Genomic DNA, 144179 nt, shown 5'->3' on the forward strand with positions numbered 1-144179 from the left:
TTAAAAATCCTTAAAATGTTTGTTAATCTCCAACATTTAGCAAAGGAAATGTCTAAAATCTCAATATTTAAAGTGACATCACTGCTGAAAGTCTGCGATCGTGAGTCCGTGAGTCTTTTCAATTAAACTGATTCTAATGATTCAGTTACACTGAAAACAGCAGCTTTACAAGTCACTAGTGTGCGTGTAAAACGAATGGGAGTGGCAGTTTCATGCAGCCGTGCAGTGATGACTCCGCCCACGTTGAGGAGGTACTATAGTAATGGAAAACTAACCAAGCTGTGTAGAGTTGAGCCGTGCCGTGCGAGACGGTACTATGTAGAGGAAAAGCACAATAAATCAAAACAACAAAAGACCTGGTTTAATGACGCGCAGAGGCAGCGTGGGATCATGAGAAATATTTGCTGTCGTGTTTGGTTCCCCGGTGTGTTTACACTTTGTAGGACGAGCTTCGGCAGCAGAACGTGCAACCAAACGGCAAATGAGTTTTCATTGACGATTAGAGACGAATAAATGAAAACACAGACGTCAGCACACGGTCTTAAAATGAGCTCTCTTTATATTTTCATCCTCATTGTGATGATTCAGATGTTAGAGCAGAGGAAAACCACTAAAGGGCAAACAAAATGAAATGGATAATTCAGACTTCTCTGAATTTAAAGAGTGTTGGCTAATGTAAGTACACAGCTCAACACAATATAAATCATCAGTCCTGTTGTTAGTTGTTAGACATTTTAATGCAGATATGTTACATAATATGTCTTTTATTCCGCATTTCAGTCATTCAGTATCATATAGATCAATAGATAGATGTACTTTATTAATCCCAGATTGAGAAATTGTTATGTTACAGCAGCAATAGACAATCAGACATAGAACATACTGTAAGAAACTATAACTATAACTATAACTATATGAACATAATCTAGTATAACCTATATAAATATATGAAAGTGTAAACTGGTAATGCTGGTAAAGGGTTATCTGAATGTATATACAGTCATGTAAAAGATATATTGTATATTTTATATGAGAACAAAAAAGAAAAAAAATCGGTATCAGCTGATTCTACAGATCGATATCGGCCATACAAAAATCGGTCGGCTCCACAATAACAGCCACAGAGTGAGAGTTTCCGGTGCATCAGTGTCGATAATCACTGACGGAGCTGAGACACATGTGTTGTAAGTTTGTCGCGGGGTTTTAATACTTTGCGTCTCGTGTCAGATCCACTTCCACGGTGAGCGCGTTCGCAGCAGGGAGGCAGTCCACTCCGCGCGCTCCGTCCCTCCCATTGGCTGCAGCAGGATGCTCCGCTCCGACTCTCCGCTCCTTCCCTGATCCTCCTCACATGCAGCTGGAACACGCGCAGGTTTGTTGTGGAGCAGAAGGAGAAGGAGAAGAAAGAGAAGAAAGAGAAGAAGGAGAAGAAGAAAGAAGGCTTCACCTGTAGATGTGAGACATCGTCAAGGCTCGCGCTGTGGATATCGCTGGAATTAACTTGGTTATCTTCCTCTTCCTCTTCCAAACATTATTGTTACTTGCGGGCGACTGTCGCCTGTCGTGCTCCGGTGTGACGGGGTACCAGTGCGGGCTGTGCGTGCAGGGATGTCGGCATGGCTTGCACCAGGAGAACCAAAACTTTGGTGTCCACATGCGTGATCCTGAGCGGCATGACCAACATCGTGTGCCTGCTCTACGTCGGATGGGTCACGAATTACATCGCCAACATTTACATCAAAGTGCCGCTGCCTTTACCGGAGCGAAAGTTGGAGGGAGACAAACGAGGCGACACGCTCCGGATCATGGAGAGACTCGACCGCCTCGAGAGCGTGGTCAACCAGCACATACAAGGTACAAACACCTGCTCTCGCTCTCTCTCTGTGTGTGTGTGTGTGTGTGTGTGTGCATGCGCGCGTGTGTGCGCCATGTTAAAGTTCTGCACAATAACGAGGTGATTTCACCAGGTGTGTGTGTGTGTTTAGAGCGGGAACTGCCTTTAAAGGTCAGGTTACTCGCAGGGTGTGATGGTGGATGGAGGTCGAATGATGGGATTCTCATCGGATTACAAAGAGACACAGGAGGCACAAAAGAGCTCCGCGGTTGCAAGTTTTCACTTCTCTCCGCCACAAATACAACATTGGAGAATATAATTGTGTGATTGTGTCTCGGGTTGAACAATACAAGCTTCTGCAATGTTCAAATCACAGGAGTTAAAGCTGAAATATCATTTTAGATGATTTCTTGTCTTGTTCTTATTGTACAGACTGAAGAGAACATCTCACACATCTGCATACATTTCACACAGTCATCATTTCAAATGTGTTTTTTAATGAAAATGAGACTAAGGATTATAATTGCATTCATTCATTCATTCATTCATTCTTAACTAACGCAGACCAAAGCAGAATACAAAGTCAAGACCAAGTTAAGACCAAGAGTAGTTTGAATTGGTGTCAAACCCGAAACTTGTGTGTGGCTCTATTGAACTTAAATGTAGTGATAAGTGTTGATTTTTTTTTTTTGCACTGATTCTGCAGAAAAGTGTGTCCTCACATCGGTCTACTACACACACACACACACACACACACACACTAAAGAAATGCAGCATGAAGCAGCATACGATCCTCTCTGAGAGCAATAATGCAAGCAAGTGATATAGATGCAGCAGCAGCAGCAGCAGCAGCAGCTCATGTTTCTCTCCCCCTCTCTCCCTCCCTCCCCCTCTCTTACCTGAATGAACTGACCTGATAATGAAATGGCTGAAAACTAATTCTCTGCACCTGATACATGATTCGACTTCGGTACTTTTTGGGAATGTCTGGAATCCTCTCCCTCACTCTCTGCGTTTCTTTACGCTTGACCACACACGGATAGTTCCTCTCCACTCTGTGTCTTTAAAGGAGCTATTCTTGTCATCGTGGGGGGGGGGGGGGGGGGGGGGGGGGGAGTGGGGGTGATTTTGTGCCGGTCCCACTTTCAAATGGAACAGAAATCCACACACACGCTGCTTTGAGTGAAAAGGCTCTTTGCTAAGCTTCGGTAAACATTCCTGAAGGAGGCGGGTTCAGTTTCACCTTGGCACACAGATGCTTGTGCAGGGCGGAGCTTCGCTCAGATGCCCCAGGTGACTCCAAAGTATATGTATCATCATAGTCTGTTCATCAAGTTTTTACAATGATTTCCTTACTTTAACTAAAACTACAGACTTTATGAGTAAATAGATTCCTAAAATTTCCATGAAATTGAACATTTCTCAAGAATGAGTCAGCAAATCTGTTTTTCATTGCAAGCACATTTATTTTTAATCACACAATCGTCATCGGCAGTTTTGAAAGAGCAGTTTGACATTTGGGAAAGTGCACTTATTCCCTTTCTTTCCCGTCTCCCCCAATTCTAAAAAAGGTCAATCTGATATTTAAAACGAGGACTGTAGTTCGTTATTTTTTTTAATTTAAATTCATGCATATGAAACATTTTGACTGCATTCATGCCCTCGTGAGCTCACACACAGTTAGCCTGCATCATTAGTGGCTGCCTTTGGTGTTTGTACTCGTTTAATTTGAGGAACCTGTCTCCAGGCCGCTGACATGACAGCGATCACATCATTAACACCAGCATTAAGTCTCTGTGCTTGTCGTTGACGTCAGAATCCGTCTGGAACTGTTGACGTCTTGTCCGTGCACATTTTGGTTCAACGCTAAAAAAATGACCCCGACACGTTTTATGGATTCCTCTGATAATTGCTCAGAATGTGTCTGCTACAAATAATCACAGTCTGTGAGAGACTGATGGCGTCAGCAGTCAGCGACGCTTTGGCCGGAGCCACAGAGTCATTAGTTCACTTTTAACGTCCTCTAAAAAAAACTCTGTGGTGGGACGAGGACAGAAATTAAATGGTCTTTTCTGACTCTTGTCTCCTGGAGTTCAGAAGGACTCGCAGTGTTGTAACAGTGTAACGTTTGCCATGAATGTGCATCTCTGCCTTAGAGGACAAATCAATATGTATCTATTTCAGGAAATATACTATTTTCTATTTCAGTGCCATGTAATTCTTTGTTTCATGTACTCATTCATGTGTTTTTTTTACCTGTTATTGTCTTTACTTAGACATGGTTAGACAAAGAAATTGTATGTATAAACAATTATTTTTGACATTGTAAATATAAAGTTTGACACACTAAATTTGGCAGTGGAAACTAAAGAAGCAGAAAGAAAACCCTGGCTCTAGTTAAGCTAACATTGCATTTTTATGAACTTTGAAACGTCTGAGAACAAAATGAACTCGGACTCGTCGGCAGCTCGTCATATCCGATGACTGTGAGAAGTTTCACGTAGGTCTGTTTACGTCGAAGCTTTGAAAAAGTGGAATTTTAAAGTAGTTTTCCTGCCATTTAACCGACAACGTTGTCTCGACCATATGGACCGAGTCTGATGCAGCTAGCTCAAACGTGCGAGTACATTAGAAATATGTTTGGAATCACGAGAGCAACGAGTGTACCACGTTTGGTTAAAATCGGAACAACTATGTGCAACGTAGACACGATTGGAAAAAATCCAAAATTTAGCATTTAACGCTGACCATGACTCGACTTCTGGGGGCGCTATAGAGCCCTGGGGTTACGAACGGGTTCGTGCCCTATGCTAATATCGCATTTTTAGCTAAACCCGACCTCCGTGCCAAATTTCACGAGTTATTTATTCACGTTATACCTCAAAAATGAGCGAGAAAAAAAATAATCGCAACAGGCAAATAACTTGAGAAGTTTGCTCACAGGACAGCACAGCAGAATTTCAAGAAACATCATTTAACGGATTCATAACTTTAAATCTTCATAGAACATTATTATAATGTCTTCCAGATTTGTGTTGCATAACTGTTACGCCCTTATGACTCTCATTTATTCCATGGAACATCAAACCGCGCTGTCCCGTGGCAGCGCTTGTCCCTTGGATGACACAGCATGTTCCTTCACATGACAGTTGCTGTTGGACGCAGGACATTTGCACAAACACGGAGAGTGAATGAGGAGGAGGAGGAGCTACATGGAACATTTTTGAATATGGAAAGTTGTGCAGAGTCAAACACCACCTCAACGATCCGTGCCAAACGCCACACAGAGAGTCTACAGACGAGAGTCACCAAAGTACACTTGAGTGCTTAAAATAAAGCTTAGACTCAAGAGAAGACTCATGTGGCAAATAACGAAGAAAACAGAACGTCCAGTGTGTGACATTTAGGATGCTGTACTGGCAAAAAAAAATGGACCGTACCACCCATAAATTAGAAGGGGTGTCACGATCTTGACCTTCAAAAGCAGAGGTGGAATCAAGGATTTAACCCCGCCCCCAGAGTGACGTCCTGTAGGCGTGACAGTTTTTTTTAATTTTACGAATACACATTACCTCCTCCCGCTAACCTGAAGCTGCTGCCAACTAATAGTAACCATGGCAACTGCTGAATTGGGCGACACATGGACCAAACTCGAGCCCCCTCCTGCTTCTCTGTGTGGACATATTTTACATTCCCGGTGAGTTTTGGCAACAACGTTCACGACAAGGAAACCACAGTGTGTAAACTGTTGTGTGTGTGTGTGTGTGTGTGTGTGTGTGTCGCAAAGTCTCTGCATGTATCATAAGGACGTAGATGTTACAACAACAACAACAACTCGGTTAACACAGACATAGAACTGCATCTAACTAATCCTTTGGTCCATAACATGTCAGAAAACATTAAAAAACCGTTGATCAGTGTTTGTCAAACCTGGAAATAATCACATTCTCAAACTGAATGATTCACTTTTAATGATTTCTTTGTTTCATGGAGAAAAGAAATGAAGAAAATATTCACGTTGAAGAAGCTGAAACAATCAGAAATCTTGTTTTAATCATGAAAAAAAGCTTCAAACTGATTAATCAATTATCAAAATAGTTGACGATTCATTGAGTAATCGACTAATAATCACTCTAAAGCGATAAATAGCAATATAGACGTGTTTGTAGCATCAGATATGCGACCTCATTCAGTGGTGGAAAACCCTGGATTTACACATTTACTGGTAAAGAATACCAGTTTACACATTATTGTTACAGTAAAAAGATTAATAAATGATTTAAATGTGACAATAAGGCCTTAAATTACAGGTACATTGCAGACAAATGATGGACATGGACCGTGCTAAAAGAGAGAAGAAGAAAGATTGAGAATTGAAACAAATCATGATCATAAAATCGAATCGAATCAAGGATTTGGAGAATTAGTTTGTCGCAGTGTATAACAGTTTTAAAATAAAAATATAATTAGAATAAACCCTTTTACACACTTTAGGCAAGGGCCTTGCTTTATGGAGGTTACAGTAGACTGAGTCAGTGTACATCTTGTACCTTTTGAGTGTAAGTTTACTTGACGAAGGAAGGTTAAAGAATGAGACTGGAGAGAGAGAGAGAGAGAGAGAGAGGTGTGTGTGAAAGAGTGTTAAAATCCTTCCTGGTGTGTGAGGGCCACCGTAGTTCCCTCCTCTGCCGTCACAACGCTGGACGTTTAACAGCCGTAAACCTGTAAACACGTGACCTTGAAGTCGAGAACCATATTACATCTCGACATGACATAACATCCGCCGGGACGTCGTCATACAGTCGTATAATGTATGTGAAGCACTTAGTTTAAGTGCTGGTGGAGGCCGGCGTGAGCGCTGATGAGCGCGCATGAAACATTTACTGCAGCTGAGAGCGAGAGAGGGACGAGTCTCTGGTGTCGTCTCCACACTCTTGTGTTGCTCTGTCATGAAGTGGCCCGTTACCAGGACAAAGCAACACGGCAACAGCACAGAGACACAGTCAGTACAGTCAGTACAGTCAGTACAGTCAGTACTGTGAGCGCGGGAGGATTTATTGGTGAGTTGGCCAGAGCAGGTTCTCACACGCCCACCACCGTCACGAGGGCTGTGTGCTGCACTCTCTGCTTTATGCTCAGAGAGAAAAAGAGAGGCTTCTTTGTGTGGTTTTACCCAAATATATGAATAATGTGACTGGAAACCTTTGGATTTTTGTGAGATATATTGTGTTTTTTAAGGCTTTTTCATTCAGTGCATCCATCAAATGACGAACAACGCAGCTCTTTTTGGCGCCCCACTATAATTATTATGATTATCATTATTATGGTGAACAGGCAGCTGCTTTGGTGACCTGCTGTGACCTCTGCAGATTAGCAGTACCACCGTGTTGTCTGATGTAAAGGCCACGCGGCCTGTGAGAACCCGTCATTAACGCGGCGCTTATTCGACTGCAGACGCGGCCATGGAGTCGTTTGAGGAGCTCAGTAAATCAGCGTTTGCGCCGATGCTTAGAGGAACGTCGTAACCACAGTGAACACAGCTGAGGAGCGAGTGACGGACAGATGGACCGAAGTTAGAGGTGGAAGCACGTGCTTGTAACGTGGACGTGTGCAGCGTGGAGTCTGTGTGCAGGCTTGTGCGCGCAGGTCGTGGTATGCAGCTCCGTAAACTTCCAGCACCTCCAGTTTCTCTGTTCTTCACGGTTAAATGGACAAAAAAAATGCTGTTTTTGCACAGTTTTAAAAGGAATGCAGAGTTTTTTACTCATCAAATAACAGGAGTGAGAAGATCTGAGGGCCAAAAACCTAGTTTAATATTATTATTATTGTGATATCCATGTGGTTATTAACACCTTTTTAGGAAAGAATAACACGCATGTATAAACATTATATTGTTATTTATTGTTATTGAGTAAAAGCCTAGTCTAAAGTATTGGTCGTAAAAATACAGTAGGTTTTTTAAACCCTATAAATCATGTAAATGTTTCATTAAGCACAGAAAAGAACGTTTAAACAACGTTCCCCTAAGGTTCTCCTAAGGTTCTTCTAAGGTTATTTACAACCAAACCAACAGACATTTTGTACAGATGAATATATTTATTATTTGATGTAATTGTATTTTTGGGTTGGTGAAATTAGTAATTTAATAAATACAAATATGAAAATAAATCTTTAAGTTGAGGTTGTCTTACTCTCTTAATCCACTCTTTCCATAGCAACCACAGGAGAACCTTATCTGCCGTTACGTGTGTGAACTAATCTCAAGACATAAAAGAGAAAAACGACCAATATTTAAATTTGTTTGTGTGTTTTTTACATTTTTTATTAAAAGCAGCAGCATCGTTCTAACTGAGTCACGATCGGGGGCTGTTTATGAGAGTATTTGTCTCACAGTTGGAGCTTTATGTTTTTGAAATAGCCGGTCATGGCTCGCTGATAAATGTATCAGCACAAATGTGTTTTTAACAGCCTCGTTGTGTCGGACGGATTTTGGTATCAGACATAAAGAAATGAGCCCTTCATGTTAACTTTTCCTTTTCTGTTTGCTGAAGTTATGAAGGATAATTTAAAGAGTCGTTAGAATGTGTCCAAATTGGTTCAGTAAAGGACCGTGTTTCAGTTAAACAGTGTAAATGAAGTCTGTCTTGGTTTTCCTGTGCACAGAGCAGCTCACTTCTCGTTCAGGCTGTTTTTAATTCTGTTATTTCCTTCTGCAAAGTAATAATTTGGCAACACTGGGATGGTATTACCTCAGCAGGTCGCAGATTGGTGCAGCGTTGACTCAGTGCTGATGCCACGCTGGAGTGGTTTCCTCTTTTACAGAAGCAGCGTCGTGGCTGCTTCTTTATTTATTTATTTCTTTATTTCTTTATTTATTGATAGTGGGAGACGGTGATTATTTTAGCATTTGTTGGTGAGGTCTGCCTCCTCGTGTGTCACGTCCACGGAGGAACTTTCCCACCGCAGGCCAGGTGGGGCCAGACCTGTGCAGCTAATTAAGGCAAATGAGGGGCAGGTGTGCTGGCAGGTGATGAAGGTAGAAACAGCTGAGAGAGAGGAAGATGAAGATAGTGACAGCAAGGGTACTGTATACTGAAATGAAGGTTTTGCTACGACAGGAACTACAAGCATAATGTTGACAACAAAAATTTATTTTAATTATTGACAATGCAAACCGATCATTTATGATATTAAGCGTGGCACTTTTTTAATGACATTATTACCCGCACAGCCGGCACTGCAAGGTATTTATGACACATCTCACCACCACGAGACGGTTACTTGCTTCTCCACGGAAGCGGACAGCTGTCACTGTCACTTCACATTTACCGACGTGCCGTGCATATGTCACATTCCAACAAACTGCAGACTTTTAATCCCACGTTCGAATATACTTCGAACTTGGAACACAAAGCGACGGCAATAGCTGCCGTTTTCTTAGTTCTTATTCTACTATTCTGTTAGTCTGTTAGTCGAGTGCAGCCCAATAAGATGATGTTTACTTTTAAAATCAATATACATTTACTATAGAGGTTGTAGTTCATAGCAGTTTTGATTATATACACAATGATTTGGTTTCTGTTGTTTTTTATGAGGGCAGCAGAACCTTAGAGACACTGTGACCTGAGTAAATAATGGCTGTAATATGGCCTCTAAGATTTAAAAATATATGCACTGGACTCACTCTCTACTGAAGTGTTTTCCTTTTGCCTCGGGCAGCATTGTGAGCAGAATGTTGCCCGTCTTTGATCAGATCAGCCCAAAAAAAGTGAAGTGCAGCTCGGTGCATCCCATAGATGTATACAGTAGACGGCACATCAGTCATGAGTCCTGTGTATCACAGTAACAGAGACACGGCGAGAGGAAAAGGTAAAATGGAAAAATAAAAAGATTGCAAAAACATAATAAAATGATTATATTGATTTTTGAACTCATTTTGGGTTGTTGGAAAGTTACATACATAGACATACTATTGTTATTGTATTGTAAACAGCGAAATTGCATGTTTTACTCAGCTGTGACAGTGAAAGTGTGTGGGGGTAATGTAGCATATATATATCAGGTACGGAGGGTTTAAATGAATTCCTTATTTTATTATCAGGACATTGGCAACTTTATCACAGCGAACGATAGAAAATGGAGCGATAACTCTCTGTAAGTAACTCATGTACAAGTCTGTGCAGCGACGTCAACGCAGCAACTATTTACATTACTCTACCCGCTGCTAAAGCTAATGTCATGCCCGTGCCACACTTACCCATCCAGTGACATCAACGCTTTTTGTAAGCAGTAGACTCCAGAGTTACTCTCTGGAATAAAGCCTCTTTTCCACCTATGGTCCCAGCTCACCTCGGCACGGCACGGCACAGTTTAGGTTCCACTACTACCTACTCAACGGGGGCGGAGTTATCATCGCATGGCTGCATGAAACTGCAGAGACTTGATTTTACGGAGCAAAGATCAGCAGTGCAGTTTCTAAATCCACCAGACTCCTCTGGTAAATATTTCCCTGGTAATTGTTGGAGATGAATGCACAATTGTTAGCATTGTTAAGTCTTTTTAACTGATCTACAGTTCGGCATTGTTCGGCTTGATTCTTGTGTCGGACGTGTCTTCCTGTGACGGCACCAATCGTGGCCGGCAGTCTGACGAGATGGAAAGACGCCTTAAGATGAAGGGAAGTTAATCAGGAAGCTGAAGATGTCGGGACACTGCAGGTCTATATAGGGCTGGGCGATATGGACCAAAACTGATATCGCAATATTTTTTGTTTGAATGGCGATATGCAATATTATAATCATATATTGAACAAAACGGGTTAGCTTGCTAGCTCACCGGTTGGCCGCTCAGCTGATAGCTGAAACTCGGCGTCCGGAGTGTACAACAGAAACCCGGAGACAGGAGACCGGAAAGCTGGAGACCGGAGCCGAAATCTGCGGCTAACAGCTGAGCGGCTAACAGCTGGTGCCGCTAAAAACTAGCAACAGGCAATCGCCGTGTGGTCACCTTTACTTTTTCAACAAGGCCAGGGTGCGTACCACTCACAGTTATGCCCAGGGGACCCTCCCACAACACCAATTTACCGATCTCTTGCAATTTATTCGGGCCTAGGGGGCTTTCTTGAGCGCCGATCAGTAGATCGATGCTTTCTGGGCGAGCCAGCTCCCCCGGTTTAACTCCTGAGAAGAACTTCTCCAAGCGCTTTGATGTTACTGCTTGACCCACTCTAGCGATGGTATCCAACCCATAGCAGGTCATTTGGTAAAGCCTCAGAGTCCCTTGTGAAGTCCACACTTTTATCGTTAGGAGATATCTTTTCGTTTGTATTATCTCTTTTACTCCATGCAAGGCAATTAAGACTGGTTCACCAGTCAGTCCGAGTTTCTCCGCAGCTTGGTGCGTTATGTAATTTGCGTCACAGGCGAGGTCGATCAAGGCCCCAATGCTGTCTCCTCTCTTTGTCGTGACGAACACAAGCATCATGAGGACAGGGTATTCTGGTAACTTGTTTGGCTTCAGTGGGTCCCAGCCGGCACACACTCTCATTGTTGCCTTGTTTGCGTAGACTTTGCGCACAACTTCTAACTGGTGGGGCGATAATCCTAACTGGGCGAGTGCAGCCTCCTGTTCTTCTGTGTCACCGCATGGTCTCCCCTTCTTCCTGGCAACCTTAGGGCAGAGAAGATAGTGGTGGTCTGCCAGGCCGTCACCTTTTTTACACCTCACATTTTTACAGAGGAACCTTGCAGTGCAGGGACCGTCGACCCTGTGGTTATCCAGGCATTTTTTGCATGCTTTTGCTTTTTCTGCTTGGGTCTTTCTTTCTGACGGAGAGGCTTTCCTAAAAGTTTCACAGCGAAACAGTTCATGCTCTTCCTCACCGCACACGGTGCAAAGTTTCTGCTTGTAATCTCCGGTAGAGGCTATGACCTTAGTTGCTGTTGCCCTAGTGAACAACTTCCTCTCTCTCTTGCAATCAGCCGACTTCTCACGGTAGTTGGGCCTTTCAGAAGTGTAAGTGGGGCTTGGCTTGCTGGACTCACTACACAAAAGCTCCTGTCTTCTAAGTATCTTCTTCTGGCTTTGCAAGAACTGCAGAAGCCTCCTGATACGGGTTCTAGGGTGAGCATATTCCTCAGAGTTGCACTCCTGATTGAGCCACTGTCTTTGCATACTTTTAGGGAGACTGCCCTCTAAAGTCCGCATCACTATGGGATTATTCATAGCTTCTTCCCACCCCAGGTCTGTTAGATCCGATACTGCTCTCTCTAATGCTGAGATCAACTCTAAAGTCTCACTAGGCTCAGGATCTTTCACAATCGGTCTTGAATGTAATCCCAATAAGATTTCCTCTGCTGTGGCTTCTATATCACCGTAGCAGCTCTCTAGTTCTTTGAAAACGTCGCTTACGTCCTTGCAACGTGATAATCGGAGGTCATTTTTTACAGACTCTTTTATGCTGTCTAACAGCTGAAGCTTCTTGACCTCCTGTGATCCTGTGGCGTCCGCCTGAGCCTGGATACTCTCCCATTCAGCTCTCCAGCGCCAGTAGTCTCTTCTCTCTCCAGAGAATATGGGTACGTTTATTGGCGTGAATTTTAATGTGGTTCGGGCAAAGGAACTGTCCATGCCAAAATTGCTGGCCTGCACTGTGCCCTCCTGTGCCATACTGAAGTTGGGGGGAGCGGTGTGAAACCTCGGTGGCTGTGGTGTACTGGTGAGGGTTGGAGGCTGAGCGAAACTGACAGTAGGTCCATAATTAGGTTGAGAATGCTGAGGGGGCTGGTGAGGGGGGCTGTGGCCACATCCGGTCTCTATGGTGCCCTGCCTGATAGCCCGGTGGGTGTGAACAGGTGGGGTTACTGGTCTGGCAAGAATAGTGTGCTCACTTCCTTCTTCCTCTTCACTTCTCTTACTGCTGCCTTCGTCATTGCGTTCGTATCCTGGCGGGATCATTGCATTCGTTTCCCGGGAGCATACCCACTCATCCATCAGTTCCTCCTTTTTATTTTCTAATGTTAAAAGGAGTCTCCATTTCTCTTTTCCGTGTGGCTGATAGTCTTTCCAAACATGCACAGCGTCTCTGAGTTTGTGGAGTTCTCGATCGAGTTTTTTCCTTTTGGCTTCTTGCTGATTCCATGGCACTACATTTTCTTTCCCGAATGCCTCGACCTGATCGAAAACCAAATCGAACTGTGTCACGAGGGTGTCTATATCCGGTGCGGCTTCCTTGAACCACAGTATTTCCATAGTCTCACGGTACCTTTGCACAATGGCGTCCCTCTTTGCCAGGGTGTCACTCAGTTCCCAGTTGTCGTCCGTTGGGTCTTTCTGTCCCAGTTCTTCAATATACTCATAGCATGTGTTGATGAAAATATCATAGTCGTTCTCCAATCCTGCCAACTCTTGCGACAATTTTGCTTTACCCAGGTGACCAGCTTTGACGTTAAGGCGGTTAATACGCGTTGTCAGGTTCCGCTGCGCATTTGACCGTCTCCGCTGTAGGCTTTCCAGATCTGGCTTGTCGTCTGCCATTTTACTTCTTTGAATTCCTGTCTCACTCCGGAAACGGAATTGTTCAAAGGATTTGATTCTCTCAAAAAGTGTGGTTCGTTGCCGATCGCTCGTTCAAAAGATTCAGTTCTTTGTAAACGACTCGTCCACGAATGGCACACGAATGTCAACACCCCCAGCTGTCACAACGTCACAGTCTGTGAGGCTCTTCCGTAGCACTGTTAGTGGCTTAACGGATTAGCTCTTCAGCCCAGAAGAGCTCTGTATTCTTTGTGCAACCTTCACAGCCTTCCTTACGGCTGCGGCACTTCCTTTAATCCTTTAACGGCCCCGTTAGCTCCTTGCTCCTCCGTTTCAGTGGTTCACGGCTGCTTCACCAGTGTCCCCGGCTCTCCGGTCCTGGTACTTCACGATCGCCGTCCTCCGCTCGGCAGGCCGTAGTCTGCTGGTACGGCACCTACCACGGTTTTTACTGACAGATCCTTTCAGCTCAATAATCCCTTCTGGAAGGGGCAACCAGAACAAGTACGGCGGGAACAACTCAACTGTCTTTCTGAAGATTTATTTCACACACATAGTTAGATTTAGTTAGTTAGGTTGTAAAACCGATAAGTCGTACAGGTTCTGATGATAGCAGTTTTACAAAGGCACATACGAAGGTTAATATATAACAGAAGAACTTTGATGATGAAGGCAACAGTGCTTTGATACCAATTACAACAATAAATAGATAAACAGAATGATAGCTTTGCCTGCTAGAAAGTTCTACAGTCACCAGCTCAACTTTTATTTTGTATTAACGAGTAACGAAGATGGTTAAGGGAAATGTATCTGAGTAAAAGTACCCATTTTATTTAGGAAAATAACAGTGCCATTGTTCTTTTCCTTAGCCACCAACTGCTCACTCTCCACCTGCACCGTGTCCGCCACATTTTTGGTCAAATGTCTGTGATGCGTAGCGTGGGTGGGAGAACACTACGTCGTACGTACATGTAAGGGGAGTGATTGAGCAGCTGAACTAGGCTTGTAGGCTCAGAGAGAAGCGGTCGGCTTTATTAAATAGCGTTCGCAAGGCAACATAAAAATAATATATAATATACCGGTATGTCGATATTGTCTCAATTACATATCTCTTTCAAAAATATACCGGTATAACTCTTACTACCGGTATATCACCCAGCCCTAGGTCCATAATAACGGCCTCATAGAAACCGAGTCACGCGACGTCCCGAGCTCAACATGTTCAACTGGAACGTGGTCTACTTGGAGGTCATGTGACTCCCAGTTCTGACTTCCTTATGTAAATGTATCCTGAGCAGCGTGTACAGTAACCGTGCTTCTCGTGTTATTTAATATAACCCACAGAACTAGTAGAACTTGTAGTAAAATAGTGAGTTGCTATATGAACCTGATAAGTGTTGTTGTGTATAAACATTGGCGTGTTGATTTATGAGAAGTCTGATTCATCTCGCAGCTCTCGCTGTTTGCAGCCCTGCAGCTGTGGTGTAAGCCAGAGAGGACCTGGGGTGAGGAGCTGTAATATGAAATGAGAGCGGATATTTCTGGGTGGTAATTCCAATAAATTGAGCAGTTATTGAAATACAGGGAGATAAATGCACTGGAGAACGTTTGGTAATGAACACAATTTATTATTCTGACTCCAGAGGGCAAAATCATCATGAAGTGAATAAATTACACGTGTAAAAGCCTCTCACAAGAGTGTCAATTCAAAGGTCATCCCTTGGCAATTTTGACTAAATAAATCAATACTCTATTGCAAATGTTCTAGTGTAGTTTTTTTTTTTGTCCATTTCAGGTTTTCTGCAGCTTCATTACGACGATGGAAACACGTCGACCGTGTCTGTGTGAGATGAACATCACAGCTCACATGGATCTGAAGCCGCAGATAAACATTAATGTGTCATAATTCCATAGTTATGACAGTTCAAGTATCACATGAATGTTTATGAAACACAGAAACACTTTGCACACGTTTATGTTATCAGTACTTTCAACTCATCACACACTGTGTGTTACGCTGCCAAGAGTAAATAGCCTATAGCAGGTTTAATTTTAAGCGTTAAACCCACGTCATGCATTCATTCATTCATCGTCTGCAATATAATTCATTTATAGTATTAAATGCAGAAAACATCACATCAGAACATCTGTGCTGTTTCTGCTCGCTGTAAATACAAAATCTGCACTGGAAAATATTCAAAATCAACATTTCTCGTTCTCTTTTGTGATTAATATTTCCATGTTCATGTTTAGGCAACGGTTAGTTATGGAGATAAAACTTTAGTGTTTTGAAAAGTGCTGCAAAAATCAATGGGAAGTTTTTGCTCTTTTTCAATATTTACCCAAGGCCAGAGGAATGAGGAACATTTGAATACATGAGTAAAAATAAATATTCAGGCCCATCTGGTCTTTATCTCTCACTCCTGTGAGTTCTCCTTCACACGTTACATTTGTCACATGAAGGATTAGATTTTTCTGTTTGTACGTTCAGCAATAATTGAAGTGCATGCACAGGAATTCTGCAACTGACATCTTTCATATATGTCATGTCAGCTGATGTATGAGTTATTATAAAGGATTCGAAGTAGCTGTAGCTTCACCACATCAACTGTTTTTGAGTCATTATTACAGTGTTTTAGTCAAACATTTAGAAAACTAACACTGGAACATTGCTGCTGACAAAATGACTCACTTGCACGAGTTAATTATGTAACGACAAACCTGCAGCGGTTAATCCGTTCCCCTTTTTTAACTCTAGTGTTCGGAGCTCGAGGATAGAAATTAAGGTTTGTCAACAAAGGGCCACCTACCACCCCAACTTTCATCTCATAATGACTTTGTAATTCCTCATAATTAGTATTATCTTGGTCTTTGTCATCTCGACGCTGCAGCGTGTTCTCAGTGAGTGCAGCAGCAGCAGGACAAACTCCAGTGTTTTGTTGCCTCGCGCTTTTATTGTCAGCAGCTGTTTTTTCTCTTCTTCATAATTAATGGCGCTAAGTGAGGAAGTGCGTTTCGAGCACATCCACGACACCATGTGCAAAATGTTTTCATCTGCTGATGAGAGGGTGCCGGCTGCCATTTCCTCCTGCAGGATCGTCGCACTGTAGTTTTTAATCCGGTGTTTTCGGGTGTAATTAATCACGATGTCGTCGCATAATCACATTTCGGTCAACAGCTTTCCATGCTGTCACTTTGATCTGCTGTTTTCCACTTTTTTATTCCAGCAATATGAAATGATTGCAAAACCAAATCCAGCTCCCGTACGTGACAACACAATTATCACTTAATATGCAGCAGCACAGTGTGTTATCTCACCTTCATCAGCATCACTGACAGGAGCGAACGCGGCTGCAGCCAACTCTTATTTTTACCATCAACTCATTTCAAGTTTTTCTCCATTAATTATTCAAACATTTTTGGCTGTAAAATATTAAAACGTTGCCTAAAGCACAAGGTGATGGCAAATAAAAGCTGCTCATCCAAATGTTGTGGAGAAGCTGGACCAAGGTTGTGTATTTTTTGGTTATTTAATCAGTTAATGCGTCGCCGACAGAGTGGAGATGCTGCCGTGTGTTTCCTTCCTGTCGGGTTTGCAGCAGTTTAACACAAAATCCATTTCCTCTGTGCTTTGATACGTTTCATAAGCTCACCTTAAAGCCAGAGGACGTACAGTTAGTCGTGTTTGAGGAAACATTTCTCTTGCTTTTGGATCAAAGCTGATCCATTTATGTACCTGCAGAACGATGAACTTCAGGAGTCGTCGCCACTCCATTCATCTTTATTGAGTCAGCTGTGACTTGCTGTGAGGTTATGGTGGGGGCGGGGGGGGGGGGGGGGGGAGATGGATTACACAATCAGTCTCAACAAGGCAGAAGTAAATGACTGTGGTCTGCAGACGAGATTCATCAAAGCGAACTATAATTGAGATCTTCTATCAAAATCCATCTTCCCGTCCTTCACTCATCGTTAATCCACTGCTGACGCAGACAAAGCTGGAGCCGTCGTTATCGGCCGCAGAGCGTCGCACTGATGAGCCGCAGAGCCTCGCGTCCACAACACAACACAACACAACACAACAGCAGCCGTGGACATTTTTATTCTTTTTTAAAAAAAACATCTGAACATCCTTGAAAGCATCTGATGCACATTTTCATTACGACAGTCGATGCATTTCCATGTGCAGTTAAGTTGAGCTACGGCCGTTTTCTTGACCCCGTGTTTAATTGGACTTCTGTCCTCGTTCCAGCGTCTGCACGCGGCAGGGGATCGATTCACGGGAGGACGGGAGTCTGCCGCTGCTGCACTAGGTGGCCACATGTCTCTTTTAGTGTAAGGTCATTTCAGGTTAGTTGTTAGCAGTGTTGGGCACAAAGTAATTAGTTATAGTTACCTTTCCCAAAAGGTTACCAGGGAAAGTAACTATTGCTTTCCTTTTTTTAATGTTCAAAAATGAAACTGTATGTTCAAATATTTATAATAATACAGATTATTAAATATGTTTAATGAATGAAATGGACACGAGACAATGTGAGTGAGATAAGACGCCTGTCAAAATCATTACATATGCGGTTCATGTGGTCGCATAAAAACGGCTTAATTATAATAACGCGCCACATTTCATTGTCAGTAGTGGTAATTAGTGAGATGAGTTAGAATGACACCGTTTATATGAACGCCTACTACTTCTACTTCTTCTTCTGTGTACAGACATATTCTTTTATTTATTATTTTATCCTTTCGATATCAGATCCAGTGATTTAGAGCAGTATGAGACTGACGCTGAGCATCCAGATTAACACGTTAACATGCATTTTAAATCAACATATAAACCCATGTATCGTCAGACTCACATAATAACAGTAGTTTGAGTTTCTTCCTCACTGTATCAGATCAGCTCTGAACCTCAGGACAGGAGTTTCCTCACGGGATTTTCTAATGATTCCAAAGGTTGTTTGTCTCTTTCATCCGCTGCTAATCTGAATCAGCTTTGAAGTCTTTCATGTCAGATATGAAACGACCAGGTTGTGTTGCACTGGTGCTCGACAGCAGCAGGGTTTGCTGTCCTGCTTTAACTCGTGTCTTTTTATGTTGACTTTACCTGTTCCCTTGTCTTTGACTGTGTTCTCAGGCTTCCTCCAAATATCCACTGTCGATAAAACTCTCCACCTTTCTTGTCTCAAAAGTATTATTACAATATTACAAAACTAAAATCCAACCAATGCTGATAAGATTCTGATATGTTGCCGAGCTATAAACAGATGATGCTTTTATGTCGTGGTCACATGATCGTGGTGGTGGACATTTCTCTTTTCGTAGTGAGGCATCTGTGTCGTGTTCCACAGATGGAATCATATCCGTCTGTTGGTTTAGTTTTCCTGTTTTGGAGCGGTGCTGATGGTGGAGTCTGTCATCTGCTCATCTCTGATTACCACCATCACCATCGTCCGTTTGTGCTGCTTTTTAATGACATTGTTTCCAGTCTGTGCTGCTGTGACATATTCATGTAATATTCAGGATCATATCGGGTTTCACGGTTTTCTTTTTCCAATATCTGATCCAGTGATATCTGATATTATATATAGACTCATCCCTTGTTGCAGATAACCTTACATGAGAGAACAGTAAACCTTTTCATTCCAAACCCCGTGCTCTTTTAAACATATAGTTAGATTTAAATGTTCCTCCATCACCTTTGCCTGTTTGTTTTTGGCTCTTTGTTTTACGTCCCGCCGCAGAGTCCTCACGTCAGCATCCGAAGTGAGCAGCACCTCCTGTACTTGTGAAGTTTTTACGGCTCTGTTATGGTTTAAATCACTGACAGGAAAACTTTTAGATGGTGTTCCTGCAACGAGACGGCTGTAAAAGTGTTTTATTCCGTAGTTCTCGAACCACTCAACCTTTTTTTTTTCAGCCCATCACTCTGGGTACAATTTAAAGCTCCGGCGTCTCAGCGTGAGGAAATGTGACTTACAGGACGTCGTCCTCTGCTGCCTGCGTCTCGTGAAGTCAGATGTCTCTGAACAACGGTTTTTGATTCTAATCATAATACAACAATAATAATGATAATAATGATGCATTTTTATTTGTAAGCGCCTTTCCAACACTCGCTTTACATATTAAATGAGAAGATAAATCAAACACAGAAGGTAAGATAAAATAAAACGGACAAGATCAACACAGTCGATGGAAGTTAAAAATTAATACAAGAATTCAAATCAAAAAGTGACGTCCAAAGAAATGTGTTTTGATTTGAAATCTTAATTTTTCATCTAACCCCCCAATAAACAGCATTTTTAAGGCGAATCAGTGAAACTGAGTGAAGTATCTTAGTGAAATGTCTTTTTCTGTTTTAGCACCACAACATATGAAGATGCATTCACTTCCAAATAAAAACACTACACTGCATTACCCGTGCAGTTCATCTTTCCATAATCTCAGTTCACTCGTCCAAACGCCTGCACACAGAAAAACATGTTTTGCAAGATTTAACATTAATGGAAAGATATTCATGTATGCACAAAACTTCACACGTGAATTCAAAGTGAACATGAGCTACGTTAGAAGAAGCTTAAGGTATCTATTTTAATAAATACGGATGCTTTTGGAAAGACTAAAAGAACCAAACTAAAGAGAAAGGATTGAGAGGAAGAAAATGTGCTGATGACAGAGTAAATCTGTACGAACGATGCTCTGAATGCTCTGCCTGTCTGTGCCGCTTCTAGTGCAAGGACAAGCCATCAAATATTCACAAATGCCTCTGAAAATGCAAATGCATCACATAAAAATGGGTCCGATCCATTTTGAGGAGGTGAAAGACAAGTTACAATATTCTCCTCGGAACTTGGGTTTTATTTGCACTGGGACGTCTGCGCTGAATTACACACAGAGGAAAACAACATTCGCTTCATCGCGGCTCCAGGATTCTCTGTGCCTGCAGTGTCAGTTACCATCTGTAGTCCACTGATGGAGTTGTTAAGTGTAAGGCGTGTGTGTGTGTGTGTGTGTGTGTGCTCTGTACTCACAGTTTACTCTGCAACATGTGGCCACGCCATCATGTCTCTCCCGTTTGTGCAGAAAGTCGCTTTTTTTTAAAGAAATAGTTATTGAAAAGACAAAATGCATGCGAGTGAAAACTAGAAAACAAAGCGACCTTGAATGGTAAGGTCACAGGAGTTAATATTTCTTTATTTAAGGCCTGGCTTGTGTTTTGCCAGAGGACAAAGACGATTATCTCCAAAGATCCATCCCACACACACACACACACTCTCAGTGCTTAAAGTGTAAATAATAGATGCACTGTGTACAGTAGGTATTGAGTGGATCAGTGTTCAAATAAGGTCAGCATAATAACACTAATCATAGATGCAGATTATAGATGTATAGAATATTCTTTATATGGAAGTCATAACAGCACTCGGTTCTTCAAATAATTCAAGTTCAAAAGCAGCACGAGTGCCTCATTCCTACACGTTCATGTTTTCTGATGATTTCTTTGCTGTTATCGTAGTCGTAACACACTGGAAATGAGATTTTTGTGACCTAATGTTCATAAATTACAGGGAGATAACGATAGTTATGCAACTTTGTCATTGATCTAAAGTTGAGTCACCAGCTCGAGTCTGACTTTAATGTCTAATCAATTAGATTTTGATTCTGAAACGTTGCTTCCCTGTCATCTCTTTTATAACATTGCTCCCTAAAAGCTTTTGGATTTTCGGGCAAAAAAAAAATGATAATGAGACGCAGCCACCAGGGTATGATTTGTCAGCCTGGTACAGAGGCCAGGAGCTGCCATTAGCAACCAGCCAGCAACCATTCAGTGTGCTTGGCCTGAGGTGGAAACCAACACGATGCAAAAATCTGTCATTTGCTTTTGTGGGCATCTGCTGTGAGGCGATAAGGACCACGATCTCTCCTCTGCTTTTGCTACACTGCACAGAGTTTTGCAGCTTATTATTTATCTCATTGTGTCCTTGTCGGTTTCTTTGGTGGAGACAATTCTCTCGTTATCTGTTTGTTCTTTAGCAAGGTTATGAGTCATGAGAGTGGAAGTGTACAGTAGAGAACAAGATCTTCATACTGTATTTCTGGTGCTGAGAGCTTCAGGTTCACCTCCTGGACTCACGGCTCTAACAGTGAGCTGTTGGTTGCTGGCTTAGCTCATGGAGCAGTGAAGCTAAATACCTCAAGCTAAATATTCAACTACACATATGTGTACTCATATACTGTATCATGATGATTCTTCTTCTTCTGTTACACCATCTGTCCTCATGTCCTCCTTCACCACATCCGTGATGCTTCTCTGTGGTCGTCCTCTGTTCCTCCTGCCCAGCAGCTCCATCTTCAACATCCTTCATCCATAAAAAAACACTATCACTCTTCTGCACGTGACCAAACCATCTCCACCTGAGCTGTCCCTGGAATACTGTATGCTTGTTTCTAATCCTGTCCATTGTCCCACTTCAGCTCCGCCTCCTGTCTTTGACACAGTGCCACTGTCTCCAAGCCATACATCACAGCAGGTCTCCGTACCGTCTTGTAGACCTTCCCTTTCACCTTGGCTGCTAACCTTCTATCACACATCAGCCCTGACACTTGTCGCCTCCCACTCCACCCCTCTTCTCCTCTTGTGTCCATAGCTGTTTAAACTCCCCCTGTTCTCTCCAGTGCATGTCTCCACCTCTCCAGGCTCTCACTACAGATTACAATGTCATCTGCAAACAGTGAAGTCCACAGAGACTCCTGCCTGACCTCATTTGTCAGCCTGTCTATCACAATCGAGAACAAGAAGCGGCTCAGATCTGATCCCATGAAGCCGTCCATCACTCCAACTGCACCTCACACAGTCTTGTATAAAGTACTTGAAAGCGATACTTGGCGTAAAAGTACAAGTATTTTACCAGAAAATGACTTTGGTAGAAGTTAAAGTCCCCTTTTAGAATACTATTTTGAGTAAAAGTCTTAAAGTGCCTGCAGGGCCGTTTAAACAAACAGGCATTACGTCACCACCTCAACTTTTATTTTGTAGAAACGAGTAACGAAGATGGTTAAGGGGAAATGTATCGCAGTAAAAGTACATATTTTATTTAGGAAATGTATCGTAAAGTAAAAGTACATATTTTATTTAGGAAATGTATCGTAAAGTAAAAGTACATATTTTATTTAGGAAATGTATCGCAGTAAAAGTACATATTTTATTTAGGAAATCTATCAGAGTAAAAGTAAATGTTGTCAGAAATATAAATAACGAAGTAAAGTACAGATATGTGAAAATTCTACTGAAGTACAGTAACAAAGTATTTGTACTTTGTTACATTACAACACTGACCTCATACACGTCCTCCACCACCCTCACATACTTCTCTGCCACGTCTGACAATAGCACAGTTCCTCTGATCATCATGATACTTGATACATGATACTTTACACAATAATGTGGCCATAGAATTTGATTTTAAAGGCAAATAAAAAAAAAACCCTTGTACATTTACATACTTCCATTTATCATTTGAAACTACAGTGTATACAAAGGTGTGACATCTAATGTTGAGACTGCACGCTGGGATAAATGGAGACAAACAAACGTGTGAATGAAAATGAATTTCAACTGGGAACTTAAATTAAATCAGCTCACTATCAAAACTCTCCCGAATGTTTCTTAGATCCACTTCTGTTCTTGTTCTTAAATAATCTTACAGCGCTTGTGTTAATGTTGCGTTAACGTTAATTCTGGACAAACAAGCGTCTCCAGCGGGTAAAAATATAAAACTATTTCATGTAATGTTTCTCAGCCAGTCCAGGCTCAAGTGGAACATGAGATGAGATGATGTCAAAATAAAAGGATCATTAAAGAGGAGGAGAAAAAAGGAAAACTAAACTTCACCATTGGTATATTTTCAGTTTATTTCTCTTAAGTTTTTTTAGATCCTGTTCTGAAGCTTTGGTCCAGGAGTTTGTGTTTGATCTGATTTTGATCTAATTCACAGGATGTCATGTTGACTTCCACATGAAAATCCTCATAAAAAGAAGAAGTGAGGGGAATAGAAACACAGATGAGATAAAAACAAAACCTCAAAGACCTCATTAGAAACCTCTCTCAAAGAAGGCCAAGGGCTCGCAACTAAATCTGAGAGCGGAGGCAGACGTTGTTGTGTTTTGTCTGCGTCAGCTTTAAAAAAGACAACATGTAAATAAACAAATATATGCAGCTAATTCAAGGTGATGCTTATCTCAGATTAGTGTCACCTCAGGAATAAAAGACCTGGATAAGATATTAAAAATAACACGGAGCGTCGTGTTTCCTGCAGACACATGAGTCAGCAGCTTTTCTATCTGGAACAAACACGGCTCCGTTTGATGTTTGGAAACGATATCGCCGTTAAAGTTCATGTGTGAGTCGATTTAATTTAATTCTACAAACGTGTGGTTCCGGTCTCGGCTTGTGGGACTGACAGCATTTAATCATATTTGAAGCCTAATCCCTGCTGCACAGGTAACTGCAGATTGACCCACGGGTCATTTCGCATTCTCAGAGCAGAAAGTCCAAAAACGAGGCTGATGTGTTTGTCCAGGCCTTCGGGGCAAACGTGCAGATGGTGCGAACGGAAAGTTAGTTTTCAAACTTTTAAAAGCTTGATCATTATTTATTCGAGCGTGTTTCTGCTCCCCCAGCATCTCACGGTGTCAGATTTCACTCTCTTATCCACCGTATACCAGTAAACTTTTTAAAAATACAATTTTTAGAGCTTTTATTTCTGAAACAAATGTGAACCTAAAATTGCAAAGTAGCCCGTATATCAGGGGTGATGCACATAAATGACCAGTAGGTGGGCAATGTGATTAAAACACACTTTTCCATCATGGTGTCGTCCTTATTTACATGTTATTTTAACACATGCTGCTTCTTGTGAACGTCTGCCTCCACTCTCAGATTAGTCAGTGTCCTTATTTAGTTGTATGCCCTTGGTCTTCTTTGAGAGAGGTTTCTAATGAGGTCTTTGAGGTTTTTTTTTTGGTTTTTTTATCTCATCTGTGTTTCTGTTCCCCTCATTTATTCTTTTATGATCATTTCCGTCATTTCATTTGCATTTCCATTAGGAATTGTACCAAAATAACTGCCCCCCCCAAAAACATGTCCTCTGTTGTGTCGTCACATCGGTACCACGTCACGCTTAGTGTCTCGCTGACACGGCCATCGTCGACACGCAAGCCTGACCGAGGGCTTTACTGTTCCAAACCGAACTGTACCACGATGGAAACGTGGCTCAATATTAACACCTTCAATTTTAAATTAAACAAATCCACATAATAAATAAAATCTAACTGAATGGCACTAATATTTGAGTAAATAACAGGTTTGTAAAGAGGACCTGTGCAAGTTAGAGCATTGCTGCCAAGCGGAGGAGGTGATGCAGATGCAATGACACTCATTTGGTCAGTTACATGCTGATTGTATAGGAAACTGGTGTCAGGTTGGTGCCCAACCCTCAGAACCAGCGCCTGTAACTTTACTGACACTGACTCACTCACATTACAGAAATGTCTTTCTCTAGCCGTTAACTCCACCACAAATGTACTTCTGTCGTTTGAAAGGAAGCAGGGACTTTCAACCAGTTTTGACGCACATCATGTATTTTTTCCTTCACTCATTTACAAACTGGATTTAATTAAATCATCTTTAATCAAAGTAATTTTTCATTAGTTTAGATATTTCTGTTCCAAGTTCATTCCTACACATTTCCAGTGTCAGCACCTGCATCTGCTCGAGTTTTTCACCTGCGTTTCTTCTTTAAACTCAAAACACTCTCTAAAAACGTGAATATGCACACAAGGAAAATGCTGGTTATGCAGATGAAGCTGTTGATGTAAATCTGTGTTTACATGCAGCTGGTCAGTAACAAGATATTTCCCTGTTCTCCAATTTATTCATGGCTTACTTACTGTCATTTGCTGCTGTCAGTGTGTGTGTGTGTGTGTGTGTGTGTGCAACTGCCTCTTAGAGAATCCATTCAAAAGCAGCAAACTTGTTTTCTCAATCACAATTTGCAGCATTTTGATAAGAAAAATACAATCTCAGTGGAGCGTTTTCTTCTTTCATTACTCGTTGTAGAAATCCAATTTCTAGGATACAAAGTCAGTGTGTGTGTCTGTGTGTGTGTGTATTTGTTACATCCTTACAACCGTTTGTGACATAAACACTGTAGTGTAGTTGTCCTCAAGGAGACCAAAGCCTGGTCCTAATGAGGCAGAGCATTTTCCCGAGTAATTTCCAAAGAACTGGTAAAGTTGAGGGCTAAGATTTGAATTGTGGTTAGGTTAAGGTTAGGGTTTAGGCAGTTACTGGTTATGATTAAGGTTTCGACTGAGGTCAATGAAGTCAACTGAGAAGTGTGTGTGTGTGTGTGTGTGTGTGTGTGTGTGTGTACTTGTGAACCAGTAGAACAGGGGACTTTGGTGTCGTTACACACTCACAAACAGGGGACTCCACGTTGAACAGGGGACATTTTTCAAGTCCCCTGTTAGTCATGCTTTAAGTCGAGCTAAAATCATGCCTAAGACGCTCTGGTGAATTTTTTTTAGTGTGTGAGTGTTCAAGCCCATGCTCAGCAGTGCCCCTACTGGCTGGAGCAGGGATTTTGACACCTCATACACACACGCACAGATTTACCTCACAGTGGCCCATACATACTGCTGACAATCCTTCCCTTTCCTAGCGTGAGATGTGTATCTATAAAACACTGATGTAAATCCTGTAAGCCCATTTAGACAGGGTAATAACAGTCTCAGGGCTCTAAGCTCATAAACACAGCCTTCAGTTGTATTGGTGAGAACAAAATATGATGTTTTTGAGTAGTCTGCCCACTGACAGTGTGTCTGTGTGTGTGTGTGTGTGTGTGACGGGTAGAGAGAATAACCTATGGTTGCTGAGAAATGTAAAAATACTTTGAGTTCATTGTGAACCTGCAGTGGGTCAGGGGACGTCAGCTGGAGACGCTCTCTAATCCATCCCGAGGACAGATTGCGTTCATGCAGCTCAGGAATGTGACCGCGTGCAGCCTCGAACACCTCGATGTGGTTCTTGTGATTGGATTGGAGGAAGCATTCAGCTGCCATCAGAGCTGTTCTTCACAATGCCCTCTCGTGATTGCATCACTCAGGACGCATGTGAATACCAGAAAGTTTCATCAAATGTGGTGAGAAGTTTCTCAAAAAAGCTTTCTTTAATCCCACGTCCAGATTGTGTGTGATGTTGGAGTTTTGTGAGCTGCTCAGTAACTGCAGCAGCCACATTTATCAGCAGCTGAGAACTCAATCAAATCATTTCTCATGTTGGTGCAAACGGCATGCTGCTATATTTTTGAGAAACCGCTCAATGAGAGCGGGGTGTTACACCAGAAAAACTCGAATAGAAACTCTCACCATTGCCTTGGATGTTGAGTCACCTGCGCCTTATTTCCCTCAAAACCCTGGTCTTGTGAAAGTGAAAAATCAAGGAGCTTTCCCCCTCAATGATTTATTTATAGCCCACACCAGCCATGAACAGAGACCATGATCAAAAACAAAACATAAAATAAAATACTGGATGTCTCTGTCTGTCATCCAAATCCATGTAGGCTTCATTAATATAGAGCAAAGAATTCTGTTTCTACATGCTGCGAGTGAAGAGAAGTCAAAGTTGGCCGTGTTTTTAAAGATTCTGTTGCTACTTGTCGGTGAAATATTAAACAGTATTTCAGAAACCTTCGCCCGCCTTAAGATCTTTCGCTGTTCATTAAAAGTATCATGATGGAGTGGCACATTTGGAGGTGGATTATTTTACAGCTCTGAAGAAACTATTGTCATTACGAGACAGGCATTGAATAACAAGATATTAAAAAAGATGGTCAATTATTGACAGTCTTTGACGTAATTGCTCTTTAAAGAGTAACTAAACCCCCGCGGGTCTGACGCTAACTTCGCCCAATGCCTGATTTTGAAAATCTTCAAAAAGTGGGCAGGGAGTTATCGGTGAGTGTGGAGGGGAAGGAGGGGTGACTGCGCTGCCAATTTACACTAGACTAGGTTTTTTCGGGGGGTTCTTCTCGCACGGAAATACACCGGGTTAGGGTTAGGGAGCACAAACGGAGCAGTATTTCTACCCACCGAATAAACTGGAGCTTGCTGAACTCGTAGTAGATGTAGTAAAGTGAAATACAATGTGGCGTGGAAAGTAAACCGGACATTTCATTTTACTACTTCCTCTCCGAGCCAGAGAGGCAGTAGATACGCCCATTTTTAACACAATATACATAACTCTTGGCCAGGTCAATAGTTTAACTCTGAGTTTGAATAAATTAGCTTTTTCTCTCAGGCTAGAACATTCAAAGAACCCTGTTACCATTATTCTCCTCCTGCTTTTTTATTTCACGAGTCTGTTTCATGTCTAGGGACTTTTTTTTTTAACTATTAGAGTGAGGAAAGTGATCACAGTACGAATGTTGTTAAAGCCAATTTGTCTATTTCCATCCAGGGAAAGTGTATTTTACAGTCTTTCCGTTGTGTTTTCGTACAAACTCAAAAGCAGCAAATGGTTTGATGAAATTTAAAGGAAAAAGAGGCTCATGGTTAAAATAATTGGTATTGGGTCAGAAAGATTGATATCCTGTTTGTCAGAATATTGGCATTCTTGCTTTTCCATACGTTTTAATTTTACTTTCCTGCTTTTTTCGTTCCTGCTCTGAATTACCTTTGATTTACTTCCTGTGCTGAGTCGTGCTTTTCTGAGGGAAAGTCTCTACTCCAGATGCCAGTTTATTAAGAAAATAACATCGTGCAGAGGACAGATGATGTTTTTAACGCAGGGTACAAATGAAACTTGGAAAATAAAAAGAGTGTCGATGAAGTCTGATCCGATAGGAGGTTATAAAAAGACAGGTACACAAATTGTACAGGATGTTCAGCCTCTAAGCCTTGAAATTAAAAAACTGTCTAAAACTATCTTCTGCTGTTCAAAAGATGGAAAGCATTGCAGGGAGTCGCTCACATCACATTAGTTTTAATGGTTTTTCGAGAGGAGAATTCTGCTCCTTAAGGGTGGAAAGAAAGCAGAAGCAAGCGTTTGTAGTGTCCTGAAAGCTTTGTGTCATTTCAGTGTTTTAATGAAGAGAAATGAACAGAAGGGCAAAGATGACAGAGGCTGCTCAAAGTAAACACGACCCTTCTCCTAAAGTCTGCCACTGCATTTCCCGTATGAAAGAGACAAAGTCACACGCCCGAAAATGTCAGTGTGACGTGCCAACGACTGATGCGTCCTAATGAGACTTCCCCCTCCTTTAGGGTCACTCACAGATTTCCATACAGGACGCAACCTCCTGCTCCATAAAGAGAATTATTGGCTGTAGTTAGGGTCAGAGAAGAGGGTTTATGCAGTGTATTTGTGCTTTATGTGCAGAGGTCGTCACTGTCAGCGTGTAACACCAGCAAAATGCATTGTGTTCATAATTCTCTGTGAATGAACCCAGTATTTGTTTGGTCCTTAAAATGTCAGATCTGTGTTTCCCAAACCTGGAAATGATGATGCTCTCACACGTTAGTCTTGTCCACAAACCCAAACATTTCAGTTTAAATGATTTATTTGTCAAATGGAGCAATGAAAGCAGAAAATACTAACTTTTAAGATGCTGAAAAATCAAAAAGCTTGTTGTAATTATTGGAAAAAAAACCTCTAAAACACAATAATTGATGATCAAAATAGCCGTTACTTGCATGGATGGATTTTTGGCCCAACAATGTGTTAATACATCACAAACATCTTTATAATAAAATCAAATAAATAATAATGATAATAATAATAATAATAATAATAATAATAATAATAATAATAATAATAATAAAAAAAATTAACAGTTGCCAACTCATGCAGTAGTTTTAATAAATCTACGATATCTCTTCATTATGCGGCGGATTAGTAAATGAATACATGGCTATAATTCATATTATGACGTAAGTGAACACACCTCAGTTAAAAAGCCAGGTTTTTGTATTAATTTACTAAGAGTTTCCAAATCATAGGAACAAAACGTCCCCACGAGCCAAAGGACACGAAACCTACTGTGTGGCTTGTACCTAAAGTTGTTCTATTCCCGATCGTCTCAGTGAATTTGTATCTGTAGGACAAACGGCTGGTTCCTGTGCAATAACAGACAGAATACTTACAGCATAAACAGATAAAGAGCTGTTCTATAAATACAACCTGCAGGTCCCCTCAGTCTTTACAGTATAGACTTAAGATGGGCCAGGAAGTTTCTTGAAGATAAGACGCTCGCAGCGCTTTTCTTTTGGGACTCAAATATTTGATGTGGTTCCAGGCTACGCTGAGATCTATTAAAACTTTAAATTGATTCCAAACCTCAGAGGCGGCGAGCGCAATGATGATAAAATGGGAGTAATATATTGTAATTGTGTCATTTAGGAGACGACCGGCAATACTTCCTTGTACCCGCAGCCCGAATAGTAAAACGCAGAAACAGATAAAGTTCAGTCGTCGTAAAGAGAGTATGACTGAACTTTTCTGTGTTGCAGTAAGAAGAGAGAGCAGTTTAATGCTAATGCGATGAGACGATTTTCCCGTTATTGATACCGATACTTATCGTTGATGTAATTGATACTGATGTTTATCGTTTCCTGCTCAGGACACAGTTTTGGAGGAGAACTTTAAACAAAAGTGTACATTTCACTTCACCTGTTTAAAGCAGTGGAGTCCACTGAAGTGAAGGGCTATGAATCTTTTCCAATAATCAGCTGTTTGGCCCCTGAGTCATGTTCCCTGGTTTGGTCTAACGTCTGCAGCTGCTGCTCCTCTGGCATTGTCTCTGGGATTATTAAGCACATAAACTAAAGTGATGCCAATGGCTACAACCATTAATCATAATGAGTGTTTCCTTCAGTCTTCTGTCGCTGTTAAAGCCAAGAGGCTGCAGTTCTGTTCGCTGCAGAAATGCTAGTTTTGCCAAAGCAGTCAAACACACTGCCCTCTGCTGTATTTGGGTTTCTTGGTTTCTTGGGTGACACGGTTGGTGTAGTGGTTAGGAAGACCCAGGTCCTGCATGGAGTCTGCATGTTCTCCCCGTGTGTGCACATGGGTTTTCTTCAGAGTTTGAGAGTGGATGGTTGTTTGTCCCTGTGATGGACTGGTGAACTGTCCGGGGTGTGACCCGACCTTTCACCCCGCGACCTTCAAGTGGAGGATAAAGTGGTGGACGATGGCTGGTTTCTTAAATCGGTTTGTGTGCGTCAAAGGATTCAAACACATTTTCAGATTGTTCAGCTTCTTAAATGTGAATATTTTCTGGGTTTTTTTTGCTTCATATAACAAAGAAATCATTAAAACTGCATCAAAAACAAGACTTTTAAGAGCATCATCACTTTCAGGTTTGAAAAACACTGACATTTTATGGACCAAACAATTAGTCAATTAATAAAAGAATTGAAAATAACTGTTTGTTGCCACACTAAACTGGTTGCATTTATTCTTTTGGCATTTTCAGCCTCTGGAGCTCTTGCCTTATTGACAGTAAACGCCAAATGAAAAATGTCAGCAACCAGGGGTAGGACAATATTATCACATTAAAAACACTCAATAATTCTGTTCTATTGTTTTATATCTCTGTAATCTAAATTTATTATACTTAACATTGTTGTTATTCTCTTCAAAGTGCTCCAAAGAAGTCTGCTATGTAATAAAACGTACTTGTTTGGATGATAAACGTATGGTAAAGTGTTTTAATGATAACAATTTTAAAAGTTTAAAGCAGATTTTTACAATTATCATGATAATAATATTGTCTATTGTAATAATTTTTGCTTATTTTTGCACCCAGTTAGCTTAACCATGGCATAAATATAGTAACATTTATGTATTATTGTTTGTCGCGAGGCCTATAGATGTTCAGAGAAACCAGTAAAACTGTAATCCCGCTTCTCTCTGGAGTCATGAGAGCAAACTCCAGTCCACTCTGTGTTCTGTGAGAACTCTGAAGAGATCACAGCACAGTGAAGTGAAGTCAAAGCACCACATCGTCATATCGTTGCTATTGACATTGACCCACAGTGGGATCATTTATTTAAAGGACGTCTTTCCATCGCCGTTCATCTGCAGCTCAGGACGCCGCAGACACGTTTTCAACTCTCCGTGTTAAATGCAGAAGACGCACAGCTCGCAGCCACAAGGTTTAAAATTCAGAATATGCACGGGAACAGCTGGGTGGCATTTACCTACTGATATTACATTACCTGTGCAGGTTTACAGCAGATTAGACATCTCTGGAGGCTCAGGCATTTAATGAGTCAAATGAAGACCCTCTGGATTTAGTCTTGTGTTACTGGAGTGAGACGCGGTGGCAGCATTGTTGTTTTTCTTGCACTCGGTAACACCGGTGGCTTTGAAACAAGATACAAAGCGTCTCAAGAGTCTCATCGCTTTTGATTTACTGCTGCAAATATCTGGTGTATGGATCTCACTGCCCACATTTTCCTTGAAAGTTTTTTCTTTAGTGTGAAGAAAACTGAACAAAGCGCATGAGTCGGCACATTTATAACTCCAGCAAAAAATGAATTTATGCTTTATGTGATATGGAGGAGTAATAATATGTATCAGATGATGAAAAGCACATGTTCATTTGTGCTGGACCTGAATAACGGAGGAAGTCGCGACTTCAGCGATTTCCAAAAACTAAGTCATGTGAAAGTTGCAATGTGGTTTTAAATTAGCGCTCAAATGAAGGAATTGCATTTTTTAAAAATGTGATTTTCTTGGTTTTCTGAATGTGAAGTTTTCAAAAAGATTTGAATTGGCTGACGGTTTCTCCGATAGCGAGTTGAAGAAACTGAAATTGTCATGTGGACGATCATAATCCCGTCTCTGTCAAAGTCTCCTCCTCCCGGTCACCGTATATTTTGACTGTACCGCTGCTCTCATCACGTTGGATGTAAAATGACAGCGACTCGTCATAAACTGCAGACGCTCGCGGTGATTTCTACTTTTCTCTCTGTGGTCAAACACAGATCCTCAGCTCTCGGAGGAGCTGCAGGCGTTCGCGTGGCACAACACAGAAATGAATTGTGATTTGGTTTCCTCTGTAGTAGCAACACAGAAGACCAAGCCACTGAATTTACAGTGGTTAAGGTATAAATATTAATTTATATTTTCATTCTGCACACTTTTCGTACATGGACACGTTAGGGAAATGATCATATATGCAACCAGACCAGACGTTAGGTGTTAACTTGCCCGTTCAGGACCAGGGATTGCACCGTTTGGCCCAGATGTTCCAAACAGAAAACTACTAGTTTCATTTCTCTTTGCTCTATAGATCATTCTGCTGTACTTTGATATGTTTGTAAAAATCCTACTTTACAGGGATTTGATGTGGTCTGTTGGTGACGTCGCATTACTCAATATGAGGAGGGATACATTTAGTCACCTCTAGTGATAAAACAATCATAATTCAGGGACATAAAATCCCTCTCGCTGCACTCTGACAAATGGAAGATGTGAAGTGCGCCGCTTTCATGCAGGCGAGGTGTGAGGAGCTAATTAGCTGTAAAAATAATTTAAACGCACGTGTGCTAATGGCACTTTGGTCCATTTCGACCACTTTGGTCCACTTTGCCTACAGTAACAGAACCCTCTCCCTCTCTTTTGTATCCAGAGCTGCAACTAACCATTATTCTCATAATCCATTACTCTGACGATTTATTTTCTCGATTAATCGAGTCGTCGTTTCGTGTTTTGTCCACAAACCGAAAGGATTCAGTTTGAATGATTTCTTTCTTACGTGGAGCAAAGAAACCGGAACATATTCACATTTAAGAAGATGGAAAATCTGAAAAAAATACCAATTCATCGATCAAATGAGTAGTTGAGTAATTGTTTCAGTGCTGATTGCATCGTTTGCATCTTCTCTTCTTCTCTGCAGCCGTCAATCAAACAGAAACACTGCCACACCCAAAAGTGGCCATTTGTGGTATTTCAGCAAAGGGCTTTTCCCCCTTCCCTTTCATTATTACTGAAAACAAACACAAAGAACAGTCGTTGTATTTGACCACAGCGTTCAGTTTGCTTTCTTTTATAATTGATGGTCTTGGGTCAGTGTGAGAAATAAATGTAGCTCCTGTTCAACATCACTCTTTAACACACATGAAAAGTTAATGTGGAAACCAGACGCTCACATTTGTTTTGTTTCTACTTTACGCTGCAGTCCATAAGTTTAGTTGTTGTTGTTGTTATTATTCTGCCTCTGTTTTGTATTCGTGAGCAGGAACAATGAATTATTTGTATTCCACGTCCTTCGTCTGAAAACCCGGCCTCTCTCCGCCTTCGTATTAAAAAGTCACACACGGCATTTTTTAAATCATATACAGTATTTATTTCCTCCTCTAAGATCAGGAGTTGACCTGACGTGACCTCCCTGTCCAACAGAAGCTCGACAGGCTTCAAATGTGGACTTTGACATTGTTTAGATATGAAAAGTAAGAGATATTGATAGAAATGTGACGATATATCACTAAACGAGCCACTTGCACCTCCTTCACACAGCACAATGATGATATTCTGATGATAGCAGTTAACTGTGATGAGAGCACAAGCTGAATAACTAACAAACAAACACCGGGAATCTCTGAGGATCTTCTGCCTCCTTCATCTGCAGCATCTGGGCCTTCTGACCCAGATTTTGCCCTTTGATGGATTTTCATTAAAACTCTTACATGAGCCATTTGTTTAAAATACAAATAAAACCCGGCCTAGAGGATTAGAAATGCACGACTTTACCAGCGTGCAGCACGAGATCTCTTATCTCTGAGGCATCTGCGTTTGAAAATCTCAGCCGGGAATGAATGGATACGATTAGAGAGAGTTTATTGTGCATCCTGGTTATTTAACACGGAGCGACTGTGCAGCCAAAAGTTCATGCAGGGCCCCAAGGCTTATTGTCGCCTTTCAGTGACTTCTTTGTAAAGTGTCTTAAGTCTGCTAATGGGTCTGTGTGTGTGTGTGTGTGTGTGTGTGTGTGTGTGCACATGATGTTATTTCCTTATCTCTCCTCCTCTGTGGCAGACGGATATAACTCAGTGGGGTTACTGTGCATGCAGGGGAAGAAGCACCACACACACACACACACACACAACACACTCGCCTGGAGTGCTGCTGGGAAGCTTAGGGAATGCTACACACACACACACACAGGTAGGCACAGCTACTCTTGTCAGGATGCTGCATTGACTTATTTTGACAGCCTGCACAAAATGTGATCCCTGTTCCCAAACCGTATCCAGAACCAGTTCATGTTGGTGGTTTTTATGCCAGACTAGCACACACACACACACACACATGCACAGAGAGAGAGAGACATCAGTTTCTGCCTCAGGTATTGTGCCGTGCTTTACTTGAGTTATCATGATCAAGGTTACACGAGTGAACGAGCTCTCGGGGGGGAAAGCGTTTTGCAAACGGCGAGGTCGCAGCCGGTCGTGTCACCTGCTCGACGGCTGCGGTGAAGTCGCGTCGTCCCGCGACGTTAACGTGCACGCGTGACACTGAAACAACATGTTTAACAGACGGGAGTTGCCAAGGTTACCGTGTCCAAACAACACACAACCTGGCCCTCGCGGCTGCTCCGGGGACTGTCTTCAGAGGGAGAGCGTCTCCGTTGGCTTCATTAATCACCAGCACATGAACAGGCCTTCAGGCTGAGAGACTCCGGACGATCATCGGCGCTTCAGTCTAATCACGGCGCTGAGAGACTGTACCTGTGCTTCACGGGCGCTGAAACTCTGACAGATGTTATTCTGCCTCTGGGCTTGTGATGTTGACTCAGCTCTGTCTGCGGATGCTTGACTTCTTGATTTGTTGCCGTTTCACTGTAAACTTTTACGGCTTCAGTGTGATTTATTCCTCAGGATTAGTAATAGTTAATGGACCGCTGGGTTTATTAGTAGTAACATGTCTGCACCACGTCATTTAGAGCTTAAAACATGTGATTTTGACCATAATTTAACAGCATCACAGTCATTGGGAAGGTTAAATGTCTGGTTGCAGGGAGATTGCAAGGTGGTCTGCGCTCCCTCCACCGTCTTTTGTGGAAAACCAGCCTTATGTCCTCAGAATCAGGAGGCCTCGCCCAAAGTTGGCTCTAAGATCCATGCAGTGGTCGCTTGACTTTAGACGTTCATCGTGGCAGAGTTGGCAAAAAAGAAACAGACGAAACTGTTGTCGGCGGAAGCGAGGAAGAGGAAGAGGAAATGCACGTGTAAACATCGGACCGCCTTTTTTTCAAATGGCAAAAATTGGAAAAACACTCACATTTAAGCATTTAGCAGACACTTTTATCCAAAGGAATAAGCTCCATAGAAGAGATCTAGTCCACTAGATAGTGGACTGATAGAGGGTGAGAGTGTCGAGGTGGAGGCGGGTGCAGAAGGAGATGCAGGGGGGAGGGCTGAGGTAAGTGCTAGGACAGAAGATGCACTTGGAAGATCTTTGTAGACCAGACTTAATGTGTTATTTTGTAGTTTTACTCTAGTACTAGTCACTCTTGTTCTATTGTTCCATTGTGTGTGTGTGCTCTGTGTTCTAAGCATCTATTCCTATAGTTTTGTGAATGTTCTGTTGTGTGTCGTTGGACCCGCCCACCTGTGAACGACCTTTCGGACTCTGAGTTCCAGTGAGTTCTCGGTCAGTCTTTGTGACAGTCGCGCTTCCTCAGAGGGCGGTGGAGCGTTGACGCCTGTGACCACACCTCCTCGTCATGTTTACACACATCAGTACTTTCTGCGGTGAATAATTTATTCTGACGTTTTAAAATAAATGGTTCTCTCAAGTATGCGTTAAGGTTTTTGGATCTGGTTCTTAATGTAATCTCTTCACACCTTCCTGCGTATTGTTTGTTGTCTTTGTTGTAATTCGCTTGACACGGTTTGTCACTCGCGCGTTAAAGTAATCTGCTCATGAATATTAACACACACACACACACACACAGAGATTTTCAGTCTCACGGTCGTTTCATGTCCGTTCTACAAAGAGTTGACAGTATAGAATAATCTCCAGTGTGTCAGACTTAATCCTGACCTGTCTCTGCTCTGAAACCCAACAAAATAAACAAAATAATGTCAGAAAATCAACACTATGTGGCAAATACTAATAATTAAATGAAATAATATTCATATTACTCTCATCCTTCAGCCTCTTTTTTATTTTACTCCAAGTAAGAATTCAGTCTGACGTGTTGTAAATTATTCCCGATAATCTGAGTCTTATTGACGTTGTATAGCTTTACTCTGCTTTCATTCCATTCCATTTTCAACTGATTAGGACGTTTTCAATAACATGAAATCCACGGCAACTCAGACCTAAATGACTTCAAGTCTCATCAAAGTTCTGACCACGTGCAGTAACTGAAACAACTCGTAGAGCAAAGTCCATTTCTCTACTTTAGAAAATAATCATTTAAATGTGACATTTTGAGCAAAAAGGAAAATAATAAAATGTAAAAAAGTAATTAAATCTGGCAACCAGCTTCACCCGGTTGCCAGATTTGGCAAACATACTTTTCATTACCGTAACTCCTAAACTGTTAAAAATAACTCTGGACTGGTGATGGCCACTGTACCCCCGCGTGACCCTCATGTGGAGGATAAAGCGGGAGAAGACGTGTCACGAATTTCTCTGAATAACTTAGATAGATAGATTTTGAAATTGGGTCCTTGAAGCAGCAGTACAAATAAATCAGAAATACAAATAAAATACAATACAATCACGATACAAAATTAAATGAAAGACATTGCAATGCACAATGAGCCAAACTATAATATAATATACACTATATACAATAAGATAAGATGCTTAACAGTGGATTTTAAGGTGCAAAGATAAATATATATATATATATATGGTGCAGTTTTATTTTACTATATAAATATATAAATATCGTTAGTGAAAGTGATCTTGGGAAAAAAGGGCAGAATAACTTTTTTTTGACAATTCTGCTGCCGTAAAATCCAAAAAATAAGAGGGTTAACGTGCACAGTTGTATTCCAGCTGGACTGTGACATAAATAACGTTATGTTCCACAAAGGTCAGGAGAATGGCTGTAATCGCTGCATTGAGTGAAAAACATTGGGGAAGCTTGTCGTGTTTACATGTTTTTATTTATGGAGCAGACTCCGAGTCCAGATCTCGGTGCTGTAATCATTGCGAGTGCAGTTGGGGGGAAAGTTGTATACGTACTGTTTGAAATGCTATCACTTCATCTTTTATCTCCTTTGGCATTTAAACCCGGAGCCTGTGGGCAAAGCTCCTGGACTCCCCCGTCTCTAAAGTGCATTACAGCGTCCTGGAAGCGGGACAGAATCTTTAACAGATGCCACCTCGGTGTTTTTATGTAGTCTGGACATGAACCCAGTCTCTCAATAAGCAGCATGAGCAGTAAAACACAGTTTGACACACGAAGCCCGTGTTTGTTCAGTGTCTCTCTGCTCTCAAGGTTGTCGCCGCCGCTTTGCTATAAAATCCACACATTTTTCAGACTTTGAAATATTAGTTCTCATGCACGGGGAAAAAAAAAACGAAAAAGAAATCACACTTTAAAACTTGATTAACGTCGGTGTCTCCCGCTAATGATACCTTTAGGGAAATGAGTTCCACGTTCCGCTCTGTGTATAGGTCACAGAGAAAAGTTCACCCTGAGTCAGGACTGAGGCTTTTGTTCAAGGACACCATAGTTTCTCTTCTGTACAATAAAAGTCCACCCTTCACCCTTCACCCGCGAACATACGTTACTATTTATCAGCGGGATTATATTGGCGCTATCATTTTTTCCTGTCACTACACACACACACACACACACAGGAGAAGCTGCGGCAGAGACAGTTACTCATTGTGTTTGTCTTCCTGTTCCTTCGTAGAGACTCCAGCGAGGGGAGAGGACGGTCAGGCGGACGCGTCGTTCTCCGACTCGTCGCTGTTCGCTCACTGGGGTCAGGACCTCAGTCCGGACAACCGGCGAGTGGCGCTGAAGATGTTCCAGTACTACGGTTATAACGGCTACCTCAGTGATCGTCTCTCTTTAGACCGGCCGATACCGGACCTGAGGCCTGATGGGTAAGAGGGGCAACACACGTACACTGTATTATTCTGTTGTTTTACTCAACCAGATAAAATATCTGACACTTGTTGCCAGTTAATCACTCAATGAGGGTTAAACATGAACTGTTTTCAAATAAAAATTGCAATTTTACTGCAAATCCTGAGATATAATCTTCTTTTTCTAATTTTTATGTACTTGGTATAAAAAATTGGTAACTATCTTTATGTTCTCATCCGTGAATTAAAATCTATTAGTTCATATTTTGACGTTTTCAGTTCTGTACCACAGTATAAAACCTGCCTGAAACTGAACAAATTGTCATGATATCAAATTAATATTCATTTGTGTAAAAGGAAAATAGCAGATTTTAGATATATTACATTTATAAGACATTCAGCATGTGTTTTAGTTTTCAAACAAAGGATCTTGTGAGTCTGGTAGGATCAGGGACCAGGATTATCATCTGTAAATACCCGAGTATATATTAGTAGCATTTGGACGAACGATATCGATGTTTATGTTTATGTATCGTTTGGTCCATAAAATATCAGAAAACCTTACAAAAGGTTGATCGGTGTTCGTCAAACCTGGAAATGCTGATGTTCTCAAATGTCTTGTTTTGTCCACAAACCAAAATGATTCACTTTTAATGATTTCTTTGTTCTCCAGAGCAAAGAAATGAAGAAAATACTCACATTTAAGAAGCTTAAACTATCGAAAATCTTGTTTTAATCATGAAAAAAAGCTATAATCTCATGGATATCCGTCGCTGTTCCTCTGGAGTTCCTGTGCAGACGTGTTTCTCTCTGCAGTCGTCAGAACAGAGTCAATCACGTTGCATGAACAGGTGAAACTCCTGATTGTCGACTTGACTTTTTTTTTTTATTGCACTGATGTGTCACCGACGGCCAAGGCTGTCTGAAGTCGACAGGACGACCCGCACGCACGCTTCACACCCGCGTCCTAGAAATGAATTGACAGTAGTGGGTGTTTTTTTCTGCTCTGTGAAACCTTGAATTAAGGCCCAGTCTTAAGTCCTTCACAGGGAATTGGTCACAGCGCGCTGGGTGACTGTGACACGCTTTTTAACCCAGCTTTCATGTTCACATCGCCAAGGTTACGGCGGCAGCAGCAGCACGCGGTGACATCCTGGTGCAAACATTGACACAGCTCAAAGATCTTCAGGGCATTTTCTCCTCTCTGCTCATCACTGAGCTCCCTGTAGACCGTCGAGTCTGTGATCACATCCAAACATCACTCACTGTTATTTAGCATTAGTGCTAACCATTCTGGACCAAATGCACTGAAAAGTTTATTGAACAAAAGACGAGAAACATTCAATTCAAAGGCCTGAACATGGCCCTGCATAATGGAGTTATTGTCATTATTGTTTTTATGCTCAACAATTAATCACATTTTTATTGCAATTTTCAAATTGCAAGAATCAAATGTCTTTTAAAGTCAAAATATCAATTTAGATGAACTATTGTCTTGTCTATCTATACACAAACGTCTTTGTTTGTCAAACATCTGCACAAATATCACACCGGAATCGTTCTAAATGTGTTTTTGATGCATGGAAATGACAATAATGACGTAAGAATGACCGTTCCCTCTGATATCGGGAATCATATCGCAATCGCAATTCCTGTCCAAATAATCGCAATTAGATAGTTATTCTGAATCGCTTAAGTGACACATGACGTGTTTCCACCAGCTTTTCTCTATTTCGCACATTCTCTGTTAGTAATAAACAGTCATGTGATGATATTTGACAGACAGGTTAAGGATTCACTCTTGACAATTAAATTATATGGTCGTTCCAAACCAGAATATTAGTGTCAGCAGCAGATTTTAATACCGCAATCCATTAAGTGTTAATGAGCAGCTCATTTAATCATTAAACCTCAGTATCGTCACCTTAATCTCAGCCTGAGAAGAAGCTGCCATTCTGAGTGTGACTGTTGGCAGACCTCAGCGCTCACTCACTCATTCCTCCTTCACTGATCTGTTTCACAACTGCAGTGCAGGTGCACCACAGTGCAGAGATTTATACAATTTCTATATTGACTGCCAAGAATATCACTCGATTGTGACATTACGCTGTTCTTCAATATTATAATATATAGATTTTTTCTCCTTCACAGGTGCAGAAACGCCACTTATCCTTTCAATCTCCCCCAAATGAGCATCGTGTTCATCTTTGTGAACGAAGCCTTGTCCGTCATCCTGCGATCCATCCACTCTGCGGTCAACAGGACGCCGTCGCACCTGCTGAAGGAGATCATCCTGGTTGACGACCACAGCAATAACAGTAAGCAGCAGTCGGACACTCGCCGCCGTTCTTTTCCTGTCGTTTGAGCAAATTCAGCAAAATGAAAATATTGTTCATTTAGATCTGAGTCTGAGATGCGTGTTTGTGACATTTCACCAGCACAATGGAGGGGAATGGAAGTGATTTGGAAATGCATGAATATAAACACTTCCTTTGTTACTCTGGATAATCCAGATCTGCACAAGTCTTCATCGGTCTCTGGAAATCCTCAGCCTGATTAGAGTCAGGGAGCGCTGAATGTCCAGCTTACGGGACAATAACAAAAACTCAATTACCGGCACATTCTCTCGACAGCTCTTGCTTTTGTTATGTATTTTTCTGCGATAAGAGGGAGAAAAAAGTAGCACGACATACTTTGACGAGCTTGCACTTTTGGGTCCGATCTCATTGTTTGCCTGTCGGGACAAAGTCGGGGTGAAGGAAAGAATTTCCCAAAATAATTGTACGAACATGTTGAAGTAAAATAAAGAGGAGCATCCAGCTGCAACACCCTGGTGTGACAGGAAGAAACTCGGAAGATAGAAGAAGGAAGCAAAACATCAACCAATTCATATACAATATTAAATATAAGTACAGCACTCATGACGCTGGCCTGCGACCGTTAGAAAAGCTAAATTACATCTTAAAAAAATTAAGACACGCAGTGAATTTGACACGCTGTGCATTGAGTAACAGTCACAGTGAAGGAAAGGGAGTTTTCGGGATTCATTGGATTTATTTGTTCAATAAATTGGAAGAGCCTTTGAAGGATGTTGTGAAAACAACAGATGACAAAGAAAATCCACCTGGTTGTGAGACGTCACTTGTTTTTTAGTAAGTAAAAACCCAGTAAAGTACAGTATGTGACTCACAGAGCAGGCGGAGAACCAGAGAGTGAGTTCAAGAGAACTCTGTCACTATGTTTAGTGAGTGTTCAGACCACTCTAGTGACTTTTTCTGGACTTTTGGAGACTTTAACGTGTCGTTTTACTTCTGAACGACCAGCGGGTGCCGCCGTGGTTCCCTCCCCTGTCCCAGAGCACCCACAGGCGGGCGGCCCCAGTCCTCTCCTCTCCCTCCCAGCTGCAGAACAGTCAGGACAGATGTTCAACCCTCCCTGCGTCCAGACTGCACATGAAAACCGCTGCCTGCTGATAAAATGTAAAATAAATGACTGCACTAAAAAAAACGAAATAATTAAATAAATAAAAATAATAATAATCTACGGTAGTTTAAAAAAGAGCTAAATTAGTTAATTTGTTGGACACAAATGTATAATTTGAAATAATATAGTGACGTTTGTTGAAGGCACAATATCAGCTGTTTTTTAATTATTGTAATAATGACATCATTCTTTTCTGGGAAAGAGAAAACAAGTTTCTGTTCTTGTGGAGTATGAGCTGGCTGCTCTTCTCTCACGCACAGGATTAGGATTAGGTTAGGATTGCACTCTGTTTTTCAGGTGTAATTAGCCGTACGTTTATTAAGTGGACAATAAGTCATTTATCGCTCCACAGAACATGAAACGCCGTATTTCAGCTGCTTTTCCGTGCAGAATGTATTTATTTAAACTATTATTTCTATTTCTATTTTAACTTTGAGTCTGATGTTATTTTCCAGCTTTATTGTTTTATTATGTAGTTATTTATAATTTGTCCTCCAATGAAAATCACCACATCTTGCAGAGTTTTAAATGTACTGTACCACCCTCTATTATTCTTGATTTTACTGGTTCAACGTACAAAAACTGTACATGACTAATAAGGAACAATTAATGAATTATTCAAAACAACACTGAAAGACATGTTTCAAAGGAGAGTCAGGGAGAAAGTGCCTCCTCTGACTCGGGGGGTGTTTAAATTCCAATTTCCGACTTTAACTCGACGCACCCGATATATAAAAATCATGAAGTCTCCAGGTTTGAAAAGTGAAGCTTAGGAAGTCAGAAAGTTGCCGTTAACCTCCGGGGGCCGACTCTGCTGATTGTAAGAAGAACTCAGTTTAATTAAAAGTCTTTGGGAAAATGAGCCTTCGTTTCACTTGAGTTGAGTTTTCCTGAGGAGTTAATGGTCTCATTCGCTCGTTACAGGTCGCCTTCGATGATGGGGATTTTGTGACTGACGTCCACGTTTAGAAGAAAATAGAAACTGGTGTTGTCAGTGTTGTAAAGTAACCAAGTACAAATACTTTGTTACTTTACTTAAGTAGAATGTTCACATATCTGTACTTTATTTATATTTCTGACAACTTTTACTTTTATCATGTTCGTTACTCGTTACTACAAAATTAAACTTGAGTTGGTGACGTAATGCCTGTTTGTTATCGCTAGTTGTTTTTAGCGACACCAGCTGTTAGCCGCAGATTTCGACTCCAAGTGGACTTAAAACACAGCAGCAGCTCGTTGTCTACAGTGTCCGACACTGAGGCTCTGGTCTCCTGTCTCCGGGTTTCTGTCGCACACCCCGGACACCGGGTTTCAGCTCTCAGCTGTCACCTGAGCGGCTAACCGGTGAGCTAGCGAGCCCACGCAGATAAACCGCAAATTTTGTCTCCAAGTTGAATTAAAACGCAGTGTGACGTCTAGAAGCTATGGAAGCCCAAAAAAAAGAGAGAGATAAATAATAAAAATATCCTCCAAGTAAGTCGAAATTATGAGATAAAAAGTCGAAATTATGAGATAAAAAGTCATAATTATGAGATAAAAGTCAAAATTATGAGATAAAAAGTCATAATTATGAGATAAAAGTCGAAATTATGAGATAAACAGTCAACATTATGATATAAAATGTCAACAAAATGTCATCATATAATTATGAGATAAAAAGTCATTAATATGAGATACAAAGTCATAGTTATGAGATAAAAAGTCACAATTATGAGATAAAAAGTCAAAAATTATGAGATAAAAAGTCATAATTATGAGATACAAAGTCAAAAATTATGAGATAAAAAGTCATAATTATGGGATACAAAGTCAAAATTATGAGATAAAAAGTCATAATTATGAGATAAAAAGTCATAATTATGAGATAAAAAGTCAAAATAATGAGATACAAAGTCAGAATTATGAGATAAAAAGTCAAAATTATGAGATAAAAAGTCAAAATTATGAGATACAAAGTCAGCAGTTGAATAGCAGCTCATGTGTGGTGTGGGGAGACTGACACAGACATGGATTGCGAGTATATTGAGGACTTTACAACAAATGAAATCCGTTGCGATTACGTCCGATCAAACTAAAGTCACCTGTTTACATCTGTGAGAAAGTAGAACCTATAAATTCAAACATTTACCAAGAATTGTAATGTTACACTGTCACCGCCACCATTTTAGATTTGAGCATCTTTGTGCTAATGGAGTGTGTGTACCGTGGCCTTGTTGTGCCACCTGTGTGGATAATTCTGTGATAGCTCCTGGTTGTCTCATCCCCTCTAGACTCCTGTAATGTTTTTAATTAGAGGCTGCGTTCACTGGATTTAACCGATAGATGAATAACATTAATTAGCTGCAAAGCCAGTGTATTTTCCCTGGGGCAGATAACAATCCGGTGAGGTGATGGTGTGTTTGCACATATCTTGTCTGCATTTACAAGCCTAATTCTTACATCTGCATGCACTGGGCGTCATGTAAACAGCGTCAGGATGGAATGATTCCCAGTGTGTGCACCTGCCGAGTCTCAGTGTGAGAGAATACGGACAAGGAAGAAAGTGGAGACGTGAAGTGGACAGTGTAGGACGTAAAAAAGGTAATGATACTGTGCCAAGGTCGTTATAGGGACTGCACTTTTTAATGAGCTGAAGAAGAAGAAGACATGAGTAAACACTGGGACAGGGAAGAATATGTTTACCAAAGTCAATAATGCAGAGCATATATTACTGCCTCTAGCTTTCTGTCTGGTTAACTCAATAATATTGGACGAGTTAATCAATGTCCGTCAGGCTAATTACTGACCAGGGATTTAAATGTATCCAGTTTTCAGTTTATTAAAAAAAAACTACCCAAACAAATGCTCTCGCTGCTCCCAGCACAGGATTATTATTATAATTATTATTTCTTAGCACATCGCGCCGCGTCTCGTAAACATTCATATTTCATCCTGTAATTAGGAGTCAGGAGCGCTTTCCTTCAAACATCCAAATCACGCCCTGGCATTTTGCTGATGGCATTTCAGCCGGTTTGTGCGAGCGCTCGGTCACACTGCGTCTGAAGGGTCTGACTGTGGAATTTTAGCTGTGCCACATGTCGTTACGCCGCTGGCCCGCGATTGTTGAAGGGAGTCGTCGTCCGCCACTGTCACGGCTCACCTCCGAGAAGCATCAGCATGCAGGAGAATGTATCGCCATCAAGGGAGAGAAGGGCAAATTGACCTCGCTGATTCCACCTTAATTGGATAATGTCCACGAGCTGTGGCTGCAGGAAGGCATGACCGTGTAAGAGCAGCGTTCTGAGGAGGCCTCATTTATCAGAGCCGCCGTCACAAGACGGATCATTCTATATGTTAAATGAAACATGAATCATTCAAGATTCAATTTAATTATGACACTGTGCAGCGGAAGATTCTACAACTTAAATCGCAGAGGGCAAAGTTGATCTCCCCGTGCCCCAAGTGGATTTCTGTACTTGTTCCATCCGCGTATGATGGAAGTAATGTGTGTTTCGGGAATAAAGACGAGATGCTGCATCTGCATGTGCTGTGTCGCCATGGAAACAAAGGATAACTTGAGAAGTTTTGCTGTATGTGGAGTTATCTGAAGATCTTAAGATAAATGTGCTTTGTTAAGAAAATATCAGAATTGGCAACAATGGCCTTCTTTGTCCATTTGTCTTTTTCTACAAATGTTTTTTTCTTCAGCACTGTATAAGTATATATACACATATATATATATATATATATGTGTATATATATATATATACACATATATATATATATATATATATATACACATATATATGTGTATATATATATATACACACATATATATATATATATATGTGTGTATATATATATATATATATACACATAAAAAGTTAGTTTAAAAAAGAAAGACAGAAGCTGAAACCTGTTGACTTCTTTTTGCTGCTCGTTGCTGGTCAGATCTTATGGCTCAATTTGATGGAGATGGATGTGCAGTACAGTACAGTACAGTACAGTCCAGTCCATAAGCCAGTGAAAGCTGAAGGTCACACACAAACTTGAGCGCCGTGTGCAGATGAAGCAGCTCAACTGTCAAATACAAAGTCTCTGCTGGATCGTCAGCTGCCTGCATTGGGCCCAGGATGCAGCGCGAGGCCGTCGTGAATGTGTAGGAAGAGCGAGAAACGGCGTCGTCATTTTCACCGTCGCAGAGTTGTGTAGTGAAAGGCTGTCGAGTTGTGTAACACAGACCACACAGCCACTGCGAGGCCCGCATCCGCGCCGATTCACCATCTGCCGCGCGAACAACAACAACGCCTACGTGGCGATCAAGTGTGTTTAGTTTGGACTCGCATGAGGAACCGAGCCGAGTAATCAGGGCTTAAGTAAACGGTGTCGCTGCTGCATTCAACAGTGACACTGTAACAAGTGAGAAATCAAAGGACAGCCCATAATATCATAATTATCCTCTTCATCAATGTTAGTTTGTTCCTCTTCCAAACCCTTTTCCGTGATTTCCAGCTGAGCTCCAGCAGGAAGTCAGTCCCCGAGGAATAATAAGCTTCTTTTTTTTTTAACGAGCCACGCCTGGTTTGGGGTTTGTCGTGAGCTGCAGCGCTTTATATTCCTCATTTTTAATTAAGTAACACATCAGATTATTCAAATGAGTACTGGATGAATAATTAATGCAGATAATCAGGTGTAACATCATTAGCAGCTGTTGACGCGTTCACGACAAAAGCTTTTCCTGTAACAGAGGAAGAGTCGAAAATGAACTCTCTTTGTTTGTATGAGTGCAAGTTAGCGTTCATCAGCGCTCATTTTCATTCTCTTCCTGTGAAACTGCCGGAAATTGTTCATCTCCACGAGGGATTTTAGCACAAAGGACAGAAAACCAGTCACTGCTGAGCTACGATCACACTGAAGACTCGGTGCACATTATATTGTAAATGCATGTTTATTATGTAATGTTATGTATGTGTGTTGCACAAAATGACTAAATACAGTCTGATTTAGTGCGTAAATGAGAGACTCAGGAGTCCCGTGTTCATAATAACAACCTGTAACCTGTAATGCACAAAGAAGAACACACACACACACACATTGATTGACCAACACTGTATTTTCCCATATTCCTGACACACACACACACACACACTTACAAAGTTGAGACTTACTCTCATAAACCCTATTTCCATAAGGGTTGCGGACACATTCTAAAAATGCAATAAAACAAAAATCTTACATTTTTTATAATTATTTGAACCTTTATACAAAGATGGACAGAGATGAGCATATTCGAGGGCCAGCTTAGGTTGAATGGTCTCGAGATAAAGTAAGAGAGACAAGCTTGAGAGGGTTTGGTCACATGCAGAGGAGGGATATTGATTATATTGGACGGAGGATGTTAAAGACAGGAGGACAGTTGGTGCAACAGAGGACGCAGATGATCAGACGATACAGGAAAATGTGCTTAATTTTGTTTTTTAAACATTAACATCGAGAAAAAGTCGGGAAAAGCTGTTCCAGTGTCAGCCTCTGCATCAGTGGACCTTCACCTATATTGAGATGAAGCGTGCCGCGGGTACTGATGCTCCCCCCCGACCATCACACACGCTGGTTTCTGCACCTCATTGTTAACATTCTGGACAGTCTTCATGTCAGTTTTTCCCCCAAAAAACAAGCAGGAAAAACCTGCACTCGTCTGACATCAGAACCACTCTCCACCGTCTCTCAGTCCATCTCACATGAGCTTCCTCCCAGAGAATTCAGCAACGCTGCGGCACTAAATTGATATATGGCTTCCTGTTTGAGTAATATAGTTTCAGGTTACATTTTCCTGATGCAGTGGCACCGAGATTTCCCCCGACTGCTTTTCATCATATTAGAAACTGTAGACGGTGAAGGACCAGACTTCTTTGACCGTCAGTTCCCTCGTGAGGTTCACCACAAATAATCCTGTCATGATAACGTCACCGGTCAACTCCATATTTGCTCCATATTGTAAGTAAATCATATCAAATAAGACTGAATAAAAGTCTTCTTTTATTGTTTATCTTTGTGGATAAATTTAATTTTGAGGTTTTTCATTTCATTTTTCAACATTTTCAGACATTTATGGACCAAACAACTCTCTCTTATTGAGAAATAATCATTAGTTGCAGCCGCAGAGTAATGAAACAGTGTGTGTCTAAAGTCTCCTGGAAATGAAGTTTATAAAATAACGATTGATTGATGACAAAACTGATTAAAACTTCCTTAAACAGCCATAAATGACACATATGGATGAACCTAATTCGTACTTTCCCAACTTCTAAAAGTGATCGCTGATAAAAAAAAAAAGGATATGTTAAAATCATTTAAATAGTTATTGTAACACCTGCAACAACATTAAATGTGTTTTTGCACTTTTCATTAATATTTGTAAGACAAACCAGACAGTAAGGCTGCTCACAACATTATGAACAACATCAAATCTAATCCATATTAAGGTTAATCTGAAGAGATGGAGGGTTTAGTCTCACAGTGTTCATGGTTTTTGAAAACGTAGATCGTTCTGTGATCAGATCTCCAACAAAACACCATAATATTCCAGTGTTGTTGGATCGGACCAACGCATCATTCCTCAACTTCATAACATTCCTGACACGGTCTCCAAGATGTCAGGAGCGGCAGAGCAGCTGCTTCCTGTCTGCCCGCAGCTGCTTCCTGTTTCTGTTTGAACTCAGAACACGTTCCAGAGGTCAAAGGTGAAGTTGTTGTGTGACAGTCGTGTCTCTGTTTAAATTCTTGGTCTTTCTGTTTGCACGCACGTGGCCTCAGTTCAGAATCACTCACTGACTGGAAGGTGTTGGAAATACATCCACTTAACATTTGCACACACACCGTCACAGATGGGGGGGGGAGGGGTGACATTTATGTAATGCAAACCAGTGCAAACTCACTTAATGCACAGCAGATATTTACTGTATTTTTAAAAATGTCACCAGAAAATGTGTCTTTGACGGTGGTTTTGTGTTGTAGTTTTTCTGTAGTTTCTGTAGTTGTACTTTCTCCTTCTCCTACAACTCTCTCTATACAAAGAAAACTATATATTATTAATGCATTTCACATTTTCACTTTTTAGTATGCAAGTTTTCCTTAAAATAGATGTTTTTTTTAACAATATATTGCTTTGTATAATCTGTAGTTCCCCAAAATCTTGCAGTCTGTTGTATCATCATCCCTGTATCGCCTGATACGAGCCAGTATACGGCCACAGTGACTGTGTTATCCTGCAGGGTATGTCCTCATGCAGCATATAGCTCAGGTAATAAACTGTGCAGCCAACAATAAACTGCACACACTTCCTCCATCTCCCCCCCCCCCCCCCTGTTTTGAAAAGCATCGCCGGCTGAATCCTCAATATTGCAATATCCAGTTATGAGTGGAGAGCCCCGTGGTGGTCTGCTCTGCTGGCTGCAGCCGCTGCCTCTTTGGTCCGGTGTTCAAAGCAATCAAGCATGAACACTTTTGACCCAATAATAAAAAAAAAAAAAAAAAAAAGGGAGGACACAACAAAGTCTCGTGGGTGGAAGTGTTTTCACAGCCAAACCTCAAACAGCATCTTCGTGTAACATGTTGCATGTGTGTGTGTGTGTGTGTGTGTGTTCTGTAGGTGACTTAAAGGAGAAACTGCAGGATTTTGTCTCTGAAACCAACAGCCAGCATCCAGGTTTTATTAAGTTGGTGCGACATTCCAAGCAGGAGGGTCTGATCCGGTCCAGAGTGAGCGGGTGGAGGGCCGCCACCGCCCCGGTCGTTGCCCTGTTTGATGCCCACGTGGAATTCAACATCGGCTGGTGAGTCACTCACGATGTGAGCAGCGTGACGCGAGTGTGGCTCAATATAAGTGCTCTGGTTGTTGAGTCATGGCACTGTGTGGGTTTGTGAGAAGCAGAAACTCTAAGTATTTTCCATGAAAAACATCATTACTATCATGGTTTGGAGACTTTATTTATTTAATGAGTACCAGAGCAGCAAAGACATTTATTTATTTTTCTGTGGATTCACACATGTCACTGTAAACATTCACTCCGTTACAAATACTTGAGTAACTTTTTGGATAAATTGTAATTTTAGGGGTAGTTTTATTGCAACATACTTCATTTATTTATATATTTTTTTTAGTACATGTGCAATCTATTTCTCTCCCTGACAGCCGTCTTCAGCCAACATTTCTATAAATGTTCTATTTGAACCAATAAAAGTCGATGTATCCGAATTGGATAATCCTAATTTATTTATTGTATATTATGTCGCGTCTATTTTGCTACCATTTGTGTTGCTCTGAATATTTCAAAAATAAATCTGGAGAAACGCAGTACTTGTACTCTTGAGTACTTAAGTAGTGTTTTCACTGCATACTTTTTTAGTCTTACTCAAGTAATTATTTTCACGAGTACTTTTACTTCTACTTCCAATCCAATCCAACTTTATTTGTTAAGCACTTTAAACAAACCACAGTGGACCAAAGTGCTGTACAGAGTAAACAAAAGACATAATAAGTGAAAGGTTTAAAAATTAGATAAAACAGCTTCAAATAAATTAAAAATCATAAAAAAAGAAGAAAAAAAGCCATTACTTGAGTAAGTAACAGTACTTTTACTTGAGTAAATCTTGTGGCTGCTCTCTCCTCCTCTGACTGTAAGACTTGACGGCGGTTGTGCGACTGGAGGTTTAGAGTCAGCGTCTGTCGAGTATGAGTTGCCGATGTTGTTAAAGCTCCATTTGAGCTAAACACATAAACAGGAATTGATTGGCTAGTGCCCGTATTGGAATATTTGCATAATTTATAACGTGATTAAAGCAAAGCAATTGACCTGCAGTGCAGTTGGGCAGTGCTTGACTCTGCTCCAAAAGTGAAGCATGAGCTTTTACTCCTTTCCAAACACTGACTGTTTGCAAATTGATATCAGGTTAATCAGTTTCCTTCATCTTCAGATATTATGATTATAAAAAAATCAACTCGTCAGATGGGAAATAACGTTCTGACAGACGGATGAAATTGTTTTTGTAAAAAAAGGCTGCCCTGACACGACAGCCTGTCAAAACAAATACTCCCAGTAAAAATGAATCTCTGTGTGTTTGAAGGGCCGAGCCCATTCTTCAGAGGATTAAAGAGGACAGAACCCGCATTATCTCGCCGTCGTTCGACAACATCAAGTACGACACGTTTGAGATTGAAGAGTATCCGCTGTCTGCCCAGGGCTTCGACTGGGAGCTGTGGTGTCGCTACCTCAACCCGCCCAAGTCCTGGTGGCACAAGGGCAACAAGAGTGCACCGATCCAGTAAGTCGTCAGAGCCTGACAGACGTGGCGTGTTTTTATTTTACAGGGAGCGTTATTGTGCAAAACTTAGTTAGCAAAGTTTCAGAAACACAGCAGGAACTGCACTTACACCAGGTTTTACACTGTGCTCATGCAAGTCAACATAGTTATTGGACCTATTTGGTAAAAGAAGACCACAATAAAAAAGCAACTCTACTGGCAACCTGCAATGGTTGCCGCTCCATTGTTATTCGTGAAGCCAGTCTTTTAATTTAACACGTTTCCTGAATCTCTGACGGTTATTTAATGACTTTATGTAAAAGCAATGAGACAAATATCATCTCTGCTACAAGAGCAGCTTATGTTGTGAAATCTATCCGTCACTATAGCAACGGTGCCAAGCTAACATCACACATGTGTACATGAGTAGACAAAATGAACTCGTCTACTGTTATAACAGTTGTTTTATAATTGCAAACACAAGCCAGGAGTCAAAAACAGGTTCACAGCAATTTATTTTAAGAGATTTGCAGATGGCTTCAGTGGCTTAACTGCCAAGTTCTCAGAGACCAATTTGGCTAAGGGACTGGAACAGCGAGGAAGAGCGGCGCAGTGGTTCAAAGCAATTGGCTGGCCTGCAGACGGGGAGACCAAGATCCAGAAAGAGTGTTTGCAGATGATGATATGGGGCTTGTGGATCTTGCAGGTATGGAGGCAGTCACAGTGATCCTGAGGCCCAAGAGGATTAGCGAAGAACTGATTAACACCAAACAAAGAGAGTGGAATGTAGACAGACGGGGTCCAGACACAAAACAGTAGCAAACACAAAGACAACACAGGAAATAAGAGAAGGAAAAAGCCAATACCCTGACATATACATCACCTCTAATCCCCCAGGAGCCCGGCCCTGATTGGCTGCTTCGTGGTAGATCGGCTGTACTTTGAGGAGATTGGGCTGCTGGATGAAGGGATGGAGGTGTACGGAGGAGAGAATGTGGAGCTGGGCATCAGGGTGAGTCATGCTGGCTTCACTGCAATCACTGGCTATGGCCAAGGGACGCTGTTCATCCAGGTGATGTAATGTGTGGATAATTAACTTTGATTATGACGCCAAATGGTTGTGTACGGAGTGCGTGTGATTGAAAGTGGAGTAAATGTGGACACATTTGGTGCATTTAACTGAAGATGTGTAGTATGACTAGTGCAGTACCATTTAAACAACATTTATATTATTTATATTACCATTTCAAATGTCTAAAAACCATTACAAAGCATGTGTTTTATGGTCCTGTGTCATGGGCTGGTCGCTGGTTTTAAGGCGAACCACTGTATTAAAAATTCAAGGTGTCAAAGCTAGCGATAGGTCGTGTGCGACGTTTGAATAACACGACGCCTCCTTTTCCAAGGCCCCTGAAAGTTTTGGGAAATCTCCCTAAATAGAAGTGGGTCATTGAAAGTGCTTTAATTCTGTGCAAGAAAGAAGTTGAATTGATATTTAAGTTGTTTCTCCTTGGCAGAGAAGTGTTTATTTTGTTCACCTTCACACTTGTGTTTGACTTGAGGAAAACAAAATGGCTGCTGCTGCTACGCTAACTGCCAAGCTAGGATAACCACCATAAGACAGTGAGTTAGCAAATGTGTTGCTAACAGATGGTGAGAGCTCCAGTAAAACACCTGTTGTTTCACCACCAGTTTAGTTTGTCTTATTCCTGTAACTTCTAGACTGTTTGTGATATCTAGAAAATTCATTGTCTGGTAGAACCTCAGGACTTCCACGGAACGCCCGTCCAAACACAGACAATTCATAAACGGTTGAATAACTCGCCAGATAACGAAAGTGAAAGTTATCTTGGAAAACGGAGCAGAAAGCGGCAGAAGCGCTCAGTCACTGAACATTTTTTGACAATTCTAGAGCCATAAAATCAGCATAAATCCAGGCAGCCTTATTATCTTGATGGTCATAAGAGTGTTACTCACCAGAGCAGTTACCATTCTGCCTGTTACAGTCAAACTCTCATACCTTCTCAATCTTTAAACGGTAAAACTGCTGTAAACGTCAGTATCTGACGGTGAGCTGCTCTTTCTGGTTTAGTTTTAGCCAGAGTAAATGATCACAACTCATTCATTCTGAAGTCTGAACACTAACCTTCTTCCCCAGTCGTCATTATTGTCTGCAGTGATGCGTGAAGACGACGCAGACATAGTTCAGATCCAATCGATGCAATCGTCTGTCGTTGTGTTGCAATCTTCCCATTGTGCGACGTGTCATTTGTGAATCGTTGTCGGCGCCGTCGACTCGGAGCAGGAATTCGCTTACTGTGCAGATGGGCCAGAGGAAGAGCCGTCCTCCCTCGGGGAGAGCAAACGATGTCTCACATCTACTGTACAAAGATCATTAATGCAGCGATCAGCCTGTTCAACACAAGCGAGACACACTCGCACTGTGAGAAGGAAATGGAGACAAGCTTGTGTGGAAATATCAATTCTTGCTAATGACACGGATGCAATCATCAGAAGAAGAAAAAAAGATTAAAAAGTGGGGGAAGATTAGTCCCTGAAGTCGTTTCCCTACAGAATTACGTGGCTTTTTAAATTCCTAGGCCCAGTAAAAGCCTCACTGACTGTTTTATAGTAGACACATTCATTATAGTTTGACACCACTTTCCCATTCAAGTAAATGGGACCATAGACCATAGTCTGACTATAGCCCTATTTGGACGGGATTAGTTTAATATGAGGAGGTGGAGTAATGTCATTTCACCACAGGACATCTGTCATTTTAATGTCCAATTCACACACGATAAGAAATCTCAGTAAAACTACCGTCTGTCCCAGGCGCCCTTTACTGGTCACCCTTTTCATTCCCATTCATCCCATTTCAAACATAGCGCTTCGATCCATGCTTAAAAATCCGCGGAAAACTGCTTAAACAACAGGAGATGATGGAATATTTACACACATATTAGTATCACCTGTGGCCAGGTAAAAGTCGCAGTCAACTTTCCTGACATGGAAACATTCGTACAGTACTAAAATCACTGAGAAGTTCTGGTAATAATTAATCCCGCCCAAATCCCGATACATCACATACAGCTTGATTTATTGTTTGGTTCATTGCTCCGTTAGTCAGATTTCAGTTGGCCTCCATCTTGTCACACTGAAGGATTCTGCCCTTGCCCAGAGGTTCATGTGGTTTAGAGTTCAGTGATTCTTCTAACACAGAGGGTGACGCAGTCAGCTGGAAGCTACGAGACAGGGGAACCCTGGACTGAACCTTGATTTTTTTCAGTGCCTCGCAGCCCGTGGAAGGTTGTTGAGTGGATAAGTCCTTCTGTCCGTCTGTCCGTCCGTCCATCTGTCCGTCATGCCTCCACACCACCTGCCAGCTCACAGACTGGCTGCTGAAGGATCCTCAGAGATGCTCAAACTAGGCCAATAGCTTGAGGCTTTGGCTGAGGCTTGAAAGGTCTGTCCTTGGGAGTGTGAGGGCGAAATGAAGCGCCGCTCTCCGCTCACATGTGGTCACAAAAGTGCAAGAGTTTTTCAACAGGAATTAGCATTCACAGTGGGCTCAGCGACACAAAGATCTTCAAATCCAGTCGTATGAAGCGTTCGTCTCTACAGATAGTAGTAAGAGTGTGTGTGTGTTCACTTTTCTTGTACTTTCTCTGGTATAAACACTGACCTTCTCAGGACCAGTAGTCCTCATGGAGACCAAAACCTGGTCCTAGAACCTCATTTCTGAGAAACTGGTTAAGCTTAAGACTAAGGTTTGAATTGTGGTTGGGTTAAGGTTAAGGTTAGGCATGGACTGGTTAGGTTAAGGTTAAGGTTAGGCTGTCTAAATGAATCCAAGTCAATGCAGTGTCCTAACAAGGCTAGTTGTACAAGCCTGTGTGTGTTTTCAACTCCTCCAGCAGACCAGTGAACAGTGAATGTTGCTGAATTTTACATCATTTTTAAACTCTTTTGGCCCTTTTCCACTATGGTCCCGGCACGACATGGCACGGCGCGGCACGGCACGACTAAGGTTGCATCTTACGTGAAACTGCGGTGACTTCTTTTACATGCGACAAACAAACTTGTAAAGCAGTTGTTTGTCAGTGTAACTGAATCATTAGAATCTGTTCATTGAAAATATTTAATATTGAGATTTTAGACATTTCCCTGGTAATTGTTGGAGACGAACGCACGTTTTTAGGATTGTTGAAGTCTTTTTAACTGATCTACAGTTCGGCGTTGTTCAGCTTTGATTCTTGTCGAGGCGAGCCGGTGGAAACACGCCATAAGTTAAAGTTATTTTTTTGATAATTCAAATTTGGCGAGGTGATTAGTATTGTGTTTTCCTGTAAGTTGTCAAAGTCAGAGTTGTTGTTTTTTTACAGTGTAACATGCACTTTAAATCACCTGTGAATGATGCTAATGTGGAATTTGAGGCCCTTCTCGTCAGTGCACCACTGAAAGACCAAAGCACACATCATCACTCCCTCGCCAGAAAGGTCACGTTGAGCGATGAGCATCAGTGAGGCATGTGAGTGCAATTATGATGCAGACTTTGCTCTGGAGTATTTCTGAGAGCTTCACTGAAACAACACGGCCCAAAATAATCAGTTTACACATTAGAGTTAGCAAAGGATTTAGCGGGCAGGTTTTTTTTGCTTGTCATAAACAATATGTCATCATTTGTACATTTGAAAATTGCTTTGTGGAACAAGATGAAAGACTTTCCTGCAAAATATATGGATTCAGCTCCGAGTTACTGACTGTTCTCACTGTGCTGCCGAAAATCTGTTGAATCCCACAGTGATTTCGAGGACAGTCAATGACATCACCTTCTGTCTGATGCAATTTATATGAAAGGTAATAAAAAAGGTAGCCCTCTTATATAAAGAAATTTAAGATTTAACATAGTCAAGACGTTATAACTCAGAATCAGAGACCGTTTTATTGCCAAGTAACTTTGGTGCATGAGACAACACAATAAAATGTGGACTTAAATATTTGGATAAAGATCAAATCCAAGCCTTACTGTGGTGAAAGTAATCTTAACTACCCTTTACTTTGTGTAAAGTGTGTTCTTCACTCTTTCTTTTGTATTTTAAGTTATTTTTAAATTTAAATTATAAATTCAGATAATATAAAGATACTCTGAACTCGCTTTGCTTTATGAAAAGATGGAGAAGATGGGCGCTCGTTTGTTTTTAACTGCAGTGATGAAAATAAATCTTAGGTTTTGAGGACATAGCTTTAGCTTCAATAGCTCATAGATCGTAGTGGAAGCTGTTTTTTTTTTTTAGCACCAGGTTTGGTTGGAATGTGGACAAACACACGTATTTCTAAACTCATTTAATTCTCAAGTCATCTCCCTCCGGTGACTTATTATTCATGATTTAATTTTGTTCAAAGCTCAAACACTCAGACACTGAGTGATTTAATCCTTCCTCCTGGACTGGATTCAGGCCGCTCTATCAGAAACTGATAGAAAATATAGTAAAGTAGTAATGTTTTTCTTTAAAACTCTTATTAGGTTGAGCATGTAGAAATAAAGTCAAAGAAAAAGCCTCAAGGCCCTCGTTTTTAAACTATTATATGGTGATTATATACCAATAAAGGCTTGAGGCGTTGGTGTATGTGCATTTCAAAGGGTTGAACATGACCATGCCGTTACATTAAAGGCATTATAATCGTCTTTGACAATATTAAGGATGGTTTCCCATCGTTATCATGTAAAGGACAAGGTTTGAGACACAAACTTCAACAAATTAACATCAGTCACATGACTTTATTTTAATGAAGATGTCCTTAAACCTAGAAGTGTCGTCATAATGACGTACGTCGACACTGGCTGCTTCCACTGCTATTAAAAATAAATGAAAACAAATGTAAAATAATGCATTTTTTCTTTATTTGTTTGCGACTCTAACCCCAAAACTAAGCAACTTATGTAAAATGTCCTCATAAATACTCTCATGTACGTGGAGACCTCGCTTGAATATTGTGTGGAAGGTGTTATTCCAGACTGAATTGAGAGTTTCATGTGCCAGCGTGACTAAATGCTAATCTTGTCACAGACTCACACATTTTTGTGCTGATACCAACTCGGAGGTGGAAGGGAAAATAAGTCGCGTCCCTCATTACGCACATTTCCGTTCTCACTGGGTCCAATTTCGCAGCCGCACTGCAAAAGTGTGCATGATGGTGTTCAGACTGCAGGCCTTTATTTGTTAATAAGCACCTCTCAGGTGGCAGGAGCTGCTGGGATTTCCCCGGCACAGACGAGCCAAACGACACTTGCCATCAACTACTGAGTTAAATTCTTTATAGTGTCGCTTCTGGAGGTGGAGTCAGCCGAAAGCGGCACAGCAATCACGGCGGCTTGTTAGCAGAGAACACTGAAACTCAACGAGAAGCTGCTGCTGCTGCTGCTGCTGCTCCGTTCGCTCATTAGGTATTTATTTAAATTCTGCACATTTCAATAATTGACTCACCAGTGAAGAGGTTTGTAAGGCAGTGATTGCGAGGATGAGATTCCTCAGAACATGTTGTGAAAAGCAGGCTGGTATTAGCGTTCCCTGGATCATTAGATAACACAAATACCCAGTGAAGAAACTCATCACCATCTCTAACCTCCCTAGAAAACTCCATTTGACATTAGAAGGAATGTGATAGTAAGTGGTGCATTAATAATTTAAGGCGGAGAATCTTCCCTCCTGTCGTCTACATGCAGCCCTGCTTCCTACAAATTACATTCGTTTGCATTTACTCTTCATTAGCAATTTATATGGAGCCAAGTGAGGGTCTGGTAAATCAGCAGGAGGAGGTAGGATGAGCATGTAAAGCACTGACCTTTAGCACAGCCTGTTTGCATTTGTCTCTTCCCTTTACTCATATGTGCTTTATATTATTACATAACTGTGCAAATAGGTTTGGCTTAAAGTGTTAAACTGCAGTCTGACATTTGAGAACATCATCACGTCCAGGTTTGACAAACACTGAACATTTTCTGACATTTTATGGACCAAACGATTACTCGGTTAATCGTGAAAATAATCCACAGATTAATCGATTACGAAAATAATCCACAGTTGCAGCTCTAGTAAAGCGATGCTGGAGACAACATTGAAAAGTATGATTGAAAACACAAATGAAACGTTTCTGGATTATACAGCATAAAAAAAAGACGTCGCACTCATGAATCTTCCGGTGACGTCGGCCTGAATCAGCTCGGTTTGGACATTCGTCTTTAATCCAAACTCCTGACTTTGAGTTGTTTTTATTTAACTGTGAGCCGTGCCCGGCGTCAGTGATGTGAATCCGCCCGCGCGCTTTAAAACCTAAATTATATATCGATCTGGATCCGTATGAGACTTCATCTGTTCAGTGAGTGTGTGGCATTTAGTGAGACCAATGATTGTTGGGCTTTTTTTGTTGTTTGCCCTTCATACTGTCGTGACCTTTAATCAAACATTTGACATTTTCATTTGCCAGCACCCATATGAAAAGAAAGTAATGTGACCAGGGTTTACAACTAGAGCACCAAACATAGTGATATACAACGGCCGAGTGGTAGTTTGATCAATATTTGATCTAAAGAATCTGCATGTAAATGAAAAGAAATGCAACCAAATGTATAAAACGAGACTTAGAAAAGTATTTTTTCACACTTTGACCTTTTAGTTCTCCGTCACAAACGTTACGTAAAGTTTCAGAGACAAATACTGATGCAGTGAAGGACACACGGATGTACTCTCCTTCACTTTCAGCACAAGTTGACGCACAAATGTCTGTAAACGGTTCCATTTTCTGACGAGTCGATGGAAGATTTGCTCTCCACACAGTAAACAGACGGAGCAAACTGTGCCGACTGTGTGCACAGCTTCACCTCCGTGCTCTGGGCAGCGCGGAGCGCAGACAGCTTCACCTTTAAAGCAAGTCTGTGCTTTCATGTGGAAGGTTTTTGTGATCGCGGCAGAAATGTGAGATGAATCGGGAAATTCTTCACTTACAATAAAAAGTATAACATGAAAACAGAAAATTCCTGAAGGGGAATTAAAAATCAGAGAAATATGGAGGTTGTTTTCTTTGCTGTTGCATTTCTTTTCGAGTTTGACAGCGCTCATCGACAAGGTGTCGCCACGCTTGTAACATCACAGCGACACGTATCGCATACAAAATGAAGGACGTTCATTTTGTGACGTTCAAGATCCCACTTCCTGTAGCTGTTGTTGCACTAATGAGCACAACAAACATAATCTCTGTTCAGATGTTAAATCTCCTGCTCATCATATCCTGCGTCTGGTGGCGTTTAGAGCAGGAGAAAACGTAGCGTAGCCCTTTAAATCTCCACCTCCGGCGAGCGGGGATGACTCATGGCGTGAGCGATGCATGAACCCACAGTTCTTCAGATCTCTGTCCGTCCAGTTTAAATCCTCTGGTGTCTCAGTGTTCATGCTGAGAGATGAGTTAACGCTTCCCTCAGTGCTCTTATCGCTGACGGACTGAATGTACTGTAGTCCTCTGTAACAGTACTAACTATAGACGGGGAGTGGAGAATTCTCCTCGGTCATGCATTACAGTCCAGAGAAGCACAAATTCATACGTTTTCAATCATCAGGTAATATACAGTGTAGATGAAGAGCAGCACCACGTAGCTTTGTTTTCTAATGCTCCACATTTCCCAATAGAAACTCAATGTGGACATTAGAATATATCACAATTTAGGAAATATTCAGTGTTTTTTGCACTTTTTTCTCTATTAAAATGAATTGAAACACAAATTCAGTCCATTCAGGATTTTCGAATATTAAAGTATAATGGAATTTTTTGGTCTATTTCACAATTTTACATCCATGCTTGTCGTGTAGAAGGTTCAGAGCTAGAGTGGAGTGAAGATTCTCTTCAACTCGCTCTCCACTCCACTTCACTTCAGGTCCTTGGCCTGGGTGAACCCGACCCATTTAGTTTTTTGGCCAACTTCAGAATCTCCAACAAAAGAGAACCAATCACGGACCCCAGGTGAGATCGAGCCCGGCTTCACACAATGACGAGAGCTTTTATACGTCCAACATTGTGACCACCGAAGAGCAGCGGTCTTTGGATTCAGCTGCTGCAAACGTTCTAAAAAGAAAACTACAAGCACATTTGTTGACATGTTTTTCGTGGCTTTGCATACGTTATCTGGAGGCATTTTGATCTACAGCACGTCTGTTCTTGAGCGTTTGCAGTCTGCCGATACATACAATGCAAGTGCCAAAGCACGGTGACTTACAGAACTTGAACCGTGACTCTCTGAGTGAGAGGAGAACAGATGTCAGTATAAAGTGACCTACTCTTGGGCAAAAACACAAAAGTCTGCAAAAAAACCTGCAATTTCTGAGCCATTTTTCACTCGATCTTCTCAAAAACCTGTAGCAGGGTCGTGAGGTCAAGCCTTGCAACACTTTGAGCGATACAAACCACTGCCTTTGCTTTACAATGAGTAGTTTGGAAGGTGCGTCATTGTAGCTCTTTGTGCCATCGCTATGGCAACCACTAACTGCAAACTGCCAGTTCAGATGAGCAGATGAGACTGCACAGGAAAACACACACAATAGACCTGCAGCTAACGATTAAATGTGTTTTCTCGACTAATCGAGTAATCGTTCGGTCCAGAAACGTCAGAAAAATATTGATCAGTGTTTGTCAAACCTGGAAATGTCTTGTTTTTGTCCACAAACGAAAATGATTCAGTTTCAATGATTTCAGCAAATATTCCCATTTAAGAAGCTAAAATCATCAGAAATCTTGTTTTAATAATGAAAAAAAGCCTCAAACCGATGAATCGATTAACACACAAACAACTTTAACTTATTTTCAACTACTTCCTAAACTTTCATACAATCAACTTCTTCATACAAATTCAGTGCAGCAGTCCCACGTCTCTGTTTATGTTTAGCATATAAACCAGTGGCAGGTGAAATGTTTTATAGTGCAAGTGAGACATTTTATGCCCTTTTTTTTTTGCCTCTGAAATCCTAGGAGTCTGTTGTTGCTAACGCGGCTTCAAGCTGCTGTTAATCTTCGTGAAGAAGAGAAACAAGAAAACGTGTTACAGCGGTCGATGCTGTAAAGATAGATTTCAGGTTGTGTACATTCTGGCTGTGAACCAAACACAAACCAGAGGTTGCCAGAAGTTCAGTTTAGAAAAGTATTAAGTAGACCAACATAAAAACACCTTAAATCCAAGTCTGAGTTTCCGGTAATTTGATTGAACATATTGCGGCGGCGTAAAAACAGCCCCATTATTGTGCCTTATATTTGCGCGGAGTTTTGAAATGACCTTGTGAGTGCTCCCATCAAATTCCACTTTAATTCAAGAGATCCTCAGCTTAGAACTGGCATCACTGTGGACAGGGAAATGAATAAAGCACTTCCACTCACATTACATTTACATTAAAGCTATTTAGCGCTTGCTCTTATCCCAAGCAAATTATTATGAGGGCAGCAGTAATTTTAGCCTACACTCAGGCTGATGGTGCCTTGATAATAGCTTGAGGGGAAAAAAACACTGCTCTAATGTAAGACTGCGTCTCTGCCAGACAAGTTTTACAAAAAGAAATTGGAGCGAAGAACAGCCAGAGTGTGAGGAGGATTGGATTTAGTCAGGAGCATACAGTATTTGTGGGAGGGTGCAGGGCAGGAGGGGTGAGCTGGCGACGTGAGTTATTTCTTGAGGAGATGAGTTTCAAGTTTACAAGGGAAAGGAGCGGCTGTGCTGCCGTGACTGAGATTTCTCCGTTGCTGTGAGGTTAGGACCAGAATTTTAAGAACACAATAGACTCCGACGCGGAGCGGTGACTCGTTTGAAAACGCCTTTTTAAACGACATCGAGCGAGTGTCAGAAGTTTGGTGAAGTGATTTTTCTGTTTTTACAACTTTGAGCTGCACGGTCGCGGAGTGCAGTCACTGATCCAAGAACTAAACGCTGTTTACCAGCCACTTTATATCTGATTAAAATCTGAATAAATTCAATACAGATCAGATCAGAGAAGTGACTTCCATCACAATACCTTTTTGCATGTGTAATGAACGACAACAGAAAATGTCACGTGTTAGAAAGATAAGATAAGATGTAGCTTTACTGGTTTAGAAGTTGAAGTGTTCAACGTTTTTTGTACTTAAGTATTGCAAGTAGTTTATTTTAAAATGTACTACTCAAGTACTGAATTTAAAAAAGTAGAAGTATTGTGTTGTGTAGTGTAGTTATTAAAGACAGCAGTTAAAGGTTTGAAAATCATATTGTTTACATGATAGCTTAAAGCACGTGTGTCAAACTGGTGGCCCGGGGGCCACATGTGGCCCTCCAATTGATTACATGCGGCCCGCCCACCACTGTGCAAGGTGATGGAATAGAGACAATATATAAGACTTAATGTATTTGCTGGCAATATTTTTATAATAGTAATAAGACATTGGGTTGTAATCATTGCTTTATTAAATGTATTACACTCAACATGAAATGACATATATTTAAGCTTCTTTAATCACAATTATCCTCGTCATTATTTGATAAATTTTCTATTTAATTCTCCGTTTTTGTGCATCATAAATATGTTTTTATTGTTAATCATTTTATATCAAAACAAGCACTTTTACTTTGTAATTCTGTCTAATATCATAATGAATATCTTATATTGCCCGTCGGCTACTAAATAGTTTTTTTTTTCCACTTTTTTTCCTCTATGTCGGCCCCGCTTGACCAGACTAGATGCTCATTGGCCCCCAGGTCATTTAGTTTGACACCCCTGTCTACAGCTTTGTCCTCCACATGAGGGCGCTGTGCCAACTCAGCTGACATGGGACATAGTCTCCAACTTGGCTAATCCCAAAATCTGCACGTCTTTGGACTGAGGAAATCGGATAACCTGGAGAACCTGGAGAACACCCACGCACACACAAGGAGAACATGCAAGTCCTTGTTCCGGCCGGGTTACGAACCCAGGTCTTCTTGCTGTAAAGGGAAAAGTGCTAATCGCTGCCCCCAATGTGGGTTTGGAATGATTCAAACTCATTTGAAAATATGTAGTAAAGTACCAAAATACTCCAGTAAAGTATAGCTACAGCCTTTTAGTACTTAAGTACGGTAGTGAAGTAGTTCTACTTCATTACTATACTATACTATCTCTGCTCATGTCTCATGGTAACATAGACCACGTAATAAAAGTGGCACAAATCTGATTTGAAATTCAGAATTAATGATTGAATTTCTGCCCTGAATCGTATCTTATTCTTCAGATATGAGTCACTTGAGCCTGGGAATCTCCACAGTTGGAGTAAAGCGTGTAAAAAGTTTGCCGCAGTGCTGATGAGCCACGCGTTCTGCTTCAGCAGCATATGGGTGAAGCAGATTGTGTGAGTCACCGTCCACATTAGATGGTGGGTTTGATCAGTCACGGCGAGGAATAACCAATTGTATTATATGTCTGTGTCTTGAATGGAGTAACAACAGTGGCCTACATGTAGAAGAACGGTTCTGTCTTGACATTAATGACCCATTTCATGTAATTAATTTGAAAACGGCAGCAGATAATTAATGGTGAACTGCAGGGGAGGCGCGCGGGCGAAAGCTCCGAGGCATCGCTTTCCTTGTCAGAGGGGAAAGACGACACTGAAAAATGGCAGAAGGATTATTTTAAGGCTGAGACTGACTGTGCTTTAGAAAGTGCTTCCACTTCTGCTTCAATCTTTCGCTGTGTGGCCTTTTCAGCTCAAAGTATTATTGTGTGTTCCTGCAACGGATTTTTGATTTTCATCCAAACTAATGTCAGTGTTTCAGGAATGTTTTATTTTCAAGGTTGGAAAAGAACCTGAACATGATTTCTTTCAAACAAATAGTATCTGTTATCTGACTGACTAGTTGGCGTATTGGACGGAGAAATGAAAATAAGTTTTAAAATAATAACTGCTGACAGACTAAATGTGACTCCCCTGATTTACCACTCAAAATCACTTGAATTTGCCCTTAGAAGACATGAATAATACGTGGAAATATGTCAGTAACCCGTGTGGTTGACATTTCTGGATATTTTTGGATAAATCCAATTTGGTTCAGAGTGTTTGCAGTAAAAGTGCAGCTCAGGCAGCGTTTCCCTGTCCAAGAGAATACTAACAAACAGCCGCTCTTTTGTTTACGCGAGCCTAACTTGAGCCTGATGCATTTCATGCTCCACTGAGTTTGTTACCGCGTCCCTGTCACACCATTGCTACCACGATTATCGCTTGTTTTCCCTGATAACAGCTGCTTGTTTCATGTCCTGCATCCTGACCAAGGCTAACATTAGCTGATTGTGAAGTGTTGCATTCAGGTGTGTCATGTAAATAACATAATCCAGAATCCAGGCAGAAAGACAATATTTCTTTTTCTTTTTTTACTAAATCAACATGAAAGCATGATGTCATTAGAAACTCTGCAGTCTGTTGATTTGTCAACACAGAACAATCGCTTACGTGCGTCAGTGGTGTTTTTTCTGTGCAGCCGTCCCTCAAACAAAGCTCGTCTTCTCGTGATAAACAGCCACATGCCAAGAAGAAACAACATGGGATGCTGCTGCGTGCAGTGAGGCTGCTGCTCTTTGAAACAGGAGCAGGTTAATTTCAGGTCTCATGGAACTGCAACACGGAAACTTTGTAATTGTGTAAAAGAGAAAAAAAGGAATTGCTATTTTTACAAACGGAAAGTTCTAAACCCGCCTTCAGGACAGTTTCTCCAATCATCAGGCATCTGCACGGCGTCCACTGACTCCCAGAGACACTCAGCTTCCATGGAAGTGACTATTTTGCCGCAGTTATTCAGTCACCGTCTCGCACGCCGCAGTCAAGTCAAGTCGAACTTTGCGTTCGACTTTTTTCCTGCCATCTATTTTTGTGATGAACGTGGACGTGTTTCTAGTGGGTTGAGCTAATCCAAAATAGTGAAAACTCTGAATTAGCCATTAGTACTTGGTACTTTCCTCCTGATGAAATTAACACAGCAAATAATCGACCAATCTGAATTTTGGTCGAGCCAGAACTCTAGGTTTCCACATTCTTATTAACATCTGGATAAATTCAACTACAAATAGTGATTGCTTTCATTTTAATGCAGCAGTATAATAAGGTCTAGATTTCTTTTGTCACTTATAAACCTTTATCTTCAAAAATGAACAACATTGGGTTTAAAAGTTGTTGTTTTTTAAACTGGTGTTCTCTCCCAGGTCACTCTCAGGTTTTTATCGGCTTTGGCTCAAAGCTTTGGAGTTGTTGTTTTCTTCTTTGTCTGATTTTTGCAATACATACTCCTGGAGGATCCAGGGACAGGAGGGGAGGAGTCAGGGTGTCCAACCCAGAAAGTGGGAGGATAAATTATTGATTCATTAATTCATTTATTTGTCTGTTACTATCCATTTAAGGGTCAGTGGAGCCAGTCCCAGCTGACGTAGGGCAAAAAGCAGTGTAAACCCGGGACAGAAGGCCAGTTCAGCAGAGAGATAAAGAGAGATTTATGTGCCTCAGCACAGTCAGACAGTCATGGAGCGATGACAGGACAAAGACCCTGCAGCCTATGGACTTAGATTTGATATTGTGGACATACAGAAGCCCTGCATTGTGAGAGAGCAGCTCAAAGGTATAAGGGATAATAAGAGATCAGACGGGTACGATGGGTTTGGTCAATTTACGGTGTCTTCAAACGTCATTTCAATTCTCCCCTCGCGTGGATAGGAAGCCAAAGCTGAATTGGTGCAACGTGGTCAGAGTTTATGGATTTAAATTTAAAATTCCTGCCGCGTTCTGAACATTTTGAAGACTGGAGATGTCTTTAATTGGCCGATCCGGGGAGCGGCTACGAGATGATGCGTTATATAAAACAAGAAGGTTTTAAGGGGATTTTATTGGGTGGTTTTTGAGATTTGAGTCACGTATTTTTCACCGGAGACAAACGGAGCAGGCAGAGGGAGACGGTGTCAGTGAGCCGTCGCTCTGATCGTACGAAAGGCGGCGGACTCCAGAGCCGCACTCCGTCTCTCTTTATCACCACAAACCCGTCTAGTCTCTCGTGTCAGAACCTCACTTAAAGCCTCGCCTGCGCTCCGAGATAAAACACTGAAGGCGCACTCCGTCAAAGCAAAGCCATTTGCTCTCAGCGGGTCTGTGGTGACCCTGCTCAGTTCAGCTGTTTATTAAACAGGAACAGCAGCTGTCTCCACCTCTCACTTCATACTCTGGTCAAATGCTAATCGGGACACGTTGAAGGGTTTTCGGCGATAGTGACATTTCCTTTGATAAGCTCATACAAGTATGCGCCTGTAAATGGACGTGTACCTCTTTATTCCGTCTGCAAAGGGTTTGAATTGCTTTGAGATTCCATTTAAAGTCTTCAGATACCGATCGGCTGCTCCTAGTTCAGTCCCTGAACAGTCAGCGCTGTGTTCCTTTCATAGAATTAGAACTCTGAAATCCATCTCCATATGTATATTTTGATGGTTGATAACTAACTGACAGGAAAGGAAACGAGAAACGAATTATAACCCATGTCATAATCATTTAAATCAACTGGGTTTAAATAACCAATCAAAACTTCCTTACAATGATGCTGCAAACAAAAGTATTTTGCATGTAAACAGAATATTTTTTCCACCACAAACGTTTGCTGTATGAAGTTTGAAGGGAGAGTTGTTCTGGGCTCGTTCACAATGTGAGAAGTTGAATCCTCTATCTCTTAGTTATCGAGGACTGGAGACGTCTCGCTCCCTCGTTCTCGCTCTCTCTTTGGATGCCGGGTTGTTATCGTTTTTCACCGCAGGGACTCGTGCGTCGTCACAGTCAGGAACACGTTACGCTGCACAGATAATGAACGACCTCTGCTTATCGGCCACTACGGTAAAAAAAAAACAAAAGAAAACTTTGCATATCCTACAAGTGATGCAATCATGGACCTGTGCACCTGTGGATGTGCTGGGTGAAGATTCCTCTTCAGTTCCCAGGGTGCAAAAATGAAGTGTATGGGCTCTGTCATGTCATGTTGCACCATAGTCTGCAGAGTTCAGTGTCTCATTCACTAGTTTCAGGTCTTCTTCAGTAGAACATAAGGCCAATTTTATAAATGATGTTCCAATTTAGAGGGAAAATAGATGATCTGTGAACATCCGGTGACAAGTTCCGATTCTTCTGGTTGATGTTACATCCTTTTGCCACTTGGTCACCACGTCCTCACACAGCAGGGAGGACAAATAGAGTTTGTTTGGACAGACCGTGAATTAAGCTGTAACTCGGCATTACACAGCTCGCCTCATCTGAACTAATGTGATGATGAGCAGAGGAGACACTGGAGCAAACCCAACATTCTCTTTTCCTCGTTTTTATCTTCACTTCACAGTTAATAATACTCACAAAATACTCACAGACCACCTGTGGACTGGACCTCAGTCTCAGCCTTCAGTCTGGTTCCAGCCCTTTTTTATAGCGTCTAATAAAAGGACAGGAAAACCAACATGTGAGCAAACACTAGTGTAATAACAACTATTAACATGATAGAAAACTGTATTATAGAATTTTAATTTTGCAATATTATGGATATACCATCAGATTTAATTTTATTTTAATTTTAAGATTTCATTTAATGCAAAAAAAAGGGGACAGTGTTAAATCCAGTAATATCACCAGTGATATCATTTATAAAAACACAGAGAATGAGGTGTTTCAGGTGTTTAATTGATTCATTTAATTGCTTTTACTTGCTTAGGTGTGGCAGTGTGGCGGCAGCGTGGAGGTCCTGCCGTGCGCTCGCATCGCGCACATCGAGCGCGCGCACAAACCCTACACCGAGGACCTGACGTCTCACGTGCGGAGGAACGCCCTCAGAGTCGCCGAGGTTTGGATGGACGAGTTTAAAAGTCACGTCTACATGGCCTGGAATATTCCCCAGGAGGTGAGTCCCAATAATCCAACACAGGAAGGGATTATCATGTCTAAAATCACAATTCCTGCCTGTTTTAGATTTTAACCAAAAAATAAAAGAGTATCAACAAAGACATCAGGCTTTCAAAGTTTAAAGGAGCAATTAAAGAAACTAAGTGGAAGTCTTAGAGACCTTGTGCAGGGACGTAATCAGTTTGTTAATCAGTCAACGTTAATATAAAATGTCAATTAGTTTCAAGGTTAACAGAAGATTGCGATTGCCCTTGAACTGGAGTGATTTAATGAAAATAAACACTTGTAAGGACGTTGCCTTGTGTTCAAACGTGGTTTCCCTCAAAGGAAAAGTGAAATGTTTATTTGCTCTTATTTTTCCGTCCGCTGCATAATCTGTTAGATTATGTAAATCCACGTCATGAATAGATGAACATCTGCAGGCAATTCATTCCCCCTATAATGAGGCGTTTAAAAGACTCTGTTACTCAAGAAGCATGAAATTTAGCCCCGGCGTTAGCCCCGTGAATTAAGTGTCTGTGTTGATTTACCTCTGAGAGTGGCCGCGCCCGCTTCACCGTCACGTGGTTCCTGAAGACAGCAGCAAACACCAGCTCCCACTTCAGCCTCTCACTGAGGAAACCGAGCGCAATCAGTCACATTACATGCAATACAATGACAACATGGAGGCATAACTCCTATCATTACAGCTGCTTCATGAAAGCGTCAAGTACGGCATTCGACGTCCTCCTCAGGCGGAAGCGCAGAATTATTAGCAGCCAATTGTTCTGTGTGTGTTTAAAAAAAGAAAGTATAATCCAGTCTGCACAAACTGGTTCAGTATTGTTCCATGAACGTCTTTCACTCATGCATGAAGTAGCGTTTCTGTTTCCGGTTTGATGGAGCTCATTCATGTACACTTTAGTGATAATTGGGCTTTTTAGTGACGCACTTTCTAACCTGCACTTCCGGCCACTTCAAATACAGAAATACACGTCTGTCACACTTGAAACATGTAATAATGAATAAAAATAATAATAAAAATAAACAGCATTTACTATGTTGGAGCCACTGGTTTAACCCTGACAATGAGTCATATTTTAAAAGTGTATTAACCCTTTAACACCTGAGCCTCGAAATGTCCCTTTTACTTATTTTAACCAGAAAAGTTAAACCAGAAAATTTCCAATTTTTTTGCCAATTTTTCCAGAATAACTAAGTTTTATTTAAAAAAAACACCGTAGTTGTACACGAACACCAGATTGTGCGCGTTAAATTTGAAATTTAAACAGTGTAAAACACATTTAAAGTAATATTTGTTTGAGTTTTTGTCTCAATGTCCACAAACAGGCCGAGAAATCTCTTCTCTCTGGTGACAAAGACGCCGATTCGCCGGCTTGAAATGACCGTAATAACAAGAATCATTATTGATGTTCTCAGCTCTCAGGAACCGTTGGAATTTTTTCCGATAGCACAAACCGTCGCGTAACTACGGTAACTAAACTTGCCTATGTAGTTTACACTATTAACTTTACACATGCTTTTCACATGCAAGAAAAGCACGTGTCCACCTCAGAATTCTATTTTAAACCTTAAGTATTAACTGTGTTGAAAGCGCAGCCTCAGGTCAGTTTAACCCTGAAAACATCCACAGTGCAGGTTAACGCTGCAGTTATTAAGTTTAGAGTATAATAGGATAATAGAGTTATTAGCGTCTTAACATGCGTGGAAACACAAAATCACTGCCTAATTCTTTGTGTTGTTTGATGTTGGTGGATAAAATTTTCAGAGTTTTTATTCAGTCAATTATTTTTTTTAAATGAAATTGTAACATAGATTAAAACGGCTAATTAAAAAGAACACATAGAAAAATGGCACAGGTTACGTTGCAGAGCGTCAGTGCACTGACAGACGACAGTTATGAGATGAATGGCTCATGACTAATGATAATAATACTTCATAATTAGCCCTAAACTGTGGAGAAGTTGAGTGACGGGGCAGCTGGGATTATACGGAAAAGAAAGAAAGTCAAGAGTCAAACCATGATTAATCATCTGTGTCTGTGTTTACTTGTGTTTCTGTCTTTATATCCACATCTTTAAAGAGCCCGTTCAGGCTCAGTTGTGATGGTTTTTATTATGGTCTGTGACGTGTGTCCAGGACTCCGGGATTGACATCGGTGACATTTCGGAGAGGAAGGCTCTGAGGAAGCGGCTGCAGTGTAAAACCTTCCGCTGGTACCTGGTCAACATCTACCCCGAGATGAGGATGTACAGCGACACCATCGCATACGGAGTGGTGAGCCCTCGGCCGCGACCGCCTCCCTCTTCATCCCACGTTCAGAAGCCCAAACGAGGCTAAAGCGCGCTGTAATCCCCTGTGGAATCTGTGTGACTGCAGTCAGGAACACAGAGACTTCACTTTCACCATGTTTACAGCAATGATCCCTCTTTTTATGATGGAAATAGAGTCACAGAAATATAATATATATACATATTAACATACAGGTGTAGATGGTGCTGATGCAGAGTTACTCGGCTGAGCCAGAGAATGTGACACGTGACGGGATTCGCTGGCAGCGTTTCTGTCTCCCCGCGTTTGTAGTTGTGCTCAAACCGCTTTATTTCCACAGTCCTCTCATCTGGCATCATTGTGCCGCGCTCTAACACTCAGTGACACACATACTGCACAGTTATGCCTCTGCTTTCTATGTCACAATTGTGGGGGTTTTTTTTTCCCCCCTCTTGTACAAACTAGGAAATAGGTCGACCTCATTATATTCATTTCTCTGACTCGGTTGACCTCATTATCCTCTATTTGTGAAATACTGTTGATGGATTCACCAAGTGAGAGCGGATCCTCGTCACACTGGAAAAGAAAGAATAGAAAAGGACTTGAATGAAAAGTCAAAAGACTTGAGGGTCGCGGGGGAAGCTGGAGCCGATTCTTTTCGTTAGAATATGGTGACTTGAAACAGTGGAAACATTTAACAATAGACGATAATAATAAGTAGAAACTGTAAAGTAATTGACTTAGTGTTTCTGTTGAGATTAAATAAGAGTTTGATATTTACGACAGGTCCATGAACACAACACATTTGCCTCCACAACTCAGAATGAATGACCGTGGTTGAATTATGTCAATACTTAAAAGAACTGATGTCATTAATGGGGAGTCTTAAATTTTATTATACTAATAAGTTCTGACTGTTGTCGATGACGACTAACGTACTGGAAATTAGACATTTTTACTGTAGAGTTTTAGAGAAATTTAAAGTTTAATTCACACTTTTGAATCAAAAACCTTCTCAAATTTGAGATACAATAAAAACAAAGTTTTCCACAAGTTTTGAATAAGACTGATACAGTTGTGATTGGGACATCTATGACTACGAGTATACTGAAAATTTACTGCAGTGTTAGAGAAATTTCAAGTTTTTAATCAAAAACCTTCTTATATTTAAGATGCAATAAAACCAAAGTCCTGGATCAGAGTGACTGTTGTGTTCGGCACATTTATGACTACTAGCGAAATGGAAATCCAAAATTTTCTGTGTGTGTTCAACATTGGACTATAAAAAAATATGTTCAGTCAATCTAAACCTAATGTTTATCCACTGTGTCAAACCAGGCTTTGAACAGATTACCTTCCCGCTGCGAGGCACCGATACTAGCCACTATTCCACCATGTGGACCGGACGTGCTACATATGACAAAAATAACAAACAAACCACTAAAAAGCTGCTAAAGCTGATAAAACCACAGGATTAACTGGAATTTGGATGTGATCCCAAACCAGCGTGCAGGACATTTCACATCCATGTTTGTGAGATTGTGGATCACACGTGTTGATCACACTCACTCTCTCACTTCTTCCACCTCCTTGTTCTAACTGTAACCCTGCAGGGATGAGTGTGGGCGGAGCCTACAGCTCTGCACCTACACGAGCACCGAGATTTATTTGAATTACTGTTTATTTTGTCTAAATCCAAACTACAGTATAATAGGAGACTGCAGTTTGATGCTTGTTTCCACAGGTGTCTTCATTGTTTTTCCACTCCCACAGTCGACATGTCAGGACCTGAGCTGCTGTGGGACCCTGTGCCGTCTGTGGATTTAATGATTATCAGATAGAATAGGACACCTAGTGAGCCACTGTGGAGCCGAAAATCATGTCTCACTGAGCTCTCTGATCGCACATCATCACACACACACACACACACACACACACCAGGAAACTCCCCACGGTGCAGTTTGTATCTCTCAATCAGGCGGAGCTTTGTCGCGACACGTGTGAATAACCATCTGCGCCTCGATGTGTGAGCCTCGCGCTTCTGATTAACAGTTTTTTATAAAGCAGAGATGAATTCAGGAGACACATTTAAGCTTTATCTTATTTTGGAAACACATTTCTATTCTGTTCATTTAAATGCTGTTTGGTCTGATGCTGTAAATATCGCTGCGTAATTATTTTTTACTGAACAGCAGGTTTAACGAGGAGCCGGCGACGACCGTGTTTTGTCGGGAACGATCTGTCGACGTTCACGGTTGTTCTGCTTATAAATCAGAAGGCGTTCGTGCTCTGCGTTCATGTAGCTTTACATAATTCTACTTATTTTTATATTTTCAAACTAAACTCTGTCAAATCTGTTGTGTTTTGATGCTAAATGAAGGCTACGCAGGTTCTCCAACACACTTGGAGTGAAGGATGAAGTGAGAATATATTACACGCAGTGTACATTTTACACACTGTGAATAAATATGAATCACTATTTATTTTTTTGCTTAGAATTGGGATTTTTCACAAATCAAAATGTTTCTTGCACTCATGAACAAAAGATTAGAAATAGTCAATTAGGCATTCAAGTAAAGTGCCTGAGCATGGCGCTGTATAATGGGCTTCTTGTTATTATTGTAGTGGCATATGGCGTGTTTCCACTCGCTCGACTCGTGACGTCACAGGAAGAGACGCAAGAATCAAACTGTAGCTCAGTTAAAAAGACTTCAACAATCCTGAAAACGTGTGTTAATCTCCAACATTTAGCAGTTAAACATAGTGCATGTTTAATTGTACACACATCAGGCTTCATATTCTGCGTGTTTTTTTTCCTGCAGCTGAAAAACTCTCTGAAGAACGATCTGTGTCTGGACCAAGGCCCCGACAACGACAACGTCCCCATCCTGTATCTCTGCCACGGGATGACACCTCAGGTGAGACGCTCCGCGTGAAGCGCACACAGATTTCATTTACTCTCATCTTGGGTTTTCCTTTCTCATAAAAGCAGAAAAATGACCAGTCCTTTCTTCTGCTTTTCACTCTGAACAAACTCACTATTTTTACCACATAGAAGAAGATTAATTGTAAAGAACAGAAACACACCTCGATGTTTTCAAATACATATTTAACTCTTTTTCTCACTTTTCCTAAATGAATTAAGCTCAAAATAAAATGTCACATTATTCTAAAAGAGATGTTAATATTAATGTGTCTTCCTAGTACAATAAAGGTTAAATAAAACATGGTTTTTTTACATTGTACAGAAACAACCTGGAGCTTCTATCATCGCAGATGATGATGCATAGAATGAAAAGTGAACCAGTAAAAGATTCAGTTTCCCCTCAGGTTTACTCGTTTCCTTGTCATAATATTTAAATTGCACGTTGAAGCCCAAATAACACGCAGGTTTAAATGTCCACAAATGTTAGTGCTCCATCCCTCCATCCCATCATGTCTCAGCAGATTGTTGTCACAGATTATTTAACCTTGCTGTGACAGTTAATCTCGCGTTATCACAATGTCTTCATTGATATTTATACTTAAACCACTTTACACTGTTTCAGGGGAAATTTGTATAATCCTGTTTGATCTTGTTGCATAATTTCCTTCAGCCTGACAAAGTCCAATCACGGCCCTCGGTCTGATTTTGCTTTTATAACGTGTTCTTTATGGTCAAGGAGTTGCACTTTGAAACTCTTTGTGTCTCCGGTTCACCACTCAGCCATGACAGAGAGATATTATGTTATTATGACGATGTCTGACTCAGCGGGGATTAGACTTGCTTAGATTTGGCCATTTAAAAATGATAATTGTGGCGAGAATGAGAATAAAAGAATTATTTACTGTTCAATAAAAGGTCCGAAGGGAAGTTCTCTAAAGGTTGTATGAAGGTTGTAGAAACGTAACGTTAGGGGAACGTTCTGGGAACCTTACTAGAACGTTCTCTAAAGGTTGTAACAAAGTAACGTTAGGGGAACGTTCTAGAAACCTTTAGAGAACATTCTCTAAAGGTTGTATGAGGGTTGTGACAAAGTAACATTAGAGGAACGTTCTAGGAACCTTAACAGAACGTTCTCTAAAGGTTATATGAAGGTTGTGGCAAAGTAACGTTAGGGGAACGTTCTGGGAACCTTACCAGAATGTTTTCTAAAGGTTGTATGAAGGTTGTGACAAAGTAACGTTAGGGGAACGTTCTGAGAACCTTTAGAGAGCGTTCTGGGAACCTTACCAGAACGTTCTCTAAAGGTTGTATGAAGGTTTTAACAAAGGTTGTAGAAATGTAACGTTAGAGGAACGTTCTAGGAACCTTAAGAGAACGTTCTCTAAAGGTTGTGACAAAGTTACGTTGTGGGAACGTTCAAGGAACCTTTAGAGAACGTTCTCTAAATGTTATATGAAGGTTGTAACAAAGTAACGTTGTGGGATGGTTCTAGGAACCTTTAGAGAACGTTCTCTAAAGGTTGTGACAAAGTAACGTTCTGGGAACCGAATGTGCAACCAAAAACTTTAGAGGAACGTTAGGAAAACTTTCCATATCAACCACAGGAGGACCTTGAGGGAACGTTCCGGCAACCAAAAGCTAACGTTCCCAGGACGTTCTGGGAACCAAACATTGTCAGCTGAGCTTTGGTTCTTCACATGTTCACACCTGGCCCTGGTTAAATAAAGTCTTTTTCTGCTTTAATCAAATCAGACGTGAAACATCAAACAAAGGATTGGAGTTGCAACAGAGTTCCTAATGACAGAACATAAGAGACTAGTGTAGATCTAGTGTAGTTCCAGTGTAGTTCCAGTGTAGTTCCAGTGTAGTTCCAGTGTAGTTCCAGTGTTACATCACTGAGCTGCTGTTGCTGCAAACGTCAGGTCCTCGTCTTTGATGGTGTTGGGCGAGGGTGAGAGTTTGAATCCCAGGTGATTCAAGCAAATGCAGAACGTCAGTGCGCTGAGAGAAAGACTTCAGAGGCAGGAACATGAAAGCAAGAGAATGACAAACACGCGGCATGATGTCAGCACATCTGCAGTCCAGCACAGACACTCGAGGGCGACGAGGCACAATCACACAATTAAGACTGAAAAATCAGCAAACATTATTATTTTGGAATGAAAGAGAACTTGAAATCTTTCTACAGAAAGTTACCACTGAATTACTCTGTGATGAATCTTTAGCTTTTTTGTATGGTTTGGATTCTGCAGCCACTGAAGTCTGTTGACTTTAGCTGGTGTTCATTTGTTTGTTGAAGCCGACGGTGAATCCTTCATGAAACAATGTGCATTTGCTCCATTAAAAGGAAACTAAAGCTATTTCAGTTCCAGTTAAATGTACTCAGTTGATTTACATTTGACCTTTGACATCAAGTGTTTTTCATAATCTCGTCATAATTGCTCCTCCTTGCTCATTATTCTGTGTTCTCTACACCCATTTAAAACCACTGTTATGCAATTTAACCCTGGGTATTAAGCTCTTATGGTCTTAAGCTTACACCACCACTTATTTTCATTATTTTTTTATTTTTTTGCTGAATACCCAGCTTTGCCACCTGCTTAATTCCTGCACATGATTTTCAGGTTGTTGCGTTTTTGTTTTTGTTTGTTTGTCTTCGTGAATTAATCATGAGCTTCGTTTGTGAGTCTTTCCCTTGTCTTTCCTTGAGTCAGAACAGCTGCATAAATGTGCATTTGACTGTATGTAAATGACCCTCAGCCCAGGAGGAATCCTCATTTTCTGCATAATTTATCATCTATACACTCATATAGAGTTGTAGAAGGGCCTTTATCGAAATGTCACTCCAGACGACACAGTTGTGTGTGTGTGTGTGTTGCAGAACGTGTACTACACGAGCGCGCAGCAGCTGCACGTGGGCCTGCTCAGCCCCACGGTCGACGACGACGACAACAAGTGCCTGGTGGACGTGAACAGCCGACCTCGCCTCATCGAGTGCAACTACGCTGCGGCCAAACGCATGAAGCTCCACTGGCTCTTCACTCAGGTGAGGACGCGGCCGCACGCACACACACACACACACACACACACAGTCAGACTTAAGCTTTGACTTAAGTTCAAAATCCTCGGGCTGCAGCGATTAAACCATTATTAATAGATTGTTAAATGAAAACAAACTGTTTTGATAATCCTAGCTGACATCAGGCGAAAGGCGGGGCAAACTCTGGACAGACAGCCGTCCGCTCTGACACCTACGGTCTTATTACGTGTGGATAAAGCGGTACAAATGGGATGGATGGATTTTGATAATCAATGAATTGGTTTTAATGTTTTTTTAACAATCAAAAGAACTTGAATGTGATTATTTTTCTGGTTTCTTTCGATCTATCGTCATTTTTGAGGTTTGGAAAAACATAGATCATCATCATCTCTCAACATCGTCGATGTCTAACATGAGTTAGTTGCAGCGCTGAAACAAAGCTGAGATTTCACTCCTGTGTTCATTTTAAGACAAACTTCACTTTGCGTCTGTGAGAGAGAAAAGTCGCAATTTCACGCAACAGCAGCTAACGAGCAAACCAGGAAGAAGGGCAGCACCCCCTACTGACAAGGGGTGGAACTTAGTGTAAAATATTTGGGTTGTTTTTCACCTGTTTTTAATCAGAAATCCGATAATATATTAAAACATGTTTAATTATTACTTTCCTCAATCTAACGTGATGACATCGGCGCACTCGCGTCAAAGTGTACGGGGTCAAAAGCGACGTAAGGAAAACAATAAGATAAAAACAAAGAATGATCCTAAAACCCCAAAAGCAACCGAAGCACAGAGTGAGGGTGGAGTCAGTGTGTCGAGTTGTGTTCAGAAACAGATAAACGGAGTTAAGTTGTGTTTCCACTAGCACAGTAACCTGGTACTTTCTTTAGTACCTGCTCAGGTGGTCTATGGTCTGTTTTCATCATCGTACATCACTGCTCTGCACACAGGAAGTGATTTGTTTGATGTAGTTTTATGTCCTATGTTTTTTTTCTTTTGTTTATGAGGCAGCAGCAACATTGTGATAGTGAAGCGAGGCGGCTGCAAACTGTGACACTGAGAACACAACGTTTCACAGAATAATAACAACAATGCAGAGGAAGAGAGAGAGAGAGAGAGAGACAGGCTGATTCAATATGCAATATATAAGAAACCTGTTACAGGTGTGTCTCTCTGCTCATGGACAGGTGTGTCTCTCTGCTCATGGACAGGTGTGTCTCTGCTCATGTACAGGTGTGTCTCTCTGCTCATGTGCAGGTGTCTCTCTGCTCATGGACAGGTGTGTCTCTGCTCATGTGCAGGTGTGTCTCTCTGCTCATGGACAGGTGTGTCTCTCTGCTCATGTGCAGGTGTGTCTCTCTGCTCATGTGCAGGTGTCTCTCTGCTCATGGACAGGTGTGTCTCTGCTCATGGACAGGTGTGTCTCTCTGCTCTTGTGCAGGTGTGTCTCTCTGCTCATGTGCAGGTGTCTCTCTGCTCATGGACAGGTGTGTCTCTGCTCATGGACAGGTGTGTCTCTCTGCTCATGTGCAGGTGTGTCTCTCTGCTCATGTGCAGGTGTGTCTCTGCTCATGGACAGGTGTGTCTCTGCTCATGGACAGGTGTGTCTCTGCTCATGTACAGGTGTGTCTCTGCTCATGTACAGGTGTGTCTCTCTGCTCATGTGCAGGTGTGTCTCTCTGCTCATTTGCAGGTGTGTCTCCCTGCTCATGTGCAGGTGTGTCTCTCTGCTCATGTACAGGTGTGTCGCTCTGCTCATGTGCAGGTGTGTCTCTCTGCTCATGTGCAGGTGTGTCTCTCTGTGCATGTGCAGGTGTGTCTCCCTGCTCATGTACAGGTGTCACTCTGCTCATGTGCAGGTGTGTCTCTCTGCTCATGTGCAGGTGTGTCTCTCTGCTCATGTGCAGGTGTCTCTCTGCTCATGTGCAGGTGTGTCTCTCTGCTCATGTACAGGTGTCTCTCTGCTCATGGACAGGTGTGTCTCTCTGCTCATGTACAGGTGTGTCTCTCTGCTCATGTGTAGGTGTGTCTCTGCTCATGTACAGTTGTGTCTCTCTGCTCATGTGCAGGTGTGTCTCTCTGCTCATGTGCAGGTGTGTCTCTCTGCTCATGTGCAGGTGTGTCTCTCTGTGCATGTGCAGGTGTGTCTCTCTGCTCATGTGCAGGTGTGTCTCTGCTCATGTACAGGTGTGTCTCTCTGCTCATGTGCAGGTGTGTCTCTCTGCTCATGTGCAGGTGTGTCTCTCTGCTCATGTGCAGGTGTGTCTCTCTGCTCATGTGCAGGTGTGTCTCTCTGCTCATGTGCAGGTGTGTCTCTGCTCATGGACAGGTGTGTCTCTCTGCTCATGGACAGGTGTGTCTCTCTGCTCATGTACAGGTGTGTCTCTCTGCTCATGTGCAGGTGTGTCTCTGCTCATGTGCAGGTGTGTCTCTCTGCTCATGTGCAGGTGTGTCTCTCTGCTCATGGACAGGTGTGTCTCTGCTCATGTGCAGGTGTGTCTCTCTGCTCATGGACAGGTGTGTCTCTGCTCATGTGCAGGGGTGTCTCTCTGCTCATGTGCAGGTGTGTCTCTCTGCTCATGTGCAGGTGTGTCTCTGCTCATGTACAGGTGTGTCTCTCTGCTCATGTGCAGGTGTGTCTCTCTGCTCATGTACAGGTGTGTCTCTCTGCTCATGTGCAGGTGTGTCTCTCTGCTCATGTGCAGGTGTGTCTCTGCTCATGTGCAGGTGTGTCTCTCTGCTCATGTGCAGGTGTGTCTCTCTGCTCATTGACAGGTGTGTCTCTCTGCTCATGTGCAGGTGTGTCTCTCTGCTCATGTGCAGGTGTGTCTCTCTGTGCATGTGCAGGTGTGTCTCTCTGCTCATGTACAGGTGTGTCTCTCTGCTCATGTACAGGTGTGTCTCTCTGCTCATGTGCAGGTGTGTCTCTGCTCATGTGCAGGTGTGTCTCTCTGCTCATGTACAGGTGTGTCTCTCTGCTCATGTGCAGGTGTGTCTCTGCTCATGTACAGGTGTGTCTCTCTGCTCATGTGCAGGTGTGTCTCTCTGCTTCGCAGCGTAATAGGCACTTGGCATGAAGTGTTGACATCCCGTCTCCTCACATTAAACTTCAAGTATGATTCAATTAACTTGTGATAATTTGCTAAGTGAGGATCTTGGAGGCTGAGGGAATATTCATGTCTCAGGCATCAATTATTGAAGCTTTTTTATGTGTGTTATTCATATTTTTGCTGCATTCTGAATAAAGACCTGATGAAGTGAAGTTAATCTCCTTCCACCGCTAAGAGCTGGACGTGGTTTTGATCGGCCTTCGTGAAAGAGACGAGACGTTAAATAAGGCCTAGACGTCGAGATTAGTCATGAGAGGATTAGAGTGTGTGTGTGTGTGTGTGTGTGTGTGTGTGATGCACCTGTTTCTCTGTGGTAAACTTATCACAAACCATATACTCAATTACAGTCACATTATAGCCTTTCTCTGTGGTGTACGCCTTAAATACCGCACACTGCCCAGCCAGCTCCTGGAGGCTGTTTTCAGAAGCAACACAAACACATTAGTTTGATAAAAAACTCTTTTTTTTATGGCTAAATGATGCACATTTTCAAGGATTATTGGTTTTATTTTGGCCTGGTTTTCTGACCTCTGAACAAAGCGCCCACATCTTTGATTTGTAATTCAAACGGTGCTCGCGCTCGCTGGTAACTGTTAGTGAAACAGTCGGCCAATCAGCGTGTCGGGGCCGGGACTAATAACGCGGCTGGTGTCTCCCCCGTGGAAGAGGCTGAAATATAGATTATTTATGCTGTGATTTCTGCAGCCTCGGGGGGGCACGTCTGTGTTCAGCGGGGCTCGGCACGCTGAAGTGACAACGACTGTGTATTATAGAACTTACTCACATAAGTGACACCAAAGGTGAAGTTGATGCTTTATGGAAAATATTGTTTTTTTTCTGTATTGAACAGGATTGTGCGATTAACACCAAACTCGTAGTTTGTGGCTTCTTTATTCTTAAAAAAACGAGGATAATAATAATAAAGATGACTTAGATAAAGGATAAATATCAGGACTTCTTTGTGTTTTCGCTTCTCAGTTAAATGTCATAATAATCAAGTATTCACTGTTTGTGAAGCTTTTAACCGCTCATTCCTGCAGTGGCTCAAATATCACTCCACTCATTCACAGCTCAGCGAGAAGCTGATCTGATATACAAAGTATTGACATCGATCGGCTATAACACAAGTGCTACACTTTAGTTTAATGATGTGAGTGCACTCACGAGCGTCTCAGCACATCGGCCCATAAAGAAGTACTTAGAGGAGTTCCTCACAACTCCCTTTAAACTGTGTTAAACGTCAATGATGTGGTCACTTTTTTCAGTCGTTTACTTCTCACGCTTCCTTCAAACTCCGTACAATTCAGACCAAATACTAGTTTTCCGAAATAAAACTCTGAAGCCCGTCGTCATCCAGACGAGGAGAGGATGCACACGGACGCAGCAGCGGGACCTACACAGGTTTAGTCAGGAAGTGGACTTTCAAGTTGCTCAGGGCAGCGTTCCCTGAGGACCAGGGTCGGTTTAGCAGATGATGGTGATGTGAAGACCAGACTACAGACAGAAAAACACAAACTGAACGCTCCCAATACGATGTTTCTTTCTTTTTATTCTTCAAAAAGGTTTCCGAAAATGCTGCCACAGAAATACACTAAAGACGGAAAAAGAAGACGCGCACACAGACACACACACGCTCAGACATTCTTAGAATAAAGCTTTATTCCATTGTCTACAGTGGCAAAAATAGACCAAACAAACAAAGAGGTGGGACTGTGATATGTTTTTTTTTTGAGGGCTCATAAAATCACAATTCCATGTGAATAAAACTTCTGCAGATTCTCCTGAACTCGTCGTCGTCGCGTGTCCTCACCGTGAGGACGGTGACGTGTTACTCTCCGACCTTGATGTTTTTCTGTGTCTCGTCTTTTTTTCCCCTTATTTTAACAGTCTATTCATCCTCTGTACACCCTCACACTCCTGGCAGCGCTCAGAAGACGTTAATGACTGCACTGGCAATGGCGTTGTTGTTTGTTTGGTGCGGTTTTTTTTTTGCCTCACAACCACATGGATGCTCTTTGGTGGGCCCAGAGAGGATAATGGTGTGAATCAGCCAGAAAGCCTCCGAGCTGCGGCGCCTCATCCATTCACAGCTGTGTTGGTTAAAAGAGGAAAGGGAAAGTCGTATTGTGCACATAAATTGTTCCTCTGGAGCTCAGCACAATTTTAACCAGGCTTTTATCTTCTTTTATCTTCTTTTTTTTTTCTTCTTGCAGGGAGGACTCATTCAGAACAGGAAATCAAAGCGATGCCTGGAGCTCGTGGCGAGCAGTGACAACGAGTTCGGCTTCCAACTGGCTCTGCAGAAGTGCAGCGGGCAGAAGTGGTTCATCACGAACGTGCTGTTCAACAGCTCGTTATGATCGAGCGACGCGCGGGGGGCGAGGGGGCGGAGTTCTGGTCGAGCATGAGCGGCCGGCGTCGCGTCGTAAACGTTCCAACGTTTTATTTTGCCTACACGATACACGGCCACGGTTTGGCGGATATTTTGCAGATTTGACGAGGTTAGTAAATGGAGTATATTTTGTGGTAATGACAGTACGCTCAGATTTTGGTTGAGTTTCGGAGTTTTTTTGTTTTGTACTTTTTTTGTTGTTGATATTTCTGCTACCGTGTAGCAAGCGTTTCCTGAACCTGACGTTGCTGTGAGTCTTTTATTTCAGTGTCTCAGGTTTGTAGGGTTATCTGTACAGCTGTGCGGAAGTGTTGGAATAAATCTGAGAGATTATTTTCTAAATGTAAATATTCCAAACGTTTGTAATTTATAACAGTAAAAGAAAAAAATGATGATTACTGATGTAAAATACAACGTGCAAGTGCCTCTTTTCTTCTGTCATTTTAATGAGTCTTTAACACTGAAAGAACACTTAAAAATGTATAATACAATACGATGAAGATTAAGAAAACCTCTTCAAGAACTATTTTGAAAATGCACCATAATAAAATAATTCATACTCAGAAAACAAACGTATACAGAAACTGATAATATACAGCTAATGTTTGAACCAAAATAAGCTGAAATGATCAGAAGTTAAAGAATAGAATTCACATTTCCGTCACAATATCTTAAAATAACACTGAGCAGAAACTCATTCCAAAGAAAAACACAAGTATTCTTTAAAAAGTGTGACCAAAAATCTTCAAGTGCACTTTTGTATTAGGTGGTTGTTGTTGTTGTTACGCTCAAATTGGTGATATTTTGTGTTTGTCGAACACGCAGCGACACACACACGCACACAGACACACACACAGAGTTTGTAATGGCTGAGGAACAGCGTGCCTTTCTGCTCCGGCTGCTGTGTGTTTGCACCTGGGGAGGAGACGAGTGGCACAGCCTGTTTTCCAAATGCCAGTCCTTATTACCATGCACGCTCAAACAGACCATTAAAAATACATGGGGAACCCACTTTCATCAAAAGAGCCACAAACGCCTCTTAATATATGCAATAAGAGCGCCGCTGCATGCCCAGAGTTTCCCTGTGCACACTACTGTCAAAAAATGTCCACTTTCAAATGACGAGAAGTCTCCTTCAAATATTCCATTATCATACATACTTTTATCACTCGTGTTGATTTAGTGCAGCTAAAATGGTTTTTCTTGCCACTGCAGAGATTATTATTCCCAGTAAATCTGGGGGAGCGGGACCCGTCAGTGTTTCCCACAGTGATGGAGATGAAGAGCCGTGTCTTCTCAGAAGAGTGCCGTCCTGATTCCGACGGAGTCTGTCGAGCGTTTGCTGAAGGACAATCGTTTCCTTGTTATGGAAATTGAATTCTGACTTTCAGCAGGAACATCATTTTCCTCGCTGCACCGACACTGTCGCGCAAATGCTGTTGGTTATTGTCACAGGACTCGTCAACGTCGAGTGCTTCCTCAAACACGAGAGGGATTTTTCCTCGTACACAACAGAAATTAGTAATAACTTCACCAAACGGGCGCTGTGTAAGGAAACGAATAAATCCCTCCCTCGTCCTCTGGCTGAAAATGTGCTGGTAAAATATGAGCAACGGTTTTCTGGCTGCCCTTATTAAAGTCTTTCATTACTTTTGCTTAACTTAACTTAACTTAATGCAGACTTTAAAAAGAATGTGTTTGTAAATGATCAAACAATCACTGATGACATCACAACACATATGTAAGGTTATTAAAGGAGGGGGGAATCAAGAGGATACAACGTTGGATTTTGTGTTTATTTAATTCATAAGATAAATATAAAAGTAACCTTTCAAAATCCATTTATCCAAACAGCTATGATGTTATTATTGTTCTATCCGTACAAAAACCAGAGTTCTTACAGGAGCTCGTTCATCATACACGAGGTTTCAGGACGCTGCTGTTCCCCGAGGAAATGAACACAACAGCTGACAATGTTGCCTGGAAAAAAAGTATAAAGATATTCCAATAAAGAAATAAAAACAGCGCATGTGGAAGAGGCGCGACACGCGGCAGAGATGAGATACTGGGAGACTCCAGTCCATTTCCTTTACGAGTCGTCGCCTTTCATTTTGCACTGTGGGATGTTTGAGTCGCGCTGAGGCCGAGGTCCGTGCTGAAGCGGAAGGGCTAACGAGATCTTCACGCTCACAGTTTTGAAAAGTGAGGATTTTTCAAGGAAACTCAGAAAGCGAACATTTGGTGAAGTTGGTGCACTCGCGTTTCCAGGTGGTAAAAACACAACCTTCAAATGATGTTCAAACTTTGAGTTTTGGGTCGTGATGATGCAAAAAGAAAACTATTTACTATGCAACAGTCCCCGGGATCAATAAAGCCGTGTGTCAAGAAAAATCCTGTATGTACCGTACTGAAGCCAAAGGTTCCACTCGGTGGAAACACAACTATATGTTCAGTCCGTCAGGTTCAGTGATCTGTGGCTCGATCTCCTAAAGCAGGGGTCTCAAACTCAAATGACCTGGGGGCCAATGAGCATCTAGTCTGGTCAAGCGAGAGCCGACATAGAGGAAAAAAAGTGGAAAAAAATAACATTTAGTAGTCGGTGGGCAATATAAGATATTCATTATGATATTAGACAGAATTGCAAAGTAAAAGTGCTTGTTTTGATATGAAATGATTCACAATAAAAACTAGAATTAAATATAAAATTTAGCAAATAATGACGAGGATAATTGTGATTAAACAGCTTACATATATGTCATTTCATGTTGAGTGTAATACATTTAATAAAGCAATGATTACGACCCAATGTCTTATTATGAAAATATTGCCGGCAAATACATTTAGTCTTATATTCTGTCTCTATTCCATCACCTTGCACAGCAGGCCGCATGTAACCCCGGGCCACCAGTTCGACACATGTGGGTCCTAAAGCTACTCCTGAACTTAAACAGAGAAACACGTCACTGTTGTTAACGTTGTCTTCGATATAGGCTGCCTCTGCATCACATGAGCTCTTGTATTTCTCCTCGTGAGCCGTCATTTTCCGGGGGCCAGCTGTCTAGCGTCACCTGTCGCCGTGCAGAAAAACACCAAAGAGCAACACTGCTGTATTGCATGAGCAGCAAAAATCCCGCGGGTCGGACAGGGATTTGAACTGTTAACAAGCTCAATTCCTTCCCTCCTCATCACGTGATGCCCGTAATAATGATGTAACGACAGCTGAAAACAGTGTTTATTTGCAGGGTTGGAAGAAGAGAAATGGGACTGGGCCTAAATCTCCTCCAGGTGTGAGACAGGTGTGAGACAGGTGTGAGTCAGCCACGCTGCACACTCGTCTCTCTTCTCGTCACTTTTGACAAAAAGCAAACAATCGTCAAAATCTTCCTTATAAAATAAAATCGAACTCAGTCTCTCTGCGTCAACAGTTCATCCTCTCACACCAGGCTCTGTCCACCGTGTCCATCGTGTCCATCGTGTCCATCGTGTCCGTCGTGTCTCGTCCTCACATTCTGCCGCCGACGCAGAGACAACACAAACACAAGGAAATATATTCCTAGTCAAAGCTGCAGCGTGATCAGCGGAACGGGTTCTGAACACAATGGCAAAGGTTGTCAGGATCTGGAGAGGCTGCTGTCTTTGTTATCTCTGCTGCAGGTGATCCACAGGTAGCTGCAGAGGGAAGCTGTCACACACACACACACACAGACACACACACAGACAGGTAATGGTGTAAGCTGTCGAAAATAAACATCAAACCTGCCAAAGATGAATCAAGTCTTCATTTTACAAACTGCAGCGAGTCAACGGTGACAGAGGGAGGGAGGGTGGGAGGAGGGAGGAGGGAGGGGGAGTTATAACACATGTGGGTGGAGAGGAGCTGCTCTGCCAAAAGCTTCACATGTGGATAAATGTCACTGTTAATTGTTTTCAGTAAGAGTAAATCACAGCTGTGGCAGTGTTGCCATGGTTACCCCTCTTATGCTGCATATTCTTGGCTTTACCCCCAGGTGCCGGACCTGTAGGTGAGTGCATGAGCTGAAAAGACCTGACGGGATGTGATGGCACTTTTTTATGTTGCATTTCTGTGTGTGTGTGTGTGTGTATGTGCATACGTGTGTGTGTGTATGTGCTGCGTTGGTTAAAGTCAGGGATTTATGAAGTGGAAAGAAACAAGTGGAGAACCGTCTGTAACTTTAAATATGTTGACATAAGTATATATGTGATAAAAAAAAAAGTCAAGAACTAAATGAAAACTGGAATTAAATCGTGACATTTTATTCATACGGTGACTTCATTCATCAGTAAAATGATATTTAAACGGCTAAAGATGACTTTATTACAACGTCACAAATGTAGTGTGTCAGGCCGTATGGTTGGTGTCGTGGTTAGCGTGTGTTCCTGAGTTCCCTCTGGTTTCCTCCCACACATGCACATACACAAGTGAAGTGTATCATGTTATGAGTTTAGACGATAACTATAGTAATAATGTAATAAAACTATAGTAATAATACTATAACACATATTCACCATTAACTAGGTGCTTACTAACATGCATACAAGTAGCATACCAGACCTTTATTAGTAATTATTAAGCACGTATTAACACCTTAATCAGGAAAAATCTTAATTCATGTCGTAATAGAGGTAGAATAATGTTAGTGAGCACTTGGTTAATAGTGAATATGTGTTCCTTAATCTAAAGTGTTACTGAGCATCGCCCCTTTTCCTCCCCGCTGAATAATCCAGGTGTTAAACTGTTATTCTGAGCAAACAAAGAGCTTCAGTATCACAGAATAACATGGTCGTTAACACTGGGAAATGATTTCTGATGATTTAAAAAGCCACGAGGCTCAGTGCCGGAGCTGCTGTGAACCTTTATAATAATATTATTCCCCAGATCCTCACAGTGAGAGGACGTAGATACTTGTGTATGGAACTGGGCTTTTGACAGAGATAGACGAGGCTCCGTGAGGGAATTTAAATCAGATTAAGTGGTGAAAATGGATATTGACTGTATTATCTGCACTCCATTTGCTTTTAGAGTTGCTCTGTTAAAACTCTAACTCTTGATTCCTCTGCTGAAGTCGACTTCCGTCTGGTTTTTGGCTCGTAAATCGTACACTGTCGCTCTAATTTAGGTTCTACCAACACCTGAGTAATCACTTCCTGTTTGACAGCTGGAGACTTGAGTGATAAATGTCATAATTATCATCACACGCATCATTTTTCATTGTGTTTGTGAAACACTGTGATTAGAAATATTCAGTTTCAAGGAAAACAGATTCTGTTTTGTTGTGTTGATTTTTTTTGACGCTGTCACACCTGTGCTGATCACATGCCCCGCCCTAATTAACGACACCTGGGTCTTGTGTTTTACTCACTCAGTCTCAGAGTTTTATGTCTAGTGTACAACGTGTTTTGTTGCTTTTCGACGCACGATGAACGTGACGGAGATTTTTCAGATTTTTCTTAATCTACAAATTTGCGCTGCTGTACACAATATGTTCCTGTTATTGTTGGTTTGACGTTTGAAGCTCCAAACAAACATTGTGACCTCGTGGGCAAAATGAATTCTTTCAGTCAAGCAGAGAGAAATGATGATGGTAAGAGCTTCACAAGGAGAGGACCAGCAGCCTCCGCACTTATCAAGGTATGCACGACACAATAAACTCTAATCCTCAGTATATTGCAAGAGAAAATCCATCAATACTCCATTTTCGAGTGTCCTTACAGAACTCAATTAGATTAGCCCTGCAGAAAAGATTGCTTTCCATATTGAAACTCCAAAAAAACAAGTCTCTCCAATAATTTGGCGACACTTTACTTTTTGAACCACTTCTCACTCACAGCAGACTTTTAAAAAATCCATTTCCTGGTTCACAAACCAGAGGTTATATTTGTTTGGCGAGATGGAGGAAAAAAGATTGCTCTTGTGCTGCTGATGTAGTTTCTTCAAGGTAAAACGTATGAAGGAGAGTTACACGGCAATTCTGTTTCCCGACGCAGATTCTGACCATGTGTCCGAATGTTAGCTGAACAGTGGAGGACAGGAAACGGCTGAGAATTACCCAAAACATTGAAAAACTAATGAGGTATGTGGGTCAATGTGCTGCACAATCATCCGTCCACATGAGGGTCGCGGGGGGGGGGGCTCAGCCAATCCCAGCTGACACTGGGCGAGAGGCGGGGTCAGAGACAAACAAGCATCCAATCTCACATTTACGGTCAATTTAGAACGTGTCTAATTTGCTTAATCCCTCAAATCTGCATGTTTTTGGACTGTGGGAGGAAACCCACGCACACTTATTTATTATAATTAGATTAATAATATACCAACTCATTATAGGTCACATATTCAGGCTTTAAATAAAAGTTATGATTCATTTTAAATCCCATTTTTAGTCGTGATATTAAGTTGCAATAATTGTGCAGACATTACAAAATGAGTGCGTTTTTATTTTATTTTTGTTCATGAAAACAAAAACTTTGAACTGTGAACCGTGTATTTCACAAATTTCACAAATTAAACCCTGATTTAAAAATTTTTTGTTCAGGTGTGTTTTTAGAGTTGGTGAAAATGAAAGAAAATAAGACACTTATTTACACCTTTAAACATAGTATCTGTGTTCTAAGGGTTAATATGACTTCTCCTTCTTTTACAGAGAATAACTCATATTTGCAGATACATATTCCAGATATCACATTTCATTCATGCAAATCTATGGCTTTTATATGTGTCGACCAAAATGAAAGCCGCTTCACAACTGGCTTCCTTTGTTAATGATTTCTGCAAAGTCATCGTATGCTGACTTCCGAGTTCATCAAAGGAAAAAGCACTCGACGCTAAACGCAGTTGAATTCCCTTCACTTTGCTGCATGAGAATGAAAATGAAAGCGTCTGTTTACCTGTTTACAGAATGAATGAATGAGACGGCGTTTTAATTAAAAGGCAGTGATGGACAAATTGTGAGGACGTGCTCAGGCAGCTCCTCGTCTCTCGGAAACATTTTTTACGGATGACTCTTGTCCCATTTGTAAACAAGGCTCAAGGCTCATTTGGGAGAAGTGAAACTCGTTTGCTAACAATCCCGTCTTTAATATTCCTCGCACGCCGGCAGCCGGAATGAAAACAAATGACCTGAGCGGCGTGAGACATGGAGGAAAGCAACTCTGATCTTGTTTTCCCCCACAATAAGAGATGTGACAGGTTTTCAGATGCTGAAACAGTTTGAAATGCTAATGAAGTAAAAAAAAACAAAAAACCCTTATAGGGACAGGTACAGTATGTGCAGATATCACTTTACCAAACTCAAACACAGGAACTCCATGCACGATAAACTGCAGCTGATTGCTAAACTCACGGTCATGGACTCAAAGGTCGCAGGCGCGTGAGTGAGGAAGAATTGATGACCACGGTTTCTGACCGTTGTGCAAGTCCAGCACCTCGCGCCCTGCTCCCAGACCTTGGCAGTGAAGAAAGAGCTGAACCATAAATCAGAGTTTTTATGAGCGTCACCTACACAAGCACCTGAAATGAGACGCTGCTGAGAGCGAGCTGCTCAGAGTCTGAGTGGCAGGATGAGAAATTTGCAATCTCAGGAGACCTTGGCATTGGGCCAGTGTTCCTACACGCTGAGATAAACCAGGTGAAGTGGTTTGAGCTGCAAATGAAATCACCCCAGAGTGGAAGGAGGACTCAGCCAAGACTAAAAGGACAAAATGTGACAGTTCCCCTCACTTTACTTCAGCCCTGACCTGGACAAATGGGTGGAAAATGACAGTTTTCACCTCTGTAAAAACATCTTTTTCAGAATCACCGCAATAATATTTAGAAATATGGAGCCGCGGTAGAATTTGTCTCAGCAAAGGAACAGAAAATCAGCAGTTGGAAAATAAATAATAAATAAATAGATACTGTTAAGACACTGAGGCCCAAATTGCCTATTTCTAACCACTGGGGTGCATGAGTGAGCTCGTGGTGCCGTCCCACGCCTCGATAAATGGAAAGGTTTATGTCAGAGAGGACGTCCAGAGTAAAATCATTCCCAAATCAGTGATAATGTATAGGAAAGATATGCTGATCGGGAGCAGCGTGAAGAATAAAACTCTGATCGTGTCATTTATTATTAATCTACTTCACTTGAGTATTGCCACACTCTTTACTTTTATTTCACAAAGTCCAATTCAGGCTATATTAACAGTTTATAACATATGAGAGTTGTATATACAGGTGAAATGACTATTTGTGGGTTTTTACACTTATTTGGACAAAGACTGCACGTGTTTTCTGATGTTTTATCAATTATGGTAATAAATAACTGGCAGACAAATGTTAACCTTTGCATAATTCTACTGCACCAATGTTGTTTTCACAAAACATGAAGTTAGGTTGCAAAACGAGACAGTTGCAGTTATTATAACGAGATTATGATCCTGTGATACCGACGCTCAGGGGTGAGAGTGGGTATTTCTGTGGAGTTTAACGTTAATATTTTGAGCCTTTTCCTTCAATAACTTGTAAACAACTTACAGCAGTGGCTCCTCTGACCTTTTTAAATATTGTTGCCAGGTGGTCAGATGTTGATAGATGAGATTAACCCACATTTTTAGGATTGTTAAGTCTTTTTAACTGATCTACAGTTACAAAACTTAACAGTGACAAACTTAAATTTAAAGGCGGTGAATTATTCTGCAGTAAAAATCTTCTGTGACTGATAAATATCACATTTTTATAGCGGAACATTTTTTAAAAAATGGAGCACAGAAGACTTGCAGGAGCTCCTCAGTGTCAGAAGTTGATTTAGGCACAACAACAGAATAAGTGGGAGGTGCTGAACTGGTTCCAAAGCTGCACAAAAAGAGTGAAACTCACTCAAAAAATACCAAGGTCTACAAAGGAGCAAAGATTTTCTCAGTTTTAAATCTGTCACATCACCCAGTCGCTCTGTTTGTTATCTCGCCGCCGCCTCTGGAGCTTAAAGCATTGAGCTCATTTAAACACTAAATCCCACCTGAAGGACAAAACAATGCTCATGTTGTCTTTTTATATGTTACACATTTATCGTCTCACGTTATTATGATTCTCTTACAGCTTCTCTTCCAACTTTGGCGTCTACATCTCTCTGATTATTCATAAGTAACTGAGTGAGTGGCCAAAGATTTCTTATGGGACAGAGTAAATATGGAGCTCAACTAAAAGGTGAATTATTTCCATGAGTCAATTACTCTGCCCACACAGCATCACTGATACTGAGTTACTCTCATTTATCTTTCTTTAGGGGAACTCCGAACCCTCTGTTTGTCAGTTTTTGGTGCAACAAACAAAACATTTGAGGTTAAACTAGTGCAACGAAAGAGCTGCTCTCCTATATCACAAGGACAAGAACGTCTCTGTGCAGCGAGAGGGTGTGAAGATAAAATAAAGCTGACAGGGCGACGAACATTATGCCCGACACGTTTAGTAGGAAAGTAATTGGACACGAACAGAGAAGAAATGTATTCACACGATTCTTCTCTAAATAAAGTGTTTGAGGCTGAGCATTCTATTCCGTGCCTTTGCACTCCTTTGTTGCACTTCATGGCGTTCAGCTCATTTTATTAGACACAACTGCTCAAATACTTGTTAACGCAAAGAACTAATCGGCCAATCACATCGCAGCCGCTCAGTGCATTTAGGGATATAGACACGGGCAAGATGACTGGCTGAATTGAAACCGAGCATTGAAGAGTGACTTCTCTCCTCGCCTTGGTTATTTTATCTGGTGCTTTTTTTAGTGCCTGCTCTGCCAAGTCACAGGAAGAGACGTCCGACAGAACCAAAGCTGAACAATGCCGAACTGTAGATCCGTTAAAAAGACTTAACAATCCTAAAAATGTGGGTTCATCTCCAACAATTACCAGGAAAATGTCTAAAATCTCAGTATTTAACAGAGGAGTCTGGTGGATTTAGCCACAGCAGTGACTGCTCCGATCATGGAGGAACTGAACTGAACTGAAACAAAGTCACGGCAGTTTCATGCAGCCGTGCAGTGATGACTCGTTGCCACGTTGAGCAGGCACTATTTTGTATTTTGGGCTTAAGTGTCAGACAGGCTGGTGTGAGGATTTCAGAAACCGCTGGTACAGTGGGTTTTTTCTTTTTACACACACACACACACACACACATAACCATCTTTAAGGTTTACAGAGAATTATTCAAAAAAGAGAAACTCTCCAGTGAGCAGCAGTGAGTTCTCTGAGGTCCTCGATGGTCAGGCTGCTGAAACAGTTACTCAAATAAGCACTCATGCAGAAGACCATCACGTTAATACAGCAGATACACCTGTGTCCTGTGTATCTAATAACCCTTGTCACTGTATTTTTAAGTATTACCTGACATACAGTAGCAGTACAATGGCATTCTGACGTTGTTATGGTACAGAATAGGTACCACACTACAGATAATACAGTATTTGTGAGTTGATGTACTAACATTTCGAATGATGTTTCATTGTGGTGATAAACAGACGAGCTGTTTGTGTGACGGTTTACAGGCCGCAGTACAGTACAGTATGTGCAACTTCTCTCTCTCTCTCTCTCTAACACGAGCACCATCACACTCTCCTCTTTCACAACAGAATTGGAGCAATCTTTCTTTCCTCCTCGGCGTCGCCCTGTGTGTGTGTGTGTGATTCTCTGCAAACCCAGAACATCCACAAATACAGACGGTAAGTGATGTGACACGTCAGCGCCAAACCACACTGACGGCAGAGCACAGAGCCTGGGAGCACATTCACATCCTGTCGAACAGTGTGTTGTCGTGCGATGTGAACTGAGAGCGATGAGCACGCCAGAGCCTGGCACTTTGATTTGATCGCTATCAGGAGTGACACAAAGTCTTGCCTCCGCCATCGCGACACTGTGACGCCAACACACAGGAGGAGCTCTGATCTGAAGGATGCTGCATGTCGTGTGACGCCGCCACAGCATCCTCCTGTAATTGATTTATTTGGTACTTCATGTAACATGAGTCATTCCTTATAACTGCGGCAGTTTAATTAAAAAGCTCTTGTCTTTCATCACAGCAGACAAGATGCTCTCACTGTAATTGCTAATCCCTGCATAATTAGAAAAACACACTATACCAGCAGCAAGTTTTCTGGGCTCAACGATGAATATTTAGATCCAGTTACAAAGTTGACATATTGCCACCATTTCTAGTCATTTATTTGCAAAATAGAACGATATTCCTCTTTCATATGTTGGGAAATTTAAAAACTGCACTTGTCACTTGCAGTGAAAGGTGTCAATAAATTAAATTCTTTCTAAAAGGGCTGCGTTCGAGCAAAATGAACTGTGATAAATCAAAACTATTGAGCCAAGAATAAATCCTACGCCCTCACGTCTCACTCTGACAGAGAAAATATATGTGATGTTGACTCACGTTGATGCGACGCTTAATAATAGTTTCAACCTCTTCACCATGAAAGTGAATGAGAACGAGGAGACGGAAGGATCTGGATCGAGGATTGACTGCTGGAGTCTCCTTGGATCTTTTCTATTGATTATTGCCCGTGTGCCAAAGCAGCAAGTCTGCTCCTGATCGTGTGTTTAGTGATGACAGGAAATCATTTCACATGAAGCTAGGGTGTGGCTTCTGTATGTGCTTAGTCACTGAAAAAGACAAAAAGCATGATTTTATATGTTCCTTTACTGATGTACTTACAGTATTTATTTATTTTTTTTACTACTTAATCTCACACAAACAACACAACCTTCAGGATAGTTAGAACAAGTCCTGAAACCCTCCATTAAGGATTCGACGTAGCAAGAAAAAAAAAAAAGAAATGCAAATTTAATTGACTGAACTCTTGGCATTCTGAACATGAATCACATTAAAGAACAACCATAACTTGGTTGCATTATTCATAAATACTGGCTTATTGAATGCCCTCCTCCTCCACTATAGAGCACACTATATGTTTTTTTTTTTTAAAAACCTAAAAGCACTTTTCTGACATGGCCGCTGTCATAAATCAAGCCTCTTCTTTAACTGCATGACTTTCCATGTGTAGCGGCTAATTGGCTCTTACTTCCCAGTGATGGAAGCGGCTCACGGCAGAGAGAGTTTATTGTAAACGAACCCAACAAAGCCCACAAAAACCTGCTCGTGATGAATGTGCGTTTAACATTCAGACCACACACTGCATGAATATGCTGAGGTAGAGCAATGGCGGCTGTCCTGTGAGCCAAATTGTGTTGGGCTTGAGGGACCGTCTGAATCATCACTGACAAACCCTGTGTCTGATTCCTCTGATTCCGTCTATGCTCACACACTCTGGCTGAATCCTGTACCTGGAGGCCTGATGGTATTAGCATGAGATCTGTTGGACGAGCGCGTCTTCCCCGGGGAGATATTTAACTGTTCTGCAATAAGCCAAAAGTGGGAGAAAGACCAAGTACTGAAATCCAATTTTGTAGGTCGCAAAAGCAGTTTAGAAAAAGTCATGAAAAAACAGCTTTTTTTATATATGCTGCAGTTTAAATACTGTCATATTTTATTGTATGTAAAACAGTGGCCATCAGCAGTAAAAATGGGTATAAAAAACAACAACTTGGAGAGAGCACTGGTTGCCACAGAAACAATAAGTTTCACTTACATCTATGTTTGGTTCATTCATGCAACAGGCAGAGAGTGGAAGTGGAAGAGAATGATCACAGGATGAGAGCAGAGAGATGATTGGACCGTAAAGACGTGCATTTCATATCTGAAGATTGATTATTTATCTGTCCGCCTGCATCTGCCCTCAGATACTTCTGCACTGTCCCTGTTGCCATGACGTTTTCGCAGGTGGGTAGTGAGACCTTTAGGTTTGTTAGTGAGTGTGGCAGTGGGTCGCTCAACAGACCAAAGACCAAACTAAGACATGAACAGAGTTATCAGTGAAGCCAGTATTTCAATTTAACATGTTTCCATCCATCCATCCAGGTCGCCAGTCCATCACAGGACCAACATAAGCCCCCTTTTCCACCAACATTTCCAGGAACTTTTATTTACCAGGAACTTATTCACCTGGGGAAAAGAATTCCCGGTAATCTGTGAGGTTTGTGTTTCCACCGCAACTCTTTTCTCTTCCAGAAGAAGAGAAAAGTTCCAGTATTCAAATCAGGTTGATGATGTACAGGGGAGTGGTATGAGAAACTGCACTACATCTCCAGTCCAGTAGGTGGTGGTAAGAAGAAGTGTAGAGTTCCTGGTAATCTGAAAAGATTCTTAAAGATTGGGGTCGAGGGAAGTTTTTCCCCGGCTAATTTTGGTGGAAACACGCCGATTTTAAAACCGCGGGTAAATGAGAAAAGTTCCTTTGGGGGGGTGGGAGAAGTGGAGCATTCACTCTCACACCTGTGGTCAGTCAACCTGTGCATGTGTGTGGACTGTGGAGGAAGCACAGGTACCTGGAGAAAACATGCAAACTGCACACAGTAAGTCCTGCAGTTGCACTGGGTTGAGGATTTTTCGGAGGGCCGTCGACACCTACGAAATGCCTTTACCGTGACATTTTTTTACTTGTTATATTGTTAAATTCTCATACCACCACCTATTTTCCTTTTGCAAGACATATTTCAGCAAAATTGTTGGATTGCATAGCAACTGGCACAGAGGATGAGAATGTTCCAGGTGTGGTACAACTTTCTGAACTCCGCAGTCCGAGATCTTGAGCGTAAGATGGACGCCAGCCGTCATTTGGGCTCTACCTGTGACCGTGACCTTGCTTGGAGGGTCAGTGTCTTCACTCAGGACCAGGTGATCCAGGTGATGATGCGCCTCACAAAGCCCCGAGACATCACCGAGGAAACAGTCAATTCCCAAGAAAAATGGAGGCGGTGCTTGTGCTTGTGTATAAAAGCAGTCAGTGTAATATACGGCCTGCCTTGGGTGGTGTTTACAAGCATCATGGTGTAAGGACACACAGCTAATATACTGGGCAGTAGAAAAATAGTGTCCCTCAACATCCAAACAACTACTGAAGTCATTTATCAAAATCACTCAGTGGCAGCAGCAGCAACATGGACTCAGTGCTCAAGTCTGAGTGGAAAGTAAAGGCAGCCAGTAACCTACACACACACACACACACACACACACACAGAGAAAATAAATGTCCAGTTTGTAACACTTGAGAGGGTTTAACGCCAGAAAGTGAATATGCTTTTGTATAAGTGTATTATAATTGCTTTAAAATAAAACTGTTTGCTCCTCATAGCCTTAGAATAAGCTATTTATACAGTATGTCCTTTTGGGTAAATACAGTATGACTGACTTGTAGTTGTAAGTACAAAAACTCGGTTATTTTGAGATATTGTTACATATTAACCAGGTAATGAGAGCTATAGAAGAAGCCGAGCAACCAAAGCATCAGGTGTCAGCCCTTTCAGCATCTTGTCGTTTTTTAACATTGTTGTTACTGCAGTGGTGGGTTTTCATAACTGCATTTTTACTCCTCGGCACGCTGGAGTCAGCAAATGTGTCTTTGAAATGTTCTATGAACTCTCAAAAAAGGAACAATATAGTTCAGGGAAATGTCAGCGAATTCATTAAAATCCTCGAAAAGCCCAAGCGTCTCCACTAAATGAATAAATGAATATCAACATAGACATTGTGGATGTTACCCCTGAGGGGTCAGCAGCCACGCGGCCCCTAACGAGACATTCTAAAGAACATAGAAGCCTGAATGAGTTTAACTCTATGTCATATTGTATCCATTCCTTCATATTTGGGCACGCTCCACGTCCCCGTGTGGTCTAAACAAACACTACTAATGCTTTGATCCTGTTCCCTGCTTTCCACTTTAATCCTTTGAGTGGAGTGGTGGTGCACGACAGGTGAGGGATTGTACTGCATGATTAGACACAGTAATGGCCTAAATAATGTCAATATTGATTAGATGCTTTGGTATTAGCTCTACCGTGCTGGAACACAGCATTAAGTAATAACTGAGCCAGGCACTGACCATCACTCAGCCTCTGACCACCCTCTGTCGGACCTTCTCTCCACCAATTTGCCAAATATTCATTATCCACGCTGTTTGAGTCGTCAACCTCGCTGATGCTGATTTATGGCAGATTTTTGACGTCGCTAAACGAATGCCACGCGTTCCTGTATTATAGTAGCTGTATGTGCTTCATTATGCCACCTATTGTGCACTGGATCAACATGTATTTTGCTAATTTGCATCAAATTATGGAAATGATCTCATTTCACAAAGAGGCTTAATCATATGTAATCACAGGATGTTTTACATTTCTATTTCTATTGAGCGTTGTATTTGAAACAGGCAGATTATTTAAAGACGTGCCTGACAATTCAATCATTCGCTTGTTTTTTTCCCCCCTCTTTTCTCATGAATGCCTTTTGCTTCTCCTCCTATCACTGATCTTGTTTTTCTGTGCAGGTTGAAATGTGTTGACATCGATAGCTGACTCCCACATGGTGCAAGCTTTAGATTAGTTCTCGGAGCACCTTTACGTGTGTTGACAGATGTCTGCCTGCATAGGCTCAGTCAGCCATAGATGCCAGTCGGGTGGAGTGACAGACAGGGTGACGATGCGGCTCAGCAGGTGACAGCGGGACACAGGAAGTCTCCATCAGAGATGTTGTTGACTGAAATTTACCTGCAGCGTCAGAGATTTATCAACACACACACACACACACACACACACACACACACACACCTGAGAATGTTCATACAAGATGGGAAATGAACTGTGTTTTCTGCTACAGCTGCTGCAGTTAATATAATTACCTTTAATTTTCATACAGATGAACTGTGAGTGTTCAGTCTGCACTTGGTTCATTTATTAAAGCATTCACACTATTTGCCCGATGCTTTATTTCAATTACGATTCATTATTTCCAGCTTCATATTTCAACTGTTTCTTTATGTCATATACATAATAGGCCACTCTGGCCATTGGACAAAGCATTAAGTACTTTAATCCTGCACTGAATGGCATCCTACATTATTTATACTAATTAATAAATATTGTAATTCCAACATTGCATTTGATATTGACACCAAATGCAAATACTCATGCTGTTGCCCTCCAAGTTATCAGGAACAGTTGTAGAAAGCATTGTACCGCCATCTGCTGGCCGGTGTTAAATTTGTTCATTAGTTTGTTCTAATAAAAATGTCTGTTGTTGTCTGAACCGTGGGTTGAAAACCAATAAAAGATGCTGTTTATTTATTCTATTTTTGTGAAAACCTACTTTAAATTCTTAAAGACGCAAAGAAAAAACAAATAAGTTAAAACTTTCTCTGCTTAGATGTCTTAGATGCCTTTGTTTCCTGTCGTTGAATAAAAAAGTCATAAAAAATGAGTGAATCAGACTGATACTGGTACCGGCAGATTCTCACGTCGGCTTCCTCCCACAATTCAGAAACATGGAATAGGGGAATGAGGTCAATTGGACAGAGCAAAGAAATGTTTTAATCATGAAAAAAACCTTTGAACCGATTAATCGATTATCAAAATAGTTGTCAATTAATTGAGTCATTGATTAATAATCAATTCATCGATTAATTGTTTCAGCTCTACTCTAAAACCCATTTTTACTCTTTGGCTTTCGACCCAGAATCCTTGTTCATTTGTGTTGTATTTAAACTTTCTACAGTATTTTATTGTTTTATTGAATGTTTTGTGTTTGTTCTTAGGTCTATTAGGTCACACATTTTTATATTTTATTTGTTTTATTAATCTCTGATGTTCAGCTGTTGTTTTTTAAAGTGCTTTATAAATAAAGTTGGATTGGATTGGATCTATGTGGCCCTGCAAGGGACTGCTGATCTGTCCAGGGTGTACCCCGCCTATCGCCCTATATCAGCTGAGTTTGGCACAGCTCCCCGCCCCCTGGGAGGTGACCCCCATGTGGAAGATAAAGCGGTAGAAAAAGGATGGTTTGCTGGTGTGCAGTCACCAGGGTGTTGTGCTCATCCTCACAGCCTGGTGCTGCTCGTCTTTTGGACCCATTTCCATCCATACATCGTAATTTATCCACTGTATTCTGACATTATAGTATGAATAGTGTTGATTTTGGTGCCGCAGTTCCAAAGTCAGTGGGCAGACTCATAGAAAATGTAGGTGTAAGCTGTAGTTTGTCACAACATCAGTGGAGTTTTGCCAGTATGCAGGTCGCACAGAGGGAAATGAAACACTGCTCATTTCCAGATACTATCGATATTGTAATGTTACAAAGCTGGTTGAAAATTGCTTCACGTCCCTCTTTAAATGTGGTGCTGGTGTGATTGATGGGTCAAATACAAAGGTTCACACAACACTGATAGATCAGTTAAACCCACATCAAAGGAAAACAAAGCAATCCATTGAGCGCAAAGATAAATTTACACCAGCGGCGACTGAAACTGGATTTCCTAGAGTGCAAATCCAATCGCTGCTGACTACATTGGCACACTGGGCTTAATTAACTTGCTGTGGAGTGTTTACTGTCAGACAACAGGGTTTCGTTTTGCTTTTGATGAATGGTTGATTCCCCCTCAGGGGTAAAGCAGCGACGAGCAGCGGCTGAGGAAAAGTTCTGACGCTCCCTCGACTCACAGGGAAAATGATCAAATCAGAATCATGAAGGAAAAATCTTTGGGTGTGATGGGGTCGGGTATGTTCGTATGTTTTGTCACTACGACGGAGAAACATTGTCATTTTCACTCGGTTATTAGATAATGCAGTTGAATGAATGATGTCTATGTTATTGTGTTATTCTTATATAGTTTTAAAGTGACCTCCTGATATAATCACTAGACCAAAAACCACACTTTATTGCTGATTTAAGGGTTTGATGGTATTTGATATCACGCACAGTAAAGTAATTAGTTGAGAAGGCTATATACAGACACACACACACATACTATGAGTACTCTGCATTTTCTGGAAATCTATTCAAGTTCATTAACACATTTTTTTTCCTCTCAGTATGAAGAACTTATTTCAGGTATTTAGTTGAACCAAGGATTGCATGAGTCCCACCCACCATGAGACAGTGTTGATAGTGTCTCAGTGTAGAATCTGAATGTGCAGGTCACAACAAGTTAGTGAAAAGGCACTGTCTAAATACTATCAGCTTCTTATGATTCCCTTTCTTTATTCAAAACATTTACACCACGGTTGCTCAGTGGCATCATAAAAGCTCATAACTACATCTTATCGGCGTCTTATCTGGATCATTTTCATTACCATTACAGCAAAAGGTTAACCTCTTGCGCAATGTGTGGCACAGTGTAACCTGAGCCGCACAGAGGTGTTGCCAGCCAATCTCACGCCGCAGTCATTTTCTGGAAGATGGAGGAAGTGAGTCATTTTCGACAAGTCATTGTGAACAATAAATACAGGTGTCGTGTTCTCAACACACGGCAGAACTTCTTATGAAACTGTTACACCCTTTTCCTCCAAATCCACTATAAACAGACGCTGAAAGAGGTCATGAAATAAAGTGCAGGCCATGTCAAATGACCTCGGCCTGTAAAAGCCATCTCTGCAAATAAGGGGAAACAGATTGACATTTCAGGAAAGGTCAGGTGGTCACTTTAAGAACATTAGATTCATCCTTTTGGGACTCATAAATAGCCCAATCTATTGGCAAATTTAATGGAAAGATGGTCATTAGTTTTTGAAAGGCCAGGCTCCCCCCAAAAATAAACATCCTCTGGGGACCATTAAGTTAAACTTCATTCAAATATGACCATAAATTGTCAAGATATCTTGCTCTGTGCATTCCTACTGTAGGAATGCAAAAACAGCGGGGTCAAAACTACCAGAGCTCAATAAGTGCATGAATTTCACAGTCAACGGTCATTGAGTTTCCTTCCAGATGGACATTTACAAGTACCAAACAGGTCAAACCTTCCTAGTGATAGAGATTTGAACAATTCCATGCACTGTACCAGATCACAGTCTCAAGCTCATTCGCATATTCCTTGGCAGGTCAGAACACTCATACAAAAGTAGCAACAAAAACATTTACACACAAAACATAATGGCACACAACAAAGCAAGTCTTGTTCATCAGTGCAATTCTACCTCATGCTTTCTTCCATTTTCATGGGCAAATGTAAGAAATGACATGGAAACATGGAACAAAGTATGGTCCATTTATTCATTTATTTATTTATTTATAACAACGTGTTGGTCCTCTTTGAGGATATTTTTACATGTATTTTCAATATTATCAATAATTTCAAGCCAAAACATGTATTCCAAGTATGTTCCATGGTAGGAAAATAATGTGTAATCTAGAGCTGAAATAATTACTTGATTCATCGATTATTAATCAGTTACTAAATTAATTGTCACCTATTTTGATAATTGATTAATCTTCTAATTTTCACGATTAAAACAAGATTTCACATTTTTATTAGCTTCTTATATGATCATTTGATTATTCATTTATTTGCTCCACATAACAAGGATATCATTAAAAGTGAATCATTTTTGGTATGTGGACAAAACAAGACATTTGTGAACGTCATCAGTTCAAGGTTTGACAAACACATTTTTTTTAACGTTTTCTGATATTTTACGGATCAAATGATTACTCAATTAACCGTGAAAATAATCGACAGATGAATCAATTATTCAAATAATCATTAGTTGCCGCTCTAGTGTAAGCTACAATGTCTGAAACAGTTAAATAATGATCATTTTGTTGAATATAAATGATATTGTGTAAAATATTTCGCCTTATCGGTGGCACAGGACTCTCGACGATGTTCTTTTTAATGCTCTTTGATTTACATAATTTGAAAAGTGCTCTTTGTGACGTCAGTGGGCTGGAATGACGTCGGGGACAGCCGCCTTACAAAAATGCGACTTCACATGACGTAGACGCTCAGTGAACAGTCTTTCTCCACCGGGGCCGGTAGCTGCCACAACTGTGTCGTCGTGTATCTGCCGTTTTACTCCTAAAACCTCATAGGTTTCAACGCGACCGTTCGAGCCCACTTTGTTCCCTGTATTTATTTATTTATTCATCTCTCGGTCTGTCAAGACAACAATAAAGCTGACGGTCCTTTTGTAAAGGTAAGATACGAGGGCTTTTTTTCTCCTGCGTGGCTAACGTTAGCTAAGCGAACTCGGCCGAGCAGCAACTTAGTTTTAGGTTGTTTTTCGCCGTGGACGAAGCGTTAACACGTAAAGCTTGAATGTATAAACTGGTGTTGTTGACGTTTGACACAATAACGTTGTCTTATGACCGTTTTAATTTCATATAAAGGGTACCCGGTGCCTGTAAGTTGTTTATCGCCTGTTAGCCATTAGCTCACCGGCGGCCTACAGAACCCCCCTTCAGACATTGCTGTGTCGACTTCCGGTGTCTGAACAAAGACCTTATAAAATCAGCTGTTGTTTCGTCGACATATATTAGAGTTTAATACCCCAATTTACGCACATTTCCTTTGTTATTTAAAATAATTGTAACATGTTAATTTTTAAGTTTTTGTATTAACGATGGACCATAAACGGATAAAATGTGTCTTGTGTTCATCGTGTTTGAAATAGTATTTGTGTTAAAGAATGGCCCTAGTGTGTTTAGTGCTACGTTTTTTAATTGCCCCAGTCCGACTAGATCATAAAGTACGCATATATAATCCAGGTCATGTTTCGAAATCCGCTTCTCCCTCGGGTGGTGTTTTCAGTGCTTCCTCTTCAGAGTTGTCCTCAATCGTCGGGGTTACATTTAGGTGATACAGTCGGTGTTATAGTTGGTTATAGTTGGGAGAAGTGGTTGGGGTCGATGTTTGCGTTAACGTGATGAGATGGGACAAAGTAATTAGGAAATGAACGTCGACACACGATCTCCATCTTTGTGTGCTAGGCTAACCTGTCCGGCTCACATTCTTGTACGGACACGTGTTTGCGCTCGTGTGCGCAGTAGTTAAGTTAAAATCAGCCAAATGGCTTATAAAAAATAAGGAAATCTAACACATCAGATGTCAGTATCACTTGATTGTAGGGTTCTTGAGGATCACTGAACTGCTGTGCTCACAGGCCTTTTACGAGCTGCAAACGCCTTGAATTCAGCTTCCTGGATGTACATGTTGTTGTTGGTCACCATCGCATATTAAATCATGTAATCTGATGTGAGGATGAGACATTAAAATAAAGTTTCTGACGTGTTTGTGTATATACTGTATTTGCTAATTCAAAATAGAACAGATACTTGTTTGGTTTGTTAATTGCGTTGTTTCAGAGTGTGTGTGTGTGTGTGTTTTTTGCTCTGGTTAAAGAACATTCCTTTGTGTTTTTCTGTTCCCTTAATGTTTTAGCTCATCTATTGTGTTCTTGTCTATTGTTCCAGGTCCGCTTTTTTCCTTCACCATTCCCAGTCATAAATTCTTTTCAGGTATTATTTGTCAAGCCGCCAAAGTGGAGAGTGTCGTCGCAACAGGGGGTCCTTCTCGTTTCAGGTATTGCACATAGTAACACTTAGTAAATACATTTTAGTGTAAAACACTCTTAAACAGCTCACATTTAAAACTTGGGGTCTCAACTTATATGGAGAGTTAAAATATTCCTTTTTTTTTCTTTTTGGTATCACAGTGTAGGGGGAGGAGGTGGGGGTGCACCTCAGCACTATCCCAAGACTGTCGGCAACAGGTGATTTATTTAAATCTTTTCCCATAAATTTTCCTTTCATTTTGAGCACTTAGTAATTATATATTAAATCCATAAGCCTCTTATTTTGACCTTTTAATTTTCATTCTTGCACGGGTGTTTTATGTCAATTCATCTGGGGAAAGTTGGTGCCTCTTTATTGCTTCTCCACCACTGATTGTGTCTTGTCTTAAACAGAAAACTAAGCATTCTACACCTTTTTGGCGTGGCATTTTTTTGGTTCTTTGTAGAGAAGAAGCTTCAATCACCGGCGACAGAAAAATAATTTGGACTATGTAGAATGGTTCATTGTTAAAATTAAGTTTTTAGCTAAAGTCTCCAGTGTTTCATTTGTACTATTAGACTGCCTTTTGGCATTTTGGTCAGAAAAATCTCCTTGAGCTATTATGTTTTGTCATTGTTAAAGTCATTAGTTGTGACCCTAATTTGACCATTTAGTCATTTTCATGTGAATCATTTACATGTTCCTTTTGGTTGGGGACGGCATGTGTAGACAACAAAACACAATCCTTTTTTATCACCTTAGGTCACAGTTAAAAAAGGCCCAAATCAACACAATCTAAAAAGCGTTAAACACTAACATTTTGTAATAATTGAAGAATTATAATTATGGAATATTCTACACTTTTTTCATAATTTGATATTTTTCCTGACCTTGCAATAACAATGTCTTTGCTACTCAGCTGCAATGAGACAGGGCCACATACATGGTTGCATGGTTTTCATATTAAAGTATCCGTATTGTAACATGTTGCTGCAAATTGTGTTTATTATAGCGAGTTCCTGGGGAAGACTCCAGGTTCTAGCGTTCAGAGATGGGTACCTTCTCGCTGCACTAGACGAGATGCAATCCCCTCCAAAGACAACGGGCAAAATGACGCAACCTTCAGGAAAGTGAGAGGGTAAGTTTCTTTTGAAGTCATTTCAGGTGCACTGACAATGCACCTCATCACTTTTGGATTTACCTTTTGAAGCCTAAATTGCAATTCCTGTTTAACCACCTTGTTTCTCTGCATTAGCATCCTTAATAAGTTGACTCCGGAAAAGTTTGACAAACTATGTCTGGAGCTCCTTCATGTGGGCGTAGAATCAAAAGTTATCTTGAAGGGAACCATCTTGTTGGTGAGTTATATCTTTAACCCTCTCCTCTGTCATTCCCTTGACCTGTTGCAATGGAGATATAATCTGTTGTCGTCGCCGTCTATAGATTGTTGACAAAGCCCTGGAAGAGCCCAAGTACAGCCAGTTATACGCTCAGCTATGTCGCCGCTTGTCTGAGGATGCACCAAACTTTGAACCGCCAACAACAGAAAGTCAAGCAACACAAAAGCAGAATACTGTAAGTTTTTGTTTTATAGAAGGAGTTTATTAATGTGTTTATAGATTTGGGATGTGTAGATTTGAACAAGGCCTTGTTTTTTGTTTTTTTTCCCAGACCTTCAGACGGCTTCTGATTTCCAAGCTTCAAGATGAGTTTGAGAACCGTGCCAGAAATGTTGACCGTAAGTGTAATGTTTGATACCCATTGCTGGTACAAATTTTGTCTGTTTTTATGTTCGGGTTGTTTCTTATTTATCGTTTTTTTTTTTTCTGTAGTCTTTGACAAAGATGATGCCCCACTCACCCCAGAGGAGGAGGAACAGCGTGCTATTGCAAAGATCAAGATGCTGGGCAACATCAAATTCATTGGTGAACTTGGCAAACTCAGCCTTATCCACGAATCAATCCTTCACAAGTGTATTAAAACGGTAAGTCTTGTTGAATCACATTTTAAGTTTAGGCATTATATCCGTCTCCTTGTGCCAAAAATGTATGGACGTTTTATTAATTTATTGGGTTTTTTTTGTATTACTACTTCAGCTCTTGGAGAAGAAGAAAAGGGTTCAATTTGTGGATATGGGGGATGATTTGGAATGCCTCTGTCAGATAATGAAAACGGTGGGACCTAAGCTTGATCATGAAAAGGCCAGGGTGAGTATACGGTAACATCCAAATTAGTTTCATCCTAAATTTTCCTTTTGAGCTATTTATTAACTAGGAAAACTCCCATTTCAGTCCTTGATGAATCAGTACTTTAGCCGCATGAAGTCCTTAATAAACAACAAGGACCTGCCTGCGAGGATTCGTTTCCTGCTGCAGAACACGGTGGAGATGCGTGCAAACAACTGGAAAGCCCGCAAGGCTTATGTTGACAACGGACCAAAGACGATCAGCCAAGTTCGTCAGGATGCAGTAAAGGTTAGTCCAGTTTAGGGTGACCTTTGTCGCATATAATACCAGGGCTCTGGGTAGGGTTAGGGTTAACCGTCGCTCCTGTTTTGTCTTTGCAGGATTTGGGTGTGTTTATTCCGCCTCCCAACGATGCAATGAGGAATGACTACTTCATGGACAGTTCCTCCTTCCTGCCAACAAGAATCAAGTTTGACAGGGAAATGCTCGGTGGGCTGGCTGATATGTTTGGACAAATGCCTGGTAAGTCGTGTCCCTTTTTTTTAAATGGCAAAAATTGCTGTTTTCTAACGTGTCTGAGTTGTTAATAATTAATGGGTTTTTCTCTTGTGTAGGAAGTGGCATTGGTACAGGTCCAGGAGTCATTCAGGACCACTATTCACCAACCATGGGGCGTCACCGCACAAACCCACTCTTCAATGGCCATATTGGAAATGGCAACGCTTCACACCAACCTCAGTTTGAAGCAGGAAGCAAACCTTTCATAAAAACAAATCAGGTACATCTTGTTTTGTACTTTTGTGTTTTTTTTTTTATGTCATGGTAAATCTGTATGATTGTTACTAACTTGTGCTGTGAAATCTCTCTGACAGGGACAAAGTTCACCAGTTTTCAACCATAAACAGAATCACTCAGGTCCGATGCAGTCTAAGGATATGTCCTCACGATTCGTCAAGAAAGGAAAAGTTAATGTTGATGAGGTACAACTTTCCTCTGTTCTGGTTTCATGTGATCCTGGCTCCCTTGTGTTGGGTTGAGATAAATCTCGTTGTTAAAAACATTACTCCATGCTTCTTCACCAGCGTGTCCTTTATTATAAACGCTGTCTTTTATTTCCCTTTTTCAGATCAGTCTGAGGCCAGCGCAGTCTTTCATCTTGAGCAAAAAACAAGTGCCAAAGCTGCAGCCACAGATGAGTATGATCCCACCAAGTGCCCAAGGTTTAACACTGGGACAGGTAACCTTTTTTTTCTTAAGAGGAATAAACTGAAATTGGCATGTTTACGTGGTAGTTTCCAGGGAAGTGTGAACTCATGTGGCCTTTTCTTTGTAGTCTCCTCAGCTTGGCTTGAAGACCAATCCTCTTCCTATTCAGGAAAAACCATCAAAGTCGGTTAAAAAAGCTCCACCTACAAAGGAAGAGTTGCACAAAATGACAGTAAGTTCCTGACTGTATGATATTCTGGATACACAGTGTCTGCGCACACACTAAATCTTAACTGGTCCATTTCATTTCAGGAGACACTGCTAACAGACTACCTGAATAACAAGAACACTGAAGAGGCATTGAACGCTGTGAAGGACATGAAGGCTCCCAAGTACTTTTTGTCCGAGATGCTGAACAAGATCATAATTCACTCTCTTGATCGTTCGGATGAGGATAAAGAACACTCCAGCACCCTGATCCATGCACTCTGCACAGAGGGCCTCGTTCCTGGTGAAGACCTGATGACGGTCAGTGTTATAAGACTTATACAGCATTAATGGAAGTATCTGGATGTTACTTGGTGTTTAATATCTGCGTGGTTGTTTTTTTATTACAGGCCTTTTTGAGTGTCCTGGAACAGTGTCCTAAGATTGAAGAAGAAATCCCATTAGTGAAGTCTTACCTGGCACAGTTTGCAGCACGTGCCATCATTGCAGACTTGGTCAGCATTGCAGACTTGGCCCATCACCTGGAGAACGGTGCACACTTCCCACTCTTCTTGCTCTGCCTGCAGCAGATGGTCAAACTGAAGGACCGCGATTGGCTGGCCGACTTGTTCCAGCAAAGTAAAATCAACATGCAGAAGATGCTGCCCGGTATGTCCACGACACATGGTCGACTTTTCAATGATTTTACAAATTAAAAAAAATGTAAATCTCTTTTACTAATTCTGCTGTTTTGGTTTTCATGTTTCTGTAGAAATCGACCAGAACAAAGACAGGATGCTGGAGATCCTGGAGGGCAAAAGTCTCAGCTTCTTGTTCCCATTGATGAAACTGGAAAAAGAGCTGCTGAAGCAGATCAAGGTGGATCCCTCTCCACAGTCCATCTACAAGTGGATCAAGGACAACATCTCCACTAAACTCCACACTGATAAAGGCTTTGTCAACATCCTTGTCACCAGGTACAGCAGTGCACAGTGACACTAACCACTTGAGTGTTGGGGTTTCTGACGGTGGATTAATTAATTAATTGCCCTCGGTCTTCCAGTTTCTTGCAGTACATCGCTTATGAACTCAACCCCGATGACGACGAAGAGCAGCTCGCTTCACCGAGTAAGGAGCAGCTGGACGAGGAGAAGCAGCTGATGCTGTCCTTCAAGCCAGTGATGCAGAAGTTCCTACACGATCACGTCTACCTTCAGGTGGCTGCGCTCTACGCCCTGCAGGTCCACTGCAACACCAAAGGCTTCCCTAAAGGTACGCACGCTCACCATTCAAGTGCAGCAGGTGTGTTCTCTACAATGTAGACGTGTTTAATGACTGTAATGGTCCCGCTCGTGTTTTCAGGCATGTTACTGCGCTACTTTGTGAACTTTTATGACATGGAGATAATTGAAGAGGAGGCCTTCCTGTCATGGAAAGAAGATATCACCCAGGAGTATCCGGGGAAGGGGAAAGCATTATTTCAGGTACGTCGTACTCCGAACATATGTACTTGCTGTGTAAAATTGGCTCCAAGTGTGTTGTACAGTGTAACTTAGCCGGCATATAATGGAGGTGTCGTGTTTGATTTGTTTCAGGTGAACCAGTGGTTGACTTGGCTGGAGACTGCAGAAGAGGAGGAGTCTGAGGAGGAAGAGTTCTGAGGAACAAGCCAGAGCCATGTGTTATCAGGATGCAATTTCTTTCTTTCCTTTTTGTGTCTGTGACCCTCTCTGTCTAAAGTTAACTCCCTCCCCACTTTTTTTACGTTTTTTTTCTTCAGCCACTGTTACAACTTGTTTCACCATGAAAAGTTAGCCAGATCAAGCCAGCTTCACCATCTTGTATTTAATGGTTTTTCCTTTTCCCGTCTTTATTTGATGTCGTACAGTAGATATTTTATACATTTCAATCATCTTGGGTTATGTTTTCTAAACAGTTGGGCGGTATTTTGCAGGAACATGTGCCAGCGCCGTAACCTGACCCATTTTTATCAGGAGTCACCAAGTGCTGCTGAAACTGTTTACAAAGAGAGAAGAGGCTCCAACATACAGCAACGAGGCTTTTCCTCAGTGTTTTATCAGCATTTGTTAAATCAGTTTTTAGACGCACTTTGCTCAACACCTTGAGTCGTTGCAATAGTGAAACTACACTTTCCTTGATTTGTTACGTCAACCCTGAGTTTTTAGATCCCTTGGTAATAATGGTTTTCTTGTGCATGAAAACAGACCATTTTGTCTCCATTCACATCTCGACCAGGTTCCGACGACTCGGTCACGATAATGGCCCGTTTTATTTGCACAGTGTGATTTACGGTCTCCCACTATAAGTTTAAATGAATCAAGAGTTTTTATAATGTCTGAAACTTTTGTGCTGTTAGGAATGAATCTGTGTGGCCTTTGCTTTTTTTAATTTATCATTAATATGGATATACCTCTAATGAATCTCAGACTATACTTGAACGGCTCGGTTTCAACACTGAGGCAGCCAAAGCTTAGTTTCCTGTGCTAGCTGTTCACCACCACATGTGGATATTTTAAGTCTGTTTGCCATATTTGTCAAGTTTTTAAATTGTCTTTTTATCCTCACAAAATTACAAAGAATGTACTGTATGTGTACACTTAGACAATTTTGGAGTGACAACGAAACTTTGGGTGTACAACTACAGATCAAGCTTGAATAAAGTTTAACAGTTAAATTGTTTTTGTCCTGAAGGTTTTTTTAAATCACTGCATTTTGTTTTGAACACATTTTTAATGAAATCAAGTGTTTTTAAATACATTTTAATTGAATTGAAATGTACTTAAAGTTAGTGTTCACGCAGCACAGGTCTGTGGTAACAGTAAACAACCCCTTATATGGACATCCTGGATGTGTGTTTATAGGTCACATAATCAGGCTTTAAAAAATGTATATTGCATTTTTAGTAGTGATAAAGTAGCAATAACTATTTTTTGTTAATAAAAACTAGCCAAGTGAACTTTGAACTGAAGTATTTTAAACAATTTAGGTGCTTTTTTCCTCCGGTGTGTTAATGTAGTTGATGAAACTGAAATATCCCCAGGTCAGGGGTGCTCAAACCTCTTTTTTAATGAGGGCCAGATTTCTGGGGGCCAATGTCCTCCAGACTTTTTTTCTCAACACAATGTTTTCAAACAATTGCACTGTTTTATAATTGAATTTTCATCGTCCCAATTATCTTTGTCTATAATTATTTTTGAATGGCAATTGTAACCAAATCTAAGTCACGCAAAAGTGAAAAGAAATGGGCTTTCTTTCAGTCACAGATGGGTTTTGAACCCAGGGACTTTTGGTTTCTAATTCCTTACCTGCTGACCTAATAGAGGCGGGCCTCTATTAGTGTATACACTGTATGTTTAAACATAGTAATGGAAAAAAGCAGCCAAACTGCTCCGTTCTAAGGGTTAAAGGTTAAGCTGCAGGATTAAATATTTGATAAAGGTACAGACAACTTACTGAGACACTTGATATTGTGATATAAGGTATATTTAGTTAAGTTAACCATTTACTCATTAATGGTCAACTGTGATGCAAACTGGTTGCACTTTAAGAAGCATTTGAAACTATTTCTTACATTTCTAGTGAGGTTACTAACATCTAAGTTGTCAATACAAATGCTTTGAGGCTTTATATGCAACCACTTTGATTTTATCCCCAGACATTTCATTTACATTATAGCTGAAAAACAGTTTTTGTGTCGATGTAACAGTCTCTCAAAATGACTTGACACCATTCCAAAGTCTTTTCTTTCTTTTTATTCAACATTTTGTTGACGCATCTTAATTTGTTTCATGTCAGCGTCTTTGTCTGACGTAAATAGAAAATTGATGTTTACGCCTTTTTAGCAAAACAAACCGTGATAAGACATTTCTAGTGAGACACGAGAAACAAACTGAAGCCGAAGCAAAAATACTTCTCTAATCTTAGTCGACACGTACGGACAGAAATCTCCACTTTGAATATAAAGTAAAAAACACAGATGTGGAGAGTTTTAAGTCTATGAGGAGGTTTCCACGCTTTAATCGCTGTCTGACGCGTCGTTGTTGGAGGCTTCAGGTTCAGACGCGTTGTCAGAGCGGCGTGGGGAGCCCTCGTTGTCTGAGCCCGCTTCAGATCCCCTATCAGATCCTCGGTCTGATGCTGCAACGGGCGAACCGGGCCGAGACTCGTCCGATCCAGATCGGCTCCTCTTGCTCTCGTTGTCCGACTGCTCAGAGTCGGACTGTCGCAGCACCCTCCTCTTCTTCCCTGGGCGGTCGCTGCCAGAGTCGTCGTCGGAGCCCGCAGAGCGGCGGGGGCTGCCTGCAGAGCGGCGGGGGCTGCCCGCCTCACTGCCGGAGGGGTTCCTCCCTCCGTCTGAGTCACTGTCGGAGGCGATGCGCTTCCTGTGGCCTCCCCCATCATCTGATCCTGAACCACTGTCTCTTTGGTTCCTGTGTGGGGGGGGAGAGAGAGAAAAGTGCAGCAATCAATGTTACTGTTCTTCTTCTTGTTTGAGAAGAGGATCTGACGTACGGGGACTCTGCTTTTACCTGTCCTCGGCTATTTTCAGTCCATCCTCATCTGAGGAGGATTCAGAGGAGGAGATGATGGCCTTCGACTTGATCTTTCCTTTGAGAGACGGTGGCAAGCGCTCAGGTTTGGCCTACATGTGACAAATGTAAGAAGCAAGAAGTGAGGCATAAAACCTTTTTTTTATATTTCATTAGAATAAAAGAGAGAGAAACTGTGGAATATCCAAAATGACCTTCTCGATCCTCTTGCGTTCTTTGGGTTTACGCTGCTTCTTAGGTCGGGATTCGCCGTCTTCATCGTCACTATCGTCGTTTCCAGCTTTCGTCGGTCTGGAACGCGGGAGAAATTGGTCATTGATAAGTGCATTTTTTTATTTTTTATTTTTAAATCATTTGGATTCACGACAGTAGTCACCTCCTCCTCTTTTTCCTCTTCTCTCCATCCTCGCCCTCGTCCTGCTCACTGCCGCTTCCGCTCTTCCTCTTCTTCTTCCTCACTGGCAGATCCTCGTCAGAGTCGTCATTGACAAACTCGTCCATGTCTCCTCCTTTCTTACGCTGTGGAAGAAAAACAAAACGATGTTACCAACACTGCGTTCCACACGGTTTCAGACTGGGCTGCAGGTTTCCAACACTCACACGTCCGCCACCGCTGCCTCCCTTCTTCTTTTCTTTGGACGATTCCTTGGAGCCCTCGGCGAAGGTGAGCAGGCCCTTGGTCTTCTCCACGTACAGAGCTCTCTGCTCCAGGAGCTTCTTCTGTTCTTCGACCTCTCTGTTCCGCTTGTCCTCCTAACAACATTCAAGCCAGACGGTTGAAGCCAAACATGAAACCATGTCGCGGCGTGTCGTACTGTTGGACGGTGGCTTTTAAACGTTACCTGTTCCTTCATCAGCTGCTGGCGCAGTTGGTCCCTCTCCTGCTCCTGTTTGGCCCGGAGCTCCTTATCCTCCTCATCTTGCTTCCTGGCTCTTGCCACGTGGTACTGAGCCTGACTCAGCAAGTCGGAGCACTGCCTGCAATCCCACAACACATCCATACCAAAGTAATATTATATCCAGTGCTGAAATCACTGGGATTTAAAGGTCCTGAGTGCAACATTCAGGAGGATTGAGCGGCTGACATTGAATACACGACACAGACGTATGTTTGTGTGGGTGTAGAATGGATTTAAATATGAAACCAGTTGGTTTTCGTAGCCTTGAAATAAGCCTTGCTTTACAGAGACTGCCATCTTGTGCCGCCATGTTTCTACAGCAGGTCTGCGTCGACATTGTGCCGTGTTATGAAAGTCAGGGTTAGTTGAAGTTTCTAACATGATTACGTTGTTTTATTTCTCAATACATTTGTATAAAACAACTTGTTGTAAGCGTCAGCATGTAACACGAGCATGAACTCAGACTGACCTTGCTTCAGAAGCAGCAAGAGCGAGGTCAAACCTCATCTTGTCTCCGGCCTTGCTGAGGTAGCTGAAATACCTGTGTGAGGAGTAGGAGGAGGAAGAAGAGGAGGAGAAAAGGGTGTTAACAGGGTGAGAAAATAGATGATAAATGAGACGGGCTGTGTGATGTCAGTACCTGTGAGCCAGCTCCAGCTCTTTGACAGCACTGAGCACAGCCTTCAAGTTGCTCTTCTCATCTTTCAGCACCAGAGTGGCCAGTCTCTGAAGCACCAGGGCCACATTGAACATCAGCACTGTGTCACTGGGTGCCACGTGGCGCGCCTTGTTTGAAACGCACCAAAAACACGTTAAACACACGTGTTTTGTTGCATAAAACAAAAGTATTGTTCGTTTTTTTTTCCCCCCCCCTCTTTATTTTACCTTGAGCAGCATCTGCTTGCACTCGTGGAGTTTACCACATTTGAAAAGCGCCCGCGCGAGGTACAGCAGCACCTCCGTGTTCTGGTATTTGTAGAACTTCTTCAGGCAGTTCTCGTACTGTGGAGCAGTTCGATGACATTTCGCTGTATTTCCAGACTCGGTAAACTTTATATAAACGGTTAACCTCGAACGAGCCTCTTACCATCTGCACGGCGCTGATGTACTGCTTTTGTTCCACATAGATGTGAGCCAGATTGAGCCACACGTCGCTGATGTCCGCCGTGGCCTCCCTCACCTGTGCAAACACGTCGCGGGCCTCTCTGTAGTAGCCCTTGTGGGCAAGGACAGCACCTGGACCAGAGAACGTATTTAAGAATGAAGACAAATGCAGAAAAATGCTGGAAAAAAAGCATTGAAAGCTTTACTGACCGATGCCATTGGCAGCGTAGAGGTTCTTGGAATCGTTGCGCAGGACTTGTTTGTAAATGGCCAACGCTCGATCCTGATGTCTCTTTTCCTGTCGAGACAGAAACGCAGATGCCAGATGTTAATGTTTTAACAGTGAGATTATTATTAAGTGACCGAGTCGTGACATAATCTCCCAGTCTGCAAACTTAATCGATTCAAAAACTCCTCTGTGTCTACATCGGTTAGACTTTTAAATAAGGCTGCTTGGGGCCAAAGGGATGTGCAATGTTTTTTTATGGCGTTTTTAACGGCTCCATTAGTGCCTTTATTGTGTTATGATAGTTATTATTATTGCTTTTATTGTATTTTATTGTATTATGAGGAGTCAAAGGCGTATATATTAATCGATTGATTGAAAACATTTCTGTATCGCATATAAGACAATAGGTTAAAGTTAAATACTTAGCAGCTGGGAAGATGTATAACTTAAAGTTAGTCGTATAACTTAAAGATAGTCGTTACTTCAAAGGTCCAGTGAGTAACATTTAAAACATAAAACATTTGAAATTGAATATACTACCCATAAATAAATTTGTATGAGTGCATAAGTGTTAAGTTAAGATAAGTGCAAATAAGGACTTTTTGTAAGGATTTCTGTTAAATAAAGCTTTCTGCACCTTCTCTCTGTCTCTGGTCGGCTGGTGCAGCGTCTGCAGCCAAACGTTACCCAGAGCCAACATGGAGTAGGTGTCGTTCTGCGTGGACGGCTGCTTCAGGATTCGTTCAAACTTCTTTTGGCCCGGCCCCCACTCCTGTTTCGCCAAGTGAAGGTTTCCAATCAGGGACCAGGCGTCGGGATGATCCTACACCGCGGAGCAAACGTCAGAGGATGAGAGCTTAGCATCAGACTTTATTTGTCCGCGTTCTCATAAAAACAGACGACAAAGTACCTGGTTGATCTGCAGGGCTTCTTTGAACCAGTCTGATGCTTCGTAAAAGTTTCCTTTGTCTCGAGCCATCGCTCCAAGACGCAAGTAACCTGTGAGCCAGAAAGTGTCAAAGATATTACAGACAAAAAAAACCTCAAGTCTTCATGGTTTCAAACTCTCTTTGTTTATACTGTGTCGCGCTTACAGTCCACGTAGTTAGGATGCTCCCTGAGAATGTTTTTGTAGAGTTTCTCAGCTTCATGGAATTCACACATAGCCTCGTACAAACGGGCCAGATTGTAGGAGGTGGTGACAGAAATGGCATTGTAGTAATGCTCGTCGTGCTCTCCCTCAGCTTTGGCCCGCTCCAGAGACGCCAGGAAATATTTCTGGAGGAGAAACAGGACCCTGACTTTGAAATATATGGATATTTGAGATGAATCAAATAATCCCAAAGTAAATGTAGCTACCATCAGGCTGGTGCATGTTGTTAACTTACCTTGGCTTCTCCAAGATTACCCAGCCTGAAGTGCAGAGCACCCAGGTTGTTGAGAATCTCAGGAGGAACATCCGCCTGCACCTTCTCCTGCAGAATTCGAGTGGCTGTGCCATAAGCAGACAGCGCTCCTTGGATGTCAGTCTGCTCCAAGATCTGCGCGAGCTCAATCCACGCCTCCACATCATCTGGATACTGCTCCGTGACCTTCTTTAAATGACCCTTAGAAAACAAAAACACACATCGAGGGTTAAAAATATATCTCTCCAACGACACACTGACATGCGTTATGTGAGAGGATACATACTTTGGCAATGTCTCTCTTCTCCTGGTCGTCAGATGTTGCATAGAGAGACCCCAGGATTTTCATGGTTTCATAGTTATTGGGGTAGGCCTTTAAAACCTTTTCGAAGCACTGTGCTGCGTTTTCCTTGTCTCTCCGGTACACGTACATCTGTCCCAAACCAAAGAAGGGCAACACGAAGGTGGACGAGGCAAACTGAGTTGCCTGGTAGTAATACTGAAACGCTTGGTCGTAATCGCCCTGAAGAGAAAAGTGTGAGATTTTAACACAGAAAATGAGCAGTATGCTCGCACGCCGCCGGGGTGGATCTTACCTGTACGTGAAACGAGCGAGCTAACTGGTAACAGCTCTCAGCCTGCATGGCTTCAACTTCAGTGTTGTGGAAAGCGTGGAGGGCCAGATGCTGCACTTTACTGTAGTCCTGATAGGAAATACACAGCACAACGTCATGAGTAAGAGCTTAAAGACACAGGTTTAGATGTGCGTAAGGATTTAACTAGTGGCTTACCTTTTTGAAGAAGAAGTGGTTAGCGAGGTGGTTGAGCACCATGGGGTTGCTGGGGTCGATGGTATAAGCCCTCGACAGGAGCTGCACGCCGTTCTTGATGGAGTCGGCCTCCTTGTTGTTGAGCTCCAACACCGCCAGACCAACGAGAGCTCCCACACACTTTGAATTCAGCTCTAGGGCACGACCGAAAGCCAGGCGAGCCTTCTCCAGTTTGTTCAGCTTAACAAAACAGTGACCCATGCCCAGTCTCACCTCCGCTGGTAAGAGACAAAAACAGATAAAGGGATTATCTATATTTTGTCTATTACTGAAATAATCCATCATCTGAAGTCATGTGATGACTTGATTCTGTCTGTAGTAGCTGCAGCAACATCAATGCAACATAAGTTGTTTACCTGGGCATCCGGGATTTGTACGTAGAGCCTTTTTGTAGTATGCTAGTGCTCCTCGATAATCCTTTTTATTAAAGGAGATGCACGCTTTACCTGTTGAACAACAATAATGTGAATAGTTCAGTCAATCACAGCAGTCAAGGCCAATCTCTGTCACTTTAATATTTTACCAAGTAAAGCAGGGATGTTATTGGTGGACTGATTGAGGACAAAGTGGAACTGAGCATCAGCCTGGTCCATCTTGTCTCCTTCCAGCAGACAGAAACAGGCTCTTCCCAATAAATGGTTCTGAGTGACACAAGAGCATATAGCATATAGCATTTTATAAAAGTGCAAAAATACAGAGGTCGCAGCACTTTTGGCTGACGGACACATTTCTTACCTGATCATACATGATGATCTTGTCTGCCATGGTATACAGCAGTGTGGCCTGCGTGATAAGCTCTTTCTTGGCATCTTTGTTCTTCTCTTTTCGTGCTTGCTGGACATAATAAGCAGCCAATGTGTCCAAACAGGTCATCTGGTCTTTCTCATGGTCTCTGTAGTCCAGGTTTCCATCGATGCGAGCTGCTTCTAAAAGCTTGACAAAATCTTCCGTTTTGCCCTGCTTGTAGTACTCCAGCTGAAAACAACAAACGGACAGTCTGTGACGTTGCTATACGTGAATCAATGTGGGTTAATGTCATCAGTGTCTTTACGATACTGTCATTAAGAGTCTGAGGTAGCTCCACTGACTCACCGCCAAAGCGATCCATATGTGCAGCTGTGTATGCTCCTGCTTCAGAATACTGATGACCTCATCTCCTTCTGGCAGCTGGTCAAAGTCGAGCTCAATGACCTGCAAGGTGCAATTTGTTTACATTACTGAGTATCAACATCTGTAAACAAGACTTGTTTAGAACATGGGGTTGGTAACGATTTTACAGCACCACCACTTAAACTGTGATAACCTTTTATGGTCTCTGAGTATATTAAAAAAATTGAGGCTGAAAAACCAACAGACGATCGTGCAGTTTACAGTAGTTTTAAAGGCAAAGGCTGACATCATCAAGGGTTTATTCTGGAGCTACAGTTACAATCATAGCAATATACATATTACAACAGATCTATACATAGCGCAAAGACTGCTTGAATCAATAAATGTAGACGTGTTTAAAATTTCACTTGGTTTTGAAATTGTATTCACTAATTTCAACAACTCAGGTAGTAAGGAATCGTTTAGAGGGCAATACGATCTTCAATTTGTAAAACAAACATTATACATATAAATATTATTTATATAGTTATAATAAAATATAAATATAATGATATATATAATATATATAAATATATATAGTATAATATAATATAATATAATATAAATAATGTTCGTCCTTTTGTACAATGTCTGCATCAGCTGTTTACTGTGTCTGAGTCTGTGGTAGCAGCCAACACAACACTTTATTTAAAGTTTACTGATACATAAACCGATGCATACTATTATTTTAAATCACACCAACGTCACCTGTACCTGTAAGCCTTTGAAGATTACTGCATTTACTGAGAAAGAAAACTACATTCACGTCAACCAACAACATATTCTAACACACTTCCATTAAACAGCAGAGACAGAATCCGTTTAAATAACTTAAACCATGATCAAAACGAACATTTATGCACGTAGTTGAAATGTTATGCTGATTTGAGACACACGAGTGTTTACATTAAACTAACATTAACGAACTAATCCTAGCTAGCGTTAGCATCGAGCATCAGAAGTAGCGCGCGGCGAGGTTCATTTTCACACACAAAAAACCTGTTTAAATGTGTTTTTACCTCATCGGTGTCCCGTAAAGGGATCTCAATGGAGCCTCGAGACATCGTGGCGGACGATAAATCCTCGCGAAAGCTGATTTATTAATTTAAAACTATCTGCTCCCCGCGGTGTAACAGTGGTTACTTCATGCTTCCGATAGGAAACAAATAAATGTTGGGAGTGCAATCACATTTGTGTCCGGCCAGAAAAAGAGACAACCTCCAACGTTGGTTCCCCGGGACATGGACGTATAGTACGACACTGGTGGAAACACGGTTGTACATTTCGATAATATGTTTTTTTTTACTCTGGTTTTAATGTGTTTTTTAAATAAATAAAAAAACTGCATAAAATGTCCAGTCGTATGTGCTGTCGTACATTAGAAAATAATATCGAAATATTGATATTTAGTCATGTTTAAGTCGCCCTGTTAAAAGCAGGTTGAGCTATGAATTTCAGGGACGTCTGTTTGTTCGTTTGTTCGTTCGTTTGTTTGTTTGTTTGTCTGTCTGTCTGTCTGTCTGTCTGTCTTTTGTTTCTCTATTTGTCTGTCTGTGTGTGTCGCTTGACAGGCTCCACAAGACTCTTGCCTTTGATGACTTTGGAACAGAGTAAAGGTAAAAGTGTGAAGCATGGTGCACGTGATGCTATTGAGTTTTAAACAATTCATTTTTATGGCAGAAAATAATAATAATACTGATGAAAACACGATAACAATAATTATGCTGAACACTGTTATTGTTTGTTAAACTGGAATCATTGAATGTTGGAAATGTCTGTAAAGTGTTTGCCAGTCAATCTAAATCGTTTATTTTTTATTTTTGCTGTACTTGTATCACCTATATTGTTATGGGGGGCTTAATTGATAAGAACATGTTTTAACTTTGTAAAGGAAAGTAGTAAAAGTTAAGTATTTGCATTTGAAAATGCATAAAATAAAATACTCCAGTTAACCACCTCAAATGTGTGTCATGTGAAATACAAACAATATTGAAAGAATAATTTTTTAGTAGCAATGTTTTTTTTTCTGAATAGATTCATAATTATTTAATTTAGTGCACACACACACACACACACACAGTTTTAGCTGAACTAACAATGTCCAAAGGTGGTAGAAATGTTTGTGGACATAAACCAGTGAATTTAAATTTCAACTTCATTAAACACATCCTTGTCACGGAGCTCTGCAGGGCAGCATTTTGACACAAGTGGGATGAGGTGGGGGAGTGGGAGAGTGTGTGTGTGTGTGGGGGGGGGGGCTGCAGGATGTCAGCTGCTTTTGATGGGAAGCAGAGGGGGGGGAAATGCATAAGAGCATCTTCAGGATAGTTTTGTGCTAACATCACAGTGAATTAGATGACGACAGGACAACCAATAATGAAAATGTAACATTTGATATTTTATGTAACAATTTCTTCAGACAGGACTGTCGGGGACCGAGAGGTAAGAAGTTATTTAATGATTTGTTTCCTCTAAAAAACACTTTTAGAACATGTTAACCTGTACTGTGTATAAGGGTTCTTTTTCTCTATTTTTAACACAGTTTTAACACAAAGTTCTCGTCATTTTGGTTTGTTTTTAATCACATTTTCCTCCTCCAGTGTAGGATGACAGTAAGTGGATGGATAATATGTAGTCTCTTGAGAAGAACCCACTGCATACATGTGAGCATGTTTCACTTCCCATCTTAATTCCTTCGTTATTTTTGGCCATTTCATGTCTGTGTCTTTGTTTCTTTGAGCAGCATGATTCAAAAAAGTAAAGGACTGATTTTGATGCAATTATCTGGGGATGTAGGTTATGGCCTAAGGAAGAAGTGATTTGATTTTGGTGGTGATACAGCCTGGTCTGGAGCCAGGATTTTCTTTTTTATAGTTGTTAACCTTGTGAAATAGCCCAGTGTATTGACCTTGTGGGAAAAATCAACAGCCTCTGCAGATGTTTGGTGATATCTTTAGTTTGCATGCATGGTTCTCCTCTTTTTGTCTGTATGTCTGTTCTGTGAGATTGTGTAAACACGAGTGAACTGTATTTAATTTAATATCAGGTGATGTAGGAACGTGAAAGTCCAGAGACTCAGGGGAGACGAGCACAATGACGGACAGCAATAATGGTACTTGTTGCAGTTAATTTACCCCTTTTATGAAAGCATAATCCTATAAATAACTGCACTGTATTAACTCGCTCTGCGTGTATTCTTCCCATGTGTGGGAAGTGTGGGAGTCACCTGGTTGTGGGACTACGCTTGAGGACAAAAATGACTCCACTGGATTCTCCGAACATGAGCTTCTCGACATCATGTACGACACGTGTAACGCCTCAGACTCAGGTACACGAGTTCATGTTGTCTTCCACAGAATTCCCCCGCTGTGGGATTAATAAAGGACTGTCTTATGAAATACTCACGTGAAATGTTTAACTGCTTCCCTCTCATCCTCAGGAGAAGTGTTGGCCTCCAACATCGTGCAGTATCTCAAGACCATGACGGCTCAGAGCACAGGGCAGGACAAACTGGCCGCTCTGCAACAGCTGCTCGACCCAGATGGTCAGGACCCACATGTGAGCAGAGACGCTTTCCACTCCACCATGAGAGAGTGGATCGCCCAGTGCAGCCAGGACAGGTGGGATTAAACGTCACGTCGATATTATTCTGGATGTCTTTGAGTGTTCAATCATCATATTCAAAGCTTTGTTTTGATTGACACTTTTGTAATCCTGATTTTTGCACTTAATTACAATGGGGAAAACAGAGCAAATATTCAAGAAAAGAACAAACTAAACACAAGAAAGAAGATGTTAAAACACAGTACACAGTGTATTCATTCTACTGCTAAAAAAAAACAGTAAAAGCTTCTTGTTTTTAAATTAAATTGCATTTATATTTTATTACTTCGACATCTCGAGACAATGTCAAATAGACAGTGTTATTTTTCCCTAAAAGGAAATTCAAGGCAAGAGGCACGAGATTCTTTGTGCACATTAATTTGCATATTAAATGTTCTGCACTAACAAAGTCTGACCTGCTCCTGTGTTTCAGTGCTGATGTGGATGACGGTGAAGTTTCTTGGCAGGACTCTTCTAAAGAGCCTTTAAATGGTAGGCTGTTAAATCCAGAAGTTCAGAAATGTCTTTGTTTCTTTTTTAAGTATTCACAAAGCGTGTTTTCCTCTCAGGGTTGGATTTCTCATGTTCTCAAAGCAAAGCAGCCTCGTCAGAGAGCCGCCAGTGTTCCTGGTTTGTTCTTTCACTAATTTAACCACAGCATGTGTCTTTACCTCCCGTAATCACGTTACATCACTCCTCACAATGAGCTGTTTGTTTGACCTCAGTGATGGAAAAGACCTGTTTGCCATTGTGGCTGAACTGAAGCACGCTCACCACAAACTGAGCGAGCAGAACGGCAGCCTGATGAGGACGGTGGCTCAGTGTGAGGACGTCAACCTGCAGCTCACGCTGGAGATGACTGAGCTGCGAGCAAAGCTGGCCAGGTGGGATTATCAATCTCAATCTCATGTAACCGTGTGCCGTGTGTCTCATGTGCCGGGGTTTAGAGAACAAACATTTTAGCAGCTTAAATTAAAATAGTTCACATTTGTTCTTCCAGTTCTTCTGCGTAAATGTCCTTGAGCACATCTCAAGGACATTTTCACCACCCGATCAAATCAATAATTGTCTTACAACATCCCTTCATGAATGGTTGGAGGACTGATTCACGTGTGAGATTAAAATAATGCTTACTAGTCAATATAGAGATGGTTTTCTCTCTTTCTCTTAGTCATTCAATCATAGCCACTTTAAATAATAACAATCCTTCCTCGCTCATTTCTTGCTACACCAATGCTGCCTCACGCGGCTTCCACTGGCAAAGCGAGTAATGTTTTTCTTCGGCTTTCCTGCCTTGTGTTCCTCGACCGACTAGTCTGTATATGTATATAAGGTGTTCTTGTAGTTTTTATTCTAGAAGAAAACAGTGCAGGAATCAAGGATTTTTAATTGTCATGTGTACAGAGGTAAAACACGGGCTAAAGATAAGCAGGTTGTGCACTCTTGATATCGTGCAAACAGAATAAAATATAAAACAAACAAGTCTTTATGACGGAGTGTGTGTGTGTGCAGTTCCCAGCGCTCAACAGTGAGAGTCCGATCCCTGACAGAGGAACTGGAGGAGACTCGTCGTGCGTTTAAAGAGGCCCAGGAGAGAGCCACTCGTACCCAGAGCAGCTGCACCAAACTGGTACATTAAACAATGAATCATCTCCTAATAAAGCTTTATATTCAGTTTGATTTATATCCCTACAGAGACCATGTACGATTACATTACACAGTATATGTTTTGCATTTTCAGAGCAAAGAGGTTGAATGCCTCAAAGTCCACATCAGGAGGCTGGAGGACAAGGTACCGCAGATCTTGCGTGTTATTGTAAATGTGTGCACCGTCCTTTATCACTCACATGAAAGCATATTTTTACGTCCACACAGAATGAAAAACTCACCTTTGAAAGGACGTGTTGTGAAGAGAGCCTCAACAAACTGAGGAAAGTGAACACTGAGTTAAGGGTGAGAGCAGATCAGTTAAAGCTGGTGTGTTTGATTCTCCGCCAAACAAGTTTGCGCGGATGATTAAACGTCTTAACATTCACAGGGAGAACTCGAGGAAACCCTGGTTATGTTGAAGCAAAGAGACAGAGAACTCACAAAGGTACTCGCACACTAACGAAGAAAGATGAACACGTCACATTTTATTTTGTCTTTAACTTTGCTTTCAAATCTGTGTAGAAAGACGTTCTTATGGATAAAATGAAGAACTCTCACATGGAGAATCACAACATGATCATGGTAGGAAACACAAACTTAATACTTGAAGGTACCTTATATTTATGTGTGTGTGTATATATATATGTGTATATGTGTGTGTGTGTATGTATATATATATATATATTTATATGTGTATATATATATTTATTTATATATATATATATATATATATGTGCATTTAATCATGTTAACAATGCATTTAAATGCAGTTTGACACCATTAAAATCATAAATTCAAACCATGCAACATTAAATGTGAAACATTTTTATTGACTTATAGGTTTATATGCATTTTGAATGTACAGTATTTGACGTTTGACGTTAACATAGCTACTCTGTTTTGCAGGATCTGCAGTCAGAGCTAACGAGATTACAGGAGCATTCACACCAAGTTCTCCTGAGGTATGTTTAATAAATGCCACAACCTTTTTTTTTGAGTGTGTGTGTTAGTGGTTGGGAGGCACTTTATACACTTGTGTTACAAAACTGTTTGTTTTTGTTAAATATGTCCTAGTTTGAGGTGCTCAGGGCAAATAAACTGAAGTTCACATGTAAAACAGGTGGATCATCTTTCATATTATTGTAGGAATTAAACATATTTTGGATAAATTAGCCATAATTGCACAGATAATTGAAACTGTTGAATTTTCTGTGTGGCGTGACACTAAAACTCTGGACTCTGGACTCAGGTACGATCGACACCCTGTCAGCTCTCAGAGTCTCTATGGTCGGGAGCCTCCAAACCGCCGCTCTCTACAGAGTGAGATGCAGGAGATGCAGCAAGTAGGAATTTCTCACCTCTCTCGGCGTATCTTAATATTGCACTTTGTTTCGCTGTCGCTGACGGCGTTAAATCCCTTTAACCTTCGTTACCTGCGACAGCATCACCGAGGTCTGGACGACATCGGCCTCCCGTCCCTCCACACACACGGCGATGACATTCAGAGCATCATCCACAAGATCAAGAGCACAGAGATGGCTCATCTTTGGCAGAATAAGTATCCCGAGAGGGTGAGGAGAGACCAGAGCGTCGCCACGGGACGGACATTATTACATGCGATAATATGTCTTCTTATCTGTTGTGTTTCATCTCTCACACACAGGACTCTGCTCCTGTAGAAACACAGGGCAGGCCTTTTCCCCAGCGCCAGCAGCAACAGGCAAGCATCAAGCAGCGGCTCGTCAATGTGTATGTGAGATTTTTTTACCTCCTTTTCTCCTGTTATGGTAACAGTCTGGGTTTGTTTGATGTGAGCCTCTGTTCTTAGATGCTTCCACTTGCCAATAAAACTGGGGTATCTGGTTTGACATTTGAGTTTTTATAGGCATCTCTGTTATGCAACAGAGATGAGGTTCCTGTCTCATGTGCACGAGCCTGTAACGGGCATAAGTGCAGTTTTAGTGCCCCACGGTAAACACAGACATGACAGTGTGTAAAAGACGTGTTTATAAAGCTGAGGTGGTGGTTTCAGGCTGCAGGAGCTGGAGCTGCAGAAGTGTGTGTGGGAGGAGAGCGGGGACAAAGCAGAGGAGCGCTGGAGACCCTGGGACAAGGAGCAGAAGCAAAGCCACACCGGGTTCAAGCCTCCGGTCCAGGACTGTAAGAAGGAGGCCGTGGTGAACTGGTGGAAAGCTCTCAGCAGCGTGCAGGTGAAGTCCCAGGTAAAACCAGCGCAGTCAGTTCAGGAGCACTCGGAGACTCAAGAGAAGCTCCAGCAAGCAGAGAAGACGATCAGTGATATGCGGGAGCAGGTCTCCCACCTGCAAGTCTCTCTAAGATCTGCACTGGAGCGTGGCACTGAGCAGAAAAACACTTCTGTCTGTCATACTGACAAAGAGACCAACACAGAGAGACACGAGGTGGACAGAGCCGTGGGGACGGAGGTGAAGGGTCAGAGGGATGCTGCGGTGATCACCGAGATCACAGGTGGAGTCGCTTCACAGCAGGAGCAAACTCGGCTTCAGGTGACGGCGAACGGAGTCCTGTCAGCCCTGAAGAGGATGGAGGCGATGGTCACCAACGCTCTGGAGACGGCCAAGTTGGTACGAGAGAGCGAGCAGAGGATGAGTCAGGTGAGAGCGAGGGTGGAGAGCATCACGCACCGGGTGGAGGAGGCTCTGGGACGAGCAAGCAACACCGAAGTACAGCTGAACATCCTGGAGGCCAGGTCCACCGAAGACGCTCCAGATCAGGTCTGTTGTTCGTTTGCTTTATATCACAGTGAAAGTCAAACTTTACAGAAACTTAGAATGATCTTAATTTTGAGTTTTGAAAAGGTCACTGTCCTTTGAGTCATACGAGGTCATTTCATTCACAGAACACAACAGAAGTGACAACTGCAATCCACATTAAACAGTGTGGGGAAAATCATGCAATGGTAATTATGGCCTTTGTGAAACATGAAACACCAAATATCATTTAATAAAATAATATATAGAGCCTCATTCCTCTCGGAACCAAGTGATGTGCTCTTGTTTTGTGAGTCTGCATATTTTTTAAAAGATAATATATTTTTTAAATCGGTTGAATTCTTATCGTTTTGTGTAGACCTTTAGAAGGAAAGCAAAAAAAAAAAGAGTTACAGGGAGAAGAGGCCCGCTGTACGCTGGTGAACACATGATTGTGTGTATTTTGTGCTCAAATGTTTTTGCAGAAATATTTCAAGCAGTTTTTAAAATAATTAGGAAAATAATCATTTAGTGACTGGACTGTTTTAGAAAAGCAAACGTATAGATGATTATAGATTTGTAATACTAATCCAGTTGTTTACTCATTTTTACATAATATTCTAATGTAGTTTACAGGAAGTTGCCGTTTTCTCACTGTACTTCATTTTTTCTTATTTTGGGGGAAGAATCCATGTATCAGTGTACCATCAGTGCTGCCAGCTGAGCCTGTACCAGAGTCCACATGTGTCACGGCTGAGTCCAGTGCGGAGTCTGAGAACACAGCGGAGACGCCTCCTCCTCCTCCTCCTCCTCCTCCTCCTCCTCCTCCTCCTCCTCCACAGTCTCCCGTAATCCCAGAAGTCAGCGAGTCTCCACAGCTCCCCATCAATGGTATGATGGCTGCATTACACAAACAGGGCTTCAGTGCAGTCGTAGTTGCCCCGGTACACTGTAGGACACAAATAAATAAAATCGACTTCCTTTTCGGAAGGGCAGTCCCCGAGGACGTCTGAAAATAGACTGTGCAGATATTTATATTGAACCCAACAGCTGGTACAGTTAGAAGACGCAGAGATGAATCTCTGAGGGAGTGTGTTATTCATCAGAGGGGGCAGAGAGGAAATTAATGGCAGTCAGAAAGGGTCAAATATGTTTTAACTCCATTTTATTTCTAATTGGCAGCACATTCATACCTGGAAACCACTGTTTTGTGAATCAGTTCCCTGTTGTTTGGTTGCTTTGTATAAAGAATAATTCAAGCTTATACAACATTGACTACAGCTGCCAGTGAAGGGAATGAATTCAGAAATCAAATGAAAAGCTCAAACCCAGCAGAGTCTTAGATTTAATTGTTGCTAAAGATGTGAGTTAGGAGTATGGCAGAGTTTGCTGAGAACCAGTGAGTGGAAACATTCTGTTTGTAAAGGACAGGCAGTAGTCGTATGCATGCATGTCCACATGTACGTTTATTTATAGCCTCACATTCAAGCCACCCAAGTTGCTTTGTACACTGCTAGTTTGCGTCTGAAGCGATGTTGACCTAGTTTAGCATCAAAATCACAGGTGCTACTCATTCTGTTCAGTTTATAGAAGTCAGGACAGAGTGACCATGGACCTGCATGCACCCTGAAAGTGATTACGCTAAATGGAACTCAGCCATCTTGATCTTTGATTGTATTTGCAACTGTGGTTTTATTGTGCACTGTAAAAACAGCGCGGTGAGCTCTGAGTCGTTAGAAAAACCATACCTGTCGCTGTCTTTGTGACTCCCTCGAATCCCACTCTAAAACTATTTATCTTCCATATTTAAAAAGCAACGTTTGATGACTTCTGATTCTTTTTATCTGACCCACAGTTCGGCATGACTCTTGAACTCAGGATGTTTGCGTGACAATAGAAAAACTTAAAAATCAGACTTTAAAAATACATGTAAAAATGTTACTAAATCAAATTTCTTAAATCTGAGTAACACATCCAGATAATGCCACCTTCAGTCTATGTGCCCCGTTCACATCCATCCATCCATTTAATACCAGAAAATAAATAAAAGAAGCCAGTACACAAAAGAATCAACAACAGTGACAAAAACACGGCAAAATTTAGGACTGTCATCATCAACGTTTTTTTTAAGGTTAAAAATGCTCTAATGTAAGAAAGATTTGATTGTATTTGGAACCGTCCCCACAATTTATGTTTATAGATGTTGACACTGGCCAGAAAAACGGTTTTATTTTGTATTTTCTGGAAGTGTGTATTGATAAACACAGATCTGATGTCACTAATGAACTGTCTGGTTTCCGTGCAATCACTGGTCATGTTAATATTAATCATTACAAGAAGGGAACAAGCAAAACAAGAGACAGATACATATTACATAGAAAGTAGATATTTTAGGATACAAGTTTGAGTATAATAATCCAGGACTATTGGGTAGAGTGGAGTTCTCCGCCTCCATTACGGCTTTTAAAACAAATTCATTTTCCTCCGTCTACTTTACGCTAAGAAATTTACATTAACGTGGGACATTAAATCAGCGTCAGGCAGATGGAGGTAAGATTACAAAGGAATAAAAGCATGTGTGATGAGAGTGGAAGTAAATCATTTATAAAAGCAGTGGGTCTCTAAAGCCCTGAGTGCGTGCCGGGTATAAACAATATGCTCTTTGATGACCAATCTGTAAATGAAAGGAGGGTGGAAATACCAAACTCTCTGTCGCTGGATGATGTGAATGGATTTGTGGTGAAGCTGAACCCGTGCAGAATGACACACGTGCTGCAGACTGCTGGAAGAAATGAGTCTTTGAAGGGAAATGATGGTCCAATTAGAAGAATATATTAGTGGGAGTTAATGTAGCATCGACGACGTCACCTGCATCTCGTCATACGCTATTTTTGAATCTACTGTATGCACTAAACATGATATTTGTGAGATCCATGTTGACGTTCAGCTCAGCTGGTGATTCACAGTAAGTTGCTGGTATCATGATATAACCAGCCTTTTCCTGAGGGCTCCCAAAGCAAGACAACACAATTACCTTCACTTCACTCTGGCCAAGAGCTTTTGAACCATCAGATCAAGTGCTCCAGACGGTTGCCGGGTTATTGTTGCTCATAGTTATGGGGGGTGAGGGTGGGTAGGAGGGGGGAGGGAGGGGGGATTAAACACTTCCTGAAACAAGAGTTACAGTAGTTGGTTCCATCTTTACAATTCCTGTCTTCCCTGTTTGTTTTCTCTTTCAGTTTCTCCTCCGCGCACGCCCTCTCGCTTTGTTTACCTAATGGCATCATGACATTTGCATTGCACACAGTTGCTGTCACATGCAAATCAACTCTTCTCACTGTGTGTTTGTGCTCTGGCTCCAACAGGCAGCACAGGACGAGGCAGCTGCGACAAGGTGAGACCGTGCTGCTTTATTCCTCTAGAATAGCATGTTGTTCCTCTTTGTAGTCAATGACCTCAGTGTGTGTTTTGTGGGGTTTTTTCTGTGCGTTATAGCATTTAATAGACTTTTTGGTAATGTTTCATTCATTAGAGGATGCTGTGCTAATAGCACTGTAGCACTTTCTCTCAAGTGCAAAGATAAAGTGGAACTGATTGTTCTAACGTTGTGCTTTTAACTGTCTATTCTACTGTATATATATTATCTATTTTATATTACTTTTTAATCACCATTTAATTCATGATAGCTAAGACAACATAGTAACACTTTATAATACAGTACAGTGACAACATTGTAAAGGTTTGTAAAAGGCGAAGAAGAAGATAATATTACAGTGAGAACTGCTATAGCCTACTGTCAGTGTAAGTCCTTCATATAGAAATGTATGCGAGTCAAAATTGTTATTTACCATAATGTAAAGTTGAAATTCATACTTAACTGGTATTACCATTATATTATTTACCTAATGCATCATTTTAATATATTAGTTATCAGTAATAAATGATGCATTTGTTTACTGCTAACTGTATGTACTGTATGTACATTGTTGTTTTTGCTACTTTAAATGAGATAAAAGGAACATTTGACTCTTCTGCACAAATGAGTCTCTTGATAAACGATTTCTTCCACGTTATCTCAAAATGTGAGGCTGTAATTCACCGTGAACATCAGCTGTGTGACTCTGAAACAACGTGACTGCTGTGCTCCTGTTTCCCCTCACTAATTACGAGAAGATTGCAGTCCCTTTAAAAACCTTTCACCGCTAAACAAGAACGGTTGGAACTGTGCGGCTCGCCCGAGCAGAGGGGGAGCCTCGAGAGCTCGGGAGTGGATGTGTGGATTCCTCTAGACTGAAGAGTAAACACAGATCTGACAGATGCAATCTATCTATTTGTCCATCAGCGTCGCACAAACATGCCCTTCCATACAACAACACACAAAATAGTCTCCTGCAGCTCCAAGGCCATGATTGCAGGAACCAAAACAAGCAGGGAACACATGCCATATTTCTCTAAAACTTCCATGGAGATGAGGGATGATCAGTGGAGAGCACACACACACACACACACTCCACAGCAGCTCGAAGAGGCACACAGAGCCCTTCTCCTTAAATGGTCAAAGCTCCCAGGAGTGAAAGAAAGGCTGTTGCTGAAAAAAGACCAGAGAACAGAGTGGACGAGGGGAAGGAAGGAGAAGCCCTGAGGCTGGAGGAGTTTTCTGAGGGTGACAGTTGGACTGTGGGAAGTCGGTCTCAGTTGGAGGGGACCGGCAGCAGTGAGTCTGTCTCTCTACAGCTGTGGACTCAGGTAATGTGCATGCTGACTGACTGTGGACAGGTTTGGATGCGTGGAGCTGTGGCGTCTTTTTAGTTTGTCGTGGTTTCAGGTGAACCCATGTCGCTTTAGGAGGTCTAGAGTGTCTGGGGCATTTTTAACAGCGTTGTCGGTGGAGTTTACGTGACCTGGTGTCTGATCAAACATTTTAAACCTACCTGACTGTGCATCTCTCTGTCCATTCAATTCTTTCTTCTTTCTCTCACTCCCTCTGCCATGTTATCTCAGATTGCAGCTCCGTAGCAACCACTTCCCCTGCTGCTTCACACAACTAAATTTTAAACAAATCTGGCATGAGGGAGCGAGCTTATGTAACAGAGGAGAGGAGGAGGAGGAGGAGGAGGGTTCCGGTCCCCTCATCTCCCTCTCAGGAAAGAGGCTGCAAGGCCTTGCTCCAGTGAGGAGAATCCTAACTTTGATGGACAAAGACGTTTTTATCTGTTACTGTAAGAAGAGCACATTCATGTCCTCGTAGCGTCGTGGTGCAGCGTCTCCCTGCGCTCAGACGTGTACGTATGTCCCGTCCCTGCTCCCCCCCACAGGAAATAATCTGAGTGATTCAATTACTTGCCAGTATTTATCTCTGTGGGCTCGTGGTCTGTCGGGGAAACACTCTGCTCTGTCACTGCTCTCGCTGTGTGCATGCAGACGTCTCTGTTTGGGTTTTTATCATTTTCCACTTTCTCTGCAGAGGAAACACTGTCAGGTTCGACGTTTGAAGTGACTGCGAGCTGGACTCTGTCCTCAGAAGAGTAGTTTTTGTGAAGGATTGATATATTATCATTTCTGACAGCACCAGGCACGCCACTGTTTCCATGAACCAGCCGAGGACCTGCACACTCACTCTGACTGATTTAAGACCGATTTAAGCCGTTTAACAAAGAACTCACGTGATCAAATCTACAATATCTTAAACCTAAAGCCCTCTTTCCAGGTTTAAGTGACATAAATGAACCAAACGAGGCAGCAGAAATCAGACATTTTCTCCATTGACTTTGGCACAGAAGAGTGAGCGGTTTAGTAACTTTAGCATTCAACAGGATAAGGTTGTCTTATGTGCAAAGATGGTTAAAGTGGTTAAAATAGTTGCTCCCTGCTGGCAGCAGACGATGTGACATGGATGATACAGATATGAGAGGCTGAAAGACTCTGATCTGTTCTTTTTTCTCATGTTGCAAACACATGTTGCAGCTGTGAAAAGGCTCGAATGTAAATGAATGAATAAAACATGTTTCTTGAAACAAATTACGGAACACGCAGGTGGTTGTTGTTCCTGAACCCCTTTTTGAACGTCATATAATCACGTTGTTAAATATCCAACGTGACTCACTCTCGTTTTTAGATTTGTAGTCATGTAATCCGATTTCTCTGTCCATTTAAATTGATAATTAACAGTTTGAGAACTTTCACAGTGCTAAGTGCTGCTGCAGGCTAAAGGGAGGGAGAAAAAAAAGTGAATTTATTCTGGTGTGACAGTTTGCCTGTAATCAGGAAACATCAGCAGCTCTCTGGAAGACAGTTAAACAACCCACTTCCTCCCCAGAGACTCACAGCCTCTCTTGTCCTATATGTTCCCAAGGACCAGCTATGACACTGAACAGTTACCGCTTTGTCTTGTGTCACAGTTCCTACTGATAATGAAGCACGACCTTTCCCTCGCCGCGTTCATCAGCCGCCGAGTGTGACGACAAACGCACCTGTGCCGCTCGTGGATATGTAAATCTTTCTATTTTTGTCCAGACAAAGAGATAGTGTGGTTACATTAGCATGCGATATACTGCCTCTCACCCTGCACTGTGCAGAGTCTGACTGTGCAGAGTCTGACTGTGCAACCCAGGATAAATATGAAGTTACTGAGTTTCTCAATATTCTGTTTTTAAAAAACACAACAGAAACGGCACAAGTACAAATCAGCTCCGGTGACCTTTAGCTAAACCAGTCAATTTATTTATTTTGGTTTGGATGATTATGGGTTAATGAGGACAAGATTTCTGCTATTTATACAGCAAACTATAGTGCAGTCATTGTGTTTGATTTCAGCATGTCATCAATTATTATTACTCCTAACATACTGCACTGGTTTTCTGCTGCTGATGCTCCACAAACTCTGATCACTAGAGTAGATACAGCATATATTCACCATCATGGCAGATGTCAGCTTTCAGCATTGAAACCCCATTATACAATATATAGAGCAATAACGTTAACATCTATCCCTCAAAATGCCCATTTTCCCAGAATAACTTCCAATATCTGGCACTTACTTACAATTTGCTGCACGTTAAAATACTGTTATAACAATTAAAAATGAAGTTTTATTTATAAAAACACTGCAGTTGTACACGAACAACAGATTTTGCGTGTTAAATTTTAAATTTGAATGGTAAAGAACATATTTACGATAACATTTTTGAGTCTCTCAAAAATATTGTGTATCTACAGTAATGCAAAGTGCGCTTGTGCAAATGTGTCGTCGGCGATACGCTTGGTTTTAAAGGGTCAATTATTGGTAACATTATTGGTATAATCCATCATCTTTCTTCCATAATTGAGTGCATATTTGTTGTCGTTTAATTTTTTTATCTACAAACCCCTGTGTTTGTTTGACTCGTTGTGAGAACATGTTTCCCCTGAATTGAGCAGAGTCTGATAACGGCTCAGTGCATCCCGGTCACTGTGAGAGTCTGTGGTCCAAACAGTCAGTGACCGACGAATGTGACCGTGTGGGAACAAGAACACGTGTTACATTAGCTCTGCCGTCTTAGTCATCATGAAGTATTTATTTGTGTTTTTGTACAGTTTTTGTTTTTTTAGTTTGTTAAACCCAACATAAACATTTCATCCTCTTCCAAAGAAAAGCTCTTAGACTTTCAAGTTATTTTTTAACTAAAAATGTTCTTTGTGTTACCAATTAAATGTTTACACTTAAAGATGCTAAGGTGCATTTTCTTGTAAACAACCCTGATAATATTCAATATTTCCTACCAGAATACACACAGTCTGCATCGTTGTGGTGGAAACATTTGTAGAGCAAACTGCTGCACAGCTGCGTCTGTGTGTGGTTTTACCAACTGCAGATCACATCGGTACAGCGTGAAACTATCCAGAGTCTTTTCACGACTGTCGCACCATGAAAAACGGCCAATTACATAAGCACCATATAGCGAGTCACAGCTAATGCCCATGACATCATGTTTATGTTCCAGTAACTAAGTCTTAAAGAGGCTGTTGTGTATAATTTGTGAAGCATTTGCTGTAAACCCTGGATCCTAGTCCTGTGTGTTGATCGTTTTGGTGGTGCACAGAACATTTTCAGAATTTAAACTGGACCGCTGATCGTTTCCCATCCAGTCCTTGACCACAATAGAAATGATTCACTGTGCGTTTAGTGCTGTAACCATAACAATGAGGATTATTTTCAATCAAAACCACAAACTTTACCTAAAACCATAACCAAATCATGTTTATACCAAACACTGACCAAACCTTTACCATGCAACTGTCAAGGTAAATCGAATGCCTAACATTTGAGGTCATGTCTGGGCATTATGGTTCTTTTAATAGGACCATCAGTGATGTTATACTTTATACTTTTATAGTTAGGCGTTTTGTCTGGATTCAACAACGACCTGTTGCAGCTGCAGGTATTTTGTAGATAGTAAAAGGAATTCCAGATCCAAACAAACTGCAGGGACACAGAGTACGCAGAGATTATCAGTCTGTCAGACCCTCAGAATCAGTGAGATCATCTCAATGTAAATACTTCTCTTCCTCCTCGCTGGTTCCCGTCACCTGCCGACGCCCTTTGGGCAACTGTAATCCACGTTTTGCCCTTTGTGTGTTAACTATTTTTTGCAGATAATATTTGTTGAATGTCATTTGATTACGGCCGAATAACAGTCGACAATAGCAACAGTTGTCAACCACACACATTTAACTTCAACAATCAGATGCAAATGATGAAGCCTTGATCTTGCCAGAGTCATTTGTCTAGCAAAGCTTATTCTGTTTTTGGGACCTGAGACATCGAGAGGTTTTGTGGCTGATGATTTCGTAACAGCGATGTTGGTAACACTTAAAATTACAGCTGTTGCAAGGCACAGGAGGTGGATGCTATTTTGGGGGTTTGTTTACAGTGGGACTTTTTTTATGCATTGCCAGAAAAGGAAATCACCATTCACGTGTATTTCAGACGTAAATGATCAGCAGTGAATGTCGCAGCACCTGCAGTTTGCCTCAGCGGCGACTTCCGGACACTTTTGTAGCCATGTTTCATGACATATATGTGTTGTTATTTCCGTGTGTTTGATTCCTCAGCTCCAGGAAGAAGAGAACCTCTTCACTCAGGAATCTCCTTCAGAGCAAACAGACCATAACTCAGCGTGTGCAGCTGAGAAGCCTTTTATTTTCCCCCACACCCGCTCCCGGCCCTCACAGCTCCCCAGCATGCCCACGCTGCCCGAGGAAGAGGAGGACTCCCCCGAGGAGATGGACAGTTCCTCCAGCTCTCCCACGACAGTGAGTGCCCAAGCTGCAGCCATGTACTCATTGTAAACATGTCGGGAAGTAGAAGTCAACCACTTGGGGGCGACACCGCTGGCTGCAAAAAGAAGTTGGGAAAGGGGTCGAACTCTCACTTGAATTATGAAGTCAGTAAATGTCTCTTCAATACAACATGATGTCATTTGTGAGGGAAACGGATGATAAAGCACGGCACATTATGTGTAAACAAATCTTGAGGCTTCATAATAACATAATAATAGATTACATACACGGCCACTGCTTTTAAAGCTCTCGATTTACCAGTGCAAGCGTTTGATTAAACCTTCAGAGATGAGAGCAGAAGAATTCTCCTCTTCACTGATATTAAATTGTACTTGGCTCATATCGTAGATAATCAGGCTCCTCTGAGGTCTTATAAAAACTGGAGTGGAGTGGAGTTCATCGTCTTAATACACGTGGGTCATTCTCTGTTGTCTGGTATTCTTTTTTTTTTTTTTTCTTTTTTTTCTTCTAATGCAAAAAAAGACAATTTTGAAGACTTTACCAAAGTATTTTAAGAGATTTTTTTGCATATGTTGTTAAACTATCTTCACTTTTCTTTTTAAATGTACTGTATACCTAAGCAACTCCTCAGTGCTTTTGTCTTTGCTCCTTACAGCAACTCTTCTACACAGAATAATTCCCAAGTAGTACTTGAAGTAATAGTCAAAGGTGACATGACGTATAGTTCCAGTAAAAAACAGTTATTTATTTAACTTTATTTAACATGTTTAACTAAAAGCTGACATTTGCCATTTTGGAGCCTGTCCTGTAAATAATTTTGCATTTAAACAATGACTTTCAACAACATTTGAGATACAGTTTCATTGTAGAGCTGCAACTAACGATTATTTTCAGAATCAATTCATCTGTTGATTATTTTCACGGTTAATCGAGTCATCGTTTGCTCCATAAAATATCAGAAAACGTAAAAAAAAAAGTCGATCCTGGAAATGATGACGTTCTCAAATGTCTTGTATTGTCCACACACCAAAATTATTCACTTTTAATGATTTCTTTGTTATATGGAGCAAAGAAATGAAGAAAATATTCACACTTAAGAAGCTAAAACAATCAGAAATGAAATGTCAAAGGTCAGATTGAGAATCTTGTTTTCACTCTACATTACAACAAAGTGTTAAACAGTCCGACGTCATTACCTTCCGCTGCAGACGTTCATAAACACACAGCAGAGATAAGACATCGCTGCAGAAGGCAATGGAGCTGTATAATCAAATCCTCAGGGCATATGCCAACACAATAAAAGCATCCACCATTATTAGAGCGCAGTATTTCTGCTCTGGTTCCATCAGAGGGATTCCTTTTATCAGGATTCTGAGAGTATAGCATTAAGGTTCTTTTTATAGCTGGACAGGAATGTTATACCATAAAACTGCCTCCTTTCAGGTTTTTAAACAGGATGACGTTCATATTCAGCATCATAGTTTCATTTTCTTTGAGATCTCATTGTATTTTAGAGCTTTAATTATACAACAGATAGGTTGATGGATGTCAGGAAATAAGGAGTGTTTATGACCAGCGAGGTCAACATGAATAAATGTCAGCGCTCGTCAAACTAACTGCCGTCATCATAGTGTGTCATGATGAGATTAAAAGCTAACTGCACAGCATGATGGAATTAAAAGGGCGACACTATCCACGTTTAAGTCTTGCTTTCATTTAGTTATTCTCTTAATCAGTAACTTACTACTGTTACATGTGTGCGATACAGAAGAAACAGGAAGTGCTAGTGACATGACATCTTTAAATTCAGCTTTACGAGACTTTACGACACAATTAAATTAACGACTACTTCAGCGCACCACAATAATGCCTCATGTTTTGTCGTGTGTGTGTGTGTGTTTTATTGCACAGTCTACACCCTGTGAAAGCCGAGCCGTGGTCTTGAGCGCTCCCACCATCGTCTACCCACAGCAGGCCACATTTGTCCAACAAGATGGAGGACGTCCTCTGGACCAGACCAGGTTTCTCTCACATCACCATCAGTTGTTTTTTTTGTTTTTTTCAGCTGAAAACAATGTGTCTGAAACATGATGGTTTCCTCTCTCAGGCCGCACAGTCCCAGAGCTCGTCTGACCAGAAATTCCTCTGGAGGACCCATCACCACAGTCGGTGGGATAACCCTTTTCTCACACACACACACACACGCATGCATGCACACACCCATTACAGACGCAATTACCTAAAAATAAACACATTTCCCTGAGAACTATTTTGATGTTATCACGAGCAACAGTTGCTCTAGTCCTGAATGTCTGTTTTAAAGTAGATGTTTTAACACTGAGAAAGGACTTTAAGACATCTGAACTATTCCTCTCTCCAAAACAAAACAACAAACACTTGAAATGCTTTGTGGTTTTGTTTACTTTTGATGTTTAGATTGATTGTCTGTTCAGGGGAGAGGAAGAGATGGAGCACATCACAGCCAGTCGATGTTTTAGCTCTCCTCCATGCTGTGAATTGTTCCTTGCCTTTAAACTGAGGAATCACACTTAAATGATCCCTAAAGTCCAATCCAGCAGCATCCACAGAATCTATTTCAAATTGATTCATTTTGATGTTTTCTCAGTTTATTTAGTTGGGTAGTTTGGAGCAGACCTCGAACACCTCTGAAGTCGTCGTGGTGTTTGTGTTTTCCGTCTCCAGACAGCTCAGGGAACATCATCGACCTGGTGAAAGATCCGCTGCCGGAGATGCAGCTCTCTGAGGAGGATCGTCTGAAGAACCTGGAGCTGCTCGAACAGGCCAAAAAGGTCAGCGACCGCTTCCTGACGCGCCGCGGACGCCGCTCCACCAGCAGCCTCACGGACTCACCCCCAGGTGGAGCGCACACACATCACTCTGAACACAGCATACAACACACATTTTTTCAATTTAAAATACTTTAAAAAGTTCTCATTGAAATAAATCAGCACTGTTGTTAATATCATGTTTTCTGTCTGTAGGTCTTTCTCCAGCTCCGACTCCCTCCGCCTCACCCTGTTCTTCTAGAAGCAGCTCACTAACTGTTGCACCACAAACTGGTATGAAGCTTTTTACCCTCAGTTTTCCACAATGACTCTGTGTTCTAAAGCTCCAGTGTTTAGGATTTATTGGAAAACAAGATTCACCTAAAATGCTTACAATCCACCTCCCATATCTCCTGGTTCTCTAAGGTCACCCTCATATATCCTAGTATTCGTTTGGTTGTAGAGCTCATCCTTTTCATTAAATGATTATAAGACTATTTTCAGAGGAGCCATTGTCTTTTCTTGCCTTGTACAAAGACAGTTAAAGTTTTTTTATCTACACACTGTTCCTTTTAATTATTGATCTGTTGAGTTTTGTGTGAACGCTGCTCTCTGCTTTCTGCAGGACTCTCAGATTCAGCCCATGTCGGCTCACAGTCTGTCGGTCAGGTAAAGAAACAACTGTTGATTTTTGTTTTAATAAATATGTGATTATTCAACTCAATAAAGTCATTTCATCTTCATCTCATTTGTAGCATCTAGAGGTTTTTTCAACGCGAGAGCAGGCTGAAGTAACGACCCAGGATCATGAGGTCAGATTTACAGATTGACTGTTGACATTATTGCGTACTGAGGTGTCAGACATACAACTCAGTATAATCTGCTGATTTGGCACCACCACTTATCTCAATAATCCACCATATAATCTGTAAAATAATACACTATAATTGGATGGATGATGGATGGATACTTCATTGCATGATTAACTAACATAACTGACATTCATAGTTTCCTGAGGAAGAATCCCCTTTTGGCTTCTTTAGTTAATCACCATGGCGACTCGTTGACCTTTCAGCTAACATCATTATAACGTTACAAAGTATTTCAACAATCCCATCAGCCAAACATTAGCTGTCAGTGTCTTACCAAGTTTACTCTGTGTCGTTGTAAAGGCAAATGTTTCATCTACAGTGTATTAACACTGCTCATCCTCTCGCTGACTTCAGGGCAGGCTGCTGGTGGACTGGAAGCCCACAGAGAAAAGGAAAGTGTCCTCGGGGACTCTGACGCCACGTTTCGCTCTTCAGAAGGAGAACTGTGATGCTGCTGTACCGAAGAGTCCTCCAGTGGTGAATAAAGCAGATGAGGGCGCTGGTTCTAGCCCAAACAGTACCCAGGCCCCGGCCACTGGTGTGGCCAAGCCCGTCCCACGTCCCCCGACTCAGCAGGCTCCGTGTACAGCGGAAATCAAGACGATTGGGGCCTTTCCTCCACTAATGAGGGCGGTTTCTTGGGATGCGGTGGGCAGCCTTAATTCTAGAAACGGAGCCCCGAGTTTTCCGTCTATAGATGAGGATACGTTCTCAGAAATTCCCAGAGATGTCTTCAAGTCATCGGGGTACAAAGACCTCCCGACCCAGGCAGGAGGTGTGCAGAAGCTGTCCAAACTCAGAGAGGTAAAGCACTGGTTCAACAGAACTCTAATCATTCACTGTCTTTAAAGGTCCAGTGAGTGACATCTAGTGTTGAGAATGCAACAAACGGAGGACTCTGCTCATCCCTGGCTTTTCCAAGCATGTCAGAGAACTGTGGTGGCGCTTTCTAATTTGTATTTTAAACAAACTTATGTGTAGTGTGTTTGATTAATGTCAATAAACCCACCTACATTTTTACACCCTAAACACCCCTTAAAGCTGGGGTGTCAAACGTACAGCCCACGGCCCAGAATTGGCCCACCAGAGGGTCCAATCCGGCCCACAGAATGAATTTGTCAATATTTCCCATTATTTATATATATATATATATATATATATATATATATATATATATATATATATATATATATATATATATACACATATATATATATATATATATTTATATATATATATATATATATATATATGTGTGTTTATGTATATAGGTATATGTGTATATATACATATACATACATACATATACAATTATAATAATATGATTAAAATGCACATGTGTAAATGGTAAATTTAGGCATAATTTTAATTGAATTGAAATTGTAATTATTTTTTTCAAAAAATGTGTTTTGTAAAAACATTGAATGTAGAACAAAGTAAAACAAATTCAGAGTTCTTCTTGTTTATAGGTTATTATGCTGTTATTTTACTGGTCCGGCCCAGTCGATATCAAATTGTGCTGTATTTCGGCCCTGAGCTAAAAATGAGTTAGACACCCCTGCTTTAAAGCCATGCAGTCATTGTAGTTAACTGTTGTCATTTCTTCGTACAGGAGCACAAGCTGCTGCGTAACCAAAGCATAGTGGGATCCAAGTTGCCAGAGTTGAATGAATCTGCTGAACAGGAAAAAGGTAACGGTCCTCACTCGACCTCTTGTCCGTGTAAGATAGGAAGAATTTTCAACAGCACATTCAGCAGTATCACCAAGGGTGTGCACTTCCTCCATTTCAGGGAAAATATTTGTTCTACTCAGAAGAACAGATCATCATCATCATCATATCTTCATCTTCTGTTTTTTCCCCCCTCTGCACCACACAACAGAAAATGCTGTGTTTAGTTTCCATCAGCAGGTGGCATGGTTTGTACAGAATGTGAGCCAAAGACATGCTGATGAATGGGTTATGAACTTATTTATTCCATATTTCCCCTTTTAAACATGAATATCATTGCTACTTTTGTAAATGCAGTCAAAAAAGTGATGTACAACAAGTTTTTTTTTGGAACTGGATCCACTTTAACAACAAAGAAATCCTGATCTATGCATTATTTTGCATAGTATTTGTGATATTATTACTGCTTTGTATATTGTAATCCCTGAAACCACTTGTTACTGGGTATTATAATAATATAAACGTAATAATGTGGTGTTCATGTGTGTGCAGGTCCTCCACTCTCTCCACACTCGGCCTCTACCGTGGAGGGGAAGGAGAAGTCTGAATCGATGCCCAACATTTCCGATGTGATGCTTCGGAAACTGAAATTACACCGGGGTCTGCCGGGCTGGTGCGTAACAAACCAACTGCTGTTGAATTCACCTTTTACTTTTAGTCCAATAAGTTCGAACACAGTCCAACAGACTTGGTACACAGAGATAGTAGCTGACAAAAATCAACTTCTGTTGCCCTTGTTTTGGGGTTAGTCAGGTTTCCCTTTCACACTTTCACTTTAGTCCAAAATGCTGATTCCACACTGTTTGGCTTTTTACTGGAACACACAACCAAAAAACAAATTCTGGCTTCCCTCTTATCGCTCCCTTTGGAGTACATTCAGGTTAAATCTTCTTTCTTTGCCTTTAATCTCTCACTGCTTCAGCCTCCTGTTCCTCTGTGGGTGCTCAGGTCAGCCAATCAGCTGCTCCTGGTTGCCACAGAAACAAGGTCGATGCTCAGAGAGTATTCGGGAGGGAATGAGTTACTCATGCCCTCTTCACTGACTGTTTTTAAATCTCTTCTTTCCTCCTCTTTAATGTTTAACGTTTATAAATGAAATGAAATTGGATTGTACTGGATACTGGTGACTTCTGTGGCTGAGCGCTAACCTCTGATGTCGTTCACAGCGCTCCCCCACTGACTGAAAAAGAGGTTGAGGTCAGTATCAGATTCCGTTCCCTTTGTTAAACATGAAAACATGTGCTCTGATGCCTTTGTCATGATCCCACAAGTTCAAATTCTCAACTTCACACACGGAACGTCCAGTACTTTGTCTAATTAACCCTGACGCAGATGTTTAGAGTTTGGTTTTTCCAGTGGTGCTTTTGTTATGCTTCCCAAGCATAATACATGTGATATAATAATCTCATTTGCACTTTCACTATGATTCACGGTGAACAGTAAACCTCTGGTGTCATAACAGTAATCTGTTTGCTCTGAGCAGCAAACAATTGAAACATTTGTTCAAACACTGGGGACACACAGGTATTGTTCCACTCAGTGCTGAACGGCTGCCACATGTCGCCCTGTGTTTATAAAAACCTGTTTTGTTACCAAAGCAGTTAATTACACAGTCGTAAAAAAACAAAAAAAAACAACAGGAAAGTGTTTTTCTGTTCCTGATCAGACCGAAGAGACTCGGGAGTGATTTCCTGTAGAGAAAATGCAAACGTTAGTGACGCTCGTCGGGCTCGGGCTGCGGCCCCTCTCGCCACTCCCCCGGGGACGTGTCTGAGTGAGGACAGTCAGAGGTCGTGTATTTCCTCTCAGCTGTGGCTCACGTATGATGGAAAGCTCTGCAGCTTTGATCAACACAGCAAAAACACCAAAAGGTCACATGTCACAATCACAGCCCTGTTCCCCAGGTTCGACGCCGGGCTGCTCGACTCAAATCAAATCAGATGAAACAGTCGTTCTCAGAGACTGACGCGGGGGCCGCAGAAGGTTTGGGGTCCCAGTCTTATTTCTTTCTTTTTTTTTGTGATCCAATTTTTATTTTATTTTCAGACTTAGAAAAAAAGGCAGTACATTTTAATAAAAAATATAAAACATGAAGACAAACATAAGCATGAAAAGATGACAATATATAGAAACCACAACAGTAAAAATTCAATAAAAATAAAATATATATTAATAACTAAAATAAAATAAATAATAACAAATAAAATAAATAAATATACATATATGTATATATAAATATATATATGTGTATATATATATATGTATATATATATATGTATTTATATATATATATATATATATAAATAACTAAAATTAAAAAATAATAACAAATAAAATAAATATATATATATATATATATATATATATATTAATAACTAAAATTAAAATAAATAATAACAAATAAAATAAAAAAATAATAATAAAAAAAACCACACACACAAAATACACAAAATACACCCCCACCTCCCTCCCACCACCCCTGGGCCCCCAGAACCATAAGCTACTGGCAAATTAGGTGGCTAGATCCGCTCCTTTGGGTCCCAGCCTTTTATGTAAAATGGTAGTTTAAATATAAACAATTACATTCAGACCACTCGGCTCCACACAACTCTCTCTGTGTTGCTCAGTTATACGAGCGTTTAGCCACACTGCACACAGGAAGTGGTTAGAATTAGTCATTTTCAGATTTTATAGTCTCACACACACACACCAATTTGTGATAGTGAATTTGTTATTACACATCAGTAGTGAAAACACACACAAGCCAGGAGCAGTGGGCAGCACTTATCTGCGCCTGGGGAGCAACGGGGGAGGTCCAGTGACCAGTGACCTTCCGGTTACAAGCCCACTTCCTTTCCTCTTGGCCATGGACTGTGAGGCTGAGGCTGACGGCTAGTGAAGCGAGGCGGCTGCAAAACACAACAAGGAAAAGTTGTAAATGCTTCTCTGCGTCCCCACCCATCTCTGCGCTGCCAGTGCATGCACACAAGCGCTCCCTAAGTCTGATAGTATTGCTTGACAGTGCCGATTTCTAGATCAAGAGCGCGTCGTACAAATTATTCAAAAATGAAGACCAAACAGAGGCAGAAAAACAGAACGATGTGCTGCAGCTTTAAGATTTATGTGTGTATGTGTTTTAAATGACGTACATAAGATTAAGTTGTGATTCATTTATCAAACCTACAGTAAATCTTTGGGAAATTGCTTGTTCATTTGCGTGCAGTGGTGTGGGAGAGTTCCATGTATATTCCTCTGGTTTATTCCACTGTGTTTGTGCAAATCAGCATTGTTTAATGTGCTGTTTAATGTGTTCTATTGCTCTCACTTCCTCCCCAACAGAACGCGTTTGTCCAGCTCTCGCTGGCCTTTCGTAACGACAACTACACCCTGGAGACGCGGATGAAACAGGCGGAGAGGGAGAGGAACCTGACAGAGGAAGACACGGAGAAAGAACTAGAGGAGTTTAAAAGAGCAATGAAGGTCGGTCCTTTTAAAAAAACAGCAGCTGATATTAGCTCAACGCTCAATGAAATCCCTCTGGCTCTTAAGTGTTCCGTCATCTAATGTTTCCTGGAAGTGTAACCGCAGTAAATATTTATCTAGTGTGAGAAAGTCAGAGAGGAGATCAGAGATGCACGCTGTAACACAACATTGTCTTTCCTGCAGATGACTGCACCACAGTGGCAGAACCTTGAACAGCGCGAGGCCTACCAGCGCCTCCTGGAGACTGTAGCCGTGCTGCACCGCCTGGCCACGCGGCTGTCGAGCCGAGCGGAGATAGTGGGAGCAGTTCGACAGGTGCAGTGGCACAGACACGTGCAGATGACGGGGAGCAGTCTTTGAAATACACTTCATCATCATCTGTAGAAGACTTTCAACCAAACATTGCAAATTCCCAGTTTGTCCATGACAAAGCCTCTTTGTTATTTGTGCACCTAAACTCGTTATGTCTACTTCTACATTACTGCTACGTAAATAAGAACTTCTTATTTATAATTGCGCTAGTGTTGAGGCAATTCTGATGCAGCAGTGACATGATTTAGCGTTTAAGCGTCTTCTTGTCGTCCACCGCTGCACACAATTTGATTTTCCTTCTTCTTTGTAGATACGAGATTATTCCCTGACTGAGATTTAATCCCAAACCGACAGCATATTCATCTCCACGCGTTGACCATTTCCTGGATCCTGGATCCTTGAGTTATTTAAGATTGAGTCACTTAAAACTGTGTAATCTTAAATGTAGAAATATGACAAAACAAAGTATATTTTATGACCTTAATCAAATGATTGCTTTTGTTTTTAATACTGTGCGTTATTGCATACATCTAATAAGATGAAGATCTTAACGTTGCTGTAACTTATTATTGTGACTTTAAGTGTACCCTAGT

The 144179-nt window shown here is 41.4% G+C and overlaps 5 protein-coding genes across 5 annotated transcripts in view; 4 read left to right on the top strand and 1 right to left on the bottom strand.

Annotated features, from left to right (window-relative positions):
* Positions 1-1360: 1360 nt before the first annotated feature.
* galnt18b (UDP-N-acetyl-alpha-D-galactosamine:polypeptide N-acetylgalactosaminyltransferase 18b) lies at positions 1361-82362 on the top strand. Its single transcript, XM_058630146.1, has 11 exons — positions 1361-1854; positions 38312-38507; positions 40641-40807; positions 49600-49783; positions 51075-51272; positions 52149-52263; positions 68008-68193; positions 70335-70472; positions 73289-73384; positions 76274-76438; positions 81753-82362. Exons 1-11 carry the CDS (start codon positions 1617-1619, stop codon positions 81897-81899), a joined length of 1830 nt encoding a protein of 609 aa, XP_058486129.1. The 5' UTR covers positions 1361-1616; the 3' UTR covers positions 81900-82362.
* Positions 82363-103274: 20912 nt separating this feature from the next.
* eif4g2a (eukaryotic translation initiation factor 4, gamma 2a) lies at positions 103275-109649 on the top strand. Its single transcript, XM_058628827.1, has 19 exons — positions 103275-103383; positions 104368-104493; positions 104611-104713; positions 104799-104930; positions 105027-105093; positions 105188-105339; positions 105452-105562; positions 105647-105829; positions 105922-106063; positions 106156-106319; positions 106414-106521; positions 106668-106778; positions 106875-106979; positions 107060-107275; positions 107365-107623; positions 107727-107931; positions 108018-108226; positions 108317-108438; positions 108550-109649. Exons 6-19 carry the CDS (start codon positions 105256-105258, stop codon positions 108613-108615), a joined length of 2085 nt encoding a protein of 694 aa, XP_058484810.1. The 5' UTR covers positions 103275-103383; positions 104368-104493; positions 104611-104713; positions 104799-104930; positions 105027-105093; positions 105188-105255; the 3' UTR covers positions 108616-109649.
* A 949-nt stretch (positions 109650-110598) lies between these two features.
* On the bottom strand, positions 110599-118543 carry ctr9 (CTR9 homolog, Paf1/RNA polymerase II complex component). The gene is made up of 23 exons (XM_058628826.1): positions 118162-118543; positions 117086-117184; positions 116729-116968; positions 116517-116634; positions 116350-116439; positions 115955-116211; positions 115760-115867; positions 115450-115686; positions 115146-115364; positions 114852-115035; positions 114668-114756; positions 114395-114580; positions 113739-113826; positions 113512-113660; positions 113310-113426; positions 113065-113210; positions 112894-112965; positions 112368-112503; positions 112126-112278; positions 111902-112044; positions 111720-111816; positions 111505-111617; positions 110599-111405 (listed from the first exon to the last, which is right to left on the bottom strand). Exons 1-23 carry the CDS (start codon positions 118204-118206, stop codon positions 110991-110993), a joined length of 3501 nt encoding a protein of 1166 aa, XP_058484809.1. The 5' UTR covers positions 118207-118543; the 3' UTR covers positions 110599-110990.
* An 899-nt stretch (positions 118544-119442) lies between these two features.
* LOC131459829 (inositol 1,4,5-triphosphate receptor associated 2-like) lies at positions 119443-120772 on the top strand. Its single transcript, XM_058629946.1, has 5 exons — positions 119443-119584; positions 119743-119805; positions 120189-120254; positions 120357-120470; positions 120582-120772. The coding sequence occupies exons 3-5, from the start codon at positions 120236-120238 to the stop codon at positions 120770-120772; spliced, it is 324 nt and encodes a 107-aa protein (XP_058485929.1). The 5' UTR covers positions 119443-119584; positions 119743-119805; positions 120189-120235.
* A 415-nt stretch (positions 120773-121187) lies between these two features.
* Positions 121188-144179, top strand: part of mrvi1 (murine retrovirus integration site 1 homolog) — a 26934-nt gene continuing 3942 nt past the window's right edge. The window contains exons 1-29 of the mRNA XM_058630049.1: positions 121188-121237; positions 121315-121375; positions 121471-121629; positions 122258-122375; positions 122487-122537; positions 122621-122698; positions 122784-122840; positions 122918-122977; positions 123302-123357; positions 123645-123738; positions 123838-123966; positions 124059-124144; positions 124428-125148; positions 125274-125333; positions 125811-126015; positions 128490-128518; positions 134215-134415; positions 136315-136424; positions 136511-136572; positions 137107-137280; positions 137406-137483; positions 137815-137858; positions 137945-138001; positions 138416-138865; positions 139674-139752; positions 140284-140404; positions 140958-140988; positions 143131-143271; positions 143458-143589. Coding sequence (XP_058486032.1) covers positions 121550-121629; positions 122258-122375; positions 122487-122537; positions 122621-122698; positions 122784-122840; positions 122918-122977; positions 123302-123357; positions 123645-123738; positions 123838-123966; positions 124059-124144; positions 124428-125148; positions 125274-125333; positions 125811-126015; positions 128490-128518; positions 134215-134415; positions 136315-136424; positions 136511-136572; positions 137107-137280; positions 137406-137483; positions 137815-137858; positions 137945-138001; positions 138416-138865; positions 139674-139752; positions 140284-140404; positions 140958-140988; positions 143131-143271; positions 143458-143589 — 3504 coding nt within the window. The 5' untranslated portion in view covers positions 121188-121237; positions 121315-121375; positions 121471-121549. The remainder of the gene's footprint in view (positions 121238-121314; positions 121376-121470; positions 121630-122257; positions 122376-122486; positions 122538-122620; positions 122699-122783; positions 122841-122917; positions 122978-123301; positions 123358-123644; positions 123739-123837; positions 123967-124058; positions 124145-124427; positions 125149-125273; positions 125334-125810; positions 126016-128489; positions 128519-134214; positions 134416-136314; positions 136425-136510; positions 136573-137106; positions 137281-137405; positions 137484-137814; positions 137859-137944; positions 138002-138415; positions 138866-139673; positions 139753-140283; positions 140405-140957; positions 140989-143130; positions 143272-143457; positions 143590-144179) is intronic.

Source organism: Solea solea, chromosome 5 (assembly GCF_958295425.1).
Source record: "Solea solea chromosome 5, fSolSol10.1, whole genome shotgun sequence".
Lineage (NCBI taxonomy): Eukaryota > Metazoa > Chordata > Actinopteri > Pleuronectiformes > Soleidae > Solea > Solea solea.

Bases quoted from the DNA above. Each gene is read 5' to 3' on its own strand.
- galnt18b (XM_058630146.1), top strand. From the start codon at position 1,617: ATGGCTTGCACCAGGAGAACCAAAACTTTGGTGTCCACATGCGTGATC. The intron at 38,508-40,640 runs GTAAGAGGGGCA...TCTCCTTCACAG, and splicing joins CCGGACCTGAGGCCTGATGG to GTGCAGAAACGCCACTTATC. The intron at 76,439-81,752 runs GTGAGGACGCGG...TTCTTCTTGCAG, and splicing joins TCCACTGGCTCTTCACTCAG to GGAGGACTCATTCAGAACAG.
- eif4g2a (XM_058628827.1), top strand. From the start codon at position 105,256: ATGCTGGGCAACATCAAATTCATTGGTGAACTTGGCAAACTCAGCCTT. The intron at 105,340-105,451 runs GTAAGTCTTGTT...TTACTACTTCAG, and splicing joins TTCACAAGTGTATTAAAACG to CTCTTGGAGAAGAAGAAAAG. The intron at 107,932-108,017 runs GTACAGCAGTGC...TCGGTCTTCCAG, and splicing joins GTCAACATCCTTGTCACCAG to TTTCTTGCAGTACATCGCTT.
- ctr9 (XM_058628826.1), bottom strand. From the start codon at position 118,206: ATGTCTCGAGGCTCCATTGAGATCCCTTTACGGGACACCGATGAG. The intron at 116,635-116,728 runs GTAAGAAATGTG...TGTGTCACTCAG, and splicing joins AGATCATCATGTATGATCAG to AACCATTTATTGGGAAGAGC. The intron at 112,966-113,064 runs GTACTGACATCA...CTCCTCACACAG, and splicing joins GAGCTGGAGCTGGCTCACAG to GTATTTCAGCTACCTCAGCA.
- LOC131459829 (XM_058629946.1), top strand. The intron at 120,471-120,581 runs GTACACGAGTTC...TCTCATCCTCAG, and splicing joins GTGTAACGCCTCAGACTCAG to GAGAAGTGTTGGCCTCCAAC.